The sequence below is a fragment of the Stomoxys calcitrans genome, chromosome 2 (genome assembly GCF_963082655.1).
Source record: "Stomoxys calcitrans chromosome 2, idStoCalc2.1, whole genome shotgun sequence".
NCBI lineage: Eukaryota > Metazoa > Arthropoda > Insecta > Diptera > Muscidae > Stomoxys > Stomoxys calcitrans.
The window spans coordinates 62,906,410-63,013,452 of NC_081553.1; the positions used below are offsets into that span (position 1 = coordinate 62,906,410).

General features: G+C 37.7%; 1 protein-coding gene across 6 annotated transcripts; it reads left to right on the forward strand.

The window, feature by feature from the left end:
- The first annotated feature begins 2,484 nt into the window (after positions 1–2,484).
- Positions 2,485–104,508, forward strand: LOC106088486 (calcium-binding mitochondrial carrier protein Aralar1). Of its 6 annotated transcripts, none has more exons than XM_013254012.2 (14): positions 40,038–40,398; positions 40,639–40,873; positions 75,754–75,906; positions 85,993–86,155; positions 86,234–86,325; positions 90,198–90,392; positions 90,638–90,861; positions 95,407–95,439; positions 95,705–95,871; positions 99,673–99,791; positions 99,861–100,031; positions 100,101–100,336; positions 103,178–103,380; positions 103,448–104,508. In XM_013254012.2, the coding sequence occupies exons 2-14, from the start codon at positions 40,850–40,852 to the stop codon at positions 103,732–103,734; spliced, it is 2,067 nt and encodes a 688-aa protein (XP_013109466.1). In that variant the 5' UTR covers positions 40,038–40,398; positions 40,639–40,849; the 3' UTR covers positions 103,735–104,508. The 6 variants fall into 6 exon arrangements, with proteins under 6 accessions (XP_013109462.1, XP_013109465.1, XP_013109466.1 ...); XM_013254009.2 differs by having other exon boundaries at positions 40,038–40,204; XM_013254010.2 differs by having other exon boundaries at positions 40,038–40,185.
- The last annotated feature ends 2,535 nt before the right edge of the window (positions 104,509–107,043 follow it).

Genomic DNA, 107,043 nt, shown 5'->3' on the forward strand with positions numbered 1-107,043 from the left:
CAAATATGTTCCGATCTGGACCATTTTTGGTAGAGATATCGACGGGCTTAATAAAATTGCCAAATTTCAGCGAAATCGGGTAATAAATGCGCCTATTATAGGCTTAAGACCTAAAATCGCCAGATCGGCCTATAGGGCAGTTATATCCAAATTTAGTCCGTTGAGGCCCATTCAAGAAATTAACCTGTGTATAGAAGAAATACAAGTCTGTGTGATGATAACTAACGGACAAACGGATAGACAGATAAACACATGGACATCGTTAAATCGTCTTGATATTTTACAACGATCCGAAATATATGTACTTTGTAGGGTCGGAAATTACGATGTGTTACAAACGGAATGACTAAATGAATATACCCCCTATCCTATCATGGTGGGTATAAAAAAGATAGGTTAGATTGAACAAGTAAAAGCAAGCTATGTTCGGCCAGGCCGAATCTTGGGAACCCACCACCATACCATGGATTCTGCTAAAATATGGGAACTATATCTGGTTATAGACCGGATTTCCGGTTTAGGGGGTATTTCGGCGGTGGTCACTCGGTCACTAAAGTAAATATAACATTCGTGCTCTACTTTCAAAACCATTTCATATGAGCCTGGCATGACCGGTAAATAAAGTGTGTTTGAAGGTGGGGTGTCCCGAAAATGAATATCAATTTCCCGAAAACCAATCAATTTCCATCCCAAATAGCTTTTATACAATAAGGAGGTATATTGGGGTGGGGCGGCTCCCCAAACACATGGCTCTTTATTTTCGTGATTGGTCTATATTTCCATTTGGCGGGTTTTGGGCGGCCCCCGCTGCACCTGCCTCCATGTTTTGTTTTTGGTAACTGAAGGAAATCAATTTCATGGTCGGTAAATATGATCCGTTTGGAGGGTGTTTTGGGGCTGGGCCGTCACCGGCATTTCATTTGAGTCCCGTATTGTCATAATGGGTCAATTAAACAGTTGACGTATTTTTAGGAGGAAAAGCGCTACCTAGACTTGAACGCAAATTTTAATGTCATATTCGTAATATACTCCCAAATACCTTTCATTTGAGTCCCACTAAGGCCATGGTCGGCTGATATAATTATTTGGGGGTGGGACAACCTCCCATTACTTGGATCTAATTTTTTATGCCATATTTGTAATCTACTGCCGAATACTTTTCATTTGAGTCTCATATTAATAGAAACGTCGAATATATCTGTTTAGATGAGTTTTGGGGTTGGGGCGGTCCGCTGGGTTCTTGGACCCAACATTTAATACTATATTCGTTTTTTAGTCTCCAATACTATTCATTTTATATCCATATTTTGCCTATCAGTCAGGGTTCGCGACCATCCGATATTTAAAAATTATATAATCTTTATTTCCTTCCACAAAAACCTACACAATCTGTTAAGATCTTTAAGAAAATCGGTTCAGCCGAATCTCATATAGTCATGATGGGTCATATGGCCGTTTGGGGCGTTTTTGGGGGGTGGAGAGACCCGCTAGACTTCGATCTGATTTTGTATGCCAGATTCGTAATCAACTCCCGAATACTTTTCATTTGAGCCCCGTATTGATATGGACGTTCAATTTATCTGCTTTTAGAAGTTTTGGGGTTAGGGCGACTTTCTGGGTACTTGGACCCAATTTTTAATACCATATTCGTATTATACTGTTCCATACCTTTCATTTGATATCCATATTGTCCTTATCAGTTCACTTTTGATTTTGGGTGGTGTTTTTGGGGTAACGGGGGAGGGTCCGCCCCCTTCCGATATCAACAAATTATAAAGCTTATTCCTTTTTCCTGACTATATTCGTAATCTACTTCCAAATACCTTTCATTTGAGTCCCATATTGTCATGCTTGTCCAATAAGCCTATGTTAGAGTCTTTTTGGGGTTTGGGGCGGCCCTCCCAGTTACTTGAACCCTATTTTTGTTATGAAATTTGTACTCTACTTCTGAATACCTTTCATTTGAGTCCCATATTGTCCAGATCGGTACACTTTAATTTTTGGGTAGTACTTTAGGGGTAAGGGGAGGGTCCGCCCCCCTTCCGATCTGAAAAAAATTATACATCCTATGTTTCCTTCCAGACATACTCACACAACCTGTTAAAATTTCAAGGTAATCTGATCAGTCATTTTTGAGTCTATACGGAACAAACAAACAAACCGACAAACAAACACAAATTAATTTTTATATAAAAGAATAGTGTCTTAAACCGATATAGTAAACGGAATAAAAAGATTAGTATACCGACCATCAAAAAGTGGTGGGCACAAAAGGCTTTCGGCAACACTGCCTTTGCACATTTTCCATATTCCAAGCCCAGATATATTAAGTCAAAGTTGTGAAACAAAGATAGAGAGAGAGAGAGAGTGAGGGTGAGAGTAGGTGACATTTCATTTCCATGAAATGGAGCTCCTATATTTTTTTCTCTTCTTATGCTGTGCTGTCAGTTCTTCGTGGTCGGTCGTCCAGTGCTGTTACAACAACGCAAAAATAATCCGATTCGATTTTAGTCGCGGAGTCAAACGTCAAACAAATTCCATCACAATTCCTTCGCATTCACGGGAAAAAAGCAAAATAAAAAAGTGCAGTGTATAAAAAAAAATCGAAAAAAGAGGAAGGAGAAAAATAAGCTGAAAATTTAATCCTCTACGAAAAAAAGGCAATTTAGGTGGCAAACAAAAAGGAAATCTAAGGGGATTTGCTCAACTAATCCCTTAAAGCCAAAGAGGGTACTTCTGCAGCCTTCTTCCCTAAAATCATTTGGCAAAGTGTGTGTTTAAGTGATTCCAAAGATAGAAAATTTTGATAGATAAACAGCTTAGCCACAATTTCTGTGCGACCAAGACAGGTGGAGAGAGGTGGTCAAGTGGCACTTCAACAAAATTGGAGAACTGAAATATAGTTGGGCAAATAAACAACTGACGAAAAACCCATATAAGCTCGACACTCGATTGGAAATCTAAGTGATAGCAAGATACCCTAGACTTTATTCCCACTTTTCAGCCTTCGAGTACAAGTGCGTCCAGCAGAGTAAAAAAAGCGGAACTCCAACTCATAAAAATTATAATGTTTAATAATTTTTGTCCAATTGATTGGATAATACAGCCAGTTCAATGTCAAGATGTAAGTAATGGTCAATATTTGAAGCAATATAGCAATTACGAAATACATATCTACAATATTCCTTCTTTTTATATTCTTATATTACCACTAACTCCTCCTTTGAATCCTATGCTACTTTTATCGTTTGTCTCCTCTTTTTAAGTTTGTTTTTATTACCCCTGGTCGTTTGTTTGTATTTTCCGTTTTCCTATTTCTATGTTGTTCTTTATCGATTTAATGGAGCTTCACCATAGCGTGAGAGAACTTTTGCAAAAGAAGGGGGGAGTATATGCGAGAGAGAGAGAGAGAGAGAGAGGTGTTATTTGACTGTTGTTCATTTGTTGTTATTCTCCTCGTGAAGCGGATTCCATGCAGGCATGTGTTAGCTTTGCACCAAATGAGAGTGTGTGTGTTCTTTTACTGTTGTTGATTCAAAAGGTCTGCCACTGCTATTGCTGCAATTGTCATTTTGTCTTTGGTTTTTATGGCAGTTTCAATTTGTTTACACTCTTAATTGCTCACTCTACCTACCATCTGTTGGAAGGTGATAGCACCACCTAGTTGACATTTGGTCTATTAAGTCATACTGGCAAAGAAATGCTTGGCTCCTGTAAATTGCCCCAAGGTTTACGAAAGACAAACAAAAATCTGCTACAAAGGATTTGGATTTTAGGCAACTCAAAGCTGGTAGGAGAACAAAGAAAATGGGTATAAAGGCAAATAGCAGTCTTGTAGAACGACTTTACTATTTATTAGTTTTATAGAAATAAGAGAAAAAGGTAGGCATGTAAGTAAATTGCAAAAAAAGATGAGGCTGTAAATGAAACATGAATTATTTGGAGAAAATACACTTTTCATAAACAAAAAACAGAAAAAAACGTAAGTGGAAAAATTCTGCCTTTAATCTTTACAGCAGAGCTTTAATAGCTCGTCTCTAAGAAGGGCATTTATTCGGTAGCTGTTTGCTGGCTGTAATTTTCGGCGAAAACGTATAAGTGAGTCTGATTGCAGACTGCCACTTAAACCTTACCCCGAAACTTGGTCCCGAATGGGGATATCAAATTCGTAATCTTCCAACAAATACGGTAAATATGCCTTATTCGGGGGATGTTTTAGTGGCGGACTGGGGGGGCTCCCACTTGTTCACAGAGGTGGATATCACATTCGTTTTATTCTTCATCTAAGTTCTGTATTGTGTTGATCGGCATATATAAAGGGTGATTTTTTAAGAGCTATATGAAAGTTTTTCGAAAAAACACCTAAAATGCAGAAAAATGCCTGAAATCTTTATTTAAATCGATAGTATCGGTCCATATAAAGGGTGATTTTTTTGAGGTTAGGATTTTCATGCATTAGTATTTGACAGATCACGTGGGATTTCAGACATGGTGTCAAAGAGAAAGATGCTCAGTATGCTTTGACATTTCATCATGAATAGACTTACTAACGAGCAACGCTTGCAAATCATTGAATTTTATTACCAAAATCAGTGTTCGGTTCGAAATGTGTTCAAATGTTGACAAATTTTGTTCAGCGATGAGGCTCATTTCTGGTTGAATGGCTACGTAAATAAGCAAAATTGCCGCATTTGGAGTGAAGAGCAACCAGAAGCCGTTCAAGAACTGCCCATGCATCCCGAAAAATGCACTGTTTGGTGTGGTTTGTACGCTGGTGGAATCATTGGACCGTATTTTTTCAAAGATGCTGTTGGACGCAACGTTACGGTGAATGAACACATTTCGAACCGAACACTGATTTTGGTAATAAAATTCAATGATTTGCAAGCGTTGCTCGTTAGTAAGTCTATTCATGATGAAATGTCAAAGCATACTGAGCATCTTTCTCTTTGACACCATGTCTGAAATCCCACGTGATCTGTCAAATACTAATGCATGAAAATCCTAACCTCAAAAAAATCACCCTTTATTTTAATGTTTGAAGACTTTTTCATAAAAATGTTGACCTTGACTGCGCCTCAAATGGTCCATCAGCTAAGTTAGATTTTGGCATTCTCTTTCCAACATTTCGGCCGGTATCTCACGAACAAATGATTCAATGTTGTCTTCCAATGCGTCAATTGAAGCGGTCTTGTCTGTATAGACATGAGCTTTATCATAGCCGCACAAGAAATAGTCCAAAAGGGTAAAATCGCACGATCTTGGCGGCGAATTGACCGGTCCCGAACGTGAAATAAAAGGTTCACCGGACTCGCCTCTTAATTAGTCCATTGTTACGCGTGTTGTGTGGCATGTGGCACTGTCCTGTTGAAATCACATGTCATGCAAGTCAAGCTCTTGCATTTCGAGTAAAAAAGTTGGATGTAATATCACGGTAGCGCTCATCATTCACAACTACGTTACGATTCGCATCATCTTTGAAGAAGTACGGACCAATGATGCCACCAGCCCATAAACCGCATCAAACTGTGATTTTTTTCTGGATGCATTGGAAGCTCTTGCAATGCTTCGGGCTGATCTTCACTCCAGATCTTGAGTGAAGCTTCATCGTAAAATAGAAGAAGAAGCGCGCGATGACCTTTCTTAACAGAGCACGCATTTTGATAGTAAAATTCAATAATTTTCAAGCGTTGTTCGTTTCATGGTTAAATTATAGACCAAACTGAAGATGTTTGACTGTGAAACAAAATACGAAACGTGCGTGAGCTGTTTAAACCAGTGTTGCCAAAAAGATAATAGCTTTAAATCACCCTTTAAAAGCTCGAAAAATCACCCTTTAAAGACGAAAAAGTTGCATATTTATTCCACAATCTATGTGTTATATTAAATTTTTCGTACGTATCACACGACGGACCCTCCTCCATAGTATGGGGTATACTAATTTCATCATTCCGTTTGTAACATCTCGAAATATTCGTCAAGACCTATGTATATCCCTGAACGTCATGACATTTCAATTCGACCTAAATTCGATCGATGTCCGTCCGTCTGTCGAAAGCATGCGAAGGAGTAAAGCTAGCCGCTTGAAATTTTGCATAAATACTGCTTATCAGTTGAGATTGTAAGTGGACAATATCGGTTGTTGTTTTGATATTGCTGCCATATAAACCGATCTTCTTGAGCCATTAGAGGCCGCAATTCTGATCCGATTTGGCTGAAATTTTGTTATGACTTCCAACAACTGTGCCAAGTATGGTTCAAATCGGTACATAACCTGATATAGCTGCCATATAAACCGATCTGGGATCTTGACTTCTTAAGCATCTAGAGGGTGCAATTCTTATCCCATGTGTCTGAAATTTTGTACAATGCCTTCTCCCATGGCCTTCAAAATATACGAGTTCAATATGGTCTGAATGGATTTATAGCTTGATACAGTTTCCATATAAACCGATTTTGAGCCCCCACAAGGCGCAATTCTTATCCGAATGGACTGAAATATTGCACAATGACTTCTACTATGGTCTTAAACATTCAATTCATTTATGGTCTTATCTGATCTGATTCTTATCTATTATTCTTTGTTTGCCAAAAAGGAGAGACCGCACAAAGAACTCGACAGATGCTATCCATGGTGGATGGTATATAAGATTCGGCCCTGCCGAACTTATCACGCGCATACTTGTTTAAATTACAAATGGCAAGTCTTATTGTATAATAGAAACTTGAGTACCATCCAATTAGCGTCGTGCAATGCTACACGCCAACCGAAGGCGCTTAAACCGAGCTTAATGAACAGTTTTATAGCCTGCTAGATGGTGCACTTTCACAAGCAAACCACAATGACCTGGTTATCCTAATGGGTGATTTCAAAGCCACTCGGCAATCAAAATGATGGTCTAGAACATGTTATGGGACGACAAGGAATGGAAGTGAAGAACGACATTGGTGAACTTCTCGTTGAAAAATGCTCGAATCGGAATTTGGCGATTGGTGGGTCAATTATTATTCATAAAGATTACGAGAAACATTATTGATGGCTCCAAAAACAGGCCTTCACGAGCAACACTTCCAGATCTATAATATATGCGTCAGCAAACGCTGAATTCATACCCTATCTGACGTAAGAACTAAGAGAAGCGCAGAAATCGGAAGCGATAATTTTCTTAAAGTGACTAAAATGTCTCTTAAAGACTTCGTCAATCATACGCAATCCTATAACAAAGATAAAGAAGTTTCAAATGATACGTTTTTTCGACCAAAGGTGTAAGCATTGATTTCAAAAACCTTCAGATACCCAGTCCATACTTGATAGACGATTGCTAGATTGGATGAGGCTGATGGGTACAGGAAACATACAGTATTCGTAATAAGCTTCGAAACTTTTTATTTATTTTTTTCCTAATGCAGTTTCCGACACTGGCATTCCTATTTGGTGGGCAGAAGTAGGAGTTGTCATATAAACCGATGATGAAACCAGTAAGGAAGGACAATAATCGGACGGAGCCGATTGTAGAATACCCTACACCTACCCAATAAGTACAATGTGGGAGCTATATCCAATTATTAACCAATTTTGATGGACCTCGGCGGATGCTTTCAGATCGGTTATTAAACAATCCGTGTTCAAATTTCGAGTCAATATGTTCAAACTGTAATAATTACGGTTGACAAATGACAACATTATTGTAAACTACCCAAAATCTGACGAACATATATATGGGAGCTATATCAAAATCAGAACCGATTTCGAGCAAACGTCTCTGATATTGAGGTACTCGTCGAGGAAAGCTTCGTGCAAAATTGTGGCAAGATTGGTGAATAAATGCGCTGGCAGTGGCTCTTGGAGTAAAAATCGGACGATATACACATATGACAGCTATATCTAAGTCTAGGCTGATTTCTAGGAAATTCACTAGTAATGTCGAAAGTCATATGAAAGGCCGAAAAACACGCATATACCAAATTTTAAGACGATCGGATGAAAATTGCGACCTGTACTTTGTACACAATTTACCATGGACAGACAGACGGACATAGATAATCGAATCAGAAAGTGATTCGGAGTCGATCGGTAAACTTATTAATGGGTCTATCTCTCTTCCTTCTGGGTGTTACAAACAAATGCAATTTGGTGCATTATACCCCGTACCTCAATAGTGGTGTAGGGTATAAAAAGGCTAGGGCTGCACGATAATTACATTGACATCGAAGTCTGCAACGGTGTCGACTGATAATATATTTGGTTTTGGTTTTTCGTGGTTTACCTCGTTATCGGAAATTTTTTTCTTTAAATGTGATAAGGATTGTGAATTTTCACCTCTGTAATGATGAAATAACACAATTTCATCTCTGTTTTCAACTACGACTAAAGGTTATACATGCGAGTACAAATTATCTTCCTTAATTAAATTATTTATACATTTAAAAATGTAACCATGAGATATCCTTCTCTTTATAAATATCAAATATCACTGAAACCACTTCTGGCACAAGCAATAACGGGAAAAAATCCACTTGATTGCCACAAACTCATTTATTTTTATTTCCACAATACTCGTGTGATGTTGTTGTTCCTTCGCCATCATATATCATGTCCATAAATACAAGCAAACGAAGAAGACGAACTTGTATTCTTTTATTATCATTTCCGTTTCGTTCTACTCTCTTTGGTCTACTTGACATTTGAAGATATATGCGAAGGTGAGAGTATGTGTATGAGTGGATGTGTGTGCATGTTTTATTATTTTATTTTGTTTCGAACTGCCGGAAGAAGAGAACTCTCACACACACACACACACACAGTTGTAGTGATACAATTAAGTATGACTCGAACTCTGCTGCTGTACCTGTGCATGAGGTGAAACAACCAACCGTAACCTTGTAGATGTTTGTCGTACAAGTGTTTGTAGTACTACAAATTCCATCTACTACTTTCAGGGATATTCAGAAAGGACATACTGTTGTGTTGTTTTCTTCTTGCCATCAATGGTGGCATATTAATACTAATTTCCGCAAGTGGCTGCTACTAAAAGATCTATTAATATAAATTTTAAGGTAGGATAATACGTTTAATGAGAGTTCTAATTAAATTTAATAAGGTTTCATAATAATAAGGCTAAAGACCTCCGTTGCGCATAGGTTAGTAGGTTAAAAGGTTACTGAACACCTGGGATCAATTGCTGGTGAGGCCTATCAATGCTGATGACATTTACGTAGGTACTTCATCATTTTATAACTTCTCTAATAAAAAAATGTAACACACACAGGCCTATAAATAGTAGGTCCCTAATCATTGAACTCAAACCCAAAACCTAAAATCCAGGGATCAGTCTATATGGCATCCCATCTTCCCCATATCTGGTGACGTGCATTAGCATCGCCTCCTACAATAAGGCTCTTCTTCCCCACAGAAGCGGCTTCAACCATCGACTTAAGGTTTGAAGGCGTCATCACTGAATCGATAACCATATATAGGCAAGGCAGCCAGTAATGAGACCTGTTTATTTCAAGGCTGGCTACTACTAAATCTTCAGTGCTTAGCGACGGAAGAAGAAAAACAATTAGAATACCCTTTGCAAGAATACAAGCTGTGTCTTCCATTCCCCGTACCCTTGAGAAGTTTAAATCCCGGAATTCTTAGTCGACGAACTATTCCTCCACACACCCATGGTTTCTAGATAAGAACCACGTCAAATACCCATGCCATCAGGAGGACATTTAGTTCCGCCGAAGCGGCCTCCCAATGGTGGAGATTTATATGTAGAAACCGGACCATAGTCAGGATTCAGAAGTATTGTGTTAGCCTCGTCTTTTGATTCCCCCAGGAGTTCATCCTCACATTATTCCTTAGATCTTGTCATGATGAGCTTCCATACGCATCCAGGGGCAGGTGAGAAAGCTGTGGAACCACTCTTTCTCAGGACACTGGACACTTGCGGTGTGGACAATTTTTCCTTACATGATTCACTAACTGCTGCTGTCAATGTACTTTTTCAGTTCCGTGCTTCCCCGCTGGCGCACAACTTGAGCCCAGTCCAACTTTGTGACCCACCCACACTGGGCTTGTCGGTTCCCGTTTCGATACCATCCTCTACTGTCTCGATTGTGGTAGAGGGATTTTCAGTCTCCTGCAATCCGCCAGACTTAGACTTTAGCGATGTGGTCGATAGTTCCTCAGGCAAGTGTTCAGCAACAACTGCTGAGTCGTCTTCTGATTCCCCAACCCCACCGCTTCTATAGACCTTCAGTTTCACCTTGTTGAATCCCTAGGATACAACCCCTTCAGACTTGTTGAGGTCTGTGAGAAAGCCGGAGTTTAGTACGAATATTGCATGTCTCCGGTCACCATTAGCCTCATCCAATCTACCAATCTTCCAGTGCGTGGTTGAAAGATTGGGATTACATTCCCTTAGTCTTCCAAGTATCGATTCAGGATTTGAGGGTATCCTTGATATTCAAGCATGCGCCATTGGTGGAGAAGGAATATCTTCCTTCTTGACTAAATCTAGTGCTGCACCTGACCAGATCTCACCAATCTTTTTTTAGCGCACAACAATACATTTCAATTGAGCGTTGATCTCCGAACGCAATCAGTCTGTATCGGCTCCGATACCAGCCTGCATCGTCACAAACTGGAGGAGACCCAGGAAATTCCGCAAGGACATCGGAGTATACTGATGACAGTCGATTGACTATCCCACTGCAATTATTCCTAGGTATGCAGCCCTGTTCTTCTCCCTTGTCGACAACGGCCATAACTTAAACTGTCCCTAGCGATATTAGCAAAGGTTTTTGGACCCATCTTACTGTTGATCGCCCTAGTTATTTTAGATTCCCTTAGTCTTCCAAGTATCGATTCAGGATTTGAGGGAATCCTTGATATTCAAGCATGTGCCATTGGTGGAGAAGGAATTTCTTCCTTCTTGACTAAATCTAGTGCTGCACCTGGCCAGATCTCACCAATCTTTTATAGCGCACAACGATACATTTCAATTGAGCGTTGATCTCCGAACGCAATCAGTCTGTATCGGCCCCGATACCAGCCTGCATCGTCACAAACTGGAGGAGACCCAGGAAATTCCGCAACATACTGATTTTCGGAGTATACTGCTGACAGTCCATTGCCTGTGTAGCGAATCCCTGAGCCCAATTTAGGGAGTCTCTCTATTAGTGAGAGATTTAGAATCATTCGCACCAAGCCTCTCAATAAACCTGAGAGAAGACGACCCGTCGTTCTATTATTCAAACCTCTTAAAGAGCGAGTTGGTTTGCCGGGAAAGGCCGATGGCCTAGGCAAATTACAGGCATGCGTCTGTCGGCTAGTGGAGCCTGGAGCAGCCGCTCCACCAGTCGAGGTTTCAGTGGCATGCTACGGTCTGATACCACCACCGCAGCTATTGGGTCTTTGAAGTCCATTTTAAGCCTACTCCCGGGCTCTAGATCTGCCGCTCCACTGGAAACAGACGCAGATCATCAACCGCCTAATGGATACCTCTATCGCAGTTATCCTTGAGAGACTTAAATTTTTCTTCCAAAAATAAAGACCTACTACGAGTTACAGGGAAATTCTTGAGGAATGAAATAAAAAAAGGTCCGCTCCACTCAACGGTTCAAAGAGTAGTCTAAATGTTTTTCTTCTTCCTTCGTTAAGCACTGAAGATTCAGTTGTATTCAGCCTTGAAAAAAATAGGTCTCGAATCCAGGCGAGAACATTCCCAAAAATTTTCGGTGGTGATTATCCCCTATACTGTTGCTAATGCTGGCGTGGTACTATGCCATGTAAAAACTTCTCTCCAAAGAGGGGCACGCCTTTTGGACATGGCTTTACAAAGGAGGTCCCTCATCATTGAGCTTAAACTTGAATCCGACAGCACTGATATGTGTGAAGTTTGCACCTGCTCCTTCATGGAATGTTCCTGAGCAAAATTACATTACATTTCAATATTTTATTGTATCGAGTTCCTTTATGCATATAAAAATTCTCTGAAATCCAGCAAATCATAGTTCCTGGAAATTTCTTTGACTATATTGTATAACATTTCAATTAAAATCGAACCTACTATCAAAATCACATTTTTTTTTTAATACCCTCCACCATAGGATGGGGGTATACTAATTTCGTCATTCTGTTTGCAACGCCTCGAAATAGGCATCTGAGACGCTATAAAGTATATACATTCTTGATCGTCATGACGTTTTAAGTCGATCTAGCCATGTCCGTCCGTCCGTCTGTCAGTCGAAAGCACGCTAACTTTCGAAGGAGTGAAGCTAGCCGCTTGAAATTTTGCACAAATACTTTTTATTAGTGCAGGCCGGTTGGGATTGTAAATGGGCCAAATCGGTCCATGTTTTCATATAGCTGCCATATAAACTGATCATGGGTCTTGACTTCTTGAGCCTCTAGAGGGCGCAAATCTCTTCCGATTTGACTGAAATTCTGCACGTGGTGTTTTGGTATAACTTACAACAAATGTTCTAAGTATGGTTGAAATAAGTTATTGTAACCTGCTTTAGGTGCCATATAAACCGATCTCGGAGTATGGTTGAAAAGGGTTTATAACCTGCTATAGCTGCCATATAAACCGATCTCGGGTCTTGACTTCTTCAGCTGTTAGTGGGCGCAATTTTTATCCGATTTGGCTGTAATTTTGCATGTGGTATTTTGGTATCACTTCCTACAACTGTGCTAAGTATGGTTCAAATCGGTTCATAACCTGGTATAGCTGCCATATAAACCGATATTGGATCTTGAGTTCTTGAGGCGCTAGAGGGCGCAGTTCTCATCCGATTTTGCTGAAATTTTGCATGAGGTGTGTTGTTATGTTATGATAACCTAATATAGCTGCCGTATAAACCGATCTGAGTTATTGATTTCTTGAGCCTCTAGAGGGCGAAATTCTAATCCGATCTGGCAGAAATTTTGTACAATGGCTTCTCCCATGCGTGTTCAATATGGTCTGAATCGATCTATAGCTTAATACAGCTCTCATATAAATCGATCTCCCGATTTTGCTTCTTGTTCATTATTCTTTGTTTGCCCAAAAAGAGATACCGCGCAAAGAACTCGATAAACGTGATCCATGGTGGAGGGCATATAAGATTCGGCTCGGCCGATTTTATTGTAGCACACTCTTACTTGTTTTTATTCATTCCATCATTGAAAAGTGTTTAATATTGCGTTTGCCACGTGCCCAAATCAAAATATTGTGAACTTTGAATATTTCTCGGAAATCGTAAGCGCCATCACAATTTCACCCTAGGCAAAATATTGTGGTGGAATTAATTTTTTCACAATCAGCAATATAGCCAACAAAAGCTGAATTTGATGGTTGATCTCACCCCCTTTCCCCATCAAACAATAGTGCCTTTTACGGCAAAGTCGTTAGCACCTCCTCAAATCCCCATCCATTTTATGGAATATCCTTTGGAGGAAAAGCCAATTTCACAATAGAAAATGTCTATGAACTATGGGACAAAGCCTGACAAGAGGCTCTTTTTGTTTCGCAGAAACAAGAAACGAGAGGGGAGAACAAAGTCATGACATGAATAAAGGACGAAATCAGAAAGGCTGGCATATAGACACCATCACTATCATTATTGCCATAGTAGTAGTACGACTAAGACTACAGTCGCTGTGGCAGTCGTCTTCGTCGTCGCTGTTGTTGTAATTCTCAACTTGTTCTTGTTGTTGATTCGTTTCTTTTATTAGCCATTATTGTAACGATGTTGTATTTATTTTTATCCTTATAACGTGGCATGGGGGGTTGGCTGAAGAATGGCTGATTTGAATTTGTGGATTTTATCGCCTAGCTCTTGTGAGGGAGGGAGGGAGAGATGGGTAAAAGTGAGCTGTTTAGTCCTTTACACAATGGCGAGGACTGCTTACATACACTGGTAATATGTTATTTTCACTCGACACTGCTAGTGAGAGATTTTAATAATACATGTGTCCCGATAGCATTTCAAAGTCAATGTCAAAATAAACAAGTAAAAGCGTGCTAAGTTCGGCCGGGCCGAATCTTATATACCCTCCACCATGGATCGCATTTGTCGAGTTCTTTTCCCGGCATCTCTTCTTAGGCAAAAAAGGATATAAGAAAAGGGTTGCTCTGCTATTAAAACGATATCAAGATATGGTGCGGTTCGGACCACAATTAAATTATATATTGGAGACCTGTGTAAAATTTCAGTCAATTCGTATAAGAATTGCGCCCATTGGGGCTCACGAAGTAAAATAGAGAGAACGATTTATATGGGGTCTGTATCGGGCTATAGACCGATTCAGACCATAATAAACGCGTTTGTTGATGGTCATGAGTGGATACATCGTACAAAATTTCAGGCATATCGGATAATAATTGCGACCTCTAGGGGTCAAGAAGTCAAGATCCCAGATCGGTTTATATGGCAGCTATATCAGGTTATGAACCGATTTGAACCTTATTTGACACAGTTGTTGAAAGTAAAAATAAAATACGTCATGCAAAATTTCAGCCAAATCGGATAGGAATTGAGCCCTCTAGAAGCTCAAGAAGTCAAATCCACAGATCTGTTTATATGACAGCTATATCAGGTTATAGACCGATTTGAACCATACTTGGCACAGCTGTTGGATATCATAACGAAATACTTCGTGCAAAAATTCATTCAAACCGGATAAGAATTGTGCCCTCTAGAGGCTCAAGAAGTCAAGACCCAAAATCGGTTTATATGGCAGCTATATCAGGTTATGGACCGATTTCAACCATACTTGGCACAGTTGTTGGGTATCATAACAAAACACGTCGTGCGAAATTCCATTCCAATCGGATAAGAATTGCGCCCTCTAGAGGCTCAAGAAGTCAAGACCCAAGATCGGTTTATATGGCAGCTATATCAGGTTATGAACCGATTTGAACCATACTTGGCACAGTTGTTGGATATAATAACAAAACACGTCGTGCAAAATTTCATTTCAATCGGATAAGAATTGCGCACTCTAGTGGCTCAAGAAGTCAAGACCCAAGATCGGTTTATATGGCAGCTATATCAGGTTACGGACCGATTTGTACCATACTTGGCACAGTTGTTGGATATCATAATAAAACACGTCGTGCAAAATTTCATTCTGATCGGATAAGAATTGCGCACTCTAAAAGCTCAAGAAGTCAAGACCCAAGATCGGTTTATATGACAGCTATATCAGGTTTTGGACCGATTTGAACTATACTTGGCACAGTTGTTGGATATCATAACAAAACACGTCGTGCAAAATTTCATTCCAATCGGATAAGAATTGCGCATGCTAGAGACTCAAGAAGTCAAGACCCAAGATCGGTTTATATGGCAGCTATATCAAAACATGGACCGATATGCCCCATTTGCAATACCAACCGACCTACACTAATAAGAAGTATTTGTGCAAAATTTTAAGCGGTTAGCTTTACTCCTTCGGAAGTTAGCGTGCTTTCGACAGACAGACGGACGGACGGACGGACAGACGGACGGACATGGCTAGATCGACATAAAATGTCACGACGATCAAGAATATATATACTTTATGGGGTCTCAGTGGAATATTTCGAGTAGTTACAAACAGAATGACGAAATTAGTATACCCCCCATCTTATGGTGGAGGGTATAAAAATTATGGATTTTTATATGTAAAGGACACATGAAATGAGACACATAATGGAAAAAAGCCTGTTGGTCGTCGTCATCATTCTGGTGATAGGGGTAATTCAAGTGTTAGTTATTATTGCATAGTTGTAAAATATTGGGTTGACCAAAAAGTAATTGCGGATTTTTCATATAGTCGGCGTTGACAAATTTTTTCACAGCTTGTGACTCTGTAATTGCATTCTTTCTTCTGTCAGTTATCAGCTGTTACTTTTAGCTTGCTTTAGAAAAAAAGTGTTCAAAAAGTATATTTGATTAAATTTCATTCCAAGTTTTATTAAAAATGCATTTACTTTCTTTTATAAAATCCGCAATTACTTTTTGGGCAACCCAATAGTACATGTGGAAGAGCCTAGAAGAAAACTATTATAATTACGTGGTTAAGTGATAAATTGTGGTACAATATTCTTTTTTTGACCTTTTCCAACGATAATCAGGCAGATTTTAATAAGATTTTATTTTATATTAGGTTAAGTAAGGTTAGGTTGAAAAGAGGGTGCAGATATTAATCTGGTAATCGGTTTGTGCGCTCTAAAAACTAAAAAGTAACCTCTAAAAAGAAAATTTTAAGTTAGGAATTCAGTAGCACGGAATTCCTAACTTAAAATTTTCTTACAAAATCCTTACAAAATCCTTAATTGTTTTCAATGCCACTCCCCCCAAGGTGGTTCATGTCTGATATTGTGTCTCCACCTAAGTACCGGTATCTGTTGGACGCGAAAGCCGGGCAATGACAAAGGAAATGCTCCAACGTCTCATCATCTTCCCCGCATGCCCTACACATGCAATCACTTGCCGCACCGATTTTATATAAATGAGTTCGTAGTCCTATGTGTCCCGTTGTGATACCAACAGCTATACTGACCTCCGTCTTGCTTCCTTTCAGTAATAGCCTCGTCTTCTTACGATCTGCATCCCCCCGTAGGATTTTCGCCGTCCTACCGACCATTTCGCTGTTCCACAATGTTGGATGCGCATTCGTCGCCCAATACCTTAACTCGGACTGCGTCGACCTGAAAGGCTTCGGGTTAACCAAGTTTATTGACGGCAGTCCAACGCCAAATCGTCTGCCCTTTCATCTTTACTCCGTTATGGCCCGGCAACCAAACGATACGGATTTTCCCATCCTCAGAGAAGGCGTTAATATCCTTCTTACACTGCAAAACTGTTCGTGGCCTTACCGTCCAGGTTGTTATTGCCCCTATGGCAATTTTACTGTCGGTAAAGATGTTCAGACTCGACGTCCTCGCTATACCACACCACTTCACGCATTCCGTGATCGCCCGGATCTCCGCTTGCAGGACCGTATTATGGTCAGGCAGTCTGAAACAGATGTCAGTGCCTGGGTTTTCAATGTAAACCCCCAGGCCCAATCTGTCCTCTAGCTTTGATCCATCCGTGTAACATGATCTTCCAGATGGCACTACTAGGGTTCCGTCAATCCAAGACTGTGACGATGGGAGCAGTGCGTTGCACTCGACTTCAAGGTTCATCTCAGGTATCCGATCGGAAACCTCTCCACTTTCTTCCGGGTTTCCTATCGTCGCCTCGTTTATAACGCGATGGTATGAGCTGTTCCCATCCTCAAACCATTCTCCTATCGCCTTAAGTCTTATAGCCGTAGGGGCTGCCTCACACTTAATCTGTATGTCAATGGGTCGGATATCTAGAATAGTCTCCAGTGCCCTAGTGGGCGTGGTCCTCATCGCTCCGCCTATGCCAAGACAACATGTTCTCTGAACCTGTTGTATAGTCCTTATGCTGCACTTTTTCTCCATAGCAGTCCACCAAACCACTGAGGCATAAATAAGTATTGGTCTAATCACGCTTCTGTAGAGCCAGTGAACTATCCCTGGATTCAGGCCCCATATCGAGCCTACGGCTCGTCTAAATAGTATCCAACATCTGTGAGCCTTTTCGGTACGCTCCTGAATGTGACACTTCCAATTCAGTTTCCTGTCCAAGATCACACCTAAGTATTTGACCTTGTCCAATACCGAAATTGGTCTATTGAGGAAACGTGGTGTGCCAAATTGGCCCACCTTCGTCTTCCTCGTGAAGAAGCAGGTTTCAATCTTTTCTGGGTTACCATTGAGACCTCCGGGTCTAGCCCAGTCATATGCCATATGCAAGACCTTTTCGGCCCTGCATAGCTGGTTCGGATCCTTACCTCTAAGAAGCATCGTGTTTAAATCCCTCCTTAGTCAGCATCATAAATGCCCCCTGTGGCGTGCCTTATGCCATTTTCTCCCTTATATTAATGTCATGGGACCCGTAATTTATCCACCTGTTCCTTAGCATATGGTTTATCCAGTCTCTAAGGACCCGGTACACCTGGTACTGTGTCGGTCCGCACATTGTTAAACAGTTGATGTCAATGCACCACCAATGTATACGTCTCGGCATCGAAGGATTCTTCTATTTTATGCACAACCGACCTTCCCTTGACATGGACATGCTGTTTGTAGTTGAACAGTTCGCTGGATGTCCTACTCTTTATAATGGTATCCACAATACGTTCCATGGTTTTGAGTAGAAAGGACGTAAGGCTTATAGATCTGTAGGTCTTTGGTGTCGCATAACTTGCTTTGCCGTGCTTGGGTATAAATGCCACCCTTGCCTCCTGTCAGGCTTTCGGTGTATATCCAAGTCTTAGGCACGCTGTGACCAGATGAGGCGCCGGATAGTCGGCCTCCTTTTGTAGTAACGCTGGAAATATTCCATCAGGTCCGGGTGACTTAAATGGTTTGAAGCTCCTCAAGGCTTCCTTGGCCATAAACTCCGTTATGGTTAACCTTCGCTCAACCTCATTATTCAAAAGTTCCGGTGTTTTCGTGAGTCCCGTCGTATCCTGTGTCCGTTGTCTCTGCTCTCACTCCCATGTCGTCTACTAAGGTTTCAGTTTGGACATGGATTTTTGAGAAAAACTTTTTCATCTAGGCGGCGTCATTGATCGCAGAAAAGCTTCCAGGAAGCACGTTTTGACGCTCTGGTAATTTTGTTGTAATTCTTGAGCCGTGTGTAATACACATACTTCCGTTTTTTTTTCGAAGTGCTCTGTTATAAGGTCTGCGGTCTTCTTTCCCAATATTGCGAATATCTCGGTCATCCAGGGTGTTTCTGTGGCTGATTTCCTTTCTCGAAGACGTAAACTATCTTCGAAAGACCCTACTAGTTCAGTTGTAATTCTGTTGACATTGTCGTCAATCCCTTCTATGATTGGACATTCTAAACTATTTTGCCCAAATCTTATTCTGAGTAGTCTTCCGAATTTTGACCAGTTAGTTTTCAACTTATTACGAAAGCTTAACTGATTCGGCGCTGGTCGTGCTATTCTAAACCTAAGGTAGGGATGGTCTGACAAGGAATCCTGAAACTCATCGATTAGATTTTCCGAACATATTGTCACATCTAAAACCTCCTCCCTAATCCTATTAACAAAGGTAGCGGTGTTACCAATATTATGTGTTATTAGGTCATTAGTATTCAAGAATTCTGCCAGGGCTTGGCCCCGCTTATTAAAGTTGGTACTACCCCACGAAATGTGGTGAGAGTTCGTATCGCACCCTATTAGTACCTCATATCCTGTAAGTTTTGCTTTCCTCATCAACTGCGGTGTCAGAGAGTCGAAAGGCAGATAAAATGATGTCAGGTATGCTTCACCATCTATCTGTCTCATCACTGCTGCATCCAACGTTGATAACTCTGGGAGAAATTCATAATTCAAATTTTTATGACAAATAACGCAGGTCCTCGGCCGAGTACCAGTGTTAGCACAGAATAATTGAGTCGTCCTGAAGCAAGGCAATGTGAATCTTGCCCTTGCTGATTTTCTCCATTAGAGCGTGAGTGTCTTTATATTGGGTTGCCCAAAAAGTAATTGCGGATTTTTTAAAAGAAAGTAAATGCATTTTTAATAAAACTTAGAATGAACTTTAGTCATATATACTTTTTTATACTTTTTTTCTAAAGCAAGCTAAAAGTAACAGCTGATAACTGACAGAAGAAAGAATGCAATTACAGAGTCACAAGCTGTGAACAAATTTGTCAACGCCGACTATATGAAAAATCCGCAATCACTATTTGGGCAACCCAATACATAATTTAAATTTTTATGACAAATAACGCAGGTTCCCGCCCGAGTACCTTAGCACAGAATAATTTATAGTTTATATGGTTCAGTCCAGAAACTTTTTCCGAGTCGTCTTGAAGTAAGGCAATGTGAATGTTGCTCTTGCTGATTTTCTCCATCAGAGTGTCCTTATAATACTGAAGTATAAATTCCGGTTACCGAAGTAATTGTAGTAACCAAAGTTCTTAATGAGAAAAATGTACTCGCAGTACTTGTAAAAGTACTGGAAAGTTTAGCCTTCTCAAGCTGTTTTTGCTCATAGACTCAATCTCCTCAATAAGTTTGGTCAGATTTCTGTGCGGTGTGCTTCACAAGGAAAGAACTTAGGTTTAATTGTGTTGGAGATGTACAATGCAGGACCTTTTTCAGTAGGGTTTTTAATGTCGATAGCCACAAGGAGGTCTTAAGGGAGAAGTGCGATACTGAAGAACGCCGTCGCTCAGAGGTAAGCATGTCCGCCTATGGCGCTAAATGCCTGGGTTCGAATCCTGGCGAGAATATCAGAAAAATTTTCAGTTGTGGTTAATACCTCCTTATACCGGCGACATTTGTGAGGTAATATGCCAGGTAAAATTTTCTCTCCAAAGAGGTTTCGCACTGTGGCATGCCGTTCGGACGCGGCTTTAAACAGTAGGCTCCGTATCATTGAGCTTAAACTTGAATCATACAACACTCATTGATATGTGAGAAGTTTGCCCCTATTCGTTAACGGAATGTTCATGGGCAAATTTGCATTTGCCATATCGGCATGTATGCCTGGTAAGGACAGCCATCTTCAGTGTTTAAGTTATGTACACCAAGCTCTTTTATAGATAAAGAGGGGACCTCTGGAACCTGAAGAAGATTAGCTTTCTCATCCAAAGTGCCCAAGACCTTCTTCTTTTCACACACGTTACTTATCACACATTTCTGACTGGGACTGGGTGCGATTAGTGGCTGTCGCATAGAAAATTGAAAGCTGCGTGTTGAAAGTAATATTCGTCCTTGCTTGCTTGTTGGCGCATTGCAATGAAATCATTGTTTATTTGTTTTGAAATTGGGTTCAATCAACTTTTATACGAATTTATATAAATGACCATCCATTATATTAGAGACTATCACCGACTGACTGACAGATAGACTGACTGCTTGCCTAAAATACGCCTCAAACTATATATAGAAATGACCTTTGTGCTGGGGAAATGGCAAAATAGTAATAAATCCTTCATTGTCCTAAAAACGACTGTTGCGGGAGGGATATTGAAAACATGTTTCCTTGAAATAGTTTTATTCTACTTATATTTTTTTTTTTGGTTGGGTGGAAATTAAAGCGAAATCTCCGTCCAACACCAATTACCTTTACTCACGCAATGATGGGGTGGTTCTTTTAGCTTTCCCTTTCTCTTAAAAACCGTGGCAAAGAATGAGCAAACGGAAGATGACTACTATAAACGTAGACCTTCGTGTTTGTTTATTTTGGCAAAATCACCATAATGTTGATGTACAAATCGGTATCAATGATACGCACAAATGCTGTTGGGATAGTTTTGTTAACTCCCCTGGGGGAAAATCTGAAAAAAGCTATAACATTAAACAAACCTCAATATTCTCTATACGTTTAAGGGTATATAATTAAGATGTATTATGGCCTTTTTTTATTACATTTTGAAGAACTTTAATGTTCATATGTTGTAAAGAAGTTGGAAGTCAACAGAATACCACATGAAAAAGTTCAGCCATATTTTTTATTATTCACTAAAGAAGTTAAATCGGGGGATCGGTTTATATGACAGCTATATCTGTTCCTCAGTAGAATGTTCATGGGCAAAATTTGCATTTGCATATCAAAACATGGTTCGGTTGGGCTCATTTACAATATCAGACGATCTTCACAATCCGGAAGTATTTGCCACAGTTTTAAGAGCCTGCAACAACTCCTTCGAAAGCTTCAGACGGAAATGTCCTAATCGACTTAGATTGTCAAGACTATCAATAGAATGTAAATATTTTGTGAGATCTCAGATAAATAGTGCATTAGGCTATTAACGGAATAACGAAGATAGTACGCTCCTATATTCGAGGGAATAAAAAAGGATAGTGAATTTGTATAAGAAATATTTAGTTTATAACAAATAACAGGATTCTAGGTTCGGTAGGGTCGAATCTTATATACCCTCCACTATGGATCGCTTTTGTCAAGTTCTTTGAATTACTCTTTCACATATATATAAGCTATATGAAGTTATTGAACGATATGGACCGTATTTGTCATGCCGTACCAGTCATAGCAAAATATCACCTCGAAAATTTCAGGCAAATTGAATATTAATTGCATTCTTAAGAGGCTCAGAAAGTCAAATTAGGAGATCGGTTTTGATGGCAGCTATATCAGGTTATTAAGCGATTCATACTTGGCATAGTTTTTGGAAGTCATACCAAAATGACATATGCAAAATTTCAGCTAAATTGGATAAGAATTGCGCCGTCTAGGACTCAAGAAGTCAAATCAGGAGATTGGTTTATATGGCAGCTATATCAGGATATGGACTGATTTAGACCATACTGAACACAATTGTTGGAAGTCATAACAAAACACCTCACGCAAAATTTCAGCCAAATCGGATAAGACCTGCGCCCTCTAGAAGCCCAAGATCGGTTTATATGGCAGCCGACCTACACTAATAAGAAACATTTGTGCAAAATTTCAAGCGCCTAGCTTTACTCTTTCGAAAGTTAGTGTGCTTTCGACAAACAGACAGACGGACATGGCTAGATCGACCATCTTCATGACGATCAAGAGTATATATCCTTTTGTGGTCTTAGACCAATATTTGGAGGTGTTACGAACGGAATTCTGAAATTAGTATACCCCCATCCTTTGGTGGAGGGTATAATAAATTAAATCTCAGTAAAGAAGATAATATGTTAAACAAGTAAAAAAACGTTAAGTTCGGCTGGGCCGAACTTTGGATACCCACCACTTCGGGTATATATGTAAACCACCTTTTGTAATAATTCGGTGAAAAAAACATAACTTATGCCCCCATAGCAGCTTTATTGAAATATGGTCCGATTTGGATCAAATTCGACTCGAATATTGAAAGGTGTAATAAGTACAAGTTATTGTTCAATTATGTAGAACAAAATATTGGTATTTGTGGTAGCCATAAATAAAAGACCGATATAAAGACCGATCTGAACCATAAACGACACGAATGTCGAAAAGCCTAACATAAGTTACTGTGTCAAATCGGATTATAAATGTGAATTCAATGGGCCTAAGACCTTAAATCTAGAGATCGGTCTATATGGCAGCTATATCTAAATCTGTACCGATCTGTAATTTATTCCAGGAAGATGACGAGGGACCTAACCTAACTCACTGTCGCACATTACGGCGACATTGCATAATAAATGCGCCTTTTATGGGCCCAAAACTTTAAATCGAGAGATCGGTCTATATGGCAGCTATATTCAAATCTGGACCGATTTGGGCCAAATTGAAAAAGGAAGTCGAAGAACCCAACATGACTCACGGTATCAAATTTCAGCGAGATCTAATAATAAATGCACCTTTTGTGGGCCCAAAACCCTAAATCGAGAGATCGGTCTATACGGCAGCTATATTCAAATCTGGGCCAAATTGAAGAAGGATATCGACTGGCCCAACACAACTCACTGTCCCAAATTTTGACAAAATCGGACAATAAATGCGCCTTTAATGGGCCCAAGACCCTAAATCGAGAGATCGGTCTATATGGCAGCTACATCCAAATCTGGACCGATTTGGGCCATATTGAAGAAGGATGTCGAAGAACCTAACATAACTCACGATCTCAAATTTCGGCGAGATCTGATAGTAAATGCACCTTTTATGGACAGAAAGCCTTAAATCGAGAGATCGGTCTATATGGCAGCTATATCGAAATCTGAACCGATCTGGGCCAAATTTAAGAGGGATTTCGAAGGGCCTAACGCAACTCACTGTCCCAAATTTCGGCGAGATCTGATAATAAATGTACCTTTTGTGGGCCCAAAGCTTTAAATCGAGAGATCGGTCTAAATGGCAGCTATATCCAAATCTGAACCGTTCTCGGCCAAATTGAAGAAGGATGTCGAGGGACCTAACACAACTCACTGTCCCAAATTTCGGCCAAATCGGACAATCAATGTGCTTTTTATGGGCCCAAAACCTTAAATCGGTAGATCGGTCTATATGGCAGCTATAGCCAAATCTGGACCGATCTGGGCCAAATTGCAGAATGATTTCAAGGGGCCTGACACAACTCACAGACCCAAATTTCTGCAAAATCGGATAATAAATGTGGGTTTTATGGGCCTAATACCCTTAATCGGCGGATCGGTGTATATGGGGGCTATATCAAGAGATAGTCCGATATATCCCATCTTCGAACTTAACCTGCTTATGGACAAAAAAAAAGAATCTGTGCAAAGTTTCAGCTCAATATTTCTATATTTAAAGACTGTAGCGTGATTTCAACAGATAGACGGACAGACGGACGGACATGGCTAGATCGTTTTCGATTTTTACGCTGATCAAGAATAAATATACATTATAGGGTCGGAATGGATATATCGATGTGTTGCAAACGGAATGACAAAATGAATATACCTCATCCTTCGGTGGTGGGTTTAAAAATAACTTAAAAGGGCTATGTATCCTTAACTCATTAACCTAACCCACCCACCACCATAGAATAGGGGATATATTCATTTGGTCAATCCATTTGCAACTTATTGAAATATCCATTTCCGACTCTATAAAGTATATATATTTCGGATCGTCGTAAAATTCTAGGGTGATTTAACGATGTCCGTGTGTCTGTCCGTCCGTCTGTTGTAATCACTCTACTGCCTTCATAAATTGAGATATTAAGCTGAAATTTGGTACAGAAACGTCATTGCACACAGGTTAAATACTTGAACGGGCCAAATCGGACCATATTTGGGTATAGTTGCCATATTGACCGATCTGCCGATAAAGGGTGTAAAGCCTATAAAATCTGTATTTAATACCCGATTTCACTGAAATTTGAAAAAAAATTAGTTGTTTTAAGACTCCCGACATCCAACTCAAATATGCTTTAGATTGGACTATATTTAGATATGGCTACCATATAGACCGATCTGCCGGTTGAGGGTCTGAAGCCCATAAAATCTGCATTTATTACACGATTTCGTTGAATTTTCAAAAAGTGAGTTGTTTCAAGCCTCCCGACATCCGACTCAAATATGCTTTAGATCGGACTACATTTAGATATAGCTGCCATATAAACCGATCTGCAGATAAAGGGTCTAAAACCCCTAAAGGCTTTGTTTATTAACCGATTTCTTAGCGTCTTGAGCGTAAACTTCAATAATTCGGTTTCATATTCATTTATAGGCTGACCAAGTCAGCATACTCTTTATCGATTTTTCTAGAAGTGTCACCTATTGCTCGTTTTCGTTGACCCATTACATAGATATAATCAGTTTAGTCGTGCAGCATATATTGTTTGTTAATGTTGTAGTACATCTTCGGTTCGTATAACATTCTCAAACAGAATGTTATAAAAATATCATACTGACTGACTCCTTGCCTAAAAACTCGTTTGGTAGTGACTGACTAGGAAAGGTTCTTTTCTACTACAACTGATGATGTAGTGGCAATTTATGCCATTCCTCAAAGACTTCAAGCTTTGTCCAACTCAGAAAATGCTTCAAATAACTTGGATCGTATGGAACTGTCGAAAGTAGTCTTCAAAGTCGCCAAATAAATGGATGGTTCCGAACTGTCTCTTTTGGGTCTTTTGCAGAATCTGTCGTATTGTGAATTTTCAGTCATTGGTGAATTTTACAGGGCTACGCAAATAGGGCCAAGTTATCTCTTCGATATCAATAATACGTAGCTTGCGACTATAAAGAGACAAAATCATGAATACTCTTTATTCTCCTCTTTATTCTTTTTCACTGCGCATAGTATGCTGAGTTTTCTGTCATCTGCAAATTTGGCCATGAACATTCCGTTACTGAGTACTGTCCTATTCAAGTTTAAGCTCATTGATAAGGGACCTTTCTCCCTTCTATATCCAAGTCTGAAATTTTGGAGAAATTTTAACTTGGCGTAGTACCTCACAAATGTCGCCAGCATTAGGTGGGGATAACCACCGCTGAAAATTTTTGTCTGTTCTCAACAGGATTCGAACCCAGTCGTTTAGCGTCAAAGGCTGACAGGCTAACCTTTGCGCTGCGGTTCTAGAAATCTAGTCCCAATATAAATCCTTATGAGGCTCCTGAGGTTACTTGTATACATTTCGGGCCGAAGATTTTATAGTTAATCACCAATCTATCGTTTAGGTAGTCTTTTATCATCGTCCCTAAGTACCTAGACGTTAAGGTTATGGCAATACCATAAAATCCATTTAATAAAACTGTTGTTTTATTTCTTTATCTTTTTGAAATTTCTCTTAAGATTATCTTTAAACTTCCTACATGGATACGGAAACTTCTTGCTTTGGCATACTCTGTGATATATGTAAGAACAACTGTCATTAAATAAATTTACAAACGCTAGTAGTATGTGTATTCACTTTTCCGTACTTCTGTTTTGGCGCCTCCAGCGACCTTGACTATGACAAATAAACGTCTGCAAATTTCTTCCACGCGCCAAAATGAAATGTTTGGTAGCTCAAAAGAAATATTTGCAGCATGACATATTTGAGGGTCGGTCGGTAGTCTTGTGTTGTTCCTTTAGCCTATTGGGCTTATCGGTTTGTGTGTGTGTGTGTTGGCACATAAGTTACGATATGTGCTGCGCCTTTAGTACACTAGACGAACGAAATAATTGATAGAGTTTTGGGGATGTGGAATTAGATAAGAATAAAATGTCCTCACATAAAAAAAGACCAAAAAATTATTTATTTTATGGGAATAATCTATATTGGAAATTAATTGACTAAGTCGGTTGCATGGGTTTAGAAGCTACCTTTTGTCGCAATATTGTGATATCTAAGTTTAAGTTATGTGTCTTCGAATCCGATGTTAATGGCTTGCTTTAGTTAACTTTTTCCTATATGTATCGGGTTTTTCAAAAAAAGCATTTTTTGTCACGCACCCCCATAGGAGGTCGCTCTACCTTTTCTCTGGAGTGGCAATTGATGCTGGCGGGCGCTGGCTGCTGACGGTTGAGCTCTGACTGTGGCTCAGTGGATGGGGCGCGGTTCTTTGCTAACACCTATTGCCAAAAAGGAGGGACAAAAAAAACTAAACTCAAGCAGCTTGTGGATGGACAAATACAGCGGGTACGTAAACACTTGGAAATTAAACACATAGGACAATATCGGTTCGCTGGCATGCCAGTCTTTCATGGCATGCCTCGGCCTAACCCTCCCCAAACCATGGTACTCCCGTGGCCCACTAAATCGGAGTACCCCAAAATTGGTTGTGGTAATCAATGAAATTCTTTATTTCTGTTGAAAGGACGTTCGATGGCAATATGTATGGAACTCGATTTATTTTGCACGTCCATCACGGACACGTTTACAGTAGTCCAGACGCTGAACCCAATTTTTGGCGGTTTTCAAGTATAAATAGGCCGATACTGCTGCAATTTCGCATTCGACATTTGCAAGAAGTTCATAAATCGATGTTGCCTTGTTGGCATAGATCATAGACTTGACGTAGCCCACAGGAAATAGTCTAACGGCATCAAATCGCACTCCCAAATCCCTTTAATTTTAGCCCCATATTGCCATGGTCGGTAAATATGACCCGTTTGGAGGGTGTTTTAGGGATGGGGCGTCCACAGGCACTTTGGCCAGAAAATAAATATCAAATTCGTTCTTTATTTCCAAATACCGTTGATTTGAGCTCCATATTGCCATAGTCGGAAATTCAGTTCAGTTTACTTGGCTCTGAAACTGGATATCAAATCCGTTTTCTACTCTCAAATACCTTTTATTTGAGACCCATATTGTCAAAAATTAACCTATTTGGCACATTTTAGGAGGAAAAGCGTCACCTAGACTTGAACGCAAATTTTAATGCCTTATTCGTTATCTACACCCAAATACGTTTCATTTGAGTCCCATATAGCCATGGTCGACTGATATGCCCATTTGGGGGTATTTGGGGGTGGACATTACTTGGACATAATTTTTAATGCCATATTTGTTACCAAATATGGGCATATCAGCCGACCATTTGGCTCAAATAAAAGGTATTTGGGTGTAGATAACGAATAAGGTATTAAAATTTGTGTAATGGATAGTGGTTGGTATGTGTTGCTTCCTTTGCATCTTCGATCATTTAGCCCGTCTCGAAAGAGAAACAAACAAAAATTTTAAAATTTAATGATCTCCCCCTAACAAGCAAAAAACTTGAAAAATTAAAAATTTGCGTTCATGTCTGGGTGACTTGCCGAATACTTTTCATTTGAGTCCCATATTGACATGGACGTCGAATATATCTGTTGAGAGGAATTTTGGGCTTGGGGCGGACCGCTGCGTACCTAAATTTTAAGGCGATATTCCTTTTCTAGTCTCCAATACCTTTAATTTGATACCCATATTGTGCCTATTGGCCAACTTTTGACCTAGAGTGGTGTTGTTGAGGTATGAGGGAGGGTCCGCCCCCTAATCTGATATCAAAAAATTATATAGCTTGCGTTCCCTTGAAGAAAATCGATTCAGCCGTTTTTGAGTCTACTGAACAAACTAACAAACCGAGTACCATATAATCATAATTGGTTAATATGCTCATTTGGGCCGTTTTCGGGGTGTTTGTGCGACCCCCTATACTTCAATCCGATTTTGTGTTTCAGATTCGTAATCTACTCCCGAATACCTTTCATTTGAGACCCATACTTATATGATATTCCAATTTGTCTGCTTGGGGGAGATTTGGGGTTAAGGGGAGTTTCTGGGTAATTGGAACCAATTTTTAAAACCATATTCGCCTTCTACCCTTGAATACCTTTCATTTGATACCCATATTGTCATTATCGGTCGACTTTTGATGTTGGGTGGTGTTTTTGGGGTAATGGAGATGGGTCCACCCTTCTGATATCAACAAACTATAAAGCATGTTCCTCCCTCCTGCCCATATCTGCAATCTTCTCCAGAATACCTTTCGATCGAGCGGTTAAATCCGGATTTAAAGAGCAGTGTAAACGGGTTTTTAGACCAGTTTGATCTTCTTAGCCTCTGGAAGGCGCAATTACTGTCATATTTGCCTGAAATTTTGAACTTGGTATTTTTCATGACTTCCGAATACCATGACAAGTACAGTCCTTATCTTCATAGAGCTCCTATATATTTGAAAAGGTCACTCAAAGAATTTATACCATGCGGTCCATGGTTGAGGGGGGTATTTAAGATTCGGTCCGCCCGAAGTAAACGCGCTTTGACTTGTTTCCCCTATTTGGTTACCATTTTCTGTAGCTCCGTGTAGTTTTTGGTCATAAAAGAAAGCGCTCACAAACACAGCTCACGTGTTTTTTTTTTCATTCACCGCCCTCAAATAGTTTTGTGATTTTGTTTGTGTTCTTGTCATTCTGCTTGAGTATGCTCTTTGTTTTGATTATATCATCCATCCAGAATGCTTTTGTTTGGCATTTTATCGCCTTAAGTTCTTTACATTTCCTTCGCTCAACATTTAAGCGTTTAGTTAACATTTCAAAGCAATATACGCCTAGGAGCAGGAAAGTTATAAAAATTAGGGCTTGTGTGCTAGTGTTAGTGAGTGGGATGATAGTCAAGTAGGTATGATTTCACAAGTGGTGCGGCTTAAATTCTATGTGTGTCTTTGGCACTTCCTTGATTTTAAGATTGGCTGTAGATACGAGGGTGGGGAAAAAAGGGTAAAAAAACCCCTGTAAAGTGATGGCATTAAAAAAAATTGGTCATATTTCGGGGTCTAAATAGGTCCGTACACGTCTTGAAAGTCATAAAATTGAATTCCCGTATATATTGGGTTGCCCAAAAAGTAATTGCGGATTTTTCATATAATCGACGTTGACAAATTTTTTCACAGCTTGTGACTCTTTAATTGCATTCTTTCTTCTGTCAGTTATCAGCTGTTACTTTTAGCTTGCTTTAGAAAAAAAGTGTAAAAAAAGTATATTTGATTAAAGTTCATTCTAAGATTTATTAAAAATGCATTTACTTTCTTTTAAAAAATCCGCAATTACTTTTTGGGCAACCCAATAACTCTACTGGGATTTGGTACATGAAATTCAAGTATACTATACAACAATAACTCTTAATACGACTTAGAAAGGCCGATTTTCGTATATGATCTCCATTTGAATCAGTTTTAATATTTGTTCGCTTTGACCGAAATGTGTATGGCAGGAATCCTTCTTAGCTATCCAAAGGGTCTTGAAGATAGCATACGGCCGACCTTGACATATGGGCCTGAATGTTAATCCCGAGAATATTGAAAAGTTCAATATCCCTTTATATCACTTTGACTTTTCAGACTTCTGGTTTTAGGAGAGCTACGGTATTGGAAATTCTCAAAATTGACAAAAAATCCTTAAACACATCTTGCAATCTTTAAGAATTGTGCAACAAAATGTAATTTGCTTAAGGACCACTTAGTAGTTGATGTACCTCAATTAACATTCATTTGATTACAAAGATGTTTTTGTTGTTGTTGGTTCTTCCATCGTTTGCTGCAATTTGAGATTTTTAATTTAATTGCATCGCTGTATTTGCACAAAACGTTTCCATTTTCCGCTTCGGATACATTTCCTCTTAGCAACTTTTTTTTTGTTCTCTTTTCTCGGGAAATTGTTCTAATGACCTGATACGGCGATGAGCCTTAGGGTGCACAAGGAGAAAGAGGTGAAATGTAATTCCAGAGGTTAATTAGACGTTTATTCCCCTCTTCGTTATCATGAGAGGCGATTGCCTGCACCCACTGAGGGTTATGGTTGTTACACTTAACTGAATGCCGAGTAGGTGCTAATTGCTGTGCAATTTAATGGACGTCATACTCGTACCTGACCCACGTGTAGTCAGTCTATGGGGCTGTAGGAGATAGTCAGTTAAGTAATGGGCATCATATTTCATAATAAAGGTCAGGAAAGTTAAATTTGTCATAATTTTTATACATTTCCTAAGGGTTTTATATGGAACAATGCAATGGTGCAGTTATGGTGAAAGAAGATTTATTTGGTGAGAAAACGAAATTTTCCTTGAAACCCTATTTTCGAAAAAATTTTAACAATATCTTATAAAAATCTTATACAAATCAATTTGTGTTTGTCGGTTTGTTTGTTTATTCCGTAGAGAATCAAAAATGGCTTAACCGATTACCTAACAATTTTCACAGATTCTGAAGGTTGGTCTGGTAGGAAACATAGGCTATATAATTTGTTGTTATCGGGAGGGGGCGGACCCTCCCCTTATCCCAAAAGTACTTCCGAAAAATAAAAGTGGACCGATCGGGACAAAATGGGATTCAAATGAAAGTTACTCAAGAGTAGAGTACGAATTTCATAATAAAAGTTGGGCCCAAGTACCTAGGGGGCCGCTCCAGCCCCAAAACCTCTTAAAAGAGGTTTATATGACGATCATGACAATATGGAACTCAAATGAAAAGTATTCGGGAGCAGATTACGAATATGGCCGGAAAGAAGGAATAGGTTTGATAATTTATTGATATCGGAAGGGGGCGGTCCCTCCTCCGTTACCCCCAAAACACCACCCAAAATCAAAAGTGGACCGATAAGGACAACATGAGTATCAAATGAAATGTATGCGGGAGAAGATAACGAATCTGGCATACAAATTCATGTCCAAGTATAGGGGGTCATCCCACGCCCAAAATGGGATCTTTAGCCAATCACTGCTATATGGGACTCGGTTTGTTTGTTCCGTATAGACTCAAAAACGATAGGACCGATTTTCTCGAAATGTTCGCATGTTGTGTAGGAGGGTCTGGAAGGAAACATGGGCCATACAATTTTTCGAAATCGGAAGGGGGACGGACCCTTACACCAAAACACCACCCAAAATCAAAAGGATCAGGAAATTAGAGGTATCAAATGAAAGGTATTGGAGAGAGTAGAATACGAATATGGTATTCAAATTTGAGTCTAAGTACTCATCGGCCCGCCCCAACTCCAAAACTCCCCCAAATAGACATATTGGACGTTCATGTCAATATGGAGCTCTAATGAAAGGTATTCGAGAGTAGATTACGAATCTGGTATACAGAATCAGATCGAAGTATAGGTGGTCATCCCAAACCTATAGGTGGTCATCCCAATAGACATATTGGACGTTCATGTCAATATAGGGCTCAAATGAAAGGTATTCGAGAGTAGATTACGAATCTGGCATACAGAATCAGATCGAAGTATAGGTGGTCATCCCAAACCTATAGGGGGTCATCCCAATAGACATATTGGACGTTCATGTCAATATAGGGCTCTAATGAAAGGTATTCGAGAGTAGATTACGAATCTGGCATACAGAATCAGATCGAAGTATAGGTGGTCATCCCAAACCCCTGAAACCTCCCCAAATGGGCATATGACCCATCATGACTATATGGGAATCGGTTTGTTTGTTAGAATCAAAAACAGCCGAACCGATTTTCTTATAATTTCCGCAGATTGCGTAGGTTTTTCTGGAAGGAAACATATAAATAGTTTTAGATATCGGATGGGGGCGGACCCTCCCCTTTACCCCCTCAACCAAAAGTAGACAAAAAGGCACAATATGGGTATCAAATGAAATGTATTGAGGACTAGAAAACGAATATAGTATTAAAATTTGGGTACAAGTTCCCAGCGGGCCGCCCCAAACCCAAAACTCCTCTAAACAGATACATTCGAAGTTCATTCCAATAGGGGACTCAAATACATAGTATTAGGCAGTAGGCTACAAATATGACATAAAAAGCTAGGTCCAAGTAATGGGAGGTCGCCCCACCCCCAAATGGGCATATTAGCCGACCTTGGCTATATGGGACTCAAATGAAAGGTATTTGGGAGTAGATTACGAAAAAGACATTAACATTTGCGTTCAAGTATAGGTGGCCCATTTCCTCCTAAAAATACTTCAAATAGGTAAATTGACCCATTATGACAATATGGGACTCAAATGAAAGGTATTTGAGAGTAGAAAACGAATTTGTTATCCAGTTTTTGAGCCAAGTGTTTGGGGGTACGCCCTACAGCACCCTAAAGCAAACTGAACTGAATTTCCGACTGTGACAAGGAGCTGAAATCAACAGTATTTGGGAGTAAAGAAAGAATTTGATATTTATTTTCAGGGCAAAGTGCTGGTGGGCGCCCAATCCTCAAAACACCCTCCAAACGGTTCATATTTACCGACCATGGCAATGTGGGGATCAAATTAAAGGGATTTGGGAGTGGAGCACGAATTTGATGTCTATAATTGAGTCCGAATGTCTCCGATGTCATCCCTCCCCAAAAAAGTACTTGTCATTACCCTAATTTTCAAAAACACCAGATCTTGGAGATTGGTAATGTGATTCGTTCGATTCGGTATTGTTGGGGTCGGGTGCCTCGGGGGCCACCCAAAACCGGCCAAATGGATATATATACCAATCACGACAATATAGAGCTCAAACAAAAGGTGTTTGAGATAAAAAAAACGAATTTGATATCCAATTGAAGAGACATGTGTGTTGGGGAGCCGCCCCATTCCAAAATACCTCCCAATTATATAAAAGCTATTTGGGGTGGAAATTTATTGCTTTTCAGGAAATTGATACTCATTTTTGGGACAAAGACCCTGGGGTCCACCCCATCCGCAAACAGAACTTATTTACCGATCATGCCATTACGGAGCTCATTTAAAATGTATTTGAAAGTAGAGCATGCATCTTATATTTATTTTAAGGGCCAAGTGTCTGGATGGCCATCCCACCCCCGTAATACCCCCTAAACCGGAATTATTGACCAATACGTTATAATAGGATTAACAAGTAAATGCGTGCTAAGTTCGGCCGAGCCGACTCTTGGGCACCATAGATTCTGCTAAAATATGGGAGCTATATACCATGTTCTTGACCGATTTGAACCGTACTTAGCACAGTTGTTTGGAGTCATAACAGAACACTATATGCAAAATTTCAGCCAAATCGGAAAAATCACCGCTTTTAAGGGCTCAAGAAGTGAAATCGGGAGCTCGGTTTATATGGGAGCTATATCATGTTCTTGACCGATTTGAACCGTACTTAGCACAGTTGTTGGGAGTCATAATAAACTCAGAGTCATAACAGAACACCGTAGCAAAATTGCAGTCAAATCGGATGAAAATCGAGGCTTCCGAAGGCTCAAGAAATCAAATTGGAGATCGGTTTATGGGAGCTATACCGTACTTGGCTCCGTTGTTGGGAGTCAAAGAAATCGGACAAAAAATGCGGCTTCCAGGAACTCAGGAAGTCAAATCGGGAGATCGCTTTATGTGGAAGCTATATCAGGTTCTTGACCGATTGGATCGTACTTGGCACATTTGTTGGAAGTCATAACAAAACACTATGTGCATAATTTGAGCTAAATCGGACAAAAAATGCGGCTTCCATGGGCTCAAGAACCCAAATCGGGAGGCCGGTTTTTATGGGAGCTATATTCAAATTTGAACCGATATGGCCAATTTGAAATCCCGACGACGTACATCAATATAAAGTATCTGTGCAAAATTTCAAGCGGCTAGCTCTACGCATTCGATCGCTCGCGATTTCGACAGACGGATGGACGGACATTGCTAGTTCGAATCGGAATTACGAGACGATCAAATATATATTGGGTTGCCCAAAAAGTAATTGCGGATTTTTCATATAATCGGCGTTGACAAATTTTTTCACAGCTTGTGACTCTGTAATTGCATATTCTTTCTTCTGTCAGTTATCAGCTGTTACTTTTAGCTTGCTTTAGAAAAAAAGTGTAAAAAAGTATATTTGATTAAGGTTCATTCTAAGTTTTATTAATGCATTTACTTTCTTTTAAAAAATCCGCAATTACTTTTTGGGCAACTTTATATATATATATATATATATATATATATATATATATATATATATATATATATATATATATATATATATATATATATATATATATATATATATACTTTATGGGATCCTAGATCAATATTTCGAGGTGTTACAAATGGAATAATTAGAATGACGTGAGCTCTTAGAAGCCAACTTTTTTACCTGATTTAGCTCAATTTTGGCCCAAAAACCTATCTTATTGCTTGCAAGTTTTATCCGAATCATCAGTGCCAAGTTTTATCCGAATCGATTAATATGGGGATATAGACCCCCCTAAGTACCGATATCCTGATATGACTTCTTGAGACCGAAATAATACAAATACCAACTCTGTTAATAAGGGTAAATTTTTAACGGTATCCATAGTGGTGGGTGCGCAAGATTCGTCCCGACCGAACTAAGCACGGTTTTACTTGTTTTCTTTCCCCATCCCATTACAAAGCACGGTAATTAATTTCATCTCTCATAACTGTGAACGGTACCTGTGTGTGTGTGTGTGTGTGTTTGTCTTCTATTCAGCTACGGTCAGTTACGAGCCCTCGTGAGTATGGCTCAAAATGGAAAATACGACCAGCAATCATTTTATGCTCATCAGCAAAAACACTTACAATAGCTCAACGAATTTAAAGGAGTGTGTAGTTTATGTTTTGGTCATTGAGAGTCGTTAGCGTCAACAACGATTGGTAGTATGTGGTGCTAGCTTGCAATTCGCTGCATGTCTAACATGTGTACTTATTTTTAAGGCTTGCTGTTGTTCTCTGGTGTCAGCTTCTGAAGTCTCAACATCACTGATGGCTGGTGTTAATATTTAATTATGTGTAGGCAATAAAAAATCTTTTCTTCCACCATCAATGTGTATGTATATGTATATATATGAAATAATTACATTTTTATTTCAAAAATATATTAACCACATAAGGAAGAACCCCCATTTGGATCATATATATTAGACTATAAATGTATTGTCCATAATGGCAAGCAAGGGGAGAAAGTCTTTTGTATACTCACAACCCCACAAAAGATTTATTGCAAGCGGATGGTGATAGTGCACGTGGTAGATTATGGATGGCCTTGACCCATTTATTGCCACGCGAATTGAACGAGCAGTTTTCTATCATACTTTGGTAGAGTTCTATACAGTGAACAATGTTTGAATTTCAAAATGTTTTTAGTGTCAACGCATGTAAAGAGTTAAAGTTGACAAAAAATTTCTTGTAAAACATTGCAGAAAAGAGTTATATTGGGTTGCCTAAAAAGTAATTGCGGAATTTTTAAAAGAAAGTAAATGCATTTTTAATAAAACTTAGAATGAACTTTAATCAAATATAGAATTGCCATTTTGTTCGATAACCTTTTGCCATCTTCCTGGCAAATTTAATATTTCACGCTCATAGAACTTCTGGCCTTTATCTGCAAAAAACTGAACCAAGTGCGATTTTATAGCCTCATCATTGTCGAAAGATTTACCATTTAAGGAGTTCTGCAAAGATCGAAATAAATGGTAGTCTGATGGTGCAAGGTCAGGGCTATGTGGTGGATGCATCAAAAGTTCCCAGCCAAGCTCATTCAGTTTTTGGCGAGTGACCAAAGATGTGTGCGGTCTAGCGTTGTCCTGGTGGAATATGATACCTTTACGATTTACCAATTCTGGTCGCTTCTCCTTGATGGCTGTATTGAATTTGTCCAATTGTTGACAGTAAACATCCGAATTAATCGTTTGGTTCCTTGGAAGCAGCTCAAAATATACCACACCCTTCCAATCCCACCAAACAGACAGCATAACCTTCTTTTGGTGGATATCAGCCTTTGAAGTGGTTTGAGCTGGTTCACTATGCTTGGACCATGATCGTTTTCGACTAACGTTGTTGTAAACAATCCATTTTTCATCTCCAGTTATGATTCGTTTTAAAAACGGATCGAATTCATTGCGTTTAGGGTGCATATCACAAGCGTTGATTCGGTTTGTTAAATGAATTTCTTTCAATACATGTGGTACCCATATTAAAATTGATGCCAAACAAACAAATGTAAACAAAATTTCGCGCACTTTTTTTCTAAAGCAAGCTAAAAGTAACAGCTGATAACTGACAGAAGAAAGAATGCAATTACAGAGTCACAAGCCGTTGAAAAAATTTGCCAACGCCGACTATATTACTATTATATTACCGACAATTACTTTTTGGGCAACCCAATAGTTACAAATTAAAAAAAAAAAACGCTAAATCTTATATATAAAATTCAATTTGTGTTTGTTTGTTCCGTATAAACTCAAAAACGGTTGAACCGATTACCTTGAAATTTCACAGATTGTGTAGGTTGGTCTGGAAGGAAACATAGGTTATATAATTTCTCGATATCGGACGGGGGACGGACCCTCCCCTTTATGCTAAAAACACTATCCAAAATCAAAAGTGGATTGATCGATTTTGGTTTTAGGTCGGCCCCCTAGGTAATTACACCCATTTTTTAATATTCGATAATCATATTCGTTCTCTACTCACGAATAGATTTCATTGGAGTCCTATATGGTTCCGATCGGAACCATTGATTTTGGGCGATTTTGGGTTTGGGATGGCTCTCTAGGAGCAAATTTTGAATATCATATTCATACTCTACTCTCGAATACCTTTCAATGGGCTATTATAGTCCCGATCGGTACACTTTTTATTTTGGGCGGTACTCTTGGCGTGACACCCTAATTACTTGTATCCAAATTCACACCATATTCGTATTCTACTCCCGGAAACCTTTCACTTGAGTCCCATATTGTCCCAATCGATCCACTTTGATTTTTGGTGATATTTTTGGGTGGTTTTGGGCTGGTACTCTACGCCCAAATACCTTTTATTTGAGTCCCGTATTGTCTCGACCGGTATACTTTGATTTTTGGCCGTACCTTTGGTGCCGGTTTTGGACTTGGAACGGAATCCTAGGTTCTTGGACCCAATTTTAAATATCATATTCATACTCTACGGCAAAATACCTTTCATTTGAGTCCCATATTGTACCGATCGGTCTACTTCTAATTTTGGGCGCTACTTTTGGCACGGTCTTGGGCCTGGGGTGACCTCCTAGGTAATTAGATCCAAATTTTTAATACGAAATTCGTATTAAACTCCCGGAAATCTTTCACTTAAATCGCATACTGTCCCAATCGATCCACTTTGATTTCTGGTGATATTTATGGAGTGGTTTTGGGCTGGTACTCTACGCCCAAATACCTTTTATTTGAGTCCCGTATTGTCTCGATCGGTCCACTTTGATTTTTGACGGTACTTATGGGGTCTATTTTGGGCTTGAGACGGCTCGCTATGTTCTTGAACCTATTTTATATATCATATTCATACTCTACGCCCAAATACCCTTCATTTGAGTCCCATTTTCTCCCGATCGGTCTACTTCTGTTTTTGGGTGCTTTTTTTGGGACGGTTTTGGGCGACCTCCCTTGTAATTAGACCCAAATTTTTAATACCAAATTCGTATTTAACTCACGGAAATCTTTCACTTGAGTCCCATATTATCTCCATCGGTCCACTTTGATTTTTGGCGGTACTTTTAAGGCCGATTTGGGCTTGGGACGGTTCCCTAGATTCTTGGACCCAATTTTAAATATCATATTCATACTCTACGCCAAAATACCTTCCATTTAAGTCCCATATTGTCATCGGTAAATGTCATGCTGGACGGTTTTGGGAGTGGGGATACCCCTCAGACATTATAGTAGAAATTTTTATGTCAGATTTGTACTCTACTTTTAAATACCTTTCATTTGATACCCATATTGCCCAAGGCGGGTGCCCCGTTGGGTAGTGTTTTTGGGGGTGGGGGACCCCCCGATGCTTAGGGTGAAATTTGTATGCCAAGTTATCCCATATTGTCCCAATCTGTAAATATTTCCATTCGGGAGGATTTTAGGATGGGGCGTCCCCCGAGGTTATTTGACCCCGAAATTTTATACCAATTACTCTGCCATCTGCGAAAATTTCATGAAAATCGGTTCAGCCGTTTTTGAGTCTATACGGAACAGACAAATAAACTAACAAACAAATAGACAAACAAACAAAGCGCAACAATTTCATTTTTATACCCTACACCACCACTGTGGTACAGGGTATTATAAGAATCACTTTCCGATTCGATGAAGCCATGTCCGTCTGTCCGTCTGTGAGTCCATGTAATCTTGTAATCAAGGTGCAGGTCGTATCATCATCACGAAATTTGGCACATATTACTTTTGTGGCGCAAGGACGAATGCTATCGATTTTAGTAAAAATCGGTTCAGATTTAGATATAGCTCCCATATATATGAATCGCCCGATTTGCACTTTGTGACCGTAGTAGCTACAATTTTCAACCGATCTGCACAAATTTGGCACGGACTGTTTTGTTACAGATTTTAACATATCTGCAAAATTTCATCAAAATCGGTTCAGATTTGGATATAGCTCCCATATATATGTATCGCCCGATTTGCACTTAAATGGCCGTAGTAACTACAATTTTCAATCGATCTGCACAAAATTTGGAACGAACTGTTTTCTTACAGATTTTAACATATCAGCGAGATTTCATCAAAATCGGCTCAAATTTGGATGTAGCACCCATACATATTTATCGCCGGATTTGCACTTATATGGCCATAATAACAACAATTTCCAAACGATCTGTTTAAAAATACATATATATATATATTCATATATTGCCCGAATTTATGAATTTAGGGTAGGTGTAGGGTATTATACAGAGTCGGCTCCGCCCGAATTTTGCCTTTCCTTACTGGTTATGTAATAAAGAAAAAGAAGATTCTAACCCCTTGTCGCTCTAAGAGCACAGACTAATGCAGTGCCACTGTAATGCACAACCGCTAATTGCTGTTGTTGTTGTTTTCCCATAATTTTATTAACAAAGCGTTAATTGTAAATGAATTGTAAACAATTTTCTCAATTTCTTCTCAAAAATAAAATGCATTAAAAAAAAAGCTTTTCTAAAGAGAAAGATACTGAGAACAGCATCAGCCGATTGCCTGGCGGCTGATAATTACAGCTGATATCGTAGTCGTCGCTGTTGCAGTCGTCATCAAAACGATACTGCCTTGTGAGAGAAACCGAACTACCGACTGTTGCGGCCGCTGCTACTGCTACTGCTGCTGTCGCCTCTGTTGTTTTTCATTTCGAAACTAACGGCAACGGAAAAACATCTCAAAACGTCAAATATTCGCAATGGTAAATCCCAGCAGCGGTGACAGTTACTAAACGAACGACAAGGGAAACTGACGTGTTTCGTAGAACTCCTACTCTTGTTCTTGCTGTGTGTGTGCGTGCGTGCATATATACTATTACTCGGTGGCATTTGAATTTTTCGGCTTTATTTTCCTGACGGTATTCTCTAAGTTCCCAAGTTAAAGAAAGATCACGCACCAAGAGGGTGAAAAAATACTATCCAACATCAAAATCGTCCATGAAAGTGAATGTCATTTGAAAAAAATTTGAATAAAAAAAAAATAAATTATAAATTTTCGTGGCTATTTATTTATATGTTGGATATGCGGTAGACGCGTGACACTGAGCGAGGGCGGCCAAGTGAATCAATATGTGCGGGGTTGTGTTAAAAAAATATATCATAATATTGTTGTTGTATTTGGTGTATACAAGCCAATTTCTAGTCATTATTTTTGGAAATTTGCTTTTTTTTCATATAGAAAAAAAATTTAAAGTGTGTTTTTTTTTATTGAAATTTAAATTTTCAACCCAAGCAAATTCGAATTTCAAGGTTTAAGTTTTTTTGTGAAAATTAAAAATCATTATTATTTATATATGATTTTTTTCAAATAGCCTTTTGACAACCACATTAAGGAATATATAAATACAAACTATTACCAAAAACTATAAAAAAGTGAAAAAAGTGCATTTACATAAAATCCGAGTTACCACATTTTGTGTCATCATTTTTGCAACTTTAGTGTTCCTCTAAAAGTCTGCTGCTTTTATAAGTTTTTTTCTTAAGTAACAAACATATCAACTTTAATTTAATACTTAATCCACAATGCATGACGATAAGAAATCCGAGGTAGGTTCTGAACTTTAATTTACATTGTGTAACGTTTTACAAATCTATTTACAAATACAAATTGTGCTCAGGTTCTTAGAACAGATATCACGAAAGCTAGAAACGTGTTGTATGTTTGTACAAAATCGTTAAATCGACTATGTAAGTGGTATTAATCCAATTATACTTGGGGTCATGTCTATAAAATTAATAACAGAGTAGAGTAAATGTAGAATTTTCAACGAACATGCCATGATGAAACCGATCTAAGGATTTTTCGCATCTTTCCGATTCAATTTGAGCTGGAACGTCTTGACACAAAGCTATTCACCTTTGTAAAGACTTTTTAGAGAACTCGAACATAGGCTGACACGTTGAAATGTACACTGTAATAACCAACCTATACCAAATCACTATATCCTCAAAATTGACTCGCTGAGTTTTCATTGCAAATAAAGATAATGGATAACAAGTTTTTCGCCCGGTATCTCTTTATAGGCAAACGGACAACGGATAAGAAATGCTATGCTATTGGAGCTATATCAAGCTATGGACCGATTTGGACCATACTTGACTTGGTTGTTGGAAACCATAGTAAAAGTCATTGCGCAAAATTTCAACCAAATCGGATAATAGCTGCGCCCGGATAATGGAGGCCCAGGAAATAAAATCGGGAGACAAGCTTCTAGGAAACGAACAAGGATAATCAAAAGACCGGTTTATATGGGAGCTATTTCAAGTTATAGAACGATTTGGACCGTACTTGGCACATATATTGAAAGTTAAAACAGAACACCGCATCCAAAATTTCAGCCAAATCGGACAAAAATTGTTGTCAAATCGGGAGATCGGTTTATATGGGAGCTATATTAGATTAGAGACCGATTTTGACTTTACTTGACACAGTTGTAAAAAGTCATAAGACTACACTATATACAAAATTTAAGCCAAATTGGAGGAAAATTGAGGCTTGCAGGGGCTCAAGAAGTCAAATCGGTAGATCGGTTTATATGGGAGCTATAACAGATTAGAGACCGATTTGGAACGCACTTAACACAGTTGTTAAAAGTCATAAGAGAACACCATGTGCAAATCGGATGAAAATTGTGTTTTCCAGGGGCTCAAGAAGTCAAAACGGAGCTATACCTGATTATAGACCGATTTGGACATTACTCGCTACAGTTGTTGGAGGTCATAACAGAATGCTATGAACAAACTTTCAGGCAAATCGTTCGAAAATTGTGGCTTCCAGGGGCTCAAAAAGTCAAATCGGGCGATCGGTTTATATGGGAGCTATACCAAGTTAATGACCGATTTGGACCGTACTTGACACAGATGTTGGAAGTCATAACAAAACACTACATGCAAAATTTCAGCCAAAGCGAACACAATTTACGGCATCCAGGAGCTCAATCAAATCGGAAGATCGCTTTATATGGGAGCTACAACCAAATCTAAACCGATATGCCCCATTTGCAATCCCCAATTACCTACATAAGTATTAAGTATCCGTGCAAAATTTCAAGCGGATAACTTTACGCGTTCGACCCCTATCGTGATTTCGACAAACGGACGGACGAACCGACATGTCTAGATCGAATCAGAATATCGAGAGGATCAATATTTCGAGGTCTTACGAACGGAATGACTAGATTAGTATACCCCCATCCTATAGTGGTGGGTATAATAACAAAAAGGATCGATCAAGACATTATGGGACTCAAAAGATATTTGATAGTAAAATACAAACATCATTGCATCAATATTTGAGGCCTCATTCCAATAATTCCATCTCTTTCTCCAAAAAACACACCGGAAACCCCACCAAAATCTAGAAAAGGTATTTTGACAAGTATCAGGGAGCATTAAAAATACCACCAAAAGAAGTCCTATCAGGGTAATAGGGACCTGTATTAAAAGGTTAAAAAAACTAAAATAAAATAAAAAAAGGAAAAAAACTAAAATAAAATAAAAAAAAATAGAAAAATATATTTAAAAAAAAAATTTTGAATAAAATTAAAATTTAATGCAACGAAATAAAAAAAACAACAAAATATAAAATAAGCAGGGTAATATAGGCCTCTATTGAAAGGTAAAAATATTAAATAAAATAAATTAAAATAAAAAATAAAATAAAATACAATAAAAATTTTTTATTTTAAAAAATAATATAAATGAAATAAAATAAAACAAAATAGAAAAATATATTTAAAAAAATAATATTGAATAAAATTAAAAATAAATACAGCAAATTAAAAAAATTAAAAAATAAATCAAAAAACAAAAATATAAAATAAGACTATGTAAGGGTTTATACAGCAAATCTTCTTATGGTGTTTCGTTGGCAACTTTTCCATTCCAACTTATTCATCTGACCAACTTATGAGAAGATTATTTCTATGTAGGCAGTAAAATATATATTAAATATTAAAACCCACACACAACAATGTTTGCAATGCGTGCTTATATACATACATATGTATTATAAGGGTGGTTGACGTACTTATGTCTTAATATATAATATGTAAAAACTCAAAATAAAAATAAAATTTTCAAAATAACTCGTTCTATATAAATTTGGTGCTTAAACGCAATCTTGAATGGCCAATATAATGGATTCATGCCTCACTAATGTCTGTATAAATATTTTTTATTTCTTTGTCTATAGCTTGTGTGTGCATTTTAGCCGAAATAATTTCGTGGTATATAATATTGTGAAATAATCGCGAGTAAAGAACTTGTATTCAATGAAGTCTTAATTTTACTTTCATGGAATTAGATGATCACATTTTTAGATTGTCCTCCAGGGATGCCAAAAGCCTAACAAAAATTTTTAAATTTTGTATAAAATTGAGTAAAAAAGCTGTAATTTAAATTTTCAGTGGTGGTTATCCCTTCATTAATGCTGGCGACATTTTTGATGTATTTAGCCATTGTACGAAGAGATGCGATAAAGCAGCAAGATATTCCGACTGCACGCATTGATATGAAAAAGTAGCTTCGACTTCTTAATAGCATGGTTGTGAGAAAATGTATATTAAATGAAATAGGCTAATAATGCTCCCGTGACAAAATAGGTAACAAATTTGTGATTTCAAAAAAAAAAAATATTTTACGCAAAGGGTAAGGGGCATTTCTTTTAAATGCAAAAAAGCGTCTATTCTGCATAGTTTTCGGGTTTACGGTGACCTAAAAAGCACCAAATCTAGTGCGTAAAGCACTAATCGACCATTCAGTGCCTTATTTCTTTTGCCAATAGTTGATACCTTTTCGAATTTTTGGTGACCTAAAAAGCACCAAATCTAGTCCGAAATGCACTAAGTTGGCATCACTGCTGTCCTCTCCAAACGCTTCAGATTACAAATTGCCAAGTTCACTAGGTATAATTATCACGTTTGTTTTTTCTTCTCGTTATTTTAATCTTTTAACAACAAATTAAACTTGTTTGAGGAAAAGCTTTTTCCGGGCATAACTTTGACATTGAGAATGTCATTATTAGTCCGCTGGTAGGTTGTTAGTTCGCAGTTAAAATGCGATGCTCTTTGTTAAGTGGGTGAAAAATAATTAAGCCAAATGCAATGTAACATCTATGCACTTTCTCTCTTTCTACCGCTCTTTGATAAATGCAAGGCTTTATATTTGCACTATTTTATGGAAATTACAACACATGTGCGCAAATTCTTTGCCTTTTCTATAAAACAGTCAACAAGTAAACATGCCTACTTCATATGCGTGCATGATACTCAAAAGCAATAACAACATACACTTACATTTGTGTCTACATAGTATGTATGTATGTACAGTTGCATATGCGTCTAAATAATAAATGTATCTCAGCAAGCACCATGTGCACTTGTTCGGCTCCAAGTGCACTACGATTAGCCTACCCCCTGCCTTTTTTGTTTTCGCTATTCTTAACACCTTACGGCAACAACATTGTCATTTTGCTCTCATGTAATAACTACAACAGATTTCTGATATTGTTCTAGTTGTTGTTGTGAGTATTATGGTGAAAAATAGTGTGATAAACACTCACACACCCCTCCCAACCACCCACACACAAAAATAAAACCCCTCTCATTAACCCATTAGATTTGACTCACTTATTGTTTTGTGCCGAGAATGAGCCGCTGCAGCGTCAAGAGCACTTATGTTTGTTTATTTCATACGTGAAAATTGCATATAATGCCCATATACATACGTGCATCCTCCTGTATGTATGTTTGTAAGACCGCATATCTAAAAATGTGTGTTAGTTTGTATTCGAGTGTGTGCACAGCCACTTTAGTAGACTCTAAATTCATTTGGATTTCCTATATGTTTTGTGTGGATTGTATATTAATTTTTTGTGTTGTTTTACGCGGCACTTGAATAGTGATTTTGTTTGGGTTTTGTAGCTATTGTAGCTACACCGCAAGATATTGAGATATTGTGACTGGAGGATCGCTTTAGGTAGGGGATAAGATATTATCTTATTTAGCTAAGGTATCTACTTAAGTATTTAAAATATTTTAACTACATAAGAAACAAGTAAAAAGGCGTTAAGTTCGGCCGGGCAGAACTTTGGATACCCACCACCTCGGGAATATATGTAAACCACCTTTCGTCAAAATACGGTGCAAAATGCATACCTTATGACCCATAGCAGCTATATCGAAATATGTTCCGATTTGTACCAAATACTTATAAGTATTTCTTTGTTCAATTGTATAGAACAAAACCTTAAATCGCGAGATCGGTCTATATGGCAGCTATATTCAAATCTGGAACGATCTGAGCCAAATTGAAGAAGGATGTCGAAGGGCCTAACACAACTCACTGTCCCAAATTTCGGCGACATCGGACAATAAATGCACTTTTTATGGACTCTAAACCTTAAATCGAGAGATCGGTCCATATGTCAGCTATAATCAAATCTAGACCGATTTTATTTTCATTTATTATTTGTAGGATTCGTACACCTATTCTTTAATTAAGGACCCATAAAGCGAACTCTCAGCCACTTGTTAAATGTTTGTATGTTACGTTCGTACTCTACTTCTAAAACCCTTTAATTTAGTTCCAGATCTTTTAAACGGCAACCTGTTCTTTCGAACAGGTCCTTGAGTATAGTAAGACTACATGTCCGTTGGTGCATTTTAGGGTAAAACTCTCTGAAAGTTGTATCCATATTTCAAAGTTAGGTTCGAACTCTACTTGTAAAGTCCTCATTGTCTTGATAGGTGGTTCAAGGAAAAAGGACGACCCCCAAACACTTGACGTCAAATTTTTAAGTCAGATTCGTTCTGCCTTCCATTCGAGACACCATATTACCAGATCGCGCTACACAAAGTACGTTAGTTTCATCACATGATCATATTAATTTAAACTATTTGAATATTGCAAATAAATCTCAGTCTATACGAAAGTAGAAACGCACAAAAAGATATTAATGTTTTACCTTTAAGCATATGGGACCCATCACATAATGTAAGCAAAAATACTGCACCCTCTTTCCTTCACTTGTTTTAACTCTCCGCTAACTACTTCATTAAATGCATATTAATAACTTTGAGTCCTTTTAAGGTTTACTTCAATGCTTAAATATATGCGTTGCCAAGTTGTATTTAACCGTTGCCAACATAACGTTAGCCGCAGCTTAAGCTACGGACTGACCTTCATGTCAAAGAACACCAAGTAGGGCCACACGCATCACTACACCACACACCCGCACTCCAATAGTGACCTCTGTTAGCATACTCTTTCTCTCACATGTACCAGTCACCTCTCGCACTCTTACCACAAATAACGGTGAGCAACAATAATTTGTTGTGTTTCTGCTTCTTCTCCGTTTACCTAAAATTTATTCCTCATTTTCATGAATTTTCTTTTCGCAAAATTAGTTTTAGTATATCTTCTGCACATATTTGGAAAAATATTTTTCGATTGATGGCAATTTTATTAAAATCCATTTAGCTGTTTGGCCGTAATATGTACCACAATCTCGCCTTTATAAAACCCTTTGCCGTTTAGTAATACAATATTCACATCTCTGGAAAAATATCTTTCGATTTATGCCAATTTCATTAAAAAATTTTCAGCGGTTTGGCCGTAATATGTACCACAAACTCGCTTTTACAAAACCCACCTTCTCCACATGACCATAAAATTGTTTGTTTGTTTGTACAGGCTCGCAGAACATATAAAAACAACAACAACAAAACTGTAAATGCCTTCCACACCAAAGCTGAGCCTAAAGGAATTGGCTGACCTACATGCCAAGTAGGGCCACGCACATCACTCTCCCACAACACTCCTCACCAAAATAGTGATACTCTTTCTCTCGCACCATTTGTTTCTCTTACTCTCACCACTAATACTCCCACCTATGGCTTTGCACTCACACCCATAAGAAAAAACCCAACAAAAATTTGCTGTGTTTATGCTTTTTTTACTTTTATTGACAATTAATTCCTCATTTGCATGAATTTTCTTTAGGGAAAATTGTTTTCATATATATTCGTCACTTCTCTGGAAAAATATCTTTCGATTGATGGCAATTTCATTAAAATCCATTAAGCCGTTGGGCTGTTATATGTACCACAAAATCGCAAAATGCTTTGGCCGTTTAGCTTTTTAAAGCCGGATCTTAAAAAACCAAAACGAACAAGTAACGAAAGAAAAATTTGATAAAATTTTCTACTAAAATAAAATTTTCTTTTGGAATAAAATTTTAAAAAAATTTTCTATAGAAATAAAATTTTGACAAAATTTCCTATAGAAATAAAATTTTAACAAAAGAGTCAAGTTCAGCCGGGACGAATCGTTTATACCCACCACCGCAAAATTAAAATTAAAATTAAATAAAATTAAAAATAAAATTTTCTTTTGGAATAAAATTTTAAAAAAATTTTCTATAGAAATAAAATTTTGACAAAATTTTCTATAGAAATAAAATTTTAACAAAAGAGTCAAGTTCAGCCGGGACGAATCGTTTATACCCACCACCGCATGGGATAGTTTCTTTGAATGACTTTCAAATATGTATCAGCTCCATCAAGTTATGGACCGATATGGACCGTAAGTAATTGCACTCTTTAGAGGCGCCAGAAATCGAATTAGACATGTCCGTCCGTCCGTATGTCGAAAATACGCAAACTTTCGACGGAGTATAGCTAGGCAATTGAAATTTTGCACAAATACTTCCTATTAGTGTAGGTTAGTTGGGATTGTAAATAGGCTATATAGGACTATATTTTGAAATAACTGCCTTATAAACCGATCTCGGATCTTGGCTTCTTGAGCCTCTAGAGGGCGCAATACTTGCACGATTTGGCTGAAATTTCGTATGAAGTGTTTTTTCTGACTTTCAACAACTGTGCCAAGAATGGTCTAAGGCGGTTCATAACCTGATATAGCTTCCATTCAAACCAATCTCGGATCTTTAGTTTTTGAGCCTCTAGAGGGCGCAATTCTTCTCCGATTAGGCTGAAATTTCGCATGAAGTGTTTTTTGTTCTGACTTCCAATAACTGACTTATTGGTACATAACCTGATAAAGCTTCCAAATAAAGCGATCTCGGATCATGACTTCTTGAGCCTCTAGAGGGCGCAATACTTACACGATTTGGCTGAAATTTTGTATGAAGTGTTTTTTCTGACTTCCAACAACTATGCCAAGAATGGTCTAAAGCGGTTCATAACCTGATATAGCTTCCAAATAAAGCGATCTCGGATCTTTACTTTTTGAGCCTCTAGAGGGCGCAATTCGTCTCCGATTAGGCTGAAATTTCGCATAAAGTGTTTTTTGTTCTGACTTCCAGTAACTGTGCCACGAATGGTCCAAAACGTCCATTCCAGAAATTTTGTACACGGTGTTTTGCTTTAGATATCCAACAACTGTGCCAAGTAAATCGGTGCATAACCTGTAATAGCAGCCATAAAAACCAACCATCCGATTTGACATTTTGAGCCTGTAGAAGGCTCAATTTTCACCCGATTTGGCTGAAAATTTGCACCTAGAGTTTTGCTATGAACAACCGTGCTAAGTATAGTTCAAATAGGTTTATAACGTGATATCTACTATATAAACCTATTGCCCGATTAAACTTATGAAACCGCTAGGGGGCGCATTTATTTGGTTGAAATTTTAAACGTGGCATTTTTTATGACTTCTAATAGTCATGACAAGTACAGTCCATCTGTATCTGTGGATATATCTCCAATATATTTGAAAAGGTCATTCAAAGAAGGTGTCAAATGCGATCCATGGTGGAGAGTACATAAGATTCGGCTCGGATGAACTTATTTGGTGTTTTTACACCATTTCCAAGTTCCAGCATTATTTCTTTAATTTTTTTCTGTGTATCACCTTTTATAATTTTTGAGCGGTAACGTTTTTGCTCGCGATAATAAGTGATTCACCTGATCGTTTAATCGTTTTATTAATGCCGGTAAAATTAATTGTATAATTACCATAAAACAACAAATGCTGTAAATCTAAATAATGATTAATTTTTTAGTTTTTTTGAATTTTATTTTGTTCTATAAAATTAAAAATAAACAAAATAAAATGATCAAATTAAAACGACAACCGCTTGTTACTAATGACATCGATTAAAACTTAAAAATTATTTATTTATTGAATACTCCTATAATTAGATTTTCATTTGAACATTTTCTGCCTAACAAACATAAGGATGTTATAGCCACAAAGACACCTTTTCAAGTATATTTTTTATTATATTTATTTTAAATGTATTGGGTTGCCCAAAAAGCAATTGCGGATTTTTCATATAGTCGGCGTTGACAAATTTTTTCACAGCTTGTGACTCTGTAATTGCATTCTTTCTTCTGTCAGTTATCAGCTGTTACTTTTAGCTTGCTTTAGAAAAAAAGTGTAAAAAAAGTATATTTGATTAAAGTTCCTTCTAAGTTTTATTAAAAATGCATTTACTTTCTTTTAAAAAAATCCGCAATTACTTTTTGGGCAACCAATATAAACCTTTCCCTTTTTTTCGAGAAGATGAATTCATAAAATTTTCATTTGTTTACAGATTTTCCATTTTAATTTTATCCTTGGCGGTTGATTCACACGCCCTCATATTTTTCATTTTACAAACAAATATTGGCAGAGACATGCTATTTGTTATCTTTTTTCCCCCATCTGCCAAACGACTGGCTGGTCTGATTGCAATGGCAAGGGCTTTTCAAAGTTCTTTCATTTGTTTGAATGTATCATGGAACTGGAAACAAATCGAACGACCTTTGCATTGAAATTCATAGAGAAAATGAAAAAACAACGAGTAAAAGCAATCTTAGTTCGGCCGGCCGAATTTTATATACCCTCCACCATGAATAGCATTTGTCAAGTTCTTTGCCCGGTATCTCTAAGGCATACAAAGGATCATGAATAAGAATTACTATACTAATGGATACATATCATGTTGTGTACTTGGTTTGGATGATGGAGACCATAGCAGAAGTCATTGGACAGTATTGCTACCAAATCGGATAAAAAACGCGACCTATAAGGGCTCAAGAAATAAAATCGAAAGATCAGTTTATATGGAAGCTATATCAGGCTATGGACAGATTCAGGCCATGTTGACACGTGTGTTGGAGGTCAAACGAGAAGTCTTGTTAAACATTTCAGCCAAATTAGACAAGAACTGCGGCCTATAGAAGCTCAAAATGTATAATCGTTAGATGCGTTTATATGGGAGCTATAAAAGATTATGAACCGATTCAAACTTCTTTAAACATCTATTCAATGTCATAGGCAACGTGATAGTACAAAATATAAGAATATTTATTATTTATGGGGTCTCAGCTCAATATCTCGATGTGTTACAAACGGAATGACGATATTAGTATATCCCCATCCTATGGAGGATGGTATACAAATATAAACCTACAGCAGAGTTTCCGCAGGCATAGAGATTTTTTGGCAAACATTTTTCTGTACCGTTTTTTTGTGGTTACGATTCTAAGGCTATTTAGCCACTGACACTACGTCCCAAATCAAATCATGTATCGATATGAGAATCGATCCACAAATGCCTTCGTAAATTGGAAAATACGAAGCCAATCTCGGTCCAAATTTCAACAACTAAAAATTAAAACTCGTATATCTCCGAAACCAGTGGAAATATTCTATACCTCAAGCGAACATTTTTGTAGGAATTTTTGAGCACTATACAGCAAAAACAAATTACCCAAAAATGAAGAATCCCGAACAATTTTTCGAAATGACAAGGTGACCAACTTTACGGGCCTGCCACGAGGCGCGCAAGCCTTGGGCATGATCTCGATAACATCTCAGCTTTAACCACTTCGAATTTCAAAGAGCTATATTTATCCGTTCTCAAAAGGCATATGTTTTACTAGTTTTTTTTTTATTCTATCCCACTGTGCGATCGATCAAGCGCAGCAATTTCTTTGCTCTTTCGAGTTTAACTTTTTTGCTTTAGTGTAAGATCATACGCCCTTTGGAACTTGTAAGGCTTTCCCCTGTGCTCGTTTTTCAATATATGTTGCATACTGCTTGGGATATATCACATCTTTATCCATTTGATTGCCACTACGCCGTGGATTTCGTTGAATTCGTCCCCCACCATTTTTGGTGTTATTGAAGTTGTTTTGGACCGTTATATCATTGTAACGATTTATGGTGTGGTACAAAAACATTTTGTTCACTTTGATGTTTGAATTCGCCAACTATAGCCGGATGTGATTTTCCAGCCAAATATAACCTAATCACAATATCAAGCTTGAGCACCAACTCCATCTCACTTCCATCGTGTCATGTACTGTATTTTATTCTATTTCGTTATACCCACCACCATAGGATGGGGGTATACTAATCTAGTCATTCCGTTTGTAACACCTCGAAATATTCACCAATACCCCATAAATTATATAAATTATTGATCGTCTCGACGTTCTGAGTCGATCTAGCCATGTCCATCAGGCCGTCTGTCGAAATCACGATAGCGGCCGAACGCGGTCGGAGAAGATTGAAAATTGACCATATCGGTTCAGATTTGGAAATAGAGCCCATTAGCCATGGAAGCTGCAATTATTGTCCGAATTGACTAAAATTTTACACATGGTGTTAAATTATGACTTCCAACAACTGTGCCAAGTGAGGTTCAAATCGGTCTATAACCTAATATAGCTCCATATATAAACCGATCTCCAGGTTTGACTACTTGAGCCCCTTGAAGCCTCAATTTTTATCCAATTTTACTGAAATTTTGCACATAGTGTTCTGTTATGACTTTCAACAACCGTGCCGAGTACGGTTCGAATCGGTCTATAACCTGATACAGCTTCCGTATAAACCGATCCCCCGATATGACTTCTTAAGCTCTTATAAGCCGCAATTTTGTCCGATTTGGATGAAAATGGGCATGTATTTTTATGTTCTGGCTTCCCACAACTGCGCCAAGTACAGATCGAATCGGTCTATAACCTTATACAGCTCCCATATAAACCGATCTCCCGATTTGACATTTTGAGCCCCTGGAAGACACAATTTTTGTTATTTTTTATATTTATTTTATTTTATTTTATTTTACTTTATTTTTTTATTTTATTTTATTTTATTTTATTTTATTTTGTTTTATTTTATTTTATTTTATTTTATTTTAATTTAGTTTATTTTATTTTATTTTATTTTATTTTATTTTATTTTATTTTATTTTATTTTATTTTATTTTATTTTATTTTATTTTATTTTATTTTATTTTATTTTATTTTATTTTATTTTATTTTATTTTATTTTATCTTATTTTATTTCATTTCATTTCATTTCATTTCATTTCATTTCATTTCATTTCATTTCATTTCATTTCATTTCATTTCATTTCATTTCATTTCATTTCATTTCATTTCATTTCATTTCATTTCATTTCATTTCATTTCATTTCATTTCATTTCATTTCATTTCATTTCATTTCATTTCATTTCATTTCATTTCATTTCATTTCATTTTATTTTATTTTATTTTATTTTATTTTATTTTATTTTATGTTATTTTATTTTAATTTATATTATTCTTTTTTAACTTTTTCCCGTTCATAATATTTCTAAAAATACGGCAACTCTGGCACTATTCATATGCCAGATCTAGAATGGGGTTAACAGGAAAACAGAGCGCAAAGAATTTTTTTTTTCTCAAACAAACCCAAATTATTTGCACATAAATTTGAATCTACTTTTGTGTTAAGTGCAAACTTTGCTTTATGCACCGCCACAAATGTAAACAACTATAGCGCCACAAAACTATCTTTTTGGACTCTGGTGTTGTGTAGCGAAAACTACTACCACCACACCACCTACAATGGGGCGGTAAGGTCAATGCAGTTGTACCACTATCTACATCAACAAAACCACATCACCTGCTGCGAAGAAAATAACCATGACTGTGGTGCACCGCATGAACCAATAGAGCCAAACTGCATTTAGTGCCAACAACAAAGCAAACCATGACCGAGTATGACGTCTGAGTTAAGTTCATTGAGATGTTGGTGAATGTCATGGAGTAGAAGAGCAGTGTGCTTGAAACAACAACACTAACATCAATAACTTCCTTTCTTAGTGTCAATTTTGTTGTGTGGTTATGAATAATTTTAAGAATTTAATTAATTATTTCAAGGATATAATTACAAGTAAGGAGAATACACTTACACCTGTATTTACCTAGGCTAACCATACACTAGCAATATATACACAAAATCATAACGCAATAAGAGAAAAGGTGAAAAAGATAACTACTTATAAAAAAATTCGGCCAATTAATAGGGCTATGTGATTTATACAAAAACTACTTATGAGACAGGGAAGAAGTTTGGAAGAAATATTTCAAAATGGCTTTCGAAAACAGAAGCCCACAGTTTACATTGCACGTGTGTGGGTGGCCTAGTGCTACAGATTGTGTTGAGCTACTATTGATTGTTACAGCATTTATATGAGATTTCCTTCTTAAGCAGGAGCTAATTTTGAATAAATCAGCTTTGAAAAAAATTCCTCTTTAAAGGGCAGCATGCACTTTAAGCGAAATTTAATTTTCGATGCTATAAGATATGCATTGACATATCCTAAGCGAAATATGGTTGCCCAAAAAGTAATTGCGGATTTTTTAAAAGAAAGTAAATGCATTTTTAATAAAACTTAGAATGAACTTTCATCAAATATACTTTTTTTACACTTTTTTTCTAAAGCAAGCTAAAAGTAACAGCTGATAACTGACAGAAGAAAGAATGCAATTACAGAGTCACAAGCTGTGAAAAAATTTGTCAACGCCGACTATATGAAAAATCCGCAATTACTTTTTGGGCAACCCAATATTAGCTTTGCTTTGTGTTACCAGGTGACATTGAAAGCATTCGAAAATTTCGCCTAGGACATGGCGCATCGACCTCGAGCACATTTCCAGAAAAAGATTTAAAGTTGTCACCTTGAATCTTTAACAGTTAATTTTGTTCAAAAAAATTCCTACTTTTTTCTACTTTCTACCCACTGTGTCCCCCAACATTTCAGATATGAAAATTAATGATAATATTCTCGTATATCTCTTAGCTTACGAGTAGTTTAGCTCAATTGTTTTGTTCTACGTACACAAAGCTAGGCCAACAAAATAAAACAAAACTGAAAACTAAAAACGTAAAGCACTTGACAGTTGGCGTGCACCTCTGCCAGTGTGTTGTGCGTTGTTTATACTGCATTTAACCACAACTAAACCCCTCTTCATCACCGCCCAATGAAGGTCGTTTTGATTATCACACCGCAGATAGAATTTGCATTCGTGAATGAAAATTCTCGGTCATTTATAACACTTGCCGCCCATTTGCACGTCATGGCACGCCCATTACTGAAGATACCTCAGCACATCAACAAAATGCACTCCATTCGAATGTAAATGTGAGATTTTCCTCTATTTTGCCATTTTCGCTGCTATTTATTATAATAAAGTAAATTTGTATAATTTGCCATTTTGGTGTTGTAAGAAAATTGAAATGGTTATACTTTGGAGTGACAGTAATAATAGAAGGTAAAACCGTGGTAAGTTTGACTGCATAAGCCATTGTGTAAAATTTCCGCCAAAACGGATAAAAATTGCGCCCTCTAGAGGCTGAAGAAGTCAAATTGGCAGAACGGTTTCTATAGGAGCTATAGCAAGTTATTGACCGATTCGGACCATACTTGGTGAGGCTGTTGATGTCATCGTGCTAAATATCAGCCAAATCGAATACGAATCGCGCCCTCTAGATGCTGAAGAAGTCAAATTGGCAGAACTGTTTATATAGGAGCTATAGCAAGTTATTGACCGATTCGGACCATACTTGGTGAAGCTGTTGATGTCATCGTGCTAAATATCAGCCAAATCGGCTACTAATCGCGCCCTCTAGAGGCTCAACAAGTATCGGTTTATATGGGAGCTATATCTAAACTTAGACTGATTTTTTCCATTTACAAACCCCAAAGACCTACATCGAAGTGATTTATCTATGCGAAATTTTGAGGTTATCGTGATTTCTACAGGCGAACCACAGTGGTTGCTACAATTGGCCAACATTTAAAAAACTAAAGTCTAATATTTGGTAACATATTGGGTTGCCCAAAAAGTAATTGCGGATTTTTCATATAGTCGGCGTTGACAAATTTTTTCACAGCTTGTGACTCTGTAATTGCATTCTTTCTTCTGTCAGTTATCAGCTGTTACTTTTAGCTTGCTTTAGAAAAAAAGTGTTAAAAAAGTATATTTGATTAAAGTTCATTCTAAGTTTTATAAAAAATGCATTTACTTTCTTTTAAAAATTCCGCAATTACTTTTTGGGCAACCCAATATACGCATACATTAACTCTTAAGAGGTTAAGCATCTGGAAAGTACACATGCGATTGACTCATTCTAACGGTGCTCTTAAAGAATAACACCAAAAGACCGAACATGTAGTGCCACCTTTCGTCATAATCCGGTGAATGCATAATTTATGCCCCCATAGCAGCTACATCGAAATATGGACCAAATTCGGCACAGACTTTGAGTGGTCTAATAAGTACAAGTCATTATTCAATTTTGTAGAACAAAATATTGGTCCTTTCGGTAGCTATATCCAAATATAGGCCAATATGAAGCATATACGACACGGATGTCGAAAAGACTAACATAAGTTACTGTGTCAAATTTCAGCGAAATCGGATTATAAATGCGCCTTTTATGGGACCAAAACTTTAAATCGAGAGATCGGTCTATATGGCAGCTATATTCAAATTTAGACCGATCTGGCTTAAATTGAAGAAATATGTCGAATGTCCTAACATAACTTATTGTCCAACAATTCGGCAAAATCGGACAATAAATGCGACTTTTATGTGCCTAAAACCTTAAATTGAGAGATCGGCCTATATGGCAGCTATATCCAAATTTAAACCGTTCTAGGCCAAGTTGAAGAAAGATGTCGAAGGGCCTCACTGTCCCATATTTTAACAAAATCAGACAATAAATGTGCCTTTTTTGGGCGCAAGACCTTAAATCGGTGGATCGGTCTATATGGCAGCTATATCCAAATCTGGACCTATCCGGGCCATATTGAAGCTGGATGTCGAAGGGCTTAATCCAACTAACTGACCCAAATTTCGGCTTAATCGGTTAATAAATGCGCCTTTTATGGACCCAAGACATTAAATCGAGAAATCGGTCTATATGGCACCTATATCCAAATCTGAACCGATCGGAGCTACATTAAAGAAGGATGTCGAAGGCCCTAATTTCGGCGAAACCGGACAATAAATGCGCCTTTTATGGGCTCAAAACCCTAAATCGAGAGATCGGTCTATATGGGAGCTATAAATCTGGACCTATCTGGGCCAAAATTTTGAACTAATCGGTCAACCAATGCGCCTTTTATGGGCCCAAGACCTTTTATCGAGAGATCGGTCTATATGGCAGCTATATGCAAATCTGAACCGATCTGAGCCAAATTAAGGAAGGATGTCGAAGACCCTAACACAACTCACTGTCCCAAATTTCGGAGCAATCGGACAATAAATAGTATTTTATGGGTCCAAGACCTTAAATCGAGATATCGGTCTATATGGCCGCTATATTCAAATCTGGACCGATCTGGGTCAAATTGAAAAATAATGTCGAAGGCCCTAACACAATTCACTGTCCCAAATTTCGGCGAAACCGGACAATAAATGCGCCCTTTATGGGCTCAAAACCTTAAATCGAGAGATCAGTCTATATGGGAGCTATATCCAAATCTGGACCTATCTGGGCCAAATTGTAGAAGGATCTCGAAGGGCCTAACACAACTCACTGTCCTAAATTTTGAACCAATCGGTCAACCAATGCGCCTTTTATGGGCCCAAGACTTTTTATCGAGAGATCGGTCTATATGGCAGCTATATGCAAATCTAAACCGATCTGAGCCAAATTAAGGAAGGATGTCGAAGGCCCTAACACAACTCTCTGTCCCAAATTTCGGCGACACCTGACAATAAATCGTCTTTTATGGGTCCAAGACCTTAAATCGAGAGATCGGTCTATATAGGAGCTATATCCAAATCTGGACCTATCTGGGCCAAATTGAAGAAGGATGTCGAAGGGACTAACACAACTCACTGTCCCAAAATTTTGAACTAATCGGTTAACAAATGCGCCTTTTATGGGCCCAAGACCTTTTATCGAGAGATCGGTCTATATAGGAGCTATATCCAAATCTGGACCTATCTGGGCCAAATTGAAGAAGGATGTCGAAGGGACTAACACAACTCACTGTCCCAAATTTCGGAGCAATCGGACAATAAATAGTATTTTATGGGTCCAAGACCTTAAATCGAGATATCGGTCTATATGGCCGCTATATTCAAATCTGGACCGATCTGGGTCAAATTGAAAAATAATGTCAAAGGCCCTAACACAACTCACTGTCCCAAATGTCAGCAAAATCGGTTAATAAATGCGCCCTTTATGGGCCCAAGACCTTAAATCGAGAGATCGGTCTATATGGCAGCTATATCCAAGTCTGAACCGATCTGATCCAAATTAAAGAAGGATGTCGAAGGGCCTAACACAACTCACTGTCCCAAAATTTTGAACAAATCGGTCAATAAATATGCCTTTTATGGGCCCAAGACCTTTTATCGAGAGATCAGTCTATATGGCAGCTATATGCAATCAGTCTGTCAGCATGTTTTCCGATTAGACAGTGACCTGTCATGATGGACGCAATGACTAAGACGTCTGTTCTAGCCAGCGATACCAAAGCGGTAGACCTCTTCAAGTCTAGATTAGCCCACATAGTTTTGGAATGCTCACAGCCCCCTCTTTGTGACCATCTATCATTCGTTGTCTTTCGGGTCTGGTCCTGAAAACTTAGCTTACATGTCGCTAGAGGCATAGCCATAGATACCAGTATCCCTGGAATGTGTTAAGGAGTTCCTAGTCTCGCAAGCTCATCCGCTTTACAATTACCTGGGATATCTCTGTGGACCGGCACCCAGAACTGGTGATTTTTGAACTGTCCATCTCTGTTACATGTCGCTAGAGGCATAGCCATAGATACCAGTATCCCTGGAATGTGTTAAGGAGTTCCTAGTCTCGCAAGCTCATCCGCTTTACAATTACCTGGGATATCTCTGTGGACCGGCACCCAGAACTGGTGATTTTTGAACTGTCCATCTCGTTGAGAGATCTGCGACAGTCGAGGGCGGTTTTTGTGTTCACAAATACGTCTGAGAAGATATGGCTGTCTGAGAAGATATTTATGCCAGTTGTGGTTATGACATTATATTTTAGCCATTCCACCACTTCCTTAATTGCAAGGATCTCCGCTTGATACACACTTTAGTGGTCGGTATGACCAATTCTAGATCTTTAGAGAACAACCCAAAGACCACCTGGTCGTTTGGTTTGGGACCATTCGTATAGAAGTCTATGTAACTTCTATTGCCAGGGATATCGTAGTTCCAATCGGTTCTATCAGGAATAGTGGTATAGTAATTTCTATTAAAAAGCGGTTCAGGTAGGGTGTAATCCACACTGCCTGGAACATCGGATATTGTATCAAGGATAACACATTGTCCGTAGCCGCCACATGACCAATGAGAAAGCTCTTTTAACCTCACATCAGTGGTCGCTGCAATTTGGGTAGGCACAATGTCCAGAGGCATAAGATGTAGCATTAAATTCAGTGCCTCAAATGGTGTCGTTCTCAGTGCGGCTGTGATGCGCAAACAAGCCGTCAGTGGTGAGCAGTAGGTGAACTTTTGAAGCGCCGTCCACCAGACCACAACACCACATAGCATTATAGGTCTGACAACTGCAGTATATATCCAATGCATGACGCACGGTCTAAACGCCCAAAATTTGCCAAGTGAACAATGGCTGCCTGGCTGTCTGAGAAGACATTTATGCCAATCAACGTAATATCATATCTTAGCCATTCCACCACTTCCTTAGTTGCAAGGATCTCCGCTTGATACACACTGCAGTGGTCGGGTAACCTTTTCGATGTGACAAGTTGTAGATCTTTAGAGTACACCCCAAGGCCCACCTGATCGTTTAGTTTAGAGCCATCCGTATAGAAGTCTATGTAACTTCTGTTACCAGGGATATCTTAATCGGTTCTCTCAGGAATCGGTTCTATCAGGAACAGTGGTACAGTACTTTTTATTTTTATGGTGGAGGGTAGAAAAATTATATGTATAACACTTGCCTTAAATCTTATCCCTTGAAATTAAGTTTCTATGAACATGTTGTGCAAGGGTCCAAATAGTGGAAAAAATTTGAGACATTGATTTCACTTTTCCTTATTTTTATAAGAATTGTGATTTCATTTTCTAAACTCTCCTTGTAGAACACCCTCTCAAGCAGCGAACTGCTCAATTACATATTAACCTGGTAGAGAAATGAAGGTAAATATATCTTCATTATTTTAGTAAACTTGACAAAGTTTATTCAAATTTAATTGTAAAACATGCGACACTATTCATTGTCGCTTGATGCATTGATACCACCAGATACTCTATGCAAAACGGCATTTTTAATGGGACGGCATTATTAAAATAAAACAAGAACAAAAAACCAATAGTAGTAGTATTAAATCCTTTATAATACATGTCCTTGAATTGAAGGCTGTGTAGGAAATATTATAATGAGGGCCATTCATCATAATATCGTAATGAAAATAAGTCTTAGTTGTATCGAAAACTTCTGTGGTTGTGTTATCAATGACCATGACAAAATCAAAGACTACAACATATTTTATACTGAGATAAAACTTCTAAAATCTAGGGAAGCTATAGGTTAGGTTAAATGGGTTGCCCACCAAAGGTGAGTTCACTCGGAGGCCAATTTAGCCCATTGTGGTACCCTAGAGAGAAAAAGGGAAGAAAAAGAAAATGTGAGAACTCGTACTAGAGGTTATATTGGGTTGCCCAAAAAGTAATTGCGGATTTTTTAAAAGAAAGTAAATGCATTTTTAATAAATCTTAGAATGAACTTTAATTAAAGCAAGCTAAAAGTAACAGCTGATAACTGACAGAAGAAAGAATGCAATTATAGAGTCACAAGCTGTGAAAAAATTTGTCAACGCCGACTATATGAAAAATCCGCAATTACTTTTTGGGCAACCATACACAAATAAATGAAAAATACAGGAGGAGTGGAGAAACCCGAGTGGGGGTAAAGAACCACCTTTCCCTACGCCGAAGCTTATGGCATCTCCCCGTCGGAACCATGTTGTTCCCTCAACAAACCTCAGGATAGATACCAAAGGTACGTCTGCGAGTTTACCCAGATCACAGAAGAAACGGCTCCTCAGAAAGGAGAGCCTACGTCAAGAAAGAGAAAGGGAAGAAAAAGGCAATGTGATACTTCGTACTAGAGTTTATATACGAACAAAATTAAAAGACAGGAGGAGTGGAGAAATCCGAGCGGGGGATGAAGAACCGCCCTTCTGTGCTAGATCTACCTACGCCGGAGCTTGGAGCACCCACCCCGCCGAAACCATCCTGTTTCCTCAACAAACCTCTAAAGAGATATTAGAGGTACGTCTGCAAGTTCATCCAGATCACAGAAGAAACGGTTCCCCAGAAAGGAGAGCCTACGTCTCTGCAGACCCACACAGTGCTCAATAGGCTCCTCCTCATCCTCATCGAGGCAACTCCTACAGAAGTCATTGTGCGGTATACCCATGCGCGCCGCCATGCGGCCTATGGCACAGTATCCGGTTATGAGCCCTGTTAAAGTACTCATCGACCTCTTATCGAACGCCAGCAACACCCTCGTCTTCCTCCGGTCGATGACCGGCCATAGCGCCTTCGCAGTCTGGCAACCATCTACCGAGTCCCACCTCGCCACCGACGCCGCCCTGGCCATCCCACCTACTGTGTTCAGTAGCTCGACAAATGGCATCGACCCCAAGGCCTTGAGCGCCGCCATAGTGTCCATATAAATTCAGAGTTTCGAGGGCGGTAAGCCCCTTGCCAGAATTTCTATTGCGGCCACTGCAATGACACAGACCTCTGCCTGAAAGACCGTACACTCGTCCGGTAGCTTCAGAGACATACTGATATTGAGTGCATCAGGGTAGACCCCCAATCCAGTACCTGACTCTATCTTGGAGCCATCTGTATAAATCGAGGTCTCATCCTCCTCAAGTACACCATCCGCCCTACATTCGTCCCTCTCAGGAAAACAAATCGCGAATGCCTTCACTCCAGTCGGCACTGGTGCCAGGAGTCGGAGATCCTCCTCAGTCTACCCTCCGTATCCATAACACCCAGAATCGAACTGTGGCCGCAACCATCCTCCTTCAGCATGCCGAGCTCTCTTAACCTAAGTGTCTGGCGGCGCAGTTCCAAATATAGGCCCTAATGGGCTGCATATCCAACATTGCCTCCACGTGCGCATCTCAGCGCCCCTGTGATCCCAACGCAGGCCAGTCTATGAACCTTTTCTCGAACTCCTTCACACGCATCCTCTTCCCTACGGCGGTGGGACGCCAGAGCCCCATAGGTCAGTACTGGTCTGACGATGGCCATATACATCCAACATCACCCACCACTTCCCACCGAACATCCTCCTGTAGGAGTAAAAAAGCACACATCGAGGACTATGACTAGGTACTTCGCCTCCTTCGACAGTCGCAGGGTGAGCCCGTTCAAGGACGATAGTCTAAACTCCGGTATCTTATATCTACGCGTAAAGAGCACCAGCTCCGTTGGGAAACCCATTTCTGGTAGCCCATCGAGACAACCTCCTTAGTGACCCTTCCATGATCTCGCTGACTCCATCTTGGAGTCATTTGTGTAGATCGAGGTCTCATCCTCTTCAAGTACACCATCCGCCCTCACTCCAGTCGGCACTGGTGCCAGGTAGTCGGAGATCCTCCTCAGTCTACCCTCCGTATCCATAGCACCCATAATCGAACTGTGGCCGCAACCATCCTCCTTAAGCATGCCGAGCTCTCTCAGCCTAAGCACGACCATGGCGGCGCAGTTCCAAATGTAGGCCTCCCAATGGTCTGCATATCCATCATCGCCTCCAGGCCTGTCTGCGATGTAGATCTTAGCGCCCCTGTGATCCCGACGCAGGCCTTTTTCCGGACCTTCTCAAACTCCTTTGCACGCGTCCTCTTCCCTACGGCGTCCTACCATACTAGTGCTCCATGTGCCAGTACTGGTCTCACGATGGCCCTATTCATCCAATAAATCATCTTGGGAGTCATCCCCCACTTTCTACTCCCGCAGGAGTAAAAAGCGCATAGTGCCTTACGGCTTCCTTCCTCGTACAGTTTCGAAACGAAGACTATGTCGAGGTACTTCGCCTCCTTCGAAAGCCGCAGGGTGACCCCGTCCGAGGAAGGGAGTCGGAACTCGGGTATCTTATATCTACGCGTAAAGAGCACCAGCTCCGTCTTCCTTAGATTGGTGCTCAACCCAATTCTGGTAGCCCACGCGACAACCTGCTCAGTGACCCTCCCATGATCTCGCTGATCGTCGACAGAAACTTGCCTCGGACCAGCAGCACGACGTCGTCCGCATAAGTGATAATCCTCGTGCCGTCTCCACCGAGATCCATCAGGATTTCGTTAATCACGAGGTTCTACAGTATCGGTGAGAATACTCCTCCTTGGGGCGTTCTTCTGGTCACCCGCCTTCTGACCAAACTTTCATCCAGTTTCGCATTAATAATCCTGGCATAAAGCATATTATTTGTCCACTGGGAGATTAAGGGGTGAATACCCGTGCGGTCCAGTAAGGTGACTATCGTCCCAATCTCCAAATTATTGAAAGCCGCCAAAGTGTAATCCTTCTGTCGGGAAAACGTCTCGACCTCCTGTACCACTTCGTGAAGGGTCTCCAGGCCCAGGTCGGTGGAAAAGCACAACACGCATACCTTTGAGGTATGCGTGCTGTGCCCCACTGAAGTTCTCCGGCGTCAGTCCCCCTCTCACCTTCAGGTCAGTGTTTCCAGCTAAAACGATGACAGGCTAATAGGCCTATAATCCTCCGTCGTATTTTGGTTTATTCTTCCCGCCTTGGGGATAAAGACCACCTTGACTTCCCTCCATGCTCTCGGAATGTAGGACCATGCCAGGCTCGCCCTGAAGATCTGATCAAGTCATGGCAGGATGATCCATAGTCCGATAAGAATTGTGCCCCCAGAATCAAAAAGTCTATGCGGAACATGGATTTATATGATAAATTTATCAGCATTATCAAAGACAATTTAGTGTAATGTATGATCAAAAGGTGAAAATGACATACTTTCCACGACTTTTTCCCAAAAGTTGAACACTATTTGAATACGGAAATATAAATTTCTAGCAATTCATTTGAAATGATTAGTTGAGGACTAATCGATAGATAGTTAAACAATGAAACTCTTGATTATAATGATCCAGCCCAATTGTTGTTGCTTTTCTGTTAATCTATTCCAATTGTTATTGTTTTTCGATTCGAACAAATATTATGATTGAAAATCAATTGACGTCACCGAAATTATCTCACACCACTGATGTAAATAAGTCATTGCAAGCCAACGACGACAGCGATGGCCGGGAGACAGACCCCCTGTGCTGCAATGGGGTTGATGCGGTGTCATGAAATTAAAGATTCCATCGTAATGCAAGCAAAAATATATAAAACCAATAAAATGGGAACTGTAAACAGCAAATAACAACAAAAAATATGGATTTATTTTTTTTTTGTAATTGAGTCGTTGCAATGGAAAACAATATGGAAATGCATGGTGGTGATAAAAAAAAAAACAAAATGTTGATTAAAAACAGCATTTAATTGCAAGAGAGGATTGGTTGGCAACAAGGTATAGATTTTTGGAATATAGAAAAAAATCAAGGAAAATATACGAAAAAAGAGATTAAATTAAATTGTATACACTGAAGATTTTTCAAGCCTTCATTTTTGTTTAATTTTTTGAATTTTAAAAACAGTCACGTTTACTTCTTATCAGAATTGTTGTAATAGGCGCCTCAGGCGTAATACCCACGTACGACAATTAAAACCCTTAACGTAAACAATTCATCATTGGATGAGGCTATTCTATAGGTTATTGGCCCTGTTTGTCTGTTTCTCTTCAACGGAGGCCTTATCAGTGGGCGTGAATCAATTCAAAAATTCTCGTATATAAAAATATTACTAAGTATTTAAGGAATGATGCTATAGGATGTTCTTGTTCTCAGTTATTTCTGTAGAATATATTCTATTTCTATAAATACCTTTAGGTATTATATTAAAAACAAGTAAAAAGGCGTCAAGTTCGGCCGGGCCGTACTTTGGATACCCATCACCTTGGGTATATATGTAAACCACCTTTCGTCAAAATCCGGTGAAAAATGCATACCTTATGTTCCATAGCAGCTATATTGAAATATGTTCCAATTTGGACCAAATACTAATAAGTACAAGTCATTGTTCAATTGTGTATAACAAGGGCCTAACACAACTTACTGTCCCAAATTTCAGCGACATCGGACAATAAATGCGTCTTTTTTGGCACCAAAACCTTAAATCGAGAGATTGGTCTATATGGCAGCTATATCCAAATCTGAACCGATCTGGGCCAAATTGAAGAAGGATGTCGAGGGGTCTTACATAACTCACTGCCCCAAATTTCGGCTACATCGGACAATAAATGCGCCTTTTATGGGCCTAAGATCCTAAATCAGCGGATCGGTCTATATGGCAGCTATATCCAAATCTGGACCGATCTGGGCCAAATTGAAGAAGGATGTCGAGGGTTCTTACATAACTCACTGCCCCAGATTTCGGCTACATCGGACAATAAATGCGCCTTTTATGGGCCTAAGATCCTAAATCAGCGGATCGGTCTATATGGCAGCTATATCCAAATCTGGACCGATCTGAGCCAAATTGACGAAGGATGTCGAAGGGTCTTACACAACTCACTGTCCCAATTTTCGGCGAAATCGGACAATAAATGCGCCTTTTATGGGCCCAAAACTTTAAATCGAGAGATCGGTCTATATGGCAGCTATATCCAAATCAGGACCGCTCTTTGCCAAATTTAAGAAGGATGTCGAAGGGTCTTACACAACTCGCTGCCCCAAATTTCGGCGACATTGGACAATAAATTCGCCTTTTATTGGCCCAAGACCTTAAATCGAGAGATTGGTCTATATGGCAGCTATATCCAAATTTGCACCGATCTAAACCAAATTGACGGAAGATGTCGAAAGGCCTAACACAACTCACTGTCCCAAATTTCAGCGACATCGGACAATAAATGCGTCTTTTATGGCACCAAAACCTTAAATCGAGAGATTGGTCTATATGGCAGCTATATCCAAATCTGGACCGATCTAGGCCAAATTGAAGAAGGCTGTCGAGGGGTCTTACATTACTCACTGCCCCAAATTTCAGCAAAATCGGATAATAAATGTGGCTCTTATGGGCCTAAGACCCTAAATCGGAGGATCGGTCTATATGGCAGCTATATCCAAATCTGCACCGATCTAAACCAAATTGACGGAAGATGTCGAAGTGCCTAACACAACTCACTGTCCCAAATTTCAGCGAAATCGGATAATAAATATGGCTTTTATGGGCCTAAGACCCTAAATCGGAGGATCGATCTATATGGCAGCTATATCCAAATCTCAACCGATCTTTGCAAAATTAACGAAGGATGTCGAAGGGTCTTACACAACTCACTGTCCCGAATTTCGGCGACATTGGACAATAAATGGGCCTTTTATGGGCCAAACACCTTAAATTGAGAGATCGGTCTATATGGCAGCTATATCTAAATCAGGACCGATCTGGGCCAAATTGAAGAAGGATGTCGAGGGGTTTTACATAACTCACTGTCCCAAATTTCGGCTACATCGGACAATAAATGCGCCTTTTATGGCCCTAATACCCTAAATCAGCGGATCGGTCTATATGTCAGCTATATCCAAATCTGGACCGATCTGGGCTAGATTGAAGAAGGATGTCGAGTGGCTCAACACAACTCACTGACCTAAATTTCAGCAAAATCGGATAATAAATGTGGCTTTTATGGGCCTAAGACCTTAAATCGGCGGATCGGTCTATATGGGAGCTATATCAAGATGTAGTCCGATATAGCCCATGTTCGAACTTAATCTGCTTATGGACAAAAAAAGGATCTGTGCAAGGTTTCAGCTCTATATATCTATTTTTAAAGACTGTAACGTGATTTCAACAGAAAGACAGACGGACGGTCATGACTACATCGTCTTAGATTTTTATGTTGATCAAGAATATATATATTTATTTTATAGGGTCGGAAATGGATATTTCGATATGTTGCAAACGGAATGATTTTTATACCCACCACCCCACCGAAGGGGTACGCTCTGCGCTACGGTGGCCTCTAATAAAATTTAATTGGACCAAGAAAATTTTAATAGAATTAAGTAAATTTTTTTACTAATATTTTTTCCATTCATTAGTATGAAATTTTCGAAATCTCCATTTTTCTAACGTTTCAAAAAGCTTTTGAATTTTGCAAAGCCACAAACAATCACTCACTCAAATAAATTTTCATTGCCATGAAAAAAAGCTTTTTATACACAGCGTATAGTTTAAAAGCTTTGTACAAAGCACAACGGCGAAAATTAAACAAAACAAACACAGAATAAAATACTCGAACAAGCGATCAAAACAATTGGCGAACTAAGAAGCAAAGAGCGTAAGAATCTTATGATCTTATGATAAGATCTTATGCTCTTTGCTAAGAAGATGATGCAAGTTTCGAATGAACCGCCATAATGCTAACAGATTTTTAATGAGCTAAGCGAGCATACGGTGAATGAGAGACTTAAGAGATAATATAAAAGAGATGCACAAAGATCAAAATAGAAAGTAACCATATGGCATGGGGGCATTTGATAACATTGAATACTGCATGTGGCGAGGGACAAACATCTCAACATACGGTGGTTATGTTAGGTGCCATTTGTTTCAGAAAAAAGTTATTTGTCTGCTTTCTGGTTGAACCATAAATTGACGTATGATAATTATGAGTGAATTTAGTTCAAAAGTAGGGGATAAATATCCAGAAAAAGTAAGAGCGTGCTAAGTTCGGCCGGGCTAAATCTTACATACCCTCAACCATGGATCGCATTTGTCGAGTTCTTTGCGCGGTATCTCTTTTTAGGCAAACAAAGAATAATGGATAAGAATTTGTATGCTTTTGAAGCTATACCAAGTTTTCAACCGATTGGGGCCATAAATTAATTGAGTGTTGAAGACCGTACTAGAAGTCATTGGGTAATATTTCAGTCCATTCCAATAAGAATTGCGCCTTGTAGGGATTGAAGAAGCAGAATCGGTGGATTGGTTTATATGGGAGCTGTATCAGGCTAAAGATCGATTCAGACCATATTGGACACACATGTTGAAGGTCACGGTAAAAGCCGTTGTACAAAATTTCAGCCAAATCGAATAAGAACTGCGCCTTCTAGAGGCTTAAGAGTCCCCTAGAGGCTTAAAAAGTCAAGATCCCAGATCGGTTTATATGGCAGCTATAAAAGGTTATGTACCGATTTGAACACATTTGTACAGTTGTTGGATGTCATAACAAAACACTTTACGCAAAATTACAGCCAAATGGGATGATAATTGCGCCCTCTAGTGGCTCAATAAGGCAAGATCCAAGATCGGTTTATTATTTCATATTAACCGATCTCCCGATTAGACTTCTTGGACTTCTGGGGGGCGAAATTCTTATCCAATATAGTTGAAATTTTGCATATGTCGTTTTGGTATGACTTCCAACAATTGTTGTAAGTATGGTCTAAATCGGTATAAAATCTGATATAGCTGCTATGGAAACCGGTCTCCCAGTTTTACTTTTTGAGCCTCTGGAGGGCGCAATTATTACTCGATTTGCCTGAAATTTTGGAGGTGGTGTTTCTACATGACTGGTGTTTTTCTATTCGAAAAAGTCATATCCGCTTCTACAGGAGCATAGGCTTTCCACCTTAGAGGGCGGTTTTTCTCCCAGATATTTCTCTGGGAAGTCTCCTCGAATACATGGATAGCACGGGATGATATCTAGGTTGCGCAATCCTACACATTCGGTCATTTATGCGTAGACGAGCGGGCACGACTACTAGTGGGCACTCAATAAGACACTCAGGTGAGGGTGGACCGATGCTCAGGGGATAGGATCTTGCCCCTGACTCCCTCCCTGTATTTCTACTTATATACTATATATTTTGCTTAAATATATTCGGTTTGGGGTAAAAACTGTCAATATCGAGCTCCACTCTCTTTAAGACCAAAATTGCCATGGTGAGTAAATAAGCCCTATTTTAGGATTGTTTTATTATGGGTTTGGGACATTCCCTAGGCAGTTGGTACCGAATGTTGATATCACATTCGTGGTCTACTCCCCAATACCTTTCATTTGAGCCCCATATTTCCATAGTCGGCAAATATGACCGGTTTGGGGGTGTGGGGGATGGGGTGGTCACTCAATGACTTGGCCCTAAAAAAATATACCAGATTCGTGTTCTACTCTAAAATACCTCTTAACATTGTCCCATATTGCAATGGTCAGCAAATTAGTCCTATTCGGTTGGCGTTATAGGGGTGGGGTGGCCCCATAGATTTTTATTCCCGAATATTGATATCAGTTTCGTGCTTTACTCTCAAATACCTTTCTTTTGAGCCCCATATTGCTATGGTAGTAAATTTGTTTTTTGGAGGTAATTTTTGGGGAGAGGTAGGTGTTTTGGGGAAGGGGTGGATCCGCCAGAAACTTGGTTCCACATTTCGATATCAGACAATAACAGCTTAAAACACAAGTAAAAAGCCCCAGAAAAATTTTGGAATTGAAAATTGATCAATAATCAAAGAGAGAGAGAGAGAGAGAGAGAAAGAACGAAAAAACTCCAGCTATCCAATTAGACATTTCATTCAATATTTACATCATCTTCTCCCTGCCTCAAAGGAAAAGGGGCTTATCATTCCCACTTCGTTTCATTTATTCCCTGTCTGCTGACACTTTGTCAGAGATAAATAAATTAGGCAGAAAATAGAATAGAATAAGATAAAACTTGTTTGATAATACGCAAAGTTGGATTATGTTTTGTTGTTTATTCATGCATAAATTTTATGCATACTTTTCTAATTACCGGCACCTGTCCACGTTCACAGTGAATGTTTGAATGTTTTTCAATGTTGCCAATGGAAATCTCTTTTAATTGCTCAACTCTACTCTTGGGCAAAGCCAATAAGAGCATAAAACCGCCGCACCTCTTGAAATTCTAAAACGTTGCTCTTATATTTATTTATCTTTACGAAATGCCAAAGGCTGAGAGTAAGAGAAAGGAGAGTGGTCACGCCAAACAAATGGGGGCTTTTGTGAGTTTTATTTGTTTTTTTTTTTTGTGGACTTTTTTTTTTTTGTTGAAGTTCTTACTGCCCTCTACCCGACCACCAATCCATCAACTAAAAGTGTGAAGTGAAGAGTGTTTTAATTTTTTTTGTTCTTGTTTAGGGGGTAAGGGGTATAATGTTGGCATTTAATTCTCACTGTTTGTAGAAGTCTATTGGCGTTAAATGAGTTTAGTTCTTATTTCGTTGTCTCGCTGCGGTGTGGTTGCTTTTGCTTCTGTGGCTCCGTCGTAACCAAGCAAAATTACCTCTGTCTGGTTTGATAAACGTGTGCGTTCGGTTCTTTCAACGTGGAGTATTAGTTTGCGTAAAGATTTTTCGTTTATTTTGCTGTGCTTCAATTTGTACTTGAAAAAAAAAAGATACCACATAGAATTTATAATTGCAAAAAGTGTTGTATAAAAAAGTTCCTAAAGGAATATCAAAAGCCAATTGTTTACAAAAACAAAGAAAGTGAAGATCAGTAACAAAGCCATAAACCTCAAAAGTGATTTTTTTTTTTGATCCTGAAAAGGCGAAATTATTTGATTTACCAAAATGCCGCTTAAAAAAGCTCAAATTGTACGTGTGTTGTGTGTGTTTTTTTTTCTTGCTGTCATTATTCATACTTACTATGTGACAATTATCTGTGTTGCCTCTCTCTCTCTCTCTCTCTTCTTAAACCATGAAATATACTGCAAAAAATAATGTGATGCTCAATCAAAGTTTACATTAAAAATCTGAATTTGATGGTTTAAGTGATTTGATTTTAGCACAAAAAATGTAACTTTTGATAAGGTGACATCAAACGCAGGAATATGGAGCCAGTTTTAGGGTTTCGTACCAGGTTTCCATAAAATTTCGAAATAATGGGACTTAAACTACATTACATATAACTTGCTTTTGTTTTTCTCTTTCGTTCTTTTGTCGCGATCAGCTGTCCGCGTGGTTGCCACATGAAAGGCTTACGGCAACAAATGTTTTGCGTTTTCAAAAATTTTCTGTCAGCCATAAGGAAGTTTTTGAGAGTTTTATACATATTAATTCAAATGCGATAGGCGGACGAAGTCGACCCTAGATTTGTCAGAATATAACTTCCACATCTCCTAGCGTACTTTACGTACTTGTTTAATACAATTTTTAGCTCCAATATATACCTAATATTTGGAAGCATGCGATGGTCATTGCAAATTCAAATTTTGCCATGAACATTCGACTAAGGAACAGGGGCAAATTATTCACATAACAATGAGTGCAGTCCGATTCAAGTTTAAGCTCAATGATAAGGGGCCTCCTTTTTATAGCCGAGTCTGAACGGCGTGCCGCAGTGCGACACCTCTTTGGAGAGAAGTTTTACATGGTATAGTACCTCACAAATGTTGACGTCATTAGGAGAGGAAAACCACCGCTGAAAAATTTTTTCTCATGGTCTCGCCAGGATTCGAATCCAGGCGTTCAGCGTCATAGGCGGACATGCTAACCTGTGCGCTACGGTGGCCTCCCGGTGCGAAGGTCGTTCCCAACCCCAATTCCAACTTAGATTATCGACCGATATCAATAGAGATGGTTCTAACCTTTATATTCACCACCATAGGATGGGGCTATACTAATCTGGTCAACTAACACCTCGAAATATTCGTCTAAGACCCCATAAAGTATATATATTTTTGATCGTATCGACGTTCTGAGTCGATCTAGTCATGTCCGTCCATCGAAACCGATCTCCCGATTTGACTTCTTAAGCCGCTAGATACCGCAATTTTTGTTATGACTTCCAACAACTGTGTCAAATCGGTCTATAACCTGATATAGCTCCCATTTAAACCGATCTCCCGATTTCACTTCTTGAGCCCTTACAACCCGCAATTTTTGTCCAATTTTACTACAATTTCGCACAAAGTGGTTTGTTATGATTTCTAACAACTGTGACAAGTACGGCCCTAATCGGTATATAGCCTGATACAGCTCCCAAGCTTTTAGCGTTCTAGGCGTTTTTTGCCTGTTAGGACGAAGATCATTAAAATTTAAAATTTTTGTTTGTTTCTCTTTCGAGACGAGCTCAATGATCGGAGATGTCTGTCATTACAAAAATACATGCATTGGGAAAAGTACAGCTAATAGACAGGGTTGTCGAGCGTGGTTAATGTGGTAATTGTATCATAGATGTGTTTTCGCTATTAATACGATTCATATACAACATACCAACGCACAGCCCTTGAAGCCATCACACCTAATATGATTGAAAAGTCTTCTAACCAAAGACGAAACTAAAGACGATAGTGGTTGGTGTGTGTTGCTATCTTTGGCTTTCCTTTTCATTTGCATCTCCGATCATTGAGCTCGTCTGGAAAGAGAAACAAACAAAAATTTAGTTTGTATAAATTTTTAGCGAATTCATGGTGGTGGGTTCCAAAGAATCGGCTCGGCCGAACGTTTGTAAACACCGTTTACACTGCTAATTGAATCCGGATTTAAGGCTCTCGTCAGCTGATTTTAAAATTAGAAAACAGATGATCGAGACATTAAATCCGGAATTTAAGAACAGTGTAAACGGGATTTTACTTGTGCGAAGGGAAGGAGATTACTTATCTTTTATTGACTCAAATTGTGTTGCCTCGTATCTTATGTACGGGAATAGTTGCTGTGTTTTATTTTGGAATTTTATCCAGAACATTTGATTTGGGCTGAATAGGACTAAAAAACAGAGAAAGTCTCCAAATACTTGGAACCGTAGGTTCTAGTCTTTAATCTTTCATCCTGGTTGCTGCTTTGCTGACCTCACTCTGACTCAACTGTATACATAATATGTCCTCTTTAGGAATTGGTTCTATCATTGGAAACAGTAGGGAAATTCTCTTCTTCATATTCTTAGCACATGATTCGTAGTTGATTCATTTTGACTTTTGAACATCACGATTCGCTCACTCTCACATATTTTCATTTCTTTCTTCTTCTTTGGCAATATATGTTTGTCCCTTCTTCTCCCGACACTTGGACCCTATTTTTATACCCTCCACCATAGGATGGGGGTATACTAATTTCGTCATTATGTTTGTAACATCGAAATATGCGTCTAAGACCCCATAAAGTATATATATTCACCATCCTCATGACATTCAAGTCGATCTGCAATTTTGCACAAATACTTTTTATCAGTGTAGGTAGGTGGAATTGTAAATGGGCCAAATCGGTCTGTGTTTTGATATAGCTGCCATTTAAGCCGATCTTGGGTCTTGACTTCTTGAGCCTCTAGAGGGCGCAATTCTCGTCCGATTTGACTGAAATTTTGCACGTGGTATTTTGGTACCACTTCTAAGAACTGTGCTAAGAATGGTTTAAATCGATTCATAACCTGATATAGCTGCCATATAAACCGATATTGGGTCTTGACTTCTTTAGCTTTTAGAGGGCACATTTTTTATCCGATTTGGCTATAATTTTTGCGTGTGGTGTTATGGTATCACTTCCAACAACAGTGCTAAGTATGGCGCAAATTTATTCATAACCTGGTATAGCTTCCATATAAACCGATCTTGGATCTTGACTTCTTCAGCCGATAGAGGTCGCAATTCTCATCCGATTTGGTAGGAATTTTGTACAACGCCTTCTCTCATTACCTTCAACAATATGATCTGAATCAATCTATAGCTTGATGCAGTTCCCATATAAACCGATCTCCCGATTTTTGCGCAATTTTTTCGGAATGGACTGAAATATTACACAGTGACTTCTACAATGTTCAGAATTTAACTAATTTATGGTCCGAAACGGACTATAACTTGATATAGCTCCAATACCATAACTGTTCTTATTCATTATTCTTTGTTTGCCTAAAAAGAGATACCGCGCAAAGAAGTCGACAAGTGCGATCCATGGTAGAGGGTATATTAGATTCGGCCCGGACGAACTTAGCACGCTCTTACATGTTTTACATTAAAGTCTCATATTGTACTGATTCTATTCACTTCACCATATATATTGAAATATGATTTGATAGTGGTATTGGATTACTAATAAAGTAAAAACAAACATTTGCATAAATCGGTTCACCCATCTCTGATATACCGCAAAACTGGGAATCCTTTCCCCGAAAATTAATCTTTCATGGTTGTACCTGAAGGATCTTAAAAATGTTTTACCTGTAAACTTTGAACCTTTTTGGAGTTTTGTTTTACTGACCCATTTCTATCACTCTTACTTGAAATATTCCAATGCGCAGACCATGCGCCTGTAATTTTTCACTGTTTAGTTCGGATATTTCTTTATGGACGCTCATTTTGCTACCATTGGATCTAAGAAATTGTTCTTATGCAAAATTGGAAAATTTGGGCATTAAGGAACAGGGGCAAACTTCTCACATATCAATGAGCGCAGTTCGATTCAAGTTTAAGCTCAATGATAAGGGCCTCCTTTTTATAGCCGAGTCCGAACGGCGTGCCGCAGTGCGACACCTCTTTGGAGAGAAGTTTTACATGGTATAGTATCTCACAAAAGTTGCCAGCATTAGGAGGGGAAAACCACAGCTGAAAATTTTTTCTGATGGTCTAGCTAGGATTCGAACCCAGGCGTTCAGCGTCATAGGCGGACATGCAAACCTTTGCGCTATGGTGGCGTCCTTCTTATTAAATATAAAAATTAAGATTTATTTTGTATATATAAAAAAAAAATTCGCTTAGAATATGTCAATGCATTTCTGATGGCAACGAAAATTTTGCTTGAGCTTCGTATCGGCCTTAAGGCGGTAATGACGACCCTGTATTTTTCTCTGACATTCCAGGCGCAGACTGGCAAATCATGGTCCTTAAGTCTTTTGCCCGTTTTTGAAGTATGTGATATTTTAAGGTTACTTCCAACTATTTACAAATACAACAAATTTTGCCCATGAACATTTCACTAAGGAACAGGGGCAAACTTCTCACATATCAATGAGTGCAGTCCGATTCAAGTTTGAAAGCTCAATGATAAGGGGCCTCCTTTTATAGCCGAGTCCGAAAGGCATGCCGCAGTGCGACACCTCTTTGGAGAGAAGTTTTACATAGCATAGTACCTTACAAATGTTGCCAGCATTAGGAGGAGAAAACCACCGCTGAAAATTTTTTCTGATGGTATCGCCAGGATTTGAACCCAGGCGTTCAGCGTCATAGGCGGACATGCTAACCTCTGCTCTACGTTGGCCTCCAACTATTTACCAACTTCCAACTATTTACCAACTGAAAACAGCAGAAAATGTTGCTGTTTTAGCAAAAAAACTACTACTTTTTAATTTAAACAGCCTGCTGTTAGCAAATATTTTTGCTATTTTTCAATTAAATCTCTTTGAGCGTACATACGTACATACGTGGTTAAACAAGCATAGGCATAGTACGGTTATAAGAAAAAAACAAGTGTTTCTTTTTAAACATATTTGCCCAATTTAACAATAAATGTTTTTATATATTCTTTGCATAACTGAAAATAATGGAAACAGAATTATTATTAGTTTTGTGATTTTTTATATCTAAACATGTATGGGATTTAAAATGTTTCTGGCTTTGAGGTTTAATAAGTTTTAATTCCAGTGTAAACAAAACCTTACTCTCTGGGGAAGTTCACCTTCAGATGCTCTTCAATTCTATCTATAAAACTTAAATCAAAGAGAGAGAGATAGAGAGAGAGAGTGAGGAAACACATGTAATTTTCGCGAATCGCGATGTATGCATATGCGTTTGGGTGGTAGATAAACGATGACCTTTCTGCAGTTAATAATTCATTTTTTAATTTTGCCCACACACTATCTTCTCCCTCTCTCTCTCTCCTTCACTCTTCCCCAAAATACTTTTTCTTTGAGTTCTGTTGAGTTGTGTATTTGTGTCATTTGTTATTATTTTATATATATTTTATTGTTGTACCTACTCCTATTGTTGTTGTTATGTGTGCAGAAGTTTTTTTTTTTGTATTTTATCTTAAATTGTGAAATCATATTTAATGTTGACTTTGTCTTTCTGTTTTGCTTTCTCTTTGCTCCCAACCAATAGGGTTCCTCGTTTTTAAAACGTGCCAACACTGAAAAATTGCGAGAAGTCTTCCAGAAGTACGCCTCACATCAAAAGGATGGTGAATATTTTATGACCAGCGAGGATTTTGTGCGAAAATTTTTGGGATTATTCACAGATGCTGCATTTAATGATGTAAGTACCCACTACACCTTTCCTCCCTCTCTCTTGTAGGCTATCTCACGAACCGAATCTTCCTAACATTTAGCATTTTGACCACCATAAACAATGGCCAGAAACAATAAAAAAAAAACGAATAAGACAGAACAAAACAAAAGCCACGATGAAATTTACTTTGAAAATAAGTGCACAAAATAAAATAAATCACAAGACCCATTTGTTTAGTCTCTTTTTGTTTTTTTGCTTGCAAAAAAATGCCGCGAATGGCACTGGGCCAATAAAAAATGAAAGCATGTTTACATTGCTTACTGTTTGTTGGGTAATTGGCTTGTTGGTGGTCAATAGACTGTTTGGGATTAGCAAGAATGAAATGTATTTTGAGATAGAAAGCATTTTATCAAGTAATGATATTGTTTTACACGACCATAGGCACTTAGAAAGTTGTTATAAAGTTTAATTTGCAAAAAAAAAAAAAAATAAATAAAAATAGGGCAATAAAAATTTCGAATTATATTTGGAATAACTAATTTATTTTATAAACTTTTTTATTGTATTTTTTTATTATTTTTTTCCTATTTTTATATTTAATACAACTCACTGCGTTTTGTATCATTACATTTTAATATATATTTTTTTATATACATTACTTTATTTTATATTTTATTTTTCACATGTATTTTTTTTTATTTTATTTTATTTTATGTTATTTTATGTTATTTTATTTTGTTTTATTTTATTTTATTTTATTTTATTTTATTTTATTTTATTTTATTTTATTTTATTTTATTTTATTTTATTTTATTTTATTTTATTTTATTTTATTTTATTTTATTTTATTTTATTTTATTTTATTTTATTTTATTTTATTTTATTTTATTTTATTTTATTATATTTTATTTTATATTATTTTATTTTATTTTATTTTATTTTATTTTATTTTATTTTATTTTATTTTATTTTATTTTTTATTATTTTATTTTATATTGTTGTATTTTATTTAATTTCATTTCATTTCATTTCATTGTATTTTATTTTATTTTATTTTATTTTATTTTATTTTATTTTATTTTATTTTATTTTATTTTATTTTATTTTATTTTATTTTATTTTATTTTATTTTATTTTATTTTATTTTATTTTATTTTATTTTATTTTATTTTATTTTATTTTATTTTATTTTATTTTATTTTATTTTATTTTATTTTATTTTATTTTATTTTATTTTATTTTATTTTATTTTATTTTATTTTATTTTATTTTATTTTATTTTATTTTATTATATTTTATTTTATTTTTTTTTTTGTTTTATTTTATTTTATTTTTTATTATTTTATTTTATTTTATTTTTTATTATTTTATTTTTATTTTATTTTATTTATTTCATTTTATTTTATTTTATTTTACTTTATATTTTTTTATTTCATTTTATTTTACTTTATATTTATTTTTTTTATTATATTTTCTATATTGTTTTGGCATTTTAAGACCTATTTAATTTTTTTTTCAATCGAAAATGTATGTTCAGTTTGCAATTGCTGCAATTTCGATGCGATTTGATTTTTTTTATTATTATTTACCGTCATAAATTTTATTTGAAGAAATAATTTTTAATATGCTGTCCCTCTTATCAATTATGACCATATCAGCATTATTGCCAGCAATAAAACGTGCAATAGCCCCAGTAATTCTTGGACTTGAATTTGTTAGGATTTATTAGAGGTCAAGTTTATTTGAAATGTTTCAAGAATATATGTCGAGTATTTGAATAGTTCAAAGTCGAAATATGCGCATTTCGAACATGGTTAGGTTAAAATTTTAGTCATATATACGTAGGGATAAATAAAGAAAAAAAATTAACAGCTATTGGGTTGCCCAAAAAGTAATTGCGGATTTTTTAAAAGAAAGTAAATGCATTTTTAATAGAACTTAGAATGAACTTTAATCAAATATACTTTTTTTACACATTTTTTCTAAAGCAAGCTAAAAGTAACAGCTGATAACTGACAGGAGAAAGAATGTAATTACAGAGTCACAAGCTGTGAAAAAATTTGTCAACGCCGACTATATGAAAAATCCGCAATTACTTTTTGGGCAACCCAATAAATAAATAAAAATAAAATTTATATTTAAATTGAAATATTTATTGGGTTTTGTGTTAGGTTAAGAAAGATCTGTTAAGAATTAGGCCCGCCAGAGATTCAAGAACTCAAATCATATGAATTTTTTATATGAGAGATTTTTGTTGCAACTTTGATTTTTCGATTTATAATCTCAGCCGACCTACATCGGAAAATCAGCACAGAAAGAATATGCGGACAGACGGACAATCAGCACAGAAAGTAAACGCGGGGCCATTGACCCATTATGACAATATTTGACAGTAGAAGACGAATGCGATTTCGAAGCCAAGTGTTTGGGGTTCCGCCCTAAAGCACCTCCTAAAATGAACTTCATTTCCGATTATGGCAATATGGAGCTCAAATCAATGGTATTTAGGAGTAAAAAATTAATTTGATATCTAACCCTCCAAACAGTTCATTTTTAACGACCATTGCAATTGGGGGCTTAATTTAAAGCGATTTGGGAGTGAAGCACAAATTTAATATCGATATTTGAGTCAAAATGCCTGTCGTGTCATCTCTAAAGAGCACTTCTCATTACCCTAATTTTCAAAAAAAAGACAGAGATTTAAAAAGCTATTCGGTCTAAATTTTTTTGCACCCTTACTTCAGTCACTTCAACTTGAACTCCAATATTTTGGAAAGGTCAAGAAAGGCCACTCTTGTCCAATAAACCTGCAAGAGAGCCATTGGCAAAAGTTGGGGATTTAGACCGTGTGTCATGCATTGGGTATATACTGCAGTTGTCAGACCTAGAATGCTATATGGTGTTGTGGTCTGGTGGACGGCGCTTCAAAAGTCCACCTATTGCCCAATACTTAAACGGATCCAAAAGATGGCTTTTTTGTGATTCGCAGCCGCACTGAGGATGACACCATCTGATGCACTGCATGTAATACTACATCTTATGCCTATGGACATTGTGGCTGCCCAAATTGCAGCTACCACTGCCGTGAGGTTAAGGAAGCTTTCTCATTGGTCATGTGGCGACTACGGACAATGTGTTATCCTTAATGTTCCAGGCAGTGTGAATTACACCATACCCGCCAACTCTAGCCGCTTTTTGATAAAAATTACAATTCCTAATAGAACCGATTGGAACTACGATATCCATGGTAACAGAAGTTATATAGACTTCTATACGGATGGTTCCAAACTAAACGACCAGATGGGCTTTGGGGTGTACTCTAAAGATCTAGAACTGGTCATATTGAAAAGGTTACCCGATCACTGCAGTGTGTATCAACCGGAGATCCTGACAATTAAGGAAGTGGTGGAATGGCTAAGATATAATGTTATTTTGACGATTGGCATAAATATCTTCTCAGACAGCCAGGCACCCATTAAATCCCCGGAGAAAGTATTTCTGAACCTCCTCCCTCGATTGTCGCAGATCTCTCAACGAGATGGCTGAACAGTTCAAAATTCACCTGTTCTGGTTGCCGGGCCACAGAGATATCCCAGGGAATTGTACAGCGGATGAGCTTGCGAGACTAGGAACTACCTTACGCACTCCAGGGATGCTGGAATCTGTGGGTATGCCTCTAGCGACATGTAAGCTTAGTTTTCAGGACCAGGCCCGAAGGACAACGAATGATAGATGGTCACAAAGAAGGGGCTGTGAGCATTCCTAAACTAGGTGGCCTAATCGAGACTTGAAGAGATCTACTGCTTTGCTGTCGTTGGCTAGAACAGACGTCACAGACATTGTGTCCGTCAAGACAGGTCACTGTCTAATCGGAAAACATGCTGACAGACTGAAGGTTGCCAGCAACGACTTTTGCAGAAGCTGTGGGGACATCAAAGAATAAGAGACTATAGAACACCTTCTGTGTGTGTGTCCCGCACTAGCAGTGAGAAGGAGTTCCACTTTAGGTTCTCATTTCTTTGAGAATCTGTCTGATTTAGCGGATGCGAACATTTGGAAGTTATTGGGATTTTTAAAGCTATCTGAATGGTTCAACGGTAGGAACTAGAACTAGAACTACATCTTCCTTCTTCTGTTCCTGTGGTATCACAATGGACGAAAACGTCTAAGTGAGTCTGATTGCAGACTGCCACTTTAACCGTACCTAACCAACAGTAACCTAAAACAAAACATATTGTAGTTTCTGTTGTTGAGGTTGGGTGCCTCGGGGGACACACAAAACCCGGCAAATGGATATATAGACTAATCACGATAATATAGGGTTCAAAAGAAAGGTGCTTGAGAGATGAAACGAATTTGATATCGAATTGAAGAGCCATGCGTTTGTGGGTCGCCCACTCCAAAATACCTTCCTAACTTCTCACATATCAAGGAGTGCAGTCCGATTCAAGTTTAAGCTCAATTATAAGGGGCCTCCTTTTTATAGCCGAGTCCGAACGACATGCCGCACGACACCTCTTTGGAGAGAAGTTTTTCATGGCATAGTACCTCACAAATGTTGCCAGCATTAAGAGGGGGCCGCAATATGTGACTTATATAAAAGCTTTTTAAGAGTAGAGTACCAAATTGATACTAATTTTTGGAAAAAAAAGACCCTTGGGAGTACAGTAAAATTTTGTCCATGAACCGAGTAGGGGCAAACTTCTCACACTTCAATAAGTGTTTTCCGATTCAAGTTTAAACTCAACGATAATTGACTTTGTTTATAGCAAAGTCTGAACGGCATGCTGCAGTGCGACACCTCATTGGGGAGAATTTACATGACCATGTATGGCTTGGTACCACGCAAGTTTCGCCAGCATTAAGAGAGGATAACCACCGCTTTAAGTTACAGTGGCAGAAATTCGATATTCACATTCAGGGGGACGTGAACCCACCCTAAAATGACGTAAACCGTGTATACCAATATACCTTGAAAAACACTACATCCACTATAGATGGTATATGTTTTTCTACATGAAAAAAGATTTTCTCCTTTATAGCATGGGACGGTCTATGTACCATAGGATGGCAGAGGGTATAGATACAAATTTAAGATTTTTGGAAAAATGTTTAATCCATTTAATTTAAACAGATAAGTATTAAAATTCCATGAATCGAATTAAATTTTTCAAAAAGAACATATACAAATTTTTTACATTTCCTTGTCTGTCTATATGCATGCGTATTTCCATATTGATAATTACTGTCTCATTTGGCGCAAATCATATAAGTGTGTGCGAGTTTTATTGATAAGAACGTAACTTTGATTTATAATGCCACTTACCTTTTTGATATGTTTTTTACCAAGTCTTTCCATGTGTTATGGCACATGAAATTGTCATAAGAAATGTGTTATCTAATCTATTGTAAAAAATTTACACTAGGAAATTTGGGTCAGTGTGGCAAAAACCTCTATCGGCGAATTAGACCATTTTATCGATATACCCATGTCACTCCGGCCATCCATATGCCGAAAGCACCTTTACTTTGGAATGAGTAAAGCTTGAAATTTTGTCTGATGTCTCATTGGTGTAGGTCTGTCGGGATTGTAAATAGACAAAATCAGTTCATTTCTATATCCACCACTGAAGGAGGGGGTATATTCATTTTGTCATTCCGTTTGGAACGCAGAAATATCCATTTCCGACCCTATAATGTATATATATTCTTGACCGTCGTAAAAATCTAAGACGATCTAGTCATGTAAGTCCGTCTGTCCATCTGTCTGTTGAAATCACGCTACAATTAATTAATTTATTAATTTGGAGAAATTGAGCTGAAACTTTGCACATATTCTTTCTTTGTCCAAAGGCAGGATTAGTTCGAAGATGGGCTTCATCGGACTATATATTGTTATAGCTCCATATAGACCGATCCGCCGATTTAAGGTCTTGGGTCCGATTTTGCTGAAATTTGGGACAGTGAGTTGCGCTAGGCCCCTCGATATCATTTTTCAATATGGCCTAAATCGGTCCAGATTTGGATATAGCTGCTATATAGACCGATCTCTCGATTTATGGATTTGGGCCCATAAAAAGCGCATTTATTATCCGATTTTGCTGAAATTTGGGAAAGTGAGTTGCGTTGGACCCTTCGATATCCTACTTCAATCAGATCGGTTCAGATTTTAATATAGCTGCCATATAGACCGATCTCTCGATTTAAGGTCTTGGGCCCATAAAAGACGCATTTATTGTCCGATGTCGCTGAAATTTGGAACAGTGAGTTGTGTAAGACCCTTCGACATCCCACTTCAATTTGGCGCAGATCGGTCTAGATTTGGATATAGCTGCCATATAGACCGATCTCTCGATTTAAGGTCTTGGTCCCATAAAAGACCCATTTAAAATGGGTCACACAGTGGCTTATGTTAGACTTTTCCGTGTCGTGTATGGCTCAGATCGGTCTATATTTGGATATACACAGGTAAAAATAATTTTGAAAAACAACAACTTTGGTCCCATCCCAATCCCATGGCAGCCGGTTGTACGTACCGGATTGACCCGATGAATTCCTTCATCGGCAAGGGCTGCCGCCTCAGTGTACCACACACTGCTACTACAACAACAACAACAACTTTGGTCGAAAAACAACTACGAAAGTTGTTAATTTTTCTGCAACAATTTATTTTGAATCTCGACGACGAAATTTGGTGCTCAAAGGCACTCTTTGCAAGCCACATGCACAACAACAGCAACAATATATCCATAAGCAAGGCAAAAAACCAACTAACCAGCCAACGAATGTGCTATATTTCGGATAGTGGTGTTTTATTTGCTCGGTTCGCGCTGCTCTGTCTCCTTCGTTTTACTGCTGCTCTCGGGTTTTCCTCTGTCACTATCTACTATTACCCTTAAAAACAAATTTTAATAATTTTGATGCCGCAGAGTATTGAACTCATGATCTCATGTTTGGTAGTGTTGCACGCATCCTCTAGCCTACCGACATCATATTCTTTATGATGAAATAAATCAATAAGTACTGCTGCACAGTAAAAAGTGTCTCAATTAATTAAATTAAAAGCGTGTTAAGTTCGGCCGGGCCGAAACTTATATGCCCCCCACCATGGATCGCATTTATCAAGTTCTTTGAATGACTTTTTCAAATAGAAAAACACCAGTCATAGAAAAACACCACTTCCAAAATTTCAGGAAAATTGTTTAATAATGCGCCCTCCAAAGGCTAAAAAAGTCAAAGTGGTAGATCAGTTTATATGGCAGCTATATCAGGTTATGGATCGATTTGAACCATACTTGGAACAGTTATTGGAAGTCATACCAAAACTAAATATGCAACATTTGAATCATATTGGATAAGAATTGCGCCCTTTAGAAGCGCAAGAAGTCCAATAGGGACATTGGTTAATATGGCGGCTATATTAGGATATGAACAGATTTAGACTATACTTGACACATTTGTGGGAAGTCATACTAGAACACTTCATGCAAAATTTCAGCCAAATCGGATAAGAATTGCGCCTTCTAGGAGATCAAGAAGTCAAGACCCAAGATTGGTTTATATGGCAGCAATTTTAAAACATGGCCATGCCCATTTAGAATCTCAACAGACCTACACCAATAAAAAGCATTTGTGCAAAATTTTAAGGGGCTAGCTTTACACCTGCGAAGTTGCGGACGGACAAACGGAATGTCAAAATTGGTATACTCACCATGGTGGAGAGTATAAACCACCACTCTAAAAACCTTTTTTTTTTAATACGAAATTCATATTTTTTATGCCGATTTTTCTAAAATAAGTTTAATGAAAAAAAAAAAGAAAAAAAATTTTTTTTTGACCGACCGAGGGACTTTAACCTGGGATTGCAAGTCATGAATGGCATGGGAGTTTTGTGCTCTACATGGTTGTACCACTATTTTAACAACTACTTCAACTTAACAATTTGTTGAAAGTCAAAAAAATATGTCCGTGAAGATAAATTTGAAAATAACTTAGCCAAGACACAAACCTGACATTTTAACAGAGCTATGTTAAGTGATTAACAGAGCACTGTTAACTGATTTTCTTTTATATTTTAAATAAAAGAACTAATTTTTAGCAATTTAGCTTTTGGTAGAGGCTAATTCTGGTACTAGCTTGTATCACCTATCTATGACCAGTCCAGCACATTGGGCCATTATATTAAATCCCAATATAACATTAGGGACCAAATTTCTCCGATCTGACACATAATTTGAATATGAGGACTTCTGATTCTAAAAGCCCTTGGTAGGAGCTAATTCTGGTAATAGTTTGTATCACCTATTTATTACCAGTCCAGCACAGTGGGTCATTATGTTAAATTCAAAAATAACATTAGGGACCAAATTTCTCCGATCTGAAATATATTTTGAATATGGGGACTTCTGATTCCAAAAGCTCTTGTTAGGGGCTAATTCTGGTATTAGTTTGTATCACCTATCTGTGACGAGTTCACTGCAATGCCGTTTTAAAAATGGGTCATATAGGTTGTCAAAATATATCTTTGGCATAGAGGTTTGAGGATTTGGTTATTATTAAGCATTTTAAAGTTGTATATAAATTCTTTAGCAAGTGATTTTGGAAAATATTAGGTGAGAAAATGCGAAAAATTGATTTTTTATTTAAACTATAAAATAAAATCAGTTCACAGTGCTCTGTTAATCACTTAACATAGATCTGTAAAAATGTTAGATTTGTGTCTTGGCTAAGTTATATTCAAATTTATCATCACGGACATCAAAAAAATTCCAATAATTTTGTCTGTCAAGTCTCTTGTAGAGACTTAAACACATACTTCAACAAATTATGTCTTCGATTCAAGGCTAAAATTCGTTGGGAATTTAAAGTTTCACATAAAAATTTGGTTGTTGGTTTTTTTGAAGTTTTTTTTTCTGTGTAGCTACCAAAATAACCAATATTTTGTTCTACAAAATTGAACAATGACTTGAACTTATTATGCTCAATGTCGGTGCCGAATTTGGTCCAAATCGGAACATATTTCGATATACCTGCTATGGGGGCATAAATTATGAATTTTTTTACCGGATTATGATGAAAGGTGTTTTACATATAAACCCGAGGTGGTGGCTATCCAAACTTCGGCCCAGCCGATCTTAACGTTTTTTTACTTGTTTAATTTATTTTAGTTTATTTTTTTTATTAATTTGTATTTTATTCAGCTTTATTCCATTTTATTTTTATATTCTCAATGTAGTTCTCATTTGTTATCAATTTTCCAAACCAATGGACTCATAATAATTAGAATATTCTGATTATTTATGAACTTTATGTGGTCATTGATTATTTGACAAACGAAACTCCGGTAGCAATTTTAACAATATCATATACTAATATCTTAGAGCCAATCGTAAGCGGGAATTTTTCTTTAATGTTTTATAATTGGTGGCGACCGGCTAGCCATTTGTTTTCTGGGCAAAGCGATTTATCAAAATTTAAACCCACAATTGCCATTATTAACCGGCGCTATTTGAGCAATAGATTCCTGGAGGTGAAATATTACCATTAAAGCATGATTTATGTTTGAGCATGTGGTATCATTATTGGTAATAATTACCTTATGTTGTTGTTCCTATCACTACGTGAGGGGGATAGCTACTTATCCAGCCACTGACCAACTAAACTCTTTTGATAACATTATCATCGTTTTAAAGTACTAAATAAAAGAATTCAAGCGCTCCATTTGCGCATGAAATGCGAATTGTCATTCAAAATGCTTATTACCCAATAATGAACTTTAATCCTGATTAGCAATCAAATACTAAAAATAATAAAATTAATTTTCATGGCTCCGTGGTCTGCAACCAAAATGTACCTCCCCAAACGAAAAATAATCTCAAACATTAAATGTGAATTAAATGCTTTAGTCTATATTGCTTTGTATCATAAAAACAAACTCCAGGAAAAAATGGTTAAATGGGTGGAAGCAGGGATAAAAGGTTAGTCATAGTAATAAAAACTGGCAATAACAATTAACAATTACCAATAATAATCACAAAATTCGTCTGAAAACAATTTACTGTAGCATTATTTTATTTATGGTTTCTTTTCTCTATTTTTTTCTTTTATTTTTAGGAATCAGTGCGTTTATTAGCCGGTATCGCTGATACCAGTAAAGATGGTCTTATATCATTCTCAGAGTTTCAAGCTTTCGAAGGTCTATTGTGCACACCAGACGCTCTATATAAAACTGCTTTTCAATTATTCGATCGCCAGGGCAATGGTACAGTGTCTTATGGTAAGTCTTCAGAATCTGATTATCCTTATGCCTAAGAAATTATATAAAATATTTTTTTTCTTTTTCTATCAATTTCAGCTGATTTTGCTGAAGTCGTACAAAAAACTGAACTGCATTCAAAAATACCCTTCAGTCTAGACAGTCCTTTTATCAGAAGATATTTTGGTGAAGTAAGTATTGCTTCTTTTTTCTATCCTTCATTTAGCCCACAGGAATCTCCTTAGAACCCCTGTATAGTTAATTTTGTAAAATGCTGGTAAAATATTATGATTGTGTCCCGCAGTCAAATGCATTTTACAAATGAGCAAAAGTCACTTAGGATTAATAAGAGTGCAAAATTAATTATTTAATTAACCACAAAGGGAACTCTTGGCAATGCGTTGCCTTTGTGAATAAAGAGAATAGGACAACACACTGTTAACAAGCAATGTGACATCATTTTAGATGAATTAAAATTTTATTTCTTTAAAAAAATTCATTTCTTGGAAAGAAAATTTTATAAAATTTATGTTAAGAGAATAATAGCGGACTTGTCTGTATAGACATGAGATTTAACATAGCCTCACAAATAATAGCCAAAATGCATTAAATCGCACGATCTAGGCGGCCAATTGACCGGTCCTGAACGTGCAATAAAATGTTCACCGAACTCGCCTCTCAATGAGTTCATTGTTACACGAGCTGTGTGGCATGTGGCACCGTCTTGTTAAAACCACATATCATGCAAGTCAAGCTCTTGCTTTTTTGGACAAAAAAGTTGGATATCATCTCACACTAGCGCTCAAAATTCATAGTTATGTTATCGTTCGCATCATCTTTGAAGAAGTACGGTCCAATGATGCCACCAGCCCATAAACCGCACTAAACTGTGACTTTTTCCAGATGCATTTGTAGCTCTTGCAATGCTTCTAGCTGATCTGTACTCCAAAATTTACAATTGTGCTTATTTACGTGCCCATTGAGCCAAAAATGAGCTTAGATGCTGAACACAATTTGACCTTTCTTTAACTTTCTGAACTTTCCAAAAAGTAAAAAAAAAATTTTCAAAATTTTATTTATTTTTTTTAGATAATTGTGGACAGGGCCCGCTCCGCTGGGTCTTCTTTAACTCTCTAATATCTTTTTAGGGTGGGGTCACTTCGCCCTGAATGTGTGAATATCCAATTCGTGCCACTATAGCCTATGTCCGTCTATGATAATGAATGCCTGCGTTCGCATCCTGGCAAGAACATTGGACAACATTTAAAGTGATGGTTATCCCCTCTTAATACTGGCCACATTTGCGTGGTACCATGCCATTCATGGTCATGTACAAAATTCTTTCCACAGAGGTGTTGCACTGCGGCACGTCGTTCGGATTCGGCTTTTTGTAGCCGGCTCGGCCTTTAGTAGCCCCTTATCATAGTGTTTAAACTCAAATCGAAAAGCACTTATTGTTGTATCAGATTTGTATCAAATTTTTACTCTACTCACAAATGTCTTTCTTTTAAGTCCTATATTACCGTATTGGAAAAAAATTCCTTTTAAGGGGGTATTTCGGGGTGGGGTGGACACCCAGACGCTTGGCCCTTAAAGTTTATATACGCTTCGGGCTCTACTTTCAAATACATTTTATATGAGCCCCATAATGACATCACCGGTAAATAAATTCTGTTTGAGTGTGGGGTGGACCCCAGGGTCTTTATCCCGAAAATGAGTATCAATTTCCCGAAAATCAATCAATTTCCACATCAAAGAGCTTTTATATAATAGGGAGATATTTTGGAGTGGGGCAGCTCCCCAAACACATGGCACTTCAATTGGATATCAAATTGGTTTTTTTCTCTCAAGCTACTTTCGTTTGAGCTCTATATTGTCGTGATTGGTCTATATACCTATTTGGTGGTTTTGGGCCGCCACCGAGGCACCCTACCCCAATAAAAGAAACCAGGTTTTGTTTTTGGTGACTATGAGAGTGCAAAAAAATTTCGAACGAATCGCATTACCGATCTCTGAGATCTGGTGTTTTTAAAAATTAGGGGAATGAGAAATGCCGTTGGTGGATGGATGGCACCTCAGACATTTCAAATCATATATGGATATCAAATTCATGCTTCACTCCCAAATCCCTTTATTTTGAGCCCCATATTGCCTTGGTCGGTAAATATGAAGCGTTTGGAGGGTGTTTTGAGGCTGGGGCGGCCACCGGCGCTTTGCCTTGAAAATAGATATCAAATTCGTTTTTTACTCCTAAATACAATTGATTTGAGCTCCATATTGTCTTAATCGGAAATGAAGTTCAGTTTGCTTTAGGCTGTTGTAGGGCGTAGCCCCAAACAGTCGGCTCCAAAACTGGATATCAAATCCGTTTTCTTCTCCCAAATACCATTCATTTGAGTCCCATATTGTCATAATGGATTAATTTACCTATTTGTCGTATTTTTACGAGGAAAAGCGCCACCTAGACTTTAACGCAAATTTGAATGTCATATTCGAAATATACTCCAAAATATCTTTGGTTTGTGTCCCATATAGCCGTGGTTGGCTAATATGCCCCTTTGGGGGTATTTGGGGTGGGGCGACCTCCCACTACTTGGACCTTATATTATTTAAGGCCATTTTTGTAATCTACAGCCGAATACATTTCATGTGAGTCCCATATTGACATGAACCTCTAATATATCTGTTTTGGAGCAGGTTTGGGGTTGGGGCTGCCTGCTGCGTAATTGGACCCAAAATGTTAGTATGATATTTGTTTTCTAGTCCGCAATACCTTTGATTTGATACCCATATTGTGCCTATCGACCAACTTGTGATTTTGGGTGGTGTTGTTGGGGTGTGGGGGAGAGTCCGCCCACATCCAATATAAAAAATTATATAGCCTATGTTTCATTCCAGACCAGTCTACACAATCTGTGAAAATTGTAATAGTTTTTGAGTCTACGGAACAAACAAACAAACCGAGTCCCATATGGTCAGAATTGGTTAATATGCCCGCTTGGGGCGTTTTCGGGGGTCGGTGTGACCCCCTATACTTCAATATGATTTTGTATGTCAGATTCGTAATCTACTCACGGATACCTTTCACTTGAGCCCCATATTGATATGAAAGTGCAATTTGTCTACTTGGAGGAGTTTTGGGCTTAGGGGGACTTCCTGGGTATCTGGACCCAATTTTTAATACCAAATTCGCATTCTACTTTGCAAAACCTTTCATTTGATACCCATATTGTCATTATCGGTCCGCTTTTGATTTTGGGGTAACAGGGGAGGGTCCGCCCCCTTCCGATATCAACAACCTATAAATCCTGTTCCTCCCTCTTGCCCACATCCACAATATACTCCCGAATACCTTTCATTTGAGTCTAAAATTGTCATGATCGTCCAATCAACCTATTTTATGGGGTTTTGGGGTTGGGGCTTGGACCCAATTTACTTGGTCCCAGTTACCTAGACCCAATTTTGAATACAAAATTCGTACTCTACTTCTGAATACCTTTCATTTGAGTCCCATATTATCCCGATCGGTCACATTTATTTTTGGGTAGTACTTTTGGGATAAGGGGGAGGGTCCGCCCCCTTCCATTATAAAGAAATTATATTGCCTATGTTTCCTTCCAGACCAACCTACACAGTGTGTGAAAATTTCAAGGTAATCGGTTCAGGCGTTTTGAGTCTATACGAAACAAACAAACAAACACAAATTCATTTTATATATGAGATTTTATCAAAATTTAATTTTTATGAAAAATTTTTATTTGTATAGAAAAAAAAAATAATTTTTTTTTTTTAAATTTTGATAGAAAATTTTGTCCAAATTTTATTTTTACAGAAATTATTGCCGAAATTGTTTTTTTTATAGTAAATTTTGTCGAAATTTCGTCAAAACTTTATTTTTTATAAAACATTTTGTCAATATTTTATTTCTATAAAAAATTGTGTCAACATTTTTCTCTTTAGAATATTTTAAAATTTTTTTCTTAAGAAAACTATGTGTAAAATTTTTCCCCTAACATGATTTTTATTAATTTTTTTATAATTGTTTTTTTTTTTTATTTTTCAGAAAAAGCAACGTTTAATCAACTACGCTGAATTTACTCAACTACTTCATGATTTCCATGAAGAATATGCGATGGAAGCATTCCGTAGCAAGGATCCAGCTGGTTCTGGATACATTTCCCCCCTAGATTTTCAAGATATTATGGTTAAAGTCAAGAGGCATTTACTCACCGCCGATGTCAAAGATAATTTGGTAGCGGTAAGTGCAATGCAACGAACGATTTTCGTTGGTTTTGTCAGTGTTTTGTTTTTGGTTTTTTCGATTTCCGTTTCCTATCGCGGCATTCGTCCTATCATTCGTGCATTTTATCATAAGGCGGCGGGATTATTGCATGCGATGATTGACGTCGGTGTCATCGTCATCGTCGTCGTCGTTATCGTGTCACTGTCTCGCTTTCATTAACTCATGCCTCATTGCTCAAATGATCGATTCTTGTCTTCCAGGTCACCGAAGGCCATAAGGTAAGCTTTCCATATTTTATGGCTTTCACGTCGTTACTAAATAATATGGAATTGATAAAACGCATCTATTTACATTCTACACAAGGTAGTCGCACAGAGCCCGTTACCAAAGATGAGCTACTGTTTGCCGCTCAGACCATGAGCCAAATAACCCCCTTGGAAATAGATATACTCTTCCAATTGACGGGGGCACTGCAACAGTCGGGGTGAGTATTAACATCACCAAACACTATCAAAAAAGGATTCATGATTAATTTCAGAAATACACAAATTTAGGATTATAGGTTGTGTACATTTTTAGAGGCAAAAAAGAAACCTTACCTAAGCAGTTGTATAAAAATTATAAATTGGACAAATATTTAGTAATGAAAGTTTTTGAAATTGAGAAAAAATTGAAATTATCCTCTGAAATCAACTTTTGGTAAAATTTTAACAAAATTTTGTGGAAATATATAAAATTTAAGAAATATAATTTTGAAAAAATTTTCTATAGAAATAAAATTTTGAGAAAATTTTCTATAGAAATAAAATTTTGAGAAAATTTTCTATAGAAATAAAATTTTGAGAAAACTTTCTATAGAAATAAAATTTTGAGAAAACTTTCTATAGAAATTAAATTTTGAGAAAATTTTCTATAGAAATAAAATGTTGACAAAATTTTCTATAAAAATAAAATTTTGACAAAATTTTCTATAGAAATAAAATTTTGACAAAATTTTCTATAGAAATAAAATTTTGACAAAATTTTCTATAGAAATAAAATTTTGACAAAATTTTCTATAGAAATAAAATTTTGACAAAATTTTCTATAGAAATAAAATTTTGACAAAATTTTCTATAGAAATAAAATTTGACAAAATTTTCTATAGAAATAAAATTTTGACAAAATTTTCTATAGAAATAAAATTTTGACAAAATTTTCTATAGAAATAAAATTTTGACAAAATTTTCTATGGAAATAAAACTTTGAGAAAATTTTCTATAGAAATAAAATTTTGAGAAAATTTTCTATAGAAATAAAATTTTGAGAAAATTTTCTATAGAAATAAAATTTTGAGAAAATTTTCTATAGAAATAAAATTTTGAGAAAATTTTCTATAGAAATAAAATTTTGAGAAAATTTTCTATAGAAATAAAATTTTGAGAAAATTTTCTATAGAAATAAAATTTTGAGAAAATTTTCTATAGAAATAAAATTTTGAGAAAATTTTCTATAGAAATAAAATTTTGACAAAATTTTCTATAGAAATAAAATTTTGACAAAATTTTCTATAGAAATAAAATTTTGACAAAATTTTCTATAGAAATAAAATTTTGACAAAATTTTCTATAGAAATAAAATTTTGACAAAATTTTCTATAGAAATAAAATTTTGACAAAATTTTCTATAGAAATAAAATTTTGACAAAATTTTCTATAGAAATAAAATTTTGACAAAATTTTCTATAGAAATAAAATTTTGACAAAATTTTCTATAGAAATAAAATTTAGACAAAATTTTCTATAGAAATAAAATTTAGACAAAATTTTCTATAGAAATAAAATTTTGACAAAAATTTCTATAGAAATAAAATTTTGACAAAATTTTCTTTTGTTTGTCGGTTTGTTTGTTTTTTCAAAAACGGCCGAACCGATTGCCTTGAAGTTTTCACAGAATGTCTAGATTGGTCTTTTTTGGTAATATTTTGATGGGGGACGGACCCTCCCCCTTACTCCAAAAGTACTACCCAAAAATAAAAGTGTACCAAACAGGACAATATAGGATTCGAATGAAGGGTATTCAAGAGTAGAGTACTAACTTCATAATAAAAGTTGAGTCCAAGTACTTGGGGGGCCGCCCCAGCCCCAAAATCGCTTAAAATAAGTTGATTTGACGATCATCACAATATGGGACTCAAATGAAAGGTATTCGGGAGTAGATTACGAATATGGTCAGGAAGTAGGAAAAGGCTTTATAATTTAGTGATAACGGGAGGGGAGGACCCTCCACCGTTATCCCAAAAACACCACCCAAAATCAAAAGTGGACCGATACGGACAAAATGGGTATCAAATGAATCATGTCGAAGTATAGGGGGTAACTCCACCCCCACAAAAACGCCCAAAGTGGGCACATTAGCCAATCAAGGATACATGAGACTCGGTTTGTTTATTCCGTATGGGCTCAAAAACGACAGAACCGATTTCGCATATTGTGTAGGTTGGTCTGGTAGGAAACATAGGCTATATAATTTGTCAATATCGGAAGGGGACGAACCCTCCCCCTTATGCCAAAAACACCACCCAAAATCAAAAGTGGATCGATCGGGATAACATAGGTATCAAATGAAAGGTTTTGGAGAGTAGAATACAAATATGGTACTAAAATTTGAGTTTAAGAACCCATCGGGCCGCCCCAACCCCAAAACTACACCAAACAGACATATAGGACGTTCATTTCAATGTTGGGCTCAAATGAAAGGCATTCGGGAATAGATTTCGAATCTGGCATACAAAATCAGATCGAAGTATAGGGGGTCACACCAACCCTCAAAAACGCCTTTAGACCCATTATAACTATATGATACGTTTGTCTGGAAGAAAACATAGGCTATACGATTTTTAGATATTGGGAGAAGGCGGACCTTCCCCTTTACCGCAAAAACGCCACCCAAATCCGAAAGTGGTCCGCTGGGCACAATAAGGGCATTAAATGAAAGGTATTTAAGACTAGGAAACGAATATCGTATTAACATTTGTCTCAAGTTCTCAGCGGGCTGCCCCAATCCCAAAACTCCTTTAAACAGATGTATTTGACGTTCATGTCAATATGGGACTCAAATGTAAAGTATTCGGCAGTTGATTGTAAATATGGCATAAAAAATTAGGTCCAAGCAATGGGAGGTGGTCCCACCCCCAAAATGGGAATATTAGCCTACCATGGCTATGTGGGACTCAAATGAAAGGTATTAGGAAGTAGATAACGAATATGATTAAATTTGCGTTTAAGTCTAGATGGCGCTTTTCCTCCTAAAAATACGTCGAATAGGTTAATTGACCCATTATGACAATATGGGACTCAAATGAAAGGTATTCGAGAGTAGAAAATGAATTTAATATCCAATTTTGGAGCCAAGTGTTTAGGGTACGCCCTAAAGCACCTCCTAAACTGAACTTCATTTCCGACTATGGCAATATGGAGCTCAAATCAACGGTATTTGGGAGTTTCGAACGAATTTGATATATATTTTCAGGGCCTGCCCCAGCCCCAAAGCACCCACCAAACGGTTCATATTTACTGACTATGGAAACATGGGGCTCAAGTTAGAGGAATTTGAGAGCGGAGCACGAATTTGGTATCCATAATTGAGTTGAAGTGTCTGAGGGACCATCTCTCTCCTAAAAAGCTCTTCTTATTACCCTAATTTTCAAAAACACCAGTACTGGGAGAATGATCTGACCAAAGCAACCTCCAAGCAGTTCATATTTACCGACCATGGCAACATGGGGCTCAAATTAAAGGAATTTGAGAGCGGAGCACGAAATTTGTTATCCATAATTGAAATGTCTGAGGGACCATCTCTCCCCTAAAAACTTTTCTCATTGCCCTAATTGTCAAAAACATCAGATCTCGGAGACTGATAATGTGATTTTTACACTCTCACAGTCACCAAAGGCAAAACATGTTTTCTATTGTTGTGGTCGGGTGCTTCGAGAGCCTCCCAAAATCCGCCAAATGGATATGTAGACCAACATCGACAATATAGAGCCTAAACGAAAGGTGCTTGAGAGGAAAAAAAACGAATTTGATATCCAATTGAAGAGACATGTGTTTGGGGAGCCATCCCACCCCAAAATACTTCCCTATTATACAAAAGCTTTTTGGGGTGGAAATTGATTGATTTTCGGGAAATTGATACTCGTTTTTGGGACAAAGACCAGGGGCTCCACCCAACCCTCAAACATAACTTATTTACCGATCATGGCAATATGGGGCTCACATGTATTTGAAAGTAGAGCACGAAGCGTATATTTACTTTAAGAGCCAAATGCCTCGGTGGCTACCCCACCCCCGAAATACTTCCTAAACCGGAAATATTTACCAGTTCGGTAATAAAAGAAAGGCATTTGGGAGTAGAGTGAAAATTTGCCCAGAAACCGAGCAGGGACAAACTTCTCACACACCAAGAAGTGCTTTCCGATTTAAGTTTAAACTCAATTTTTTATAGCCGAGTCCGAACGGCGTGCAGCAGTACATGACATGCATGGTACCACGCAAATGTCGCCAGTTTAAGAGCGGATAAATTTGGTCGGCTTTAAATTTGGTCCGATGTTATCGTCAGGATTCGAACGCAGGCAGTGGCAAGAATTCAATATCCACGTTCAGAGCGTAGCGTTTCCACCCTAAAAAGATATTAGAGAGTTAAAGATGGCGCAGCGGAGCGGGTCCGGTTCGGCTATTTTTCTGTAAAAAAAAATTTTGGCAAAATTCTCTATAAAAAAAATTTACCAAAATTTTTATAAACAAAAAGATTTCAATCAAATCAATTTCAAAAACGTTCATTCTTCTTCAGAAAAAAAAAATCACAAATTGGTTTCAGATATATTCGAGATAGGTTAGTTACCATTTTACAACATCATTAATTTGAAACCTTGTAAATAAGCATATATAATTAGTATCTTTTTTTCTGTATAATTTCTTGTCTTCCTTTGAAAATTAATTGAAAAATATATATAAATTAAAACAAAACTTTATCCATTTACTTAAAAAAGTTGGTGGAGACGTAAAAAGATTCAAGCAAGTAGGCAAGTGTCATTAGAAAATTCAAAAATGTTTGCTTGATTTAATACTCTTTTAGTTTTTAACTACAAAGTTTGATTTATTTTGAATGTAAATGGTTTTTGAGTTCAATTGATTGCAAAATCCTGTATAAAAGAACCACCTCTGTTGTCCTTATCCTTCGTAGTTGTTTTCCATAGTTGGTTTGAATTTTTTGTATTTTTTTTTTTCTTTTTTTTTTAATTTTAGTGGTCACAAATTCTAATTTTCCTCTTTTCCCCCTTTTTACAGTCGTATTGTATATAGCGATCTTAGTTATATCGCTCCTGAACACTATACAAAGCATATCACCACCAGATTAGCTGAAATTAAGGCTGTGGAAAGCCCGGCTGACAGATCGGCGTTTATACAGATTTTGGAAAGTACCTACCGTTTTACCTTGGGCTCATTGGCTGGTGGTGAGTATTACACGAATTTTATAATGAAATACAGATTTTTCAAATATAAAAATTTTAGTAAATCCTAATTTTTTTTTTTTGGAAAATTACTAGGGAACTTTTTTGATTATTAAAAACATTACTGATTTAATTTTTATAAAAAAAGGATTTTGAAAAAATTCTACTCAATTTTTTTTAATTACGAAAAAACACGATTTTTATAAAAAATTTTGACAAACAATATTTTTTTTTTTAAATATTTTTATCGTAACAACAAAATCTATTGTGAAATCTTCCAAAACTTTCGATGAAACTTCCACAATGTTTTTTTTAGGATTTTTTTTTTCAATTTTACGGAAAATTTCGCCAAAATTATTTTAAAATTTTGTGTTTTTTTATCTTATAAAAAATATTTTGAAACACAATTTGGAAAAAAAATGTTTTCAAAATCAAAAAAAAATGTTATGTCTATTTTTTATGAAAAATATGGGCAAAATCATTTTTCATTAAAAATTTCGACAAAATCTATTTATTTTTAAATTTCTTAAAAATCTAGTTTTTTATATAAAATAGCAAGACAGGGCTTGCTTTCACTTAGCTGAGCCATATACTGACATGGGCGGGAAATAAGTCCTGTTTTGGGCTGCTGGTACGGCCTTTCAGATATTTCGCCCCAATGTGGATATCATTTTCGTGCTCTACTCCCAAATATTTTTCATTTGAGCCTTATATTGCTGTGGTCGGTAAATATATCCGGTATGGGGGTATTTTTGGAGGTGAGATGGACGCACATATATCAGATTCGTGATCTAGTCTTAAATACCTTTCATTTGAGCCCCATATTGTCATTATTGCTTTATATTTCCTTTGGTGGGTTTTGGAGGTGGCGCGATAACCCACCCTAAATAAGGGTACCAAATTTCTGTTTTTGAGTTATTATAAACAAACTAAATTTCGCTTAAATCACCCCACACATCTCCTAGATCTGACGTTTTTGGAAATAGGGTAAAGGGAGGAGGAGGATAGGGTAAAGGTGGATTGAGTTACCAAACCCTTTGACCCGAAAATGGATATCAGATTCATACTCTACTCCCAAAAAACACATTTAAGCTACATATTGCTATAGTCTATATATATGTGTGATTTAGGGGGAATTTATGAGGTGAGGTGTCCCTTAAACACTTGGGAGGAGAGAGTGGCTCGCCCCGACCCTAAGACCCAGAATACAATTTATTTCAGTCCTTTATTGTCGCGATATACATGTCCTGCTGAAAAGCAAAACGGCTGGACGGGAACCAGATTCTTCAATCCTTGTATTAACTTTACTGACATAAGCCTTTCTTTTAATTCACACATTATTCCTCTCGAACTACGCGTCCTATTGAAGGGTATTTAGTGGGTGGGCCGCTCCCAGACTCTAGCCCAAATTTGTTTACCAGATTCGTAGTCACCTCCCAAAGACCTTTCATTTGATACCCATTTTGTGACGTTGGACATTTATGCCCGTTCAAGGGGTTTTGGGGAGACTCCGTAGACACCTTATGACAGATGTATACTCAAATCCTGATAACAGATGTGTACTCAACTTCCAAACACCTTTCATTTGATATCCATATTGTCCCAATTGGTAAATAAACCCTGCCGAGAGGTTTTGGTAGGTGGGAAGGCGCCTTAGGTACCAAGGAATAAATTTTTACACCAGATTCTTACTATACTTTTAAATACCTTTCATTTGATACCCATATTGCCGAAACCGGTGAAAGAATCCTGCTGGGGGGTTTTTTGGGGTTGGGGGACCCCCGAACACTTTGGGCGAAATTTTTACACCAATTACTTACTATACTCTTAAATACCTTTCGTTTGATACCCATGTTGTTCCAACCGATAAACATGTCCGTGCGTGGGAGTTTTGGAGGTTGGGGAGGCCTCTCAGACACCAGGGAATAAATTTTTATGTCAGATTTGTACTCTACTTTTAAATACCTTTCATTATTGCCGAAAATGGTGAAAGTGTCCTGTTGGGGTGTTTTGGGGGGTGGGGGACTCAACCGAACACTTTGGTCGAAATTTGTACACCAAGTTCATACTCTACTCTTAAATACCTTTCGTTTGATACCCATTTTGTCTCAATCGGAAAACATGTCCGCCCAGGTGGATTTTGGGATGGGGCGTCCCCCAGGTTATTTGACCCCAAAAATTTTATAAAAATGTTGTGTTTTTGGGGTACCATAAAGTGACATAAAAAATTTCGCTTAAATCGGTGCACGCATCTTCGAGATCTGGCTTTTTTGAAAATTGGGGTATGGGGAAGGGTCCGTCTAAGACCACATAATGCACATATATTCTTGATCGTCATGACTTTTTAAGTCGAAATAGCCATGTCCGTCCGTCCGTCTGTCTGTCGAAAGAACGCTAACTTTCGAAGGAGTAAAGCTAGCCGCTTGAAATTTTGCACGAATACTTCTTATTAGTGTAGGTCGGTTGGGATTGTAAATGGGCTATATCGGTTCACGTTTTGATATAGCTGCCATATAAACCGATCTGGGATCTTGACTTCTTGAGCCGCTATAGGGCACAATTTTTATCTGATTTTGCTGAAATTTTGCATGAAGTGTTTTATTATGACTTCCAATAACTGTGCTGAGTATGGTTGAAATCGGTCCATAACCTGATATAGCTGTCATATAATCCGATCTGGGGTCTTGACTTCCTGAGCGTCTAGAGTGCGCAATTTATTTAGCTGAAATTTTGCATGAGGTGTTTCGTTCAATAGTTCGGTCCATAACCTGATATAGCTGCCATATAAACCGATCTGGGGTCTTGACTTCTTGAGCCACTAGAGGACACAATTATTATCCGATTTGGCTGAAATTGTGCATGAGGTGTTTTGTTATGACTTCCAACAATTGTGTTAAGAATAGTTCAAATCGGTCTATAACCTGATATAGCTGTTATAGCTAGAGTGCGCAATTCCTATCCGATTTGGCTGAAATTTTGTACGACGTGTTTTGTTATGACTTCCAACAACTGTGTTGAGAATAGTTCAAATCGGTTCATAACCTGATATAGCTGCCATATGCAGCGATCTGGGGTCTTGACTTCTTCAGCCACTAGAGGGCGCAATTATTATCTTATTTAGCTGAAATTTTGCATGAGGTGTTTCGTTATGACATTCAACAACTGTGCTAAGAATAGTTCAAATCGGTCCATAACCTGATATAGCCGTCATATAAACCGATCTGGGGTCTTTACTTCTTGAGCTTCTACAGGGAGCAATTATTATCCGATTTAGCTGAAATTTTGTATGAGGTGTTTTGTTACGGCATTCAGCAACTGTGCTAAGAATAGTTCAAATCGGTCCATAACCTTATATAGCTGTGATATAAACTGATATGGGATTTTGACTTCTTGAGCCTCTAAAAAGCGCAAGAATTATCCGATTTGGCTGAAATTTTGTACAACGCCATGGCCTTTAACATACGTGTCGAATATGGTATGAATCGGTTTATAGCCTAATACAGCTCCCCTATAAACCGATCTCTCTATTTTACTTCCTCAGCCCCTTTGGCTGATGACTTCTACTATGACCTCCAATATTCAATATTTTTTTTTTTTTGTGTTTGTCTAAAAAGAGATACCGGGGAAAGAGCTCGACAAATGCGATCCATGGTGGAGGGTATATAAGATTTGGCCCGGGCGAACTTAACATGCTTTTACTTGTTTAATTTAATGTTCATAGATTGTTGATTTTCTTGGAAATCAAAATAATTTTCTTCATTGATCAATGTAATTAATTAAATTTTCTTTGCTTCCCAATTTCAGCCGTTGGTGCCACTGTTGTCTATCCCATTGATTTGGTGAAAACACGCATGCAAAATCAACGCACAGGCTCATTCATTGGTGAAGTGGCCTACAGAAATTCTTTCGATTGTTTCAAAAAGGTATAATCCCTTTACACTTTTTGCATTAATTTATATTCTCTTATGACTTCGTTGTGTAAAATTTTCCAGGTTATACGCCACGAAGGTGTCTTAGGTCTGTATCGTGGCCTTTTGCCCCAGTTAATGGGCGTGGCTCCCGAGAAGGCTATCAAATTGACTGTGAATGATTTGGTGCGTGATAAATTCACCGACAAACAGGGTGTCATACCCCTATGGTGTGAGGTGTTGGCCGGCGCTTGTGTAAGTTGGAGTGGTTTTTCTTAAAAAAGTGAATTTTGTTTGAATTTTCTTATCTTTCGTCTCTTCTAGGCCGGTGGCTCCCAAGTGGTCTTCACCAATCCTTTGGAAATTGTTAAAATCCGCTTGCAAGTTGCTGGTGAAATTGCTGGCGGTGGTAAAGTACGTGCCTTATCGGTTGTTCGTGAATTGGGTTTGTTTGGTCTCTACAAGGGAGCTCGAGCCTGCCTGCTGCGTGATGTGCCATTTTCTGCAATATATTTCCCTACTTATGCTCATACAAAGGCAATGTTTGCCGATGAAGATGGGTGAGTTTTTATTAGTTTTATTTTAAGCGAAAATTTTGTCAAAATTTGATTTTTTATAAAAAATCTTATTAGAAGAAAAAAATTTGTTGGTAACCCCCATCAGTGGCTAGTGTATCATATCCGTCCGTCTGATTGGCCCACAGTTTCATGACATGCTAATTGTCCTATTTAAGCTTAGATAATGCTTATATAAAATCTACGCACGCGGCTCTAGTAGCCAAAGCAAATAGACGAAGATGATGAACTCCCAGAGCACGGGGAAGTATTTAGAAAATAAAGAACAGTTTTCGGTGGTTTTTGTTTCTCAATATAGAAACTAGAAGCTCGTTCCAAAGGCAATAAAGCCCCCACAATTAGTTGATGTAGCCACATTTTCATGTGGAGGTGGCGATCCTCGTCAAGCTCCTGTAAATGAACAAACTCGTTCCGGTCCAAAAGACCGATCGCCGCGGGAACAGGGTGGCCATTGGTTATTTAAAGGCACCAATAACTCGTCCTGCCATATCGACCACCATAGGCACTCAGTATTTGTGCAAGAGCCGGTGCCGCCCGGCCTCTCACTAAGACTCCCCGGCCTCTCACTGAGACTCCCCGTATGGTGCATTTCATTATACGCAACCTGCTCGCCCGCCGTGCCCGGTAGCTCGCAGCTAAGCTTCTCATGACAGCGATAAACACCAATAAACACAGATCAGACCTCAATGTTTTAGCCTGTGTGATGCGCACAGCTTTCCCGTGTCGGGTGGTGATGCTAGTCACGATGACGTTAAGGACATTACAGAATGTGTCAGCCTGCATAAGGTTGGTGAGAAGATGAGAATTGAAATGTTTTGAGAAGATGTTGCTGAGAAAACTTACTCACATGTGATTGGTGGTGTTCGCGTGCTTTGATTTCATATGAGCATTTATGTTAAATAGGACATGCCATGAAATTTTGAGCCAGTCAGACGGACGGATATGATACATGAAGGTATATGAGGATCACCAGCCCAGAAACGCGTCAATGCCAATGGTTGTGATATCTATTCCCGATTGTCCGATAGCTGGCAATTATTTTCTTCAATTCATAAAAATAATCTCTTCCTCCTAACACACATTCTTGTGGTAATTTAAGCTCGACTAACGCAGGGAAGAAAATATTACTTTAATAAAAAATTTTGTCTAAATATAATTTTAATAAAAAATTTTGTCAAAATTTAATTTTTATAAAAAATTTTTTCAACATTTAATTTTTTTAAACCATCTTGTCAAAACTTTTTAGTTCTATAAAAAATTTTGTCAAAATTTTATTTTTATAAAAAATTTTGTCTAAATTTTATTTTCATAAAAAATTTTGTCAAAATTTTATTTTTATAAAAAATTTTGTCTAAATTTTATTTTCATAAAAAATTTTGTCAAAATTTTATTTTTATAAAAAATTTTGTCAAAATTTTATTTTTATAAAAAATTTTGTCAAAATTTTATTTTTATAAAAAATTTTGTCAAAATTTTATTTCTATAAAAAATAAAAAATTTTGTCAAAATTTTATTTTTATAAAAAATTTTGTCAAGATTTTATTTTTATAAAAAGAATTTTATTTCTATAAAAAATTTTGTCCAAATTTAATTTTAATAAAAAATTTTGTCTAAATTTAATTTTAATAAAAACTTTTGTCAAAATATAATTTTTATAAAAAATTTTTTCAACGTTTTATTTTTTTAAAAAATTTTGTCAAAATTTAATTTTTATAAAAAATTTTGTCAAAATTTTATTTTTATAAAAAATTTTGTCAAAATTTTATTTTTATAAAAATTTTTGTCAAGATTTTATTGTTTATAAAAAATGTCAAAATTTTATTTTATAAAAAATTTTGTCAAGATTTTATTTCTTAAAAATGTTTGTCAAGATTTTATTTTTATGAAAAATTTTGTCAAATTTTTTTTTTTTTTTATTTTATTTTTATAAAAAAATTTGTCAACATTTTATTTTATAGATAAAATTTGCAAAATTTTATTTGTTAGACAAATTTTTCAAAACTTTTTTTTTTCAAAAAAATTTTGTACAAAAATTGGCAAAATTTTGAATTTTAAAAATTTTTTCACATTTTTGGATTTTTTTTTCTGTTTCATTGTTTTTCAAGTCGAGCTTAATGACCAAGAGAATGCAACACCCAAAGGAGAGATTGTTAAATGAGTCTTGAAGAGAAGAAATTGCCAGTCCCTCAGACAAGGCAGGACACATGTCACCACAATGGTGTGGACGCGTTTCGATAATTGGGTTTCTTTATCTCATGGGCACCATCTTGAACTATGTCCGTCCGTCTGACCGGCCTACACTTCACAGTCTGTTGTTCGTAGTACTTATAGCTGAGATCATAAGCACAAATCCTATGTGAAATCCCAACTACTACTATCAGATTGTTCGCTGTAAGCTTTTTCACTGAGCAATATCTCTTCAAACAAACTCCAATTCCCCTCTATGTCCTTTGCATTCACTTTATTCCTATATCAAAGTGGCAAGCTCCCCCTGCCGAAGTCAACATGACTAACACACATGTGGTGGATTTTGTTTTGGAGATGAACAAAACGACGCAAGCTCCGCCTGCCGACGTCAACATAACCACCACACATGTGGTGGATTTTGTTTTGGAGACGAACTTTTGAGTATTGCATTCGCTTGGTCATTAAGCTTGACTTGAAAAACAATGAAACAGAATTTGACTCGCATGACCGGCTGTTAAAAAGCCAAAAAGATGAAAAAGTTTTGAATTTCGGTGAAAGTTTTAAGATTTTCATGGTTTTTTTTTAATTTCCTTGTTTTAATTGTCCTTTCGTATTTTTTTTTTCTTCTTTCATTTTCAGTTACAACCATCCTCTTACCCTATTGGCCGCTGGTGCTATTGCTGGTGTGCCTGCTGCCTCTTTGGTGACTCCTGCCGATGTGATAAAGACCCGTCTGCAAGTGGTGGCTCGTACAGGACAGACAACCTACAGTGGCGTCTGGGATGCTACCAAGAAAATAATGGCTGAAGAAGGTCCTAGAGCATTTTGGAAAGGAACAGCCGGTAAATATAGCAATTGCAAGCCAAAAGAGATTCAAGATAAAGATGTTGCTTTTTTGATTCCGTTTAGCCCGTGTCTTCCGTTCATCACCACAATTTGGTGTTACTTTAGTTACCTACGAATTGTTGCAACGTCTATTCTATGTAGACTTTGGTGGCTCCCATCCCACTGGCTCTGAGGTCCACAAAAGCAAGCCAATGGATGCGCCCAGCAATGTGCGCATCAATGCCGATCATATTGGTGGCTATCGCGCTGCTGTACCTTTGCTGAATGGCATTGAATCGAAGTTTGGTCTATTCCTGCCCAGATTTGGATTTTCACAACAGACATCATCGGCCTCCAAGCCCTCATCATGATGACGATATCGTAGTTTATATTAAGTTCAGTCTCAGTTGTTTTTCTTTTTCTATTTTCATTTTTTGTTTGTTTTAAATCATTTAAGGAAAAGCCCCTCCCCCCCACACACACCCACACACTTACACATAAACATATTTATGAGGTTAAATTTTTTCCTTTTTAAGTTGTAAAGAAAGTTTGACTTGAAGTAAAGATTTGATGGAAATTTTTGATTTTTATTTTTATTCTTGTTTTGAAGAGACAAAAGAGTAACAATCACAACCACCCCCTCAACAAAGCAACAAAAAAAATGAAAAGTAAATGCAAACAAAATGTTCGTGAAGTTTAAGAAAAAATACTAAAACTAAAGAAAATATTCATAAAAAATATACATAAAACCAGACAAAAAGATGATAAAAAAAAACTAAAGAGAAAATATATTTTTTGCTAGGAAAATTATTATATTTCAAATCTTAACTTATTTAAGTAAAAAAAAAAAACAATTTAAAAACAAATTATAATTCTAGACAAAGAACTAAAACAAAAACCTAAATAACAAACACACAAAATTTTGTAAAACGAATTAGGATCATTTTTTTTCTAAGGAACTTGTACTACCAAGCAAATGTAAGAAAAAAACTCCAAAACTATTTTTTCAAATATAAATTTACCACAGTGACAGTGAAAGTAAAACAAAAACTGATAACTCCTCAATTTAAACTTGAAACAAAGCAAAAAAAATAAATAAATAAAATAAAAAAAAAAACAACAAGACAACACACATGTTACAATTATGCCAACTGATCTTTTTTTTTGTTAGTGAAAGTATATTAAATTATAATAATTATTAAAAAAAAAGAAATAAATTGTTTGATAAAAAAAAGATAAAAACACTCATACATTGACGTATGTAAATGTTATTGGATACCTTTACTACCATTTGAGGATAACATTTTGAAGACTATTGGGTAGAGTAATTGGAAACAAGTAAAAGCGTGATAAGTTCGGCCGTGCAGAATCTTATATACCCTCCTCCATCGCATTTGTCGAGTTCTTTTCCCGGCATCTCTTCTTAGGCGAAACAGGATATAAGAAAAGATTTGCTCTGCTATTAGAGCGATATCAAGATATGGTCCGGTTTGGACTACAATTAAATTACATGTTGGAGACCTGTGTAAAGTGTCAGCCAATTGGTATAAGATTTGCGCCCTTTTGGGGCTCAAGAAGTAAAATAGAGAGATCGATTTATATGGGAGCTGTATCGGGCTATAGACCGATTCAGACCACAATAAACACGTATGTTGATGGTCATGAGAAGATCCGTCGTACAAAAATTCAGGCAAATCGGATAATAATTGCGACCTCTAGAGGCTCAAGAAGTCAAGATCCCGGATCGGTTTATATGGCAGCTATATCAGGTTATGAAACGAATGGATGATAGGTAGAGGTTGAACAGTGGCGAGGATATCGCCCCACCTTGGGGAACTCCCTGTTTCACTCTACGGTGCTTCGACTTCTTATCCTTAAATTCCACAAATGACTGGCGACCACACAAATAATTCGCGATCTAGCGCTTCAGCCCTGGTTGGAGGGACGTGTTGGCGATGTCCTCAAATAGTTTGGCATGGCCGACCGTGTCGAATGCCTTCGATAGGTTGAGTGTCGCGAGGACAGTCCTGGGCCTGGGCTGATGAAGCCACGGCAAACGTGTGCGGTGATGGCATGCAAAGCCGTTGTTGTGCTATGCAGTCTTCCAAATCCATGTTGATGCTCGGCGAATGAAAATTCTACTATGAGGCTCGGGAGGAGTAATGCTTCAAGCATCTTTGATACTGGTGAGAGAAGGGAGATCGGTCTGTACGACTCCCCCCAAACTCGAGTACTTTCCATGTTTCAACAGCGTTATCACTCTGCCTATTTTGAAGACATCGGGAACTATAAGAGTGTTCAAAGACAGGTTGAGGACAGTAGTAAGGTACCCAACTCCAGGTAAATCCAGATTCTTCAGCATCAGTGTAGAGATTCCGACGGGGCCCAATGCCTTAGATGATTTGGCACCACGAATGATATTCGTAACTTCGCCCATCGTAAATTGTGATGGCTTTCCATCGGCTTGGAGACCACGGATACTGCGAATGCCTCTCCTATTTGCCCTGTCACACTCGGGATGCACAATATATTGACTGTTGAACAACCTGGCGCATCTCTTCGGATCAGTCAAGGTTACTTCTCCAAAAGTGACTGAGGTTTTGTAATCCTATCTACCGGGATTCGAGAGTGACTTAACAGTAGACCACACCTTGCCTAAACCGGTGCCTAAATTACATTGCTCCAAGCGTTCCAGCCACAAATTCCGCCTATGTTCGTTGACTAAGGTGGATAGTTGCCGGACTGCGAAGGCGCTATGGCCGGTCATCGACCGGAGGAGGACGAGGGCTTTGCTGGCGATGAGTCGATGAGTACTTTGACAGGAGTCATAATCGGACAATGTGACACAGGCCGCATAGGTATACCGCACAATGACTTCTGTAGGAGTTGCCTCGATGAGGATGAGGAGGAGACTATTGAGCACTTACTTTGTTCCTGTCCGGGTCTGCAGAGACGTAGGCTTTCCTAACTGGGGAACCGTTTCTTCTGTGATCTGAACTTGCGAATGTACCTCGGGTATCTCTCCTGAGATTTGTTGAGGGAACAGAGTGGTTTCGAAGGGGGGTGACACAGGCTCCGGCGTCGGTAGGTCAGTGCTTGTGTATCGAAGGGTGGTTCTTCACCTCTCGCGATTTTCCACTCCTCCTGCCCTTTGTCTTTTTCTTTTTATTCATGTATAAACCCTAGAACGAGGTCTCACATTTTCCTTTTTTTTCCATTTCTCTCTCTAGGGTACCACAATGGGCCAAACTAGCCTCCGAGTGAACCCGCCTTTGGTGGGCGACCCATTCAACCTAACTTAACCCTCTAGATGCTCAAGAAATCCAAGAAATCTCAAGATCCCAGATCGGTTTAAATGGCAGCTATATCAGGTTATGTACCGATTAAGCGCAGTTGTTGAAAGTCATAACAAAACATCTCATGCAAAATTTCGGCCAAATCGGACGAGAATTGCGCCCTCTAGTCAAGATCCAAGATCCGTTTATATGGCAGTTATACCAGGTTATGAACCGACTTGAACCATATTTAGCACAGTTGTTGGAAGTGATACCAAAACACCACGTGAAAAATTTCAGTCAAATCGGACGTAATTTACGCCCTCTAGAGGCTCAAGAAGTCAAGACTTAAAATCGGTTTATATGGCAACTATATTAGTTTGTTAGAAGTGATACCAAAACAAT

What these genes read in the sequence shown, in the direction of transcription:
- LOC106088486 (XM_013254008.2), top strand. Translation starts at nt 3,068, where the DNA reads ATGTTTAATAATTTTTGTCCAATTGATTGGATAATACAGCCAGTTCAA. An exon ending in CAATGGTACAGTGTCTTATG is followed by an intron (nt 86,156 to 86,233) that starts GTAAGTCTTCAG and finishes TATCAATTTCAG; the next exon opens with CTGATTTTGCTGAAGTCGTA. An exon ending in AGGTGTTGGCCGGCGCTTGT is followed by an intron (nt 100,032 to 100,100) that starts GTAAGTTGGAGT and finishes CGTCTCTTCTAG; the next exon opens with GCCGGTGGCTCCCAAGTGGT.